The sequence below is a fragment of the Camellia sinensis genome, chromosome 1 (assembly GCF_055761805.1).
Source record: "Camellia sinensis isolate YWXY chromosome 1, ASM5576180v1, whole genome shotgun sequence".
NCBI classification, from domain to species: Eukaryota; Viridiplantae; Streptophyta; class Magnoliopsida; order Ericales; family Theaceae; genus Camellia; species Camellia sinensis.
The window spans coordinates 115,360,722-115,501,733 of NC_138961.1; the positions used below are offsets into that span (position 1 = coordinate 115,360,722).

The 141,012-nt window shown below is 38.1% G+C and overlaps 4 protein-coding genes and 1 pseudogene across 4 annotated transcripts; 2 read left to right on the forward strand and 3 right to left on the reverse strand.

Moving 5' to 3' along the window:
* Positions 1–13,579: 13,579 nt before the first annotated feature.
* Positions 13,580–14,924, forward strand: LOC114323971 (heavy metal-associated isoprenylated plant protein 39). Its single transcript, XM_028271678.2, has 3 exons — positions 13,580–13,754; positions 14,045–14,120; positions 14,303–14,924. The coding sequence occupies exons 1-3, from the start codon at positions 13,749–13,751 to the stop codon at positions 14,644–14,646; spliced, it is 426 nt and encodes a 141-aa protein (XP_028127479.1). The 5' UTR covers positions 13,580–13,748; the 3' UTR covers positions 14,647–14,924.
* Positions 14,925–50,842: 35,918 nt separating this feature from the next.
* Positions 50,843–52,904, reverse strand: LOC114323970 (DUF21 domain-containing protein At5g52790-like). The gene is made up of 6 exons (XM_082913279.1): positions 52,724–52,904; positions 52,544–52,620; positions 52,369–52,452; positions 52,080–52,193; positions 51,847–51,933; positions 50,843–51,043 (listed from the first exon to the last, which is right to left on the reverse strand). The coding sequence occupies exons 1-6, from the start codon at positions 52,902–52,904 to the stop codon at positions 50,843–50,845; spliced, it is 744 nt and encodes a 247-aa protein (XP_082769405.1).
* Positions 52,905–59,886: 6,982 nt separating this feature from the next.
* On the reverse strand, positions 59,887–65,607 carry LOC114323969 (DUF21 domain-containing protein At5g52790). Its single transcript, XM_028271675.2, has 13 exons — positions 65,082–65,607; positions 64,909–64,985; positions 64,728–64,811; positions 64,449–64,562; positions 64,222–64,308; positions 62,873–63,012; positions 62,682–62,769; positions 62,478–62,551; positions 62,185–62,375; positions 61,707–61,966; positions 61,202–61,248; positions 60,617–60,881; positions 59,887–60,198 (listed from the first exon to the last, which is right to left on the reverse strand). Exons 1-13 carry the CDS (start codon positions 65,260–65,262, stop codon positions 60,151–60,153), a joined length of 1,656 nt encoding a protein of 551 aa, XP_028127476.2. The 5' UTR covers positions 65,263–65,607; the 3' UTR covers positions 59,887–60,150.
* A 26,644-nt stretch (positions 65,608–92,251) lies between these two features.
* Positions 92,252–92,611, forward strand: LOC145819307 (uncharacterized). The gene has a single exon (XM_082913288.1). It carries the CDS (start codon positions 92,252–92,254, stop codon positions 92,609–92,611), a length of 360 nt encoding a protein of 119 aa, XP_082769414.1.
* A 34,010-nt stretch (positions 92,612–126,621) lies between these two features.
* Positions 126,622–128,908, reverse strand: LOC114279898 (DUF21 domain-containing protein At5g52790-like; annotated as a pseudogene).
* Between the last annotated feature and the right edge of the window lie 12,104 nt (positions 128,909–141,012).

Consider the following 141,012-nt stretch of genomic DNA (forward strand, 5'->3'; position numbering starts at 1 on the left):
GAAAATTGCCCTGAGGGAGAGAGATATAGTTTTGTATCTATCTTGCTTGTTTGCGTCATTTTTGTGCCTTAAAGTGTAGATTTGTCTTACTTTAACACACAAACACACACTCAAACACCATCCTTTTGCTACTGAGGTGCTTAGGGGTTGATTTTGGTGTTCTTGGGTTGCCTTGAGCTTGAAAAACTTGCTGGAGTTGCAGTTATAAAGAGGGTCTTCAAGGGTGAGCTTTTGACCTTTAAATCCTCCTTTCTTGCTTAATCTTTTAGCCTATCTTGCATGTTGTTTTAAGCTTAACTTATAATTGATAAAAGTTTGGTTTTTGCATGCTTAAAATGTTTGTTTAGATCACTTTTGTGTTTGGGGTTGTTTACCCCCTCTTAGGCCTTGTTTGGCCTTGTTTTTGAGCCTTTTTTCTGAGCTTCGGGACCACCATGTATTGGCCTTCTCACCACTAAAATCCAGAGGGATTTCAGTGGTGGGGATGGTGTTTTAAGGTCCTAAGAAGGGGAGGGTCATCCCCTCTCCTTGTGTCTTCTTTACATGCCTTAATATGCCTTATGTTTGAACACCTTTGTTAAGTGTATGTTAACCATGTCTTAGCTTGTATTTGTGGCTATTTTGCTATGGCATACCACTGTTTTTACTTGCCTTGGTCATTCCATGCATGGTTAATACACTTGTAGTGTAAATCACACACACTAGCTTTGTATGCTTCATGAAGTAGCATGTCATTCTAGCCTATGTTGTGTCCATTTCAGCATGTCATTGGGCTTGTTTTACCATATCATACCCCTATTTAGGTTTGGTTTGGTTGGTCCTTGCATGCCTCATGCACTTGTAGTGCAATTCCATGAAATAGCCTAACATGCATCATGTTGTGACATGTCATTCTAGCATGCTTTTGGCTTAATTCCATGAAGCTTTTGTCCATGTTTCAACATGCTTTAGCTCTGACTTTGGTTGTTTTGGCCATGCATGACTTGTTTTGTATAGCTATAGTTCAATCTAGTTTGTTAGCTTTGTACACCAAGTCCACTAGCATGCTCTACTTGGCCTATTTCAATGATTTAGCATCATTCATAATGTGATTTCAGTTCATATTTCATGTCCATGTAGTCACATTTATTACTTATTCAATGCATTGGAGGGTTGGCCCCTTTATGTCTTAACATGAACCATTGCGTATGCTTTCATGTCTTTGCTTGCGAGCCACCATGTAACAACCCTCGTCACTGTTTACCGAATAACCACTAATTACCGTTAAACTGAAACTGATTATGACTGATAAGTGAACTGAATAACTTACTGAACTGACTGACTGAAATTGAAACTGAATTGACTGAGTATACCTGTTTAATTGTAATTCTATCTGTTTGGTTATTTGATTATCTGTTCGTGTCTTTGTGTTTAAACTGCTAATTGAGGGCCTTATCGGCGGCCAAATCGGAAACCGATTAGTGTTTTATGATCATCGTGATTTATGTGATTTTATGGTGTAATTACCTGAAAACTGATTAGGTATGATTAAATTAGATTAAAATGAGTTAAATTGCATTGTTACACTATTTACCATTTTGCCACACTTAGTGGCCCACTACATGAGCCATGTTTGAGACTTACTATATGCTTAGGCAACTCTTCATCGGCTCATTTTCATTGTTTTGCCGACCAAGAGAGTTAGAAGGAGAGAAATTGAGTTCTAGATTGTGTTTTGTTTGGAAATTGAAGAAATTGTAGAAGAGATTGCATATTTGAGCTCCCTTCTTGGACTACAAGACCTAAGGTAGATCATTGACCTTCTTTATTGTGTATTTGAACTTATTCTTGCATAATTCTTGGGTCTTTAGTGATTTAAGGCATGAATTGGTTCAATAGTGTTGAATTGAAGCTTAATCTTTGGATGCATGGCATACTTTTGCATTTTTGAGGTTGTTCTTCATGGATTTTTGCATGCAAGCCCATGTTAATGCTTAGGACCATGTTTTCATCTTGTTTTTGGAACAATTGGCTCCTTAGAGCATCAAATTGAAGCTTTGAAATGGTTTTAATCCATGCATGTTTGCATGTTCTTCATATTCATGAAAATTGGTTTGAATTGAGTTGTTTGAAACACCCTTGTGCTTTGATTTTACAAATTGAGCTTTAAATCATGTTAAAGTATGTGTTTTGGGACGTTTTCTGGAAAATTGGCCCAAGAGGATCGAAATTTATGGTTTAAAACTTGGTTTTGAGCTTGAGGTTCAAATCTAGAATTTCCAGAATTTGGACTCACGCTCGAGCGGGGTGACTGGCGCTCGAGCGTGGAAATCGTGTTCCCAGCATTTTGTTCTGTTTTGAAGTCTGCTCGAGCGGAAGAATTGATGCTCGAGCGGGACATTGTGTCACATGCTCGAGCGGGTGTTGAGCGCCCAATCGAGCGTGTTTTTCACCTATCCAGCACTTTTGACTGTTTTGCAGAACACTCGAGCGTGTAAGTATACGCCAGAGCGGAAACCTTTGTCTGCATGTTCGCTCGAGCGGAGTAACCTACGCTCGAGCATGAATTCTGAAAATTCTGAAAATGGTTTTAAAGTGCATCTTTGCATCCTCATCCCATCCTAGGCATTCTTAGGCCTAGTTTAAAACATCTTAATGAGGATATAGATGTAGAACCACACCGAGGCAAATTAGGGATTAAGTTATTATCTTTCCCAACTGTGTAGCTTAGTGTGTTCAATCTGTAAACTGTGTAGGGTTGGCGACTGGGGACGCGCTTTAGCCTTACTGTAGCCCAGAACTCTGTGAGTAACAACTGTGTAAAGATATGTTCAAAATGATTATCTTCTGAACAATTGAACTGTACTACTTTCTGAACTGATATTGTTAATTGAATGAATGTATGTCCTATATTCTGAACTGTATTGTGGCATCCTTAGCAACTATTGTTTACTGTTACTGTTACAGAGATCTCTGTCGGTTCCCTTGTTGGAACCACTACTATTTACTGATTGATGGTCATCATTTACTGTTCGGTCTTTTAAGACCTACTGTTTACTGTACTGTTATGCTAATAGATGTACCACATATGACTGAAGGACTGATATACTAAATTAATGAACTGTTTTCATTACTGTAAGGACATTCATTCTCAACCCCTTTACGCATTGTGTTATTCACTGGGTTTTAGCTCATTGCTCATATATATATATGTAGGTGTACAGGCACCAGACCGTGGTTAGAAGCGTCGGGGTAAGCTCCAGTTTTGTCGAGCCAACCTATGTGCCTCAATGCGAGGTTCTGAGCCTGTCAAGTTTTGGCTTAGGTGTGTTTTTAATTTCCCCCTTCGGTCTCTGTAACTGTTTTGTTTACTGCAATGTACTGTTTATCAGGGATTAGGTCCCTGAACTGAATAATTGTATATATGTACATACTGTTTTGTTCGACTGTATATATATGAATGAAAAGTCTTTTTGCATACAAACTGTCATAGCTCATTGGACATTGTTTATTTACTGTATTGGCTTCCGCCTGCCCCTGTACTCTGTATTACTATATTACTGTTAAGCAGGCCTTCGGTAATCTTAGATTACTGGCCGGTTACGGTGCTAAACCCATAGGGGCGGATTTGGGTCGTGACACACCATTTCAGTGCTTATTTGGGGTTATTATGCCATGATATAACTCTGATTTTATTGCTTAAGTCATTCTATGCTTGGTTTTAATAGGTGTAGTGTAATTCACCGTATTTGCCTTGTATGAATCATGCCTTATGCCCTTCATGCTAGTACATTTTGGCTTAGTTCCATGCATGTTTTAGATTCATTTTGACATGTTCTAGAACTATTTTGGATTGCCTTGATCACATGCTTCATGTTTTGTATACTTGTAGTACAAGTGCTCTTGCTTGCTTCAAGCTTTGAGCATCATTGCATGCTTCATTTGTGTTGTGCACATGGTTTAGCATCATCTAGCATAATATTTCAGAGCACTTAGCATGCCTATGTCCCCACTTCATTCATGCCTTGAATGTCCTTAAGTGTTGTGCATTATGGCCTTGTTATGGCCTTAGCTTGCATGCTTGCATGCTTAGGCCTTTGGGCCCTTATCTCAGCATGTTTAGGTCCTTATTTTGACCTACTTGAGCTCTGTCCATGCTTAGTTCATGCATTTGTGCCATGTATTGCATGCCTCCTTTGTGTTGCTCTTTGCTAGCATGCTTTACTCATGTTGTTTGATGATTTGGCATCATTTCTTACTTCAATTCAGTGCACTTAGTGTCGTTACACTTCCATGCTTTTAGCTCTTTAAGTGTTCTTGAGAGTTGCACCTTAGTGCCTTAATTGGTGAGCCAATTGGCATGCATGTTTGTATTTGTTTGTCGGTGTCTTCATTTCATCACTTATGGCCACTGATTTGGGCATGACTGAGGTCTACCCCCTTTTAGTTTAAGACCATTGAACATGCCATGTATATTGCATTGAGTATGCCATGTTGTTCATCACATTGTGTATGCCTTGTACTTGGCATTGTGCATGCATAGTTTACATCATCGCATTGTGCATGCCACTGATATTTACATTGTGTGTGCATGTCCCTAACATTGCTAATTTGCCCTTGTTGCGTTGCATTGTGCATGCATGCATTAGCATTGTTCGCAAGCCATTAAACTTTGTTAAGTTAATTAGGTCACATTGCATTGAGTATACCATGTAATTCATTTACATTGTGTATGCCATGCTTATTTGCATTGTGTTTGGAATAAGTGTTAGTCCAAACACGGAAAATGAGGGACGTTTCATACTTAAAGTGATGAAACGTGCCTTAATTCCCGGTCGCCGACGCTCTTGATCATCCATGATAGATTTTTAGGCTTTATGTGTTTAATTGTGCATTCATTTTCATATTGAATTGTGCAACTTCGCCTCTCGACCATCATGCATGAAAATGCGCGATTGGTGGCTTGAGGGTCGAGAACCTACACTTCCTTGAGTTCATAACATGATAGGGAGGGTGGTTATGCATACATATCTTGCAAATACATTGCCATGCCCTTTCTTGCTCTATGTTGCAGCAAATTGCAGTTCAGCAGCAACAACTGGTCGGCCAGCCAGAAAAAGTAGCTGCCCGACCACTTTTCTTGGTTTTCAGCAACCAAAATCGGTAGGGGTTTGAAGGGACCAATAGTGGTCGGTCACCCTCCCACTGGATTCCCAAGGTGGATCTTCATCTTTCTGGAGCTTGGTGCAAGTTTCTGAAGACAAATGAAAACAGAGGCAAATCGGGGCATCGCATTGGATTTCCGAACGAGGCGACTGGACATGCATGCATTCCTCTAACTCTGAGCCCCCTGATTTATTGCTTTCATTAGCTGCCATGCTTAGATAGCTAGGTTTTGCTTTGGTCTGTACCTTTAATAGTTAATGCGTTTAGCTATTTCAATTCGTTTTGTAATAATTAGTTTAATTAGCTTAGATTAGCTAATTAGCTCTTTATTCGGTCTCTCCCTCGAGAGAGCCCATTGTTGTAATAAGTGTGCGTGTGTGTGATGCATGTCTTCCCCCATTTCTTTCTCCCTTTTACTTAACCGCTTACGATGGTTAGTTTTAGGGCATATTTTGTTTAGCATACCTTATGCTTGCATGCGTGCATCCAGGCTCGGCGCATCATACTAATTGCATTGTATTTCAATTCCTATTTGAATACATGTACCGAGTTGCATCTCACATGCCATTCTTAAGATAGCCGAGCCTATCTTAAATGCATTCTTGCATGTGTTGCATTAGCCATTCTTAACATGAACTAGGATCATGTATGATTTCTAACTAGTTCTTTGTTTTGGCTCAGAGTACACTGTGAGTGTTTACGCTATAGCATACTGCATGTTTGTTAATGTTGTCATGAAAGCATGCTTGCCATGAGGCTAATTGCTTATGTGATATAACTGCATGAATGCCCGTGGGTGAAGGTTGGATTACTTGAATTGGGACAATTCATCGAAATCCGCATTTTACGTACTTACGAGTAGCAAACTTCAAACCATTTCCAAACAAACGAACATGCAATGTTTTGTTTCAAATTAGGCGATCTAGTCTATACTTGTTTTGCTGTGCGCATCACATAGTAATTCTAGCTAATTAACCGGAATAAGAACGCATGTGTTTTCAAAAACTCAATATAATACTTAATACAAGCCGATCTTCGATCGGGCGAGCAGGGGTGCTCATTAATGACCTTCCCCAATCGTACCCAAGTTCCCGAGCCGAGGCAACTTTGGTGATAACAGACACGTGGCCTTAGGCACGAGTTAAGGTTTCCTAAATTCTCCCAAAATAAATATTTAGGTGGCGACTCTGTATCTGGCAAAACAGTCCATGTTTGGCACTTCTTTCTAAAAATCTATTTTTCAAAAGGATTTGACAGATTTGGACTCTTTGGTGATTTATCAGGCTTGCATTGCACTTTACGAGATCAGATTAAGAACCGTGACAATTTGAGTCCGAACTGTAGCATGCAAAGCCCACGGGCGCGCGTCTACAATAATCAATCGTCTTCATCTAAAGAAATAATAGACCAAGATGTTTCACCAAAAATAAATAAAGGAAAATGAAATACAGAAGAGCCAATTGATCCCGAATTGTTTGACACATAGGGAGATGGAAAAAATTTTGATTTTATTCAAACAAATGAGGTTAAAGATGATACTAACACTAAAAGTATTTCAAATCCTACACCTGAGCCAATAATATCTAGAAAAGATAACAATCATAAGTATCTAATAGCTCAAAATGGTACTTATTTAGATTTGTCTCATGTCCCATTTAAGGACCAGCCATAAGCAATTGATGATTGGGCACAATCATTGTCCATCATTATTACCAATTATAAAAATAGTTGGTCAAAGGAAAAATTCCTTGATTATGCTGCAGCAACTCTCCAGGGAAATGTTTTGCAATGGTTAAGACAGTGGAAAAAATCTAAAATTGGAAGAAATGAAAAAAAAAAGAAGCTTTGTTAGCTAATTTTCTCATGCTTGACACAATATTAGCTGAGTTTACAAGAATCATAAAAGAAAATTTATGTGGTTTTACAGGAGATACTAATTTGCAAATAGATGCAAATTATATTTTGACTAAATTAGAATTATATAACATTTGTCTTTCTGAAGACTATGTTCAAACTTTTAAAAAATGTTATTATCTTGTTGATCCACCAGCAAATCAACCCTAGTTAGATCAATTTTTTCATAAACTCCCTAATCCATGGGATGAGTTATGCATTAAAACATATCCTGATTTTCTCAAAAAAATGGAAAATGCAGAATATGACAATCTTGGTTTCGCATTAATTATGTTCTAAGATTGATAGCCGATCAATGTTTAGAAGCAAAGGCAAAAAAATAAATAAATAATCAAAATTTCAACTCAAAATATGGTAAAAAAATGTTATGATAAAATTTTGAAAGAAAATTGGAAAATCAATTGTAATACATTTATCAAGCGAAAACGATTTTCTAAAAAACACAAAAAATATAAATGGAAACTTTGGAAAAAGAACAAAACTTTTTCAAAAAAGAAAAAATATGTTCGAAAAAAGAAACTTGCAAGTGTTTCAAAAAAGAAAACTTGCAGATGTTACATTTGTAACGAAAAAGGTCACTATGCACATGAATACCCAAAAAGGGAAAAAAGTGCAAATAAAATGATCAAAATTCTTGAAGAACAAGACTTTGAAATAATATATGGCAAAGAAATTTCTAATAAAGAAGAAAGTATGTATGAAATTTCTAGCGATGAAGAACTAATCTTCATGATGACTAATACATATAGTCAAGATATATCTCCAGACGAATTATAAGCAATTCGACTTAGAGATGTAATTGGAGAAGAAAAAACTCTTACCAAAGAAGAATTAGCAAAACTCGAAAAAAATGCAAGAAGTTGCTGTGCTAGAAATTTACAAACTTTCAAAATTCAACTTTTTTTCAGCAAGAGTGTTTGAATAATACAGTGGCAACACTCAAGTAAAATGGTCAGAAGAAGGAAACATTGATATTCATTTTTTTATAAGAAAAAGATTGTAAGATGGAAAAAAAATATCATGAGATTTAACATAGGTCACCATAACAGCCTTATTTCGACAAGGAATACATACTCCTATTTTGTCGGTAATTTTTGATAAAAGATTTTCCGACCCAATGATGAAGAATATCATAGTTTGCATATGCGGTCATCTTGTAAACACAATTTGGGATTTTCTCATTTTCATTTTTCAATTATTGCGAGTTTTATATTTTATTTGTAAATTAATAAATTTATCTATTAAGTTCTCAAAGTTTCAAATTCTAGTCAATATAATCCAATTAGAAACAAATCATCCAAATTAATAATATTGAAAGCCTAACCACTTATTCATAGTTACACTATGGGGTATTTGTTTTATGAGATTGAAACATGAGATTAGACTTCATATCCAATAGAATTAAGGCACACATACCATAAATTCATTTCTGAATCTTTTGGGCCATTAGGCCCAAGGTCTAATCTCTTTGGTCCAAAAAAATAACTATTTGTTAAAATCAACCTATATGTCAGTTTGTTAAAATGTGACACATGTCACTTATTCAACAATCTTATCTGTTGAATATCACATATTCCTTTACCTCACCATCGCCACCTGCTGCCGCCGATTGCTACTTTTTCGGTGACTTTTCTAACACAGACAACCTTTTTCAACGTGTCCTTATCACCAAACATAATTTTATCTTAGATCTAATGCTTTATACACTCTTTGGAATAGACTCACCAAATTGTTCATAAATTTACTAGTTCATAGTTTGGTAAAAAAAAGTGAAAGTCAGGCTAACAATCAAATACACATTATTTTCAATCAAATAGTTTGTAGATTATTTGTCTCAAGAGTAATCGTCTATTCCAAGTAGGGATGGTCATTTGTTCCCACCTCGCACCCGTATCTCTCACCCTGCCCAGTATCGCACGAGTTTTTCCTGCCCTGTTGATGAAGTAGGGTAGGGACAGATTTTGCTAACCCCTCCCTGATTATATTTATTAAATATATTTATATGTATGTAATATATAAAATTTATTTTTGCATTATAATAACATTAAAACACTAAAAATATTATACTTAATATTAATTTTTAAACATCTATTTTCTATCTTATATGCTATAATTTTTATTAATATTTTCATTCTTCAACTTATAAAAATAAACCCGATATTCGCTCTACATCCGCCCCCTACCGCCATCCCTCGATTTGCCCATACCTAATATGAAATAGGACAGGGACGAATTATGATAAACTCATCCCAAACCCAACCCATGACCATCCCTAATTGCAAGGTAAATTTTACTTTGCCCATTTCATGTTTGATCATTTTTTCACTTTGAGGCTTCTGTGTTTTGTTTTGTTTTGTTTTTTTTCCACTTCGTCTTTCATGTTTCAAATTTTTCTCAATTTACTCCTAAAACTAACTTCTGCTTAAAATTAGATAGAGAACGCCACATTAACTGCTACATAACATAAAAATATATTATATTGAGATTTGGGTTCGTATCATAGGTGTGAGTTCTATATAATAAAATATTGTTATGTCACATGACTATCAATGTTTTTTTTTTTTGGGTCTAATTTTAGATATAAATTAGTTTTCGAAGTAAATTTAAAAAAAAAAAACCAAAAATAACCTTGAAACATAAAAGGTCAAAGTAAGAAGAAAAAAAAAAGAAAAAGAAAAAGAAAAAAAGACCAATGTAAGAAAATAACCAAACATAAAATCGGCAAAATGTAATTTACTCATCTATTGCATTGCAATATCTTTTTATTCAATCCGTCTAAACAAACATTCCCTATATTTATTACAAATTGCACCCTCAATTATGGGTATTAGTGTAATTAAAGAAAATAATTTACATGGTAATTATTTATTTTGTAGCTAATAATGAGTTTACTATTTTGCTTCAAAATTAATTTGCCTTTCCACCTGCTACTAGGGTAGGAATCAGCCATTGGCCCGCTCAGTCCGTTCTGTCTGAACTTATTTCGTTAGGGTTTAGTAAAGTTATTTTAATTTATAAGGTCTAGTTGAGCTAACATTTTTAGCTCAATATATTAATAGATTGGGTTTGAAATTTATATTTTGGGACATTTACCAATAAGTCTCATACATAAAGTTCAAAATTCATCTGATCCCAAAACAAAACACTTGCACCAATTAGTCCTACATATTTTTAATTGTTACCAAAAACTCTTTTTTTTTTTATAACTTTAAAAATGCTGCTATATCCCATCACCGCCGGACTTCCGTCAGACGGTCACCGGAGACGCGCCGGAATATTTAACATTACCAGGAAGTCACTGGAAAATGTCATTGGAGTGTTATGAACATCACTGGAAAACGTCAAGAACATCATCAGAGACTCATTGCAATATCTAGAATATTGTTGGGGAAAAAAAAATAAATGAAAAAATTATAGTGAAACAACATAGCAAAACGTGCTAAATATTGATAACTGAAAGGGGAAAGAAAAATATAACAACAAACAACAATAGGAAAAATTATATATTATTTTTCAATTTTTGTAAGGTTTAAGCAAATAATCTGTAATATTGATCAAACTGAAAAATAAGTTTTGAAACTGTAAAATGTTACAGTTTCAAAGTATGATTCTATTAAGTATTTATCCTAATTATTGTAATAAAACTGGAAAGCATGTTATGAAACTTGCAGTTTTAAAGCATGATTCATTTCAGTTCCAAAAAAATAAAAACGGTAAAATTTTACAGTTTTCACCTCCTGTAACTAAAACTTAAAAACAACTTATTCAGAACTTGAAATTTTTCTTCATTAAAACAGAAAAATAGAAGTGTATAAGAGAAAAAAAGGTAGAAAATTAAGAAATCGAAGGAAAGAAATAGATATAAAAAAAATATTATACTCCGGCAACTATTTTTTGTTTAGATTTAGTCAGATCTTATGTAGATCTACTCAGATTTGACGTAAATCTACATCAGATTTACTCATCTTCTTCGCTGGAAACTCGTTTCATTTGCCATCGGTGAGTATGAAGTAAGGAGTCGATGTCGGTGATTACCGGTGAACCCTAATCAATGGTGGTTGTCGGTCACCGGTGACTACATATTAAAAAGAGAAAAAGAAGAAACAAGGCTTGGTCACGGATCACCAACAATAAGGAAGAGAAAGAGGTAGAGAAGAAAGAATGCATAAAGAAGAATGAGGAAGAAAAACCGTAGTGAACTTTTGAGAGTATCCAAAAAGTTGCGGAGCTAAATAGATTTCTCTTCTCTTAAATAAGACTTCTAGGTAATTTGCCCTTATATTTTTAACCCAATTCGGCCCAACTCGTTATTAAATTAATTAATTAATTATAATATATTAAAAAATATATTTTTAGTTGGGATCTATATTTTATCTTTTATTGATTCTATGTAAACTCTCATTTATAGTAATATTTGTTTGAATTTATTAAAGAAAAATTTCAATTTATATATAAAATATTTTAATTTATAATGATATTAACATATTTATTTATGAAATATAATTTGTGATTGAATTTAATTATGAAATCATTTAATTTTTTTTAATATATAACCTAACAAATGGATTTAAGATTTATAATTATTTTTTAAGTTAGATTAGGACAAAAATAAAAGCCCGATCTTAAAATCTAACCGGACTTAAATAAATACCAAAAATTTCTTATTATATAGTGGTGTTTTAGGAAGTTGACAAAAAATTAATTTTTTATTTTTTTAACCAAAAAGAATTAACTTTTTAAATAGTAATTTAAGTAAAAAAAAATTAATTTTTTTAACTAAAAAAATTAAAAATTACGTTTTTAACAACTTCCCAAAACAAGCCTATCAAACCGATATGAATGCCCACCTCTACGAGCAAGGATCCTCTAGAGTGATTTTTTCCTAAAGTTTCCTAGAGTGCTACATTGTGTGGTTGAGATTTACTGACAAGTTACATCAATTTTTCTGATGTGACTTACCAGTAAATCTCAACCACACAATGTAACACTCTAAGAAACTTTAGGAAAATTTCACTCTAGAGGATCCTTGGTGCACCTCTACCTACAACTGGGTAGTACAATGGGGGTGTTTGGTGCAGCTTTTTTAAGCCAACTTATGGCTTCTGGCTTTTAAAAAGTTATTTTGGACTGTTTGGTTAAACTTATTTCAAACAGCTTCTGATTCTAACAACTTATTTTAAGTCAAAAAAGCTGATTCTGAGAAGCTGCTCACCCCTTGCTTCTGATTATCAGCTTCTGCTGTGGACATGTTAATTCACGGTTATACTCTTAGATTTTTTTATTTTTTATTTTTTTAAAAATAGAAAAAGACTCAAATGGACTATTAAATATTATTATTATTTTTTATGAAAAATATAGACAAATAGTGAATAATAAAAAATAAAAATTAATTGAAAAAGCTACTTCACAGCTTATTTAACAAACACTACTCAGTAACTTAAATCTATAATCCAACAGCTATACCAAACAGATTAACAGCTTCTGATTAAAGTCATAATCTATAATCTGTTAAGCTATAATCTATAATCTGTTTTAACAGCTACACCAAACACCACCAATACAAGTTGAAGTTGACTGGAGAGTCTCCGCGCACACCAGCACATGGTTCAAAAAGGTTAGATACACGTGTACGATTCCTCTATTCTCTCTCTCTCCTATTGGAACCAAGACTGACATACCGCGAATGAAGCCATTAGCATATGCTACTTCGGCGAAGCTCGCAATTGCCATCACACTCGAAGGCGGCCAACTTTATACACGCTTTATATTTTATTTTTTATTTTTTTAAGCCATATTATTTTTTGTAAGTCATATTATTATTATTTTTTTTATATAATTTTTCATAAAAAATAAAAGTGTAGTGATTGGTACCATTAATTTGAAATTATTAAACCATCACTAATAAGGTAGAAAATAAATATAAAAAAAAAACAAGGCACACTAAACACTGTAACAGTGGGTGGAACTTACTGTCACATCATTAATGACACCACTAAGAGATCTTTTAGATTGGGTTATAATCCACTTCTCAGATTATAATTCACTTTTTTCTTTCACAAAAAATTAATTATAATCAATTTTTAACCAAAAATTAATTATAATCATCTTTTCAAAATAGCATTAATAATTGATCTCAAACATGATTGAAAGTAAGGCCTTATTTGGCATGATCTAAAAAAGTCAAAAAGTCACTATCCTATTTAAGTGACATCATCTTATTTAAGTCACATTACCTCTCTAACACATCACTTCAAACCCAACTCATATCCAACCCATATATTTCATAAAAAATAAAAAGTACACTTATTTAGATCATTCTAAATCACTCTTAAAAAAGTGGACTTAGATGACCTCAAATCACTCTTAAGGGACGCTCGCATCAAACGTCGTCGTTTCGAAATTGTGCAATGTTGACGACAACGACTTCGTTTTTGTCCCCTTCTGGCTCCATCACACGTCGGATTTCCGTCACTGGAAAATATTGACTGTAGACCTTGACCAAGTTGACCCATCTCTATCTCTCACTCTCTCGCATTCATTATATAATAGGGGTTCATACATTCTTTCTTGTATACCTACATTTCGGCAAGTCGATTTCACTTCTCTTCTTGCTTCTTGGACTTCTCCGCATTTTTATATCCCATTTTCCCTCAGAAAATTCTGCTCAGATCCCTTATTTTCTTGAGAAAATGAAGGTTTGATTTCTAATGTGGTCCATCTTTTATCAGTTTTCAATCTACTCACTGGATTAGCCGCTTTTCGTTAGATTCCGATTCTCTCCATCTCTTTTTATTCATAAACCACACTTTTTGTGCATATAAGTTCACTTTCCCTTCTGTGACTCTTGCTCTGTTTTGTTTTAGGAATTTAAATCTGATATCAGATTCTTCATGTTATTATGCTGATTAAAGCTTGATTTCATTTATCATCTAATTCACATCTTTTGCTGTTTTGGTTGTTTTTTTATTTTATTTTTTTATCACAGAAAGTGGTGGTGAAATTGGAGTTATTTGATGACAAAATTAAGCAAAAAGCCATGAAAACAGTCTCTGGCCTCTCAGGTACTTTTGAATTCAAATCAAGAAAACCCAGATCTTGCAATGCAAAACACTCTCTCTCTCTCTCTCTCTCTCTCTCTCTCTCTCTCGTTCTTAAGATTTGACTCTTTTGTTGGGTTTGTTGTTGTTGTTGTTGTTCTTCTTCTTCTTTTCTTTTTTTTTGGGGGGGGGGGGGGGGGGGACAGGGGTGGATTCAATTGCAATGGATATGAAGGACAAGAAATTGACAGTGACGGGGGATATAGATCCAGTGATTGTAGTGGCAAAGTTGAGGAAGCTGTGCCACACAGAGATAGTGACAGTTGGACCAGCAAAAGAACCAGAGAAGAAGAAAGAGGAAGCTAAGAAAGAAGAACCAAAGAAGGCAGGAGATGAGAAGAATAAAAATTCAAAAGATGGAGTGGCACCGGCTCAGCTTGTGGCACTGGCTCAGTACAACCATGGCTATTATCAACAACATCCTCCAGTGCAGACATACTATTACAACCCTAGTGCGCAGGAGGACCCGAACGGTTGTGTTATTTGCTAATTGCCACAACATCTCTTATTATGAACCAACGAACACAATTTCTGTGAGTGAGAGAGAGAAATGGATCTGGGATTTATTTAGTAGTTTTTGTAGTGTAATATGTAACACATAAGGGTAGAACCCAAGTCTGAAGAGATTTCATGTACAGCAGGGTAGCAGTGGTGTGTGCTGATTTCATCATCGTTTATTATTTGTTATTTAGGCATTGTGTTTAAATTTATCGGGTGTTTTGAGAAGATAAGCATTGTGTTTGAATTTATGAAGGTACCGTTTGGTAACACTTACGTTTTCAGTTTTCTGTTTATATTTATAAAAATTTAAAAAATTCAAATAAAAACTTGTTTGGTAAAATTTTTGATTTATAAATTAATGGTCTCAGTTTATAAATTTGGCCAAAAAATGAAAACAAAAAAAATGTGTTTCCGTTTTGAGTGTTCAGTTTTTTTTTTTTACCACCCAACATTAGCCACCACCCGCCACCATTTTCTACCATTGTCTTCCGCCACCGCCGCCGCTACCACCACCACCACCCATCACCCACTCCCTATCACCACCTGCCACCACCACTCATCACCCACCTGCCACCACCACCCACCACCCGCCACCACCACCCATCTGCCATCCACTCGCCACCACCACCCACCCCTCGCTGCCGCGACCACCACTACCCACCTGCCATCCACTCACCACCCGCCACTACCATCCACCGCCCGCCACCACCACCCGCCACCTACTTGCCACCACCACTCACCACCCACCTGCCACCACCATCCACCACTCGCCACCACCAGCCACCCGTCACCACCAGCCACTTGCCGCCCACCCGCCACCACCACCCACTACCCACCCGCCATCCACTTGCCACCAACCACAACCACCACCCACTCAACACCACCCACCACCTGCCACGATCACCCACCCACCCACCACTACCACCATCCGCCACCTACCCGCCATCCGCCACCCACCTACCACCCACCACCACCCACCACCGCCACCGTCACCCACCAACCCACCATCACCATCACCACCCGCCATCACCACCCACCACCACCCGTCATCCGCCACCCGCCTGCCACCCGTCATCCGCCACCCACTCGCTACCACCTACCACCCGCCACCGTCACCCACTCACCCACCCACCACCACCACCCGCCACCTACCCACCACCACCCGTCATCCACCACCCACTTGCCACCACCACCACCACCACCACCCACTCACTACCACCCACCACCCGCCACCGCCACCCACCCACCAACCACCACCACCACCCGCCACCTACCTACCTCCACCCGTCATCTGCCACCACCACCCACCACCCACTCGCTACTACCCACCACCCGCTACTGTCACTCACCCACCCACCCACCCACCACCACCATCCGCTACCCACCACCCACCGTCACCACTTTCCGCCACCGTCTTCCGCCGCTACTTGCCACCACTTGTCATTTCTCATTCTTTTTTATATTTTTAAACATTTTGTCAATTACCAAACGCATTTGTAGTTTATGTTTTTCTAAAAATAAACAAAAAATAAATAAAAACCAGTTTATAAAATTTTTGTAAATATAAACTGAAAACTTAAACGTTACCAAACAGACCCGAAGCCTTTTGAAAAGATGGTAAAATATTATTTTTTGATTTTTGTAATTAAGCTTTTTGATTCTTTCATAAAGTTATTTGGAAAATTGTTCAAAAATTATTTTTTAATTTTTTTAATCAATACTTATTTATATTGTCACATCAACCTGTTTAAATGTAAAATACCTAAAATATGTCACGCATTGTACAAAATATACATTGTCGCCCATGTAGATCATTTCTCATATGCTGCTTGGAAAAAAAATGTTGCAACTACAATTTTGGCTTATTAAATGTTACTTCAGTACGCCAATAACCTGTCATTTTGCCTAAACAATTGTTTAAGTATCGATTATTTTGTTGTTTCCGGTTTCTTTTTCTATTTTATTTTTCATGCATGCGGCGTAATTTGTACGCAAAAGAAGCTAATGTAGCATTCGCGCAATATTGCTACATACTAATATCAATTGTCGTACATTGCTTGCTCCAAACGCGATTACGGCTTGAGTTCACGTCAATTGCACACCCACTCGTTCTTAATGGATTTTTTAAATTCGTTCATTTTTATGTCATCATCGCCCTCTGGGTTACGGTCATCATCATCACCAACACCAGATGCATTCGGCATGTCATTGGAAATAAAATTCTCTGCGTTGGCCACGCTGTTGAACGCTTTATCTTCGTCTAAGTTGTGGCGTATAAAATTATGTAGTGTCATTGACGCCCCCACTAATGGCACTTGCACTTTCCCAAAATCATATCGCAACATATTATGTAGAAAACCCCAACGTGTTTTCCATACTTCAAACGTACATTTTATTGCACTTCATTAAGATGAGTGGACTGTGTTAAATAGTTCGTTTGCATTTTTTGGCCATCCACCCACGCGGAATTATTCCTAGTGGTATCGACATCCCTTAAATGGGGTAAGAAATCCTTTTTGGTTTTTGTACTCAGCATCAACGAGGTAATACATTCCTGTGTGTCATGAAATTAGTTTGCATTACTACCGTTAGTTAACAAAAATTTACACAAGTAATCCACCAACATTACACACCCCTAACTCATCTAACCATTCTCTGGGTGTGGGAATTGTTTTGTCGAATCTTGTGTTATTTCGTTAAAAACTCTACTGTCGTGCATACTACCCTCCCAGCCGTAGGAGATAAATGCAAAACATAAGTCAAAATCACAAACTACAAGGATGTTCTGCGTGTGTCGTCCTTTCTGTCCAAAATATGGTGGCGCCTCCCGCAGCTTCAGATTTGCCTCGACGTGTGTCTCATCAAGCGCGCCAATACAGTCTTGCACAAGCACACGTTGCATTTGCATTAGTGGCGAGGACAATAACATTGCAAAATGTTTGAAATTATGTATTTTCGGAATAGGTTTTCTCTAGTATTTTTTTTGTATGTTATTTTCGTCAACAGCGACCTGATTAATAGGAAATTTAAAAATATATGTCATTGCATTGTGCGGGCGGACAAGTAGAACCAAAAAATGGGAGGTTTTCTTCAACAAGTTTGTTGAACCCATTTCGAAAATACACATTTTCAAGCATACCGGGTCATGTATGGCTTTTTTTGTGTTGACTGATTTTTTGTTACAATTTCATATGGAACAAAAAAAATTCCCCGCTACGTCTCGAAAACACGACTCGATTTCTGTAAACAAAGAAAAATTCACATAATTTGCAGAAAACGTATCGTTGCCATATTAATTTCAGAAAACAATTTCCTATGTTCACTTTTCCAAAATTTCCTAAATTCTTAAACTCACTCTGAATGGCAAATATTTTCGTTGGGACTCCAAGTATGGATGGCTGCTATGTTATGACCTCATCAGTCGACAGTGTGTTCTTGTAAATTCCTTCATTGCTTTGAGAACGCGCATAACATGACACCACACTGTTTCCCCTAAGTGTTGGAAACAGTCTTCAATATCCCAACTTGAGAAGCCTCACAACATGAATATGAACATGCCGGCACTCTCAACTACGTCCACCCCATAGGGGCACTGTGGAAGTTGTAGGTTACCGAGGTGCTAAAGGGTTGGTGTTAGAGTTATTGGAGTGGTTTAAGCTTGAGAAAAGTGCTGGAGCTTTGTTCTTGAGGGTGTTCTTCAAGGGTGAGCAAACTTGCTTTTAATACCCCTTTCTTGCTTAAACTTTTAGCCCTTCTTGCTTATTGTTTTAAGCTTAGCTATTAACTGATAAAAGTTATGTTTTTACTTACTTTAAATATTTGTTTAAGATCATTTTTTTGGTTTGGGGTTGTTTCCCCCTTCCAAGGCCTTGTTAGGCCTTGTTTTAGGCCATTTTTTTTTGCCTTTGTTCTTAGTTTTGCATGACCTTTCTACCACTGAAATCCAAAGGATTTTCAGTGGTGGAAAGGTGATTTTGAGGTCTTAAATAGGAGAGGGTCATCCCCTCTCCTTGTTGTCTTGTATGCTAGTATAAATGGCCTATATTGGTAGCATGTTTGCTTGGTTTGTTTTAGCTTCATTTCAGTATGTATTAGGCTTTGTTTTGCCATGATATAGCACTGTTTTGACTTGGTTTGGACATACCTTATATGCTTTGTGTACTTGCCTTGCAATCCTCTCTTTTGTCTTAACATGCTTTGTACTTTAAACTGTCATTGTAGTATGATTTTGGTTCAACTCTATGAAGTTTTTAGCCTTGTTATAGCATGCTTAAGCTCTGATTTGAGTTGTTTTAACCATGTATGCCATGCTTTGTATAGCCACCATGCATTTTAGCTTGTTAGCTTTGAGTGTCCAAGTCACTAGCATGCTTCACTTGGCTTATTTAAGTGATTTGGCATCACTTGTTATGTTATTTCAGTCCATATAGTATGCTCATATACTTGCATTTGTCACTCCTTTAATGTTTTAAAGAGTTGATGTTTTATGCCTTATGAATGGACCATTGCGCATGCCTCCATGTTTAGGCCTCTAGGATGCCATTTTAATGTGTTTTTGGTCTTGTTTTAACATGCCATAACTCTGATTTTGGTTGCTTAAATTATGCCATATTTGGTTATATTAGGTGTAGTGTAACATCCCTTTGTAGCTTTGCATGCTTCATGTTTAGTGCTTACCTTTCTAGCATGTTTTGGTCTCATTCAATACATGTTTTAGGCTCACTTTGGCATGCCTTAGGACTGTTGTGGGTTATACTTGTCATATGCTCCTTGTTTTGTATAGCTTTGGCTCAAGTCCTTTTACTAGTCTTAAAGCTTTAAGCCTCATGCACCTTATGCTTATGATTATTTGGTTGATTTGGCATCATCTCTTGCATGATTTCAGAGCTTAACATGTTTGTCGCATGTCCATATTTGTCTCTTTTAAGTGTGCTTAAGAGTTGCCCTTTTATGCCTTAGTCTTTAGGCTAATTAGCATGCATGTTTGTATGTGTATTTCATGCCTTTGTTTCATTACTATGGCCACTGATTTGGACATGTTTGAGAGCTGTCCTTTTTAGCTTAAGTCCATCTCTTTGCATGTTATTACATGCTTGACTTGCATGTTGTTGCATGCTGTTGCGTGCTTACTTCCTTTGCATGTTGTTACATGCTGGCCTTGCATGTTGTCACATGCTTGTTGCATACTTAGTATATTACATGTTGCATGCATGTTAGTATATTGCATGTTTGCATGCATTGTCCCTTGCATGTTGTTACATGCTTGCCTCACATGTCGTTGCATGCTTATCTACCTTTGCATGCCTTGCATGCTTGAATGTTCATATTGCATTTTGCATGCTTGTTTAGGTTGCATAGCATTTGGCATGCTTATTACCATTAGCCTTGTACGGCATTGTCGTTAACATACTCATGTTGCATTAGCTTTGCTTGCATGTTTGCATTGCATTGTATGTGAATCCCTTGCCTCTTGACCAAGCATGATAGAGGTTGGGGCCCCTTATGTGTTTTTGTGCATTTCATTCCACATTGAATTGCACACTTGGCCTCTTTGGCCATCATGCATCGAAATACGTGATTGATGGTCCGAGGGTCGAGGATTACACTCCTTTGAGTCTCAAATATGATAAGGGGTGTGGTTGTGCAAACATTGTCTTGCAAATATATTGCCATGCTCTATCTGTCCTCTATTGCAGCAAAAGAAGCATTCAATGGGAAGAGATAACCGGTTAGCCATCTTCAGTGCCGGTCGGCTACAAATGTTTGGCCGAGAGCCTCATTTTTGGTCGATGACCAGTTTACCTTGGCCGATGGCCCTATTTCTTAGCCGATGGCCTCGCAGCATGCCCACAAGGTGGTTTAGAAGTGTCACAGAAGTTGGCACAGTTTTTAGAGGAACAGAGCAGTGCAAACAGAGGCAACATGAAGCGTGGCAACGGATTTCCAAGCAAAACCGACCGAGCAAGCATTTGTCCCTCTTCCTGAGGCTGCTTGACTATCTTCATAGCTTAATTAATTTGTTAATTATTTAAGTGTTGTAATAATTAGTTGTAGCTAGTTATTCATTTGGTTTTGTAATAATTAATTAGTTTGTTAGTTAGTTAATTAGTCAATTTGTATTCTTCTTTTGGTCCCTTCGTCGAGAAGGCGCAATTGTGTAATAAGTGTGCGTGTGTGTGATGCATATCTTCCAACGTCCATTTCTTTCTCCCTTTTACTTAACCGCTTATGATGATTAGTTCTAGGGCACGTTTTATTTAGCATACCTTATGCTTGCATGTTTGCATCTATTCATCTGTATTGCATGCACCAGGCTCGGCGCATCATACTAATTGCATTGTATTTCAATCCCTACTTGAATATATGTATCGAATTGTCGCATTTCATATGCCATTTCTAGGACAGCCGAGCCTATCTTAAATGCATTTTCGTATGTGTTGCATTAGCCATTTTAACATGAACTAGGATCATGCATTGATTTCTAACTAGCTTTCTGTTTTGGCTCGAAGTACACTATGAGTGTTTAACTTTAGAATACTGCATATATGTTAATGTTGCCATGAAAGCATGCTTGCCATGAGGCTATTTGCTTATTTGATATAATTGTCTGAATGTTTGTGGGTGAAGGTTGGATTACTTGAATTGGGACAATTTATCGAAATCTGCATTTTAGCCTACTTGCGAGTAGCAAACTTCAAACTATTTTTCAAACAAATGGATATGCAATGCTTTATTCCAAATTAGGCGATCTAGTCTATACTTGGGCCCCGTTTGGGGACTTACCTTTTTAGCCAAAAAGCCAAAAAGTTACCATTTTAGCCAAAAAATCAACAACTCATATCAAAAAGTCAAAGATTCTCTTTTCTCTTTACTTTTTGCACATCTTTTCATAATTAGCCAAAAAGTCATCCCAAACATATAAGTTTTTTTATCTACCTTTTTAGCCAAATAGCCAAAAAGTTACTAAATTAGCCTGTTCCCAAACGAGGCCTTGCTGTGCGCATCACATAGTAATTCTAGCTAATTAACCGGAATAAGAACGCATGTGTTTTCAAAAACAAGATATCATGTTTAGTAGTGGCCGATCTTTGATCGGGCGAGCGAGGGTGCTCATTGCATGACCTTCCCCAATTGTACCCAAGTTCCCGAGCCGAGGCAACTTTGGTGATGGCGGACACGTGGCCTTAGGCACGAGTCAGGGTTTCCTAAATTCCCCCAAAATAAAATATTTAGGTGGCGACTCTGTATCTGGCAAAGCAGTCCATGTTTGGCACTTCTTTCTTAAAAATCAGTTTTCCAAAACGATTTGCCGGATTTGGACTCTTTGGTGATTTATCGGTCTCGCATTGCACTTTGCGAGATTAGATTCAAAACCATGACATTTGAGTCCGAACTGTAGTAGCAAGGCCCAAGGGCGCGTCCACAGGCCTGGTTTTGTCCAAATATTTCTTCGCAAGATTCTTATAACTACTCATTGACAAAAAGCAAAGTTGGCAATTACCGTCCCCCATTTCAGCAATGACCAGTTGAAGATAAAACTTTGTGTTGTCGCTGTCCTAGGTACATTTGTGTATTGGTTCTTGTTGGCTTGATGTGACACCCTTACCTCAAGTTCTTGAAGGGGTACGGGTGAAGTAGGGGTGGATGCTATCTCAATTGCACTATTTCACAATTGTAGTTTAAAGACCAAGTAGGCAACAAGAAGAAATTACATAGGGATGTAACATGACTACAAAAACAAATGCAATAAAGAAATTGCAGTACTGTGAAAACTATTTGTATGGACAGAAAAGTAATAGCGTTGTATTAAAAAGTAAAGTACACATAAATTATATGCAAGTTCATCTTGCGTTGGAGCAACAAAAAGGTGTCAATACAGTACCCTAGGCATAACATGCAAAAATGACACATTACAGTGGTACGGGTAATGGAATTAGCGTACATAAAAATGGATATGCAAATGCATCACATACGAAACAACAAGATAATGACTACAATGCACAAAACATTGACGACAGTCAGTCCTAAGCGTACGTAGGCTCTGATCTATGTGAACAACGTCTGCGTAACCCCATATCAACAACAATCGGTGGGTGGTCAGTAGTAACCCTTTTGTTGCGGAACTCGTCACATCAACCAACCCACGGAACATAGCGCTGCTAGAACACAAGTGCATTTGTTAGACAGAACGAGTTACACTATAAACACAAAGGACCAAGTAGGTGACTACTACATTCATAAGAGAGGGTTGATACGCACTGTTGGACTAAGGCAAACGTAGTATCCACAACCTGGGTTTTTGTTAGATCTTGAAATCTTTATGAGGCAAGCCGCATGCACACTTCCTTCGTGGCCATGAAAAAGTGGCAGTTGACATCGATGATGCCATTTCTATTGTTTGCATTCACAGAAGCCTAAATGTCATTTACAAAGAACTTTAACTGGTGGTCTCATACGAAAGAAAGTGTTACAGGTTGACTACGCCAAATAAGTTGCTGCACATATTCATGCATGTACAATGGTGCATAGTAGTTACGTTGTATGAGGTGTATGTACTGAAATCATAGGGAACATTCATCGCATATGTCTGGTAAGTTAGTTGTATGCCAGTTAGAAGAAATAACAGAGTGCATTAGCTTGACTTATGAATTGTTAGACGTTTGTGTGGCATTCAATGTAATGTGGCAACTGAGAGTGAGACAATTGTGTAGTAAAGTACAGGAGAATTGTGTCTTTGACAAAATGAAATTTGTAAATGTGTGGGTTAACGTTTTTTTATTTTTTCTGTCTTACAAGCTAAGAAGTGCAATTTGCTTAACATTTACGACAAGATTTTTTAGTTCAAAAAACTTATTTCAAAAAATTGACTTCATTTTTTGTTCACACAAACCTTTGACCAACGTCCTTTTTGTAAATAAAAAATATAAAAAAATAAAAAAACTAGTTAGGTAAAGAAGTTTTAGCAAATGGGCTAACCTTTGTATAGACCAAGATTAAGTTAGTTTCATGCAAGTGGTTTTGGAGAGAGAGACAAGGGTAGAATGATGTGAGGCACCAAGGATCCTCTAGAGTGTTTTTTTCTTAAAGTTTCTTAAAGTGGTGTATTGTGTGATTGAGATTTAATGCTAAAAAATTGATGTGACGAGCACAAAAAAGTGTGTCTCGTTTACAGTCATATATTTGAATTGTTATATTGGAAAACGTAAAAACCAAAAATGAACATGAATATTATGTGGACTCACCATCAACACATTTATGTACACTATTATAGTGAGAGAATTGTGGTGCATGACAACACAACACTGTATCCTAACATTACATATACATATAGGGTGTGTTTGATTGGACAGACTGGATAAGAGATGATTAGAATCCATCGGATTTGAGTCCTGGGACTGTAAATCCCCCGGACTATTTAATTGGATTGGATATGTATCATGTGTTTGTTTTTTCATGGGATTGGATGTCTGGAAAGGACTATTTTTAGTTAATCCAACGTTTGGTTAAACGGACGGAATAGAATAAATAACCAAAAGACTATTTTACCCTTAGTTTATTAAATAATAGCAATATTAAACATATCTTTAATATTTTAATTATTTTAATCTAGATTAAATAAAAATTTATTTTATTTTATTTTTTACACAATTAAATAAATTTATTTTTTAAAAATAAAATAAATAAAATATCAATAAAAATATATGTTATTTTTAATTAAATTTTATTGAATTTTACTAAATATAATACATAATTAAATAGTAGAGAGTTAAAATGGTCATTTTACCACCTAATCCCAACAGTGGATTGTCCCCCCAAAATTATCCCACACCCTCTCCTAGGACACAATAGTCCCCTATATGGGGGATAAGGAGTCCGGTCGGACTCCATGTCCGGCAGACTAAAAAAAAAAACAAACGACGGATTGGATGCTTTCTCCGGATTACAATCCGCATAGTAAATAGTCCCCCCCTTATCCCCCAATCAAACACGCCGGATTAGGGGGGACTATCCACTATTTGGACTGTAATCCAAATAGTGCTCCTTATTCGCCATTTGATTTTTTTTTTGTCCGCCGGACTCCATGTCCGGCCGGACTCCTTATCCCCCATATGGGGGACTATTGTGTCCTGGGGGGGATATGGGATAGTTTTTGGGGGACTATCCACTGTTGGGATTAGGTGGTCAAAATGACCATTTTGACCCTCTACTATTTAATTATGTATTATATTTAATAAAATTCAATAAAATTTAAATATCTCAATTTAAAAATAAAATAATTTTATTTAACTTTTTATTGATGTTTTATTTATTTAATTTTTTAAAATAATTTTTTATAGATATTTTATTGATGTGTTATTTTAAAATTTTGTTTATATTTTATTTAATTTCATTATTTAAATTTAATAGATGTTTTATTTAATTTCATTGTTTGATTATTATTATTTTTAAAAACAAATTTATTTAAAATTTTAATTAAAAAAACAATATATATTTTTATTGATATTTTATTTATTGATATTTTATTTATTTATTTATTTATTTATTTATTTTAAAAAAAATAAATTTATTTAATTGTGTAAAAAATAAAATAAAATAAATTTTTATTTAATCTAGCTAAAAATAATTAAAATATTAAGGATATGTTTAATATTGCTATTACTTAGTAAACAATTGAAAAATGGTAAAATAGTCTTTTGTTTATTTATCTTATTCAGTCCGTCCAACCAAACGTTAGATTCACTAAAAATAGTCATTTCTAGACATCTAATCCCATGAAAAAACAAACACAGGATACATATCCAATCCAACCAAATAGTCTGAGGGATTCACAGTCCTAGGACTCAAGTCCGATGGATTCTAATCCCCCTTATCCAGTCCGTTCAATCAAACACACCCATAAGGTTTATGTCAATACTAGTGAAGAAATAATAGTAAAGGTGGTTGTTTAACTGTCTATAACAGGAACATATGCTAGCAGAATGAGGTAGCCGATATGTTACACAAAACCTCCTTTTATATCTTCAACGAACTAGGCCCCTAGTTTCACCTTGACTGTGATGAGGGTTTACTTCGTAGGAGAGGGCATGATTTCAACTCTCTCCCTATGCAGGAGGAAAGCATTTCAAAATCACGAAGGGTACAGAGACTAATTACCGTAGTGTAACAACTAACAATTGATTGTTGCGTAAAAGAAATAAATAAATAAAAATAATAATAATTGCTCTATCTTCAAGAACCTCTGTTGTAACTTAAACATTGGACACATCTCTAACATTTAAATATTACACAAATAAAGTGCCAGATAAAATTTAATACAAGCCAATAACATCCAAAAAGGCACCCCTTTCATCTGTTTATAAGTATAATAAAATTAGGGCAGTGTGGAAGCAACAAGAAAATTACCAAAGAGGCGCCCCTTAATACATCACTCTTACATCAAAGAGGTGCCCCCTCCCCCCAGACCCCTTCCCCCTTTGGGAGAGGCCCCCCAAACCCCTTATTTTATCCAAGGTTTAGTGAATAGTACTTATCAAGGTTCACAGACCCAACAATTATGTGTCAACATATGTGTTAGTTTTTGAGAAGAGAAGAAAAACAGAAAAAATGAAGAATAGAAATTGAATGAAATGAAAGAATAAAAAACAGGAAATGATAAAAGCTGATATGATGCAGCAAAGAGTGATAATTTTCATTCATACTGGTGCATTACATTTATAGTAAGAATATCTAAACTGAAAAGATAATGAATCCCAAAAATTATGGTAACAAACCAAGATTTCTGATAACACTAACAATATCCTAAAGAATAGGACTTATTGACTGGAAAAAAAATCAAATTCTAGTTATTGACTGAAACTAATCAAAGAAAAATTCAATGTAGCAGTCCTGAAGCAAATTATTAACACTCCTCCTTGCTTTAGGCGTTGCAAATTCCAATCATCTTCCTTAGTAACTCGAACTTGCCAACTGGAAGTGGCTTTGTGAACAAATCTGCCAGCTGATCTTCAGACTTGCAGTAGGCAAGTTTCACTTTTCCAGTTTGTTGCACTTCCCTCAAGAAGTAGAGCTTGATGTTGAAGTGTTTTGTTTTTCCGTGAAATACTGGATTTCGTGAAATTGCAATTGCTGCTTGATTATCAACAAAAATTTCAGTACCTTCATTTTGCACCATGTGTAAATCAGATAGAACTTTCCTTAGCCACAGAGCTTGGTTTGCTGCTGCAGTTGCTGCAATAAACTCTGCTTCTGTAGTGGATTGCGCTACAATCTCTTGTTTCTTTGAACACCATGAAAAAACACCTGAGCCTAGGTTGAAACAGTATCCTGAGGTACTTTTCATGTCATCAACAGAACCACCCCAATCACTATCTGAAAAACCACTCAACTTGAAGTTCAGACTCTTCTCAAACTTGACACCACAATCAAGACTGCCCTTAATAAACCTTAAGACTCTTTTTGCTGCTCTTAAATGCACTTCACTAGCACAATGCATAAAACGAGATAAGAGACTTACAACAAATAGAATATCAGGTCTTGTTGCTGTAAGATACATCAAGCAACCAATCAAACTTCTGTAATAGCCTTCATCAACTTTACTAGCACCATCTTCTTTGCTCAACTTCTCTTTTTGACCCATTGGTGTGTTTATTGCTTTGCACTCCTCCATCTGAAATTTCTTCAAAATTTCCTTTGCATACTTCTTCTGACAGATGAAAACTTCATTTTGGCTTTGCTGGACCTCCAAGCCAAGAAAGTAAGTCATAAGACCAAGATCTGTCATCTCAAAGACCTGCATCATTTCTTGTTTGAACTCCTCAATCATCTGTGCATTATCTCCTGTTACCAAAAGGTCATCAACATAAAGAGATACAATAAGAACATAACTACCCTTTTGTTTAACATAAAGAGTAGCTTCAGATAAGCTTTTTGTGAAGCCTAAGCTTAGCAAATGTTCATCAATCCTGCTGTACCAAGCTTTTGGAGCTTGCTTTAGGCCGTAAAGAGCCTTTTTGAGCAAATAGACCTTATCCTCTTCACCTTGCACAACAAAACCCTCTGGTTGTTCCACATAAATTTCTTCTTGTAGAACACCATTTAGAAAAGCTGATTTGACATCTAGTTGAAACACTTTCCAGCCTTTTTGTGCTGATAAGGCTAACAACAACCTGATAGTGTCTAGTCTAGCAACAGGAGCAAACGTTTCAGAATAATCAACACCAAAAATTTGAGCATAGCCCTTGACGACGAGCCTTGCTTTGTGTTTGTTGATGGAGTTATCAGCATTTAGCTTCGTTCGGTACACCCACTTTACTCCAATGATCCTTCTGCCTTCTGGTTTGTTGACTAATTCCCAGGTTTTGTTTTTGTGAATCATTGACATCTCCTCCTCCATTGCTTTCTTCCACTTCGGGTCTTTAAGAGCTTCTTCATGATCAGCAGGTTCACATAATGCTACATTACATCTTTGATAGATGTCTGAAAGTGATCTTGTTCCTCTAACTGATGGATCATCTACCAATTTATTTTCCCACTGGTCTGTTGCCTCCTCCTCAAAAGAATTGCTTCTAAATTCTTCTGAAGGTCTGTTAGTTTCTTGTGAATTTTCCCAGTCCCATTGCTCATCCTCATTGAAGTGAACATCTCTAGTTATCACCATTTTTCTTGTTTGAGGATGATATACTTTGTAGGCTTTAGAAATTGTGCTATAGCCAACAAAGATACCTGGAATTGCTTTTTTGTCAAGCTTGTCTCTCTTAACCTGTGGAACATGGACAAAACACAAACAACCAAATACTTTAAGAAAACTTAGTGAAGGTACATACCCATACCAAGCTTCAAATGGAGTTTTGTCTTCAACGGCTACACTTGGAAGTCGATTTTGCAGAAATATTGCAGTATTGGCTGCCTCTGCCCAGAAATTTTTTGACAACCCCTTCTCATGCAGCATGCATCTAGCCATCTCCATGACATATCTGTTCTTCCTTTCACTTACTCCATTTTGCTGTGGAGTGTAAGGAGCAGTGAGCTGATGTTCTATGCCAGCTTCATCACAAAACAGGTTAAATTCTGCAGAAGTGTACTCTTTTCCATTATCAGACCTTAAGATTTGAATTTTGCAACCGCTTGAATTTTCCACCAATTTTTTAAACTTCCAGAATACTCCAGCAACTTCAGACTTGAACTTTAGGAAATAAATCCAACACATTCTTGTAAAATCATCAATGAAAAGAATGTAATACCGGCTACCTTGAAGAGATGGTGTTCTTTGAGGTCCTCCCACATCTGTATGAACTAGTTGCAGCTTCTGTGTTGCTCTCCATGATGATTTAGGAAATGGTTTCCTACTTTGTTTACCAAATTGACAAGCATGACAATTTGGCAAGTGATCAACCAGAACTGGTAATCCTCTTGTCACTTCATCTTTCTTCATCTTGAGCATTCGTTGAAGATGACAATGCCCAAGCCTTTTGTGCCAGACTTCAGTGATGTTGACATTGGTGGAATAAGCTGTGTGCTCCTCCTCTGTAGGATCAAATAAGAAGCTTTTCCCTTTCATTTTGACACGTAAAATCTCCTTTCCAACGGCATCGTAGATGTGACAATACAAGTCTTCAAAGGACACCTTAAATCCTTTTTCAATTAACTGGCCAACACTCAGCAGATTTTGATCAATATCGGGTACATAAAGAACATCTGAAATAGTTTTTGTACCTGAACTGGTTGTCATTGCAATGGTTCCTTTTCCTTTTGCAGGGATATAACCACCATTCCCTATCCTGACTTTAGTCATTGCAGTAGCCTTTAACTCCTTAAAAAGAGTTTTGTCAAAGGTCATATGGTTTGTACAACCACTGTCAATGAGCCAACTTTCTGAGGAGACCTTTGTAGAGAAACACGTTGCCACAAACATCTGATCTTCTTCATCTTGATCAGCTACATGGACTTCTTCCTCTGGTTCTTGAGATTTGCTTTTGCAAATCACAGCTTCATGTCCAAGCTGATTGCACTTGTTACACTTTGCATCAGGCCTCTTCCAACACTTGAATGGAGAATGACCCATTTTGCCACAGTGTTCACAAGGTGGGAAATTTCTCCTTGAGCTTCCACCTTTGTTTCGAGTGCGACTGCTTGAACTACTCCCAGAACTTTCATGTTGGTGTTTGACTGACAAGGCTCCTTCTACGGTACACTCTTGTCTCATAAGTCTCCTTTGTTCTTGAGCCTGCAAAGCATTCAATAATTCTGCCATGGTGATCTTGGACAGATCTTTAGTATTTTCCAAGGTGGTTATTGAGGCTTCATATTTTTCAGGCACCGTAACAAGAATTTTTTCAACAATTCTTGAATCATCAAATTTAGTGCCAAGAAGCCTTACCTTGTTGGCAATGCCAAGCAATCTGTCTGAATATTCTTTGATTGTCTCAGCATCTTTCATCTTTTGCAGCTCAAATCCCCTTATTAGATTGAGCGCTTGCATTCCTCGTATTCTTTCATCTCCTACATATTCCGTCTTCAGATGCTCCCAGATTTCTTTTGCTGATTTGAGATTCATGATCTTCGTGAGAATTGTTGTTGAAACACCAGCAAACAACGCTGCTTTGGCCTTTGATTTTCTGGTCTTCTTCTCTTTGTGGCTTTTCATCTGAGCTACCGTCGGATTGTTTGGCAGCGGAGCAACTTCGTAATCTTCTTCGACGGCTTCCCATAGATCCAAAGCCTCCAAATAAGTTTCCATTCTAACAGCCCAAAGTTGGTAATTTTCTCCATCAAAAATATGTGGAGCAGCTTGAGAAAAATTAGGAAAATCAGTTTTTGCTTCCATGGATACTCACAGGTCCCGTAAGAATGAAGCTCTGATACCAAATGTTAGTTTTTGAGAAGAGAAGAAAAACAGAAAAAATGAAGAATAGAAATTGAATGAAATGAAAGAATAAAAAACAGGAAATGATAAAAGCTGATATGATGCAGCAAAGAGTGATAATTTTCATTCATACTGGTGCATTACATTTATAGTAAGAATATCTAAACTGAAAAGATAATGAATCCCAAAAATTATGGTAACAAACCAAGATTTCTGATAACACTAACAATATCCTAAAGAATAGGACTTATTGACTGGAAAAAAAAATCAAATTCTAGTTATTGACTGAAACTAATCAAAGAAAAATTCAATGTAGCAGTCCTGAAGCAAATTATTAACAATATGCATTGTCCGCTTCTTAGACTCGGTCATTTTCCTACAGTCAAATGAATTATGTGGTACATCAAGAGTACAATTTCTCAAGGACTTCATTTCTCTTCCTACCCTTTGTCTATTACTGCATTTTTAGATGCAGATTGGGCAAGGGATGCCCTTGACACGCATATGAGTGGTGTTCTTATTTACAAGGTTCAAATTGGTGAATGCCAAACTAATGGTGGATGATCGATCATCAGTTTGAAGAGGGTGTAAATGTTATAGTTGGTGCAAGTGTCCTATTAGTCAATTTGGCTATTAGATATTTTGTTAGAAGTTAGTTTTTACTCAAGGTTAGGTAACAACTGTAGTTAGTTTGTTGTGATTAAAGCTTGTATATAAGTATCTGTTGTATTTCAATAATTCGGGAATGAAAGTCAGATAGTTTGACAGTTTTTTCAAGGTTAATACACCACAATAGTAAGAAGAATCAATCACAAATAAAGAAAGCACTACATGTAGATTTACATGGTTTGGTATGATTGTCTACTTCCACACCTCACACCAATTCTACTTTGGTAAAAGAGGAGAAAAGTGTAATGTGAGTGCTTGTATAGACAGTTCTATACATGTTAGGGTATCTATCAACATATTATCGTAATACCGGTGACCCAACTAATCAAGCTTCACAAACCCCAACAAATTCAAAGCAAGAAAATAAGATCTTGCAATACAAAACTCTCCCGAGTTTGACTCTTTTTTGGTGTGTTGTTTTGCAGGGGTTGAATCAATTGCAATGAATATAAAGGACAAGAAAATGACAGTGATAGGGGATATTGACCCTGTGATGGTATTGGTCAAATTGAGGAAGCTCTGCCACACACAGATGGTGACAGTTGGACCTACAAAAGACCCCGAGAAGAAGGATGAGCCTGAGAAAGATGAGCCCAATAATGCAGCAGATGAGAAGAAATATTCAAAAGATGAAGTGGCTCAGCTTGCTTTAGGCATATTATCAACGACCTCCAGTGCAAAATTACTATTATAGAAGTGCAGAGGAGCATCCAAATGGTTGTGTAAATTTAGGAGAGAGAGGAAGAAAATAATGGGTTTGGGATTTAATTAGTTTGTGGTAGTACATAAGAAGGTAGTAACCAAGCAAGAGTTTTTATGTACAGTTGATTATAGTGATGTGCTAATGTAATCTTCGTTTGTTGGTTGTTGTTGAACTGTTATTTAGGTATGATGTTTGAATTTATATGGGAAAATAACAAGTCAGTGCATGTTTGGAAGAAAAAAAAAATTCAGATTAGTAGTAAACATTATAAATTTTAATAATTAAAATCAGAAAGTCTTCCGTGAATCTGTAATTATTATGGAAAAGCACCATTGATCTATAGTTTTACACAAATGGGACATGTAATTGATTTAAATCAGTGGTCTAGCTAACATAGGGTACGAGCACAAGAAAAACATAGAAATGAATACATGAGACATTTTTTTAATATTAATTTTATGATATTAAAATAACAGAAGTGATTGGTAGCTCGAAACAGAGGCCCCCGAATCCCCCCGAATCCAAAAACAACGTCGTTTCGAATTTTTTTTTTTTTTTTTCAATCAGAAAAGAAGAAAGAAGAAGAAGAAGGAAGAAGAAAGAAGAAGAAGAACTGGAGGGGCCAACATCAACCGGGAAGAAGAAGAAGAAGAAGAAGAAGGACTGAGACAATCGGCCTGGTGATCTGTGACGACTGGCCTGGCGATCTGCGACGAGCTGCGACGATCGGACGAGCTGCGGCGGGGCTGTGACGAGCTGCTGCGACGATCGGCCGGTCGATCTGCGATCGATCGGCAGCGGTGGAGGCGGGGGAGGGGCCTTCTCTCTCTCTATTTCCCTCTCTCCTCTCCTCTCTCTTTCTCCCTCTCTCTCTCTTGCCTTCCCCCTCTTCAGATTTTTCGGGGGATTCGGGGAATGATTTTTCGGGAAAAAAATCATTTTTCTTAAAATAAAGAATAAAGATTGAGAGCTCTAATTTTAGAGCTCTAAAAAGAACTCTAATGATGTGGCAAAGAGTGGGGCTTACATGTGATGTGATGTGTGTGCTTATGTTTTTGTTTTTGTTTGTTTGTTTGTTTTGTTTTTTGTTTTTTGCTTTTTTTTCTTGCCACATCATTAGAGCTCTTTTTAGAGTTTCAAAATTAGACCTCTCTATCATTGTTATAAAATAAAACAATTCACTTCAATCCCGATATAAATTGTGTCCTGGGGCACTTAATCAATTTGTAAGAGAAGAAAGAATAAGGCTTGAAACTTATTTTTTAATTAAAATTCTAGTCAATTTAATAAACATTTCCATCCGTTCAACAATCTTAATGTTATTTAAACAAAAAAAGTTTATACCAAATTTTAGTATAAAATGATGTGATTTGATTGAGGTTTGGAATTTAAAATCAGAATGGCAAGGAAGGTGACTTTTAATTTAAAAAAATATCATTGTCACATCGTTCTCAATACATCTTTTTGTATTCTTTTTTGGAGGAGATTCTATTTATACTCAAAAAATCATTAAGTACGTCTAATTTCTTAATACAATTTATTAAATTATTTAAGGTTATAATTTACTCTCAATACAATTTATGTTCTTGCCTACACTCAAACAATAAACAAATCAAAATCTCAAATTGTATCACTTTTGAAAAACCCTTTTAAAAATCCTTACACGGATTTTCTCAATCAAATAAGGTTTTTCTACTACCTTCTCGAATGGCTTTGTGTGGTTCATCTTCACAGTGTTCCCAAATCGAATTTGGGCAGGTTTGGGGCTAGGGTTCTAAAGCATAGAGTTGATGATCATAATCAGAGACTCGATTTTTCTAATCAAATGGTGTTAGTGTCGATGATGTGGATTGAATGAATCCGGGATAACTATATATTGCTTATAATTTCAATCAAAAAATAATTATATTGGTGATAATGGTAAATTTTGGTGGGGTAGATTGAAATTTTGAAGTGAGGAAGAAGATTGAGAAAAAATAATTGAAATTTGAGAAAGAAGATAAAAAAAAGTTGAATATGAAGCGGTTATTAGGGTATAATAAGAATAAAATTTTCAAAAGACGACTGCTATTAACACCTATTTAGGAGTTGTTTGGGAAGTGCTAAATTTGTATACTTTTTAACTTTTTATAAAAAAACGTGAAATATGGGGGTTGGGTTTGAAGTGATGTGGTAGAGAGGTAATGTGACTCAAATAAGATGATTGTGATTCAAATAGAATAATGTGCTATTTTAGCACATTCCAAACAAACACTTAGGGTATGTTTGATTTGGTTTTGAAAGAATAGTTTTTAAAAATTGTTTTGAGAAGAGAGTTTAGAAATTTTTTTGGTTTGTTTGGTTGTGTATTTTGAAAGTAGTTTTGGAGTTTAGAATGATTTGATATTTTGTTGTAATTGAGTAGATGTCTGTGAAAGAAAAAGTGATCGAAAATGAGAGAGGAAAGAGAGAGAAAGTGACTGATTGATGTATAAGAGAGAGTGATTTTGAAAATTATTTTGAAAAAATTACAAACCAAACAATTTTTTTTAAAAAAAAAAATTTCAAAATCACTCTACAAATTCAAATCAAGCATACGCTTAATTTCTTTAGACCCCTCATTTTTTTAAACCCTTATCCTATACTGTAAATTTTAGAATGCTACTATTTACCCCTATCTTTTTTTTTTCTTATGACTCTCATTTCTTTGAACCCTCCAATTGAACCCCTTTTATCTTTTCTTTCCACCCCTACCTTAATGCCAACTATACCCCATTTTTGGACCTCCAACTTTTTTTCTTCTGGCAAACCCTCGTAGAGCCTGCGACTCTACACTATCAACGATCTTCCTTTCGACAACCTCCACCTTCACTGACGATCTCACTGCCCCTACCCACCACAGCTCTGGCCTTCATGCTCCGACGAGAATCCCCAACCCATTTCCCGTCATTGCCGCCATTCCTCAACCACCCTCTGTTCTGTCCCTCCTCCACCATACCACCACCTCTCAACCCATCACCACCACCACCACCACCATAGATCTGGTATGCCCTGACATTAAAAAAGGAAAAAAAAAAAAAAAAAAACAAACAAACAAACTTTCGAACTTGTAAAACAGATCTGGTGTGCTATGTTTTGTACCAAAAACTCAAGATTTCAAACATGAATTCATCCCATAAACAAGAAACCTTCTTGATCTGAAATATTAAATCTATAAAAACCCATCAAATTACATGTCCAATGATGTCGAAGAAAAACCCATGAATGGCTTACCAAGTAAAAGAAAATCGATTTTAGGAAATAAATAATAAAATTGAATTCCTAGAATTTAACATCCTATGATTGTTGTGAACCTGAAATCTTAGACTTCAATTAAACAACCATCAATCAACTTATAATGTGATATGAGGAAGGAGAAGAAGAAAAACATGGAGTAGTAGTCGGCTGGCGGCATTGATTTGTGGTCAGAGTACAACTGGTTGAGGGCGGCATTGGGGTGACGGAAAGGGTGGGTGACGGCGGGCGGCGCCAGCAATGGGCGGAGGTGATGGAGATGGATGGTAGGATTAGGGTTGGGGTTTGGGAAATTTGAGTTAGAAGGTTAGAGATGATGGTAAAAATGAAATTTAATATTTGGATAAAATTGGAGTTAAAAATAAAATAAAATAAGTGACGGGTTCTAAGAAAAATGATAGGTATAAATAGCAGCAGTCAAATTTTAATAAGATTTATTTAAAGACCTTACTTAATACCTATTTTACCCATATTCATAATGTCATCACAACACCCAAATGCACATTCACTTAATTTTGCACACCCTCTCTTATGTTGAAGAACGATTGAGAACGACGAAGTGGACTGTCTCTCTTTTTCTTCTCTTAGTAAATGATGATCTCTTTGTCCTTCTAGTAGTGAATGATAGTCTCTCTCTTCTCTTTCTCTTAGTGAATGATGGTATTTTTCTCCTTTGCTCCGTGAATGATAGTTTCTTAGTCAGAAATCTCTTCAATGGCCTCTTTCTCCTTCTATTCGACGGTCACTTTCTCCGTTCGGCATTCCAGTGTCGAACAAAAATGTTTTCATTTGGAACCCATCTACTGGACTAAATGTTTCTGTTTAGCACTGTGTTAACGAATAAAACCTTAATAGTCGGCAAACTAGTACTGAACAAGCTCAAACAAAACAACAATTATCGAAAATGACCAAAAAATGTTAATGCAAAACAGATAAACTTATCAATGCAACGCCAACCTCATCAGAGTTATTGTCATCGTCCTCCATTGCTTTATAAATATCAATTAATGGTGAAAACGATCACAGATGTAGATGGAAATTTGATTGGAGAAACTCGGATTCTGTAATAGAATTGTTTGCAATGTTAATTGGTTTGAAACCACCGAACCACCAAACAAAACATTAACTGGCTTCAAATGGCCTTCATTGAGGATGAATACATTTAGGTTTTAGGATGGTGATGAAGAAGAATACATTTGGAGATGAATACGTATAGATGGAGATGGAGATGGGTGTACAATATTGTAGAGTATCATTCTAATTGTATTCATTTAGTGGGGTAGGTGTTCCATTAAAAGTTATCCTTTAATATAATATTATTTTAGAATATAATTATAATAATAAAAAGAAAAGTGAAAATTAAAGGGTCCAAAAAAGTAGGTAGATGCTAATAGCAACTCTATTTCAAAATTTTAATTAGGCTTACTGAGTTATTCTTTCGATGTAAATATAATCACACCTTGTTGGGCTTCTATATTAATCTGCGAAACATGCTATGGATCTGAAATAATCTATCAAATTTTTTATCAAACTTCTCACATGGGTGTGAGATCCATACAAACCCACATGTGTGTGTCCCACACCCATATAAGAAGTTTAGCGAAAAATTTAATAAATTATTTGAAATCTCTAACATAACTCTTAATCTACTAAGTCCCACGACTTGGTCTGGTTTTCTTTTTTTTTGATTAAACGGAAACATAACAAAATAAACAGAGTTCATGAGGGCACTCAAGCCCTCTCACAAGACAGACCAACCATGTCTGCAATAAGCAGACTTACAATTTGGGCCGGAGGGTCTTCAAAAACAACCAGAGGTTCTTTGTGGTTTACACCTAAATTGGCTAAGCTATCTGCACACTTGGTTCCTTCGCAGGAAATGCTGACTAGAGAGCACTTGCATCTATCCAAGAGGAACTTGGTGTCTTCGAGTAGTGCTCTTTGGGGGCAGTTTGAAGGTGTCTCACCAACAATCCATTGCACCATCTGATCTGCATCTGATTCAATCAGGACTTCTTGCATTCCTTTTTGAAGAATGATGTTCAACCCACGGTATATACCCCACAGCTCAGCTAGTTCACTCATTGCATTACCAAGTCTTCCATGGTAGCCATGTAGCAATGAACCTTGTGAGTCACGAAACAGACCTCCATAACCAACTTGGTCTGCTTTTCAAAGACCCTTCTGGTCAAATTTCTTATGTTTCATTTTAATTTGTCAGTCAGATCTGAGCTGAACCAAGTTGATACATATGGACAAGCTTTTCAGTAATAAACATGAAGTCTCTATCAGCCAACGTTAAACTAGTGTTATGACATAGGTCAATAAATAAATAAAAAATGACTCCACCCTAATACAGTTTCATGAAGCGTTTTGTCCTTTGTGACAACTTGCTAAAACTTAATTTAAAAGGAAGAGTTACAAATATATATATATATATATATATTGATATCAGTCACTAATTGTTTTGATATAGTTAAAAATGATTGTACAATTGAAAAGTCTTTGACATGGGGATTTTTGGGGTTAAAAAACTAAAATAGTCACACACAAAAAAAAATAAAAATAAAAAGTCAATAAAATAAAATGTCACATCTAAACCATAATCTTTTCATTTTTTTCCTTACAAAAATTTAAAAAACTAAAAAGTCCCTTTCAAATTAGGTTTTTAACTTCAGACTAAAATAGTCAAAAAATCAAAAAATCAACTCACATCCCAAATGAAACCTTTTCAATGGTACAACTATTTCTAACTATATCATAACAGTTCGTGACTGATATCAAAATTTTTTGTTATTTTGAACATTGTGATTCTTTTTTATTACGATGCTTTGAAATAATCAGAGAATTTGTGTTGTTAATTACAAGGAAAATCATTGTAATATAATTATAAAAATGCATACACTAAACACCGCCTTCCCATAACTTATATCTAGGAAGGAAACAGAGAAGCCATTTATGCAACAAAATGCAGTTATTGGTTGGAATGGCTGCAATAACCTCACTGTGAATAGAGTTTCCAGTGGTAATAACTCTCTCCACCATGTATACACTTGACTCAGCGTATTTAGGGGCTTTTTTTTAGTAACATTTTACCTTTTTATACGTATTTTCTCAGTTATCATTCAATTTTTTATTTTAATTTTTTTATTTTATGGGCTTCTTGTATGGGTTTTCAGCTTTTTACTACATGTTAGGACAAAAGTCAAAAACAAAATAAAAAAGTCAGTAAAAAAATAAAGGAAAATTTGGTCATAAATCCTTCCTAACTTCTTTCCTGGTTAAAAGTAGGAATGGCAATAATAGATAATTTACACTGTGGTACCTATGGAGATCCATTCCAATACATAAATTTTCTCATTTTTTCTTGCTCATCAGATCAGGTACGTGGTGTTCTTCAAAACTCCATGAGGAATGGGTCGGGAATGGGTACCCACCCATTTCCCCATATGGTTACTCTCTCTTAATAATTTATTGGAACCAAGGAAGAATTCTCTTCCATCCTATTTTGAGCATACAAAATAGCCTTTTGTTTTGTAATCGAATCTATAGATTCCCTAATTTATCGTTGTGATTAATTTAATTGACAGATATAAATAATCTTTATTGATTGTCAGATCAATTATTGTTGCTTTTATACAATAGTACCATTTTTTTGCAAATCGTTTGAGAGATAGAGAGAAAAATGGTGTTTGCAAATAGAGAAATGGTTGTGTATTGCTTCGACACCCTCGTTGCTCACTACAACAACGACCAACCCCCTCCTCTAGCTTTCGACGATGGTCAACAGTACGCTTTACGCTTTCTCTCTGGCTAAAACCCTCTTCTTCTTCTCTCTCTATATATACATATATACATGTAAATTTGTACTCACATTGAATTTGATTTCGACAGTGTCGGCAAAATAAGGAGAGAGATGATTCATTTGCATGTTGATTGTGTAATTTGATTTTTAAGTATCATTATTATCAACCTAGAAAAATAGTTTTTTTTTTTTTTTGGATTCTATCTGAAAATTCTAGAATTTTTTGAAGTTTGTTTTCTCTATTATAAGTTTTGTTTCGTTTCAAGATATGCCTAGGCTTTATTGATGAGAAGATGGTTCATTTTATATTTTAACTTTTAACTTATTTTGGATGACATCACTTCTCTACATTTTAAAACATTTTTTTAAAAAAAAGTCAAAAAAAGTCAAAAAATTAATTTTTAATCAATTTTCCAAAATAACCCCTGTTATGGTTTATTTTTAAAAACAAATTTTTTAATTAATTAACTATATAATATGTATCTAATTTTGTTGTTGAGCCCAAAAAATAATAATAATAAAATAAAATTGAATATATATATATATATATATATATTTAGCTTTGGTAGTAAACCTTAAAAAAATAAGAAGGGGGGGAGGTCAAGTTGGGTTGGAGAAAATAGAAGGGGTCAAGTTGGGTAGGAGAATAGGGATAGAGAATTAATATCTGCCCTATTATCCCCCGTGTAATAATTATATAGTCTTATATTAAGGACAAAATCTGTCATTTGAATATTTTATTTGACCATTACTCTCTCTCTCTCTCTCTCTCTCTCTCTCTTTCTCTCTTTTCACCAATTCGATGGTTGTTCATCACCTCTACCATCTTTATTGTTTGTTGGTGCCGCTCATCTTCATCGTCGACTGGCAACCATTATTTTTACCGTCAAACCATCACTATCTCAGATGATACTTACGAACTCAAATTTAAGATCAATACTTCATGTCTAAGATAAATGAACTCAGATTTAAAAATAATAATAAAAAATCGAGAGAGTACAATGAAAAATCTAGAGTTTTTTTGTTTACTTGTTCTTAGATCTAAAAGTAAAATTTGACTCTAATTCGTTCATTTAGTATATACTTTGTTTTTTGTAACAATAAAATTAGACTCTGGTTAACGATAATAAACTTTGATTGTTGATCTGCTTAACAACAATAAATTTTATTTTGAATCATAATAAAATTTTACCTTGATCATAGTAAAATTTTACTGTGGTTCAAAATAAAATTTACTCTAAAACACACTACGATGATGACTTTACAAGAGAGGGTTATGTCATAAATCAGAATAAAATTTTACTGTTTGAAGAATAGAGCATTATAAGAAAAAGAGAGAGATAGGGTACCAAAGTTCAAAAATAGAGCATCATAAGAAGAAAAACACACACACAAAGAGAGAGAGAGAGAGAGAGAGCGCATAAATGGTGAGTGACACACACATACAAACAAAGAAAGAGAGAGCACGAACCGTTAGAACCAGAGAAAGAGAAAGAGTGAAGGATCTCAGATTTGAGGTTCGCAAACCGTTGCAAACCGTAATTTCTTGGTGACAACGATTGTAAATGTTCTCAGATTTGAGATCATGGATGCAACGAGTGATGGTGGCAATGAAGACAGCAGAGAGAGAGTTCCATGGTGAGTGGCGGTGGTAAGAGAGCTTGACAAAGATCATAGAATGAGATGAGAGAGAGTAAGAGAACACATATCAAGGTGTTTTGGTTTATCTTGGTAGTTTGATGTAACATAGATATGATATATCTATATATATAGGAAGCGTTACTTGTTTGAGGTTCGTATTTTTTTTTTCTTCTGATTTTGTCCTTTTATCTGGAATTATTTACTATTAGAGATTTGTACTTTAATTTTTCCATTTTGCCCTTTTATTTTATATTATTTACCAATATTGGTGGTACTAATTTGGATGAAAGTTTTTTCATAATTATGCAAAAATTCTTGGTCAGTTATGAAAAATAAATATTTTGGTTTTGGATAAATTACAAATACACTATTGAGTCTTTTTTTTTTCTTTCTTATTTTGCCCTTTTATTTTGTATAATTTATTAATTATAACCTATAATTTGACTTTCCCATTTTACCATTTTCTTTGGTAATATTTACCAATATTAGTGGTGCTAATTTGAGTGAAAGGTTTTTTGTAATAATGTATAGATTCTTGGTCAGCTATGATACATAAATATTTTGGTTTTGGTTAAATTACAAATACGAGGTTTACAAATACACCTATGAAATTTATTTAAAATATGAAATGCCCTTACAATACTTGAAATTGCAACTATTTCTTATTAAAATCTTTAATTTAACAAAATAAATAGAAAAAAATTGTAAAATAATAATTATAATTTGAATAAAATATGAAAATATTTATTAAAACAAATGAAAATTTGTCTAAAAATAATTTTAAAAAAATCAAACAAAACAAAATAATTTGTTATAAGATTTGCATTTTAGAAATATAAATTTCTCACAAGAATAGCCTGTGCCTTGCACGGGTCTAAAAATAATATTTTACAAATGAAATCAAAACAAAGCTTAATGGTGATACCATATGATCATTGGTGTGTAAAATCACCATTTGATTATTCCATCCTAATAAAAAATAATAACAAAAGTTCTACTCATTATTCCATAATTGTACCTTATAATAGAAATTAAAATTTCTATCATATATTTATTCATTTATTATATTCAATTTTGTAAGAAACTACTCTTATTTTTAGAGAAAAAGTTCAAGCTGAAAGTGCAATGGAATGAAATGATTATTTTTTTAATGGAATAATTATTATTTCTTTTACAATGCATCTTTTATTATTTTTTGAATGAATCAATATAAAATAAATATTTTAAAAAAAATTTCATATTATTCCATTTCATTTAGCAAACTCAATAAAACATTAGAGTCAAAGGTCATACTAACACGTGCCTTGCATGGGCCTTTTATACTAGTATATATATATATATATATTAGGATATTATACTAAAAGAAATAAGTTTTAAAATATTAGGAGATTTTGAAAGGATCTATATAATTCTTAGTCGATCACCAAATCCCCTAAAAATAAAACAAAAAAGTTGATCTAAATAATCCTATAATAAACTTTAGGATAAATCACACTCACATCCCTTGAGTAATTATACTGATCCCCTTTTAATAAGGCTAAAGCAATTAAAACTAATGCAGATGGTGGTTATTGATGAAAGAAGGACTAGCAATCATGTAAATTAAAACATCAAGGGAAGGTGAGTCTAATTTACCCTAAACTTTTAGTAGTACTATAAGTCTGATTCTTGAACACATTCTACTTAAAAACTGACCACACCTAGAAAGAATTTAAATCACTCATTAATATTTATTTATTTATATATATTCTCTTATGCAGAAAACATTACTGAAAGAATAATGTTTCCATTAACTTTGAAGAGAAAAATCATTTTATCTTGAATGTCTTTTAATAAGTGGTTTGATACTCAGTAACCTTGTTTTCATCATCAAATTATAAATCATTTATGGGAAGTCAATATCAGTATTGTATCATACCATTTCGTGTTTGTCGTTTTAATTTGCACTCATACTAATGGTGTGGGTGGTGTTATTAAACATACTTTATGTTTATGACACCATAAGGGACTAAACGGATAGAGTATTTTTTTTTTCTTCTTCTCATTAATTGATGAGAGAAATTAAAAATCTAATTAAAATAAGTGAATGAGAGCTTTGAATGAAGAAATTGTTTGTAATTTGGCAACTTCTTTTGTATTAGAATTTTTAAATAAAGTATCAAGTGTCAACATGTAAATAGGACATTGATCCAACAACATTGAACAGAGAGGCAAGGAATTGAAAGCACTTTCTTGGGCCCAAAGACTGTTTCCAAGGTTCAGGGGTTGTTAGGAAAGAAATTAATACATCAACAAATCACTTCCTTTGATTGGCTTCAAAAGCATCCACAAGACACAGTTGTTCACCTAGATCACTTTGATAGCTTTGAAGTAACATTCCAAAGTTTCCAATGAATCTTACCAATATTTGTCACTTCCACTAAACCATTCAGACTCGGTGGTATTTCTCTAATACTATATATTTATTCAACTTGTTTTTGGTTGATGTGCTCTAACACATGACCACATTCTCATAATCACCATACAGACCAATGGGCTAATGATTTGTCTTTTCCCTTTAGCTTGTTTGATTTAGATTTTGTATTTGGGCATTTATTCTAAGAATGAAACTGACTGGTTTGAAGTTACAAAGCTTATTGTTGCAAAATAACTTACACATATAGAAAAGCTTGTGCTGCAAATCTAGTCAAATCAGAATCATTTGTACTTGCATTGTGACAAGAATATCAAAACACAACAATTTGAGGTATAATCGTACGGTTAGAAGTGTATTCAACTATGAATGGAATTTAGGAATAGAGAATTTCGTGAATCTGCTACAATCCTAACTAATCCTACATTAGTAAAGTGAATATAAAGTCTCTTGCCCATCCTCTCCTTATAAATTTTGATTTTCAAGAGGTAAGTTGTACCTAAGAAAATTTGTACATTTAGTATGAGAGCTAACCACCACATCGAGTATGGGATTCATTGGAATCCTTGGGAGCATTAAGTCAAGACATCTTTTGCATCACATTTTCGTTGTCCTCTTCCTTCCTTTATCCACACCTCAACCTAACTATTCTGCGTTTCTTCAAACCCAGGAAGAGAACCCTTCTTCTCATGATCTGAACTTGAAGACACAGTGCCATCAGCAATCCCAAGAAGCGCTGAAAACGCAAAAGTGATTAGAAAAAAAAAAAAAAAAGGTTTTGTCAAGAAAGATAACCAAAGTGGCACATCCCACAAATGTTGTTCCTTTACTTACTTACATTGTAAACTTGCAAGAAAGCTATACTGGTGGCCACATTCTCTGGTGCAGTGTTTGGGTTCTTGGCTTTCATGAAGACAAAGTACTTGTGCGGAATGTTTGTTACAACAGACTAGATTAGATGGTGATAAGATTCCTAGGACTGTTGTTTGTCTGAGAATTATGAAACCCTTTAGATTGTGTACCTTATGTTTGGATTGACCCAAGATTATGAGGGATTGACAAAAGCTGATAAATTTTGTAATTTAGCTATGTTCGGGTGTTTTTCTAGTTTGAACCCTAATTTTCTTAGTCAAACATGAGATTATATATATATTTCTAATGGTAAGGTAATGTATATAACAGCAAAACAAACTTACAAGAGTTCAACTAGGGTAAACCCCAGCAATTCTTACAGCAAAAAGAAATCAAAACCTATTAAACAAGCTGCTAGGAAGATTCCAATTCAGCATAACTCCTCTGTTAAATTGATTATCCACAACACCCCTCCAAGTAACTACTTTACTCTTAATATTTACAAAAATTCCCTCAAGCAATTCAGTCTCTGATTGTTTCGTGTTTGCAAAAATTCTTGTGTTTCTCTCTTGCCAAATGAAATATACAGTTGCAGCTAGTGCAAGCTTGAACAACTTTTAGGCGAACTTACTTTTCTTCCCAAGCTGTGCAGTCCAATTGCACTCGTCCTGCAGGTTCAGTGGACGTCTCTGAATACTGAGCTTATCCAAAATTTTCTGCCATAGACTACTAGTGAAACAACAGTTGAAAAAGAGATGGGAATGGTTCTCATCAAGGGCATCACAAAGCTTGCATGTTTTGAGTCTGAACTAAACCCCATTTGTACACCCTATCCAAGGTAGATAATTTGCCAAGTAATCATAGCCGAAGATTGAATGCCCACTTTGGAACATCATCTGTAAACAAGACTACCTTTGCCCAAGGTACATTCTGTTGATGACTTCTAATGGCTTGCCAAGCAGTCCTAACTGAAAATTCACCATTAGAGGCTGCTAACCATTTAACTCCATCACTCTTCCCTTCCATTGAATCTGGGATTATATATTTTTGTTGGATTATTAATCAAATTCCAAGGTTGTGCCCCCAAACAAACATGCTTGTAATGTAGTTAGGTGGATGTTGGATTATTTGATCTAGTTTTTAATCTTTGCACCATATCACTCTCCCTTTGTAGCAAACATGAATTGCAATTGCATATTGTGTGTAATAGCAGCTAGTTTCCATGTAAGCAAGCATTTAGAGAGCTTCTAAATACACCCGATTAATTTCTCTGACCTAATTCTGGGACATTTTACTTCAGTATGGACATGTAGAAATATATATATATATATATATATACACCCCCACATTGTTCTGCTGACTATGGTGGGGAGGGTGTCTACAAATTCAATGCAAAAACACAGGCAATAGATGTTTCCAGATGTCCACTGAATCCAAGCAATCCCATGATTTTCATGATGGGATAAATCAAAATCACAAATAGTAGAAGTTTATGTTATAAGAGTATTTCACAATTAAAAAGTTGTCATATTCCAGCACTATATGGCGTTTTATCAACAATATAATATCTAATACACAAGTTTTTTTTTTTTTTTTTGGAACATTGAATTCCAGTATCATATACCAAAAATCTCCAATGGCCATCATGTCAGAAAAAATTGGGAACTCTACAAATCACCGGGTTTTCTCAGCTTCTAATATGTTTTCCTTGAGTCCTGCAAAAATATGAGTACTTTTTCTTTATAAAAAGACAGTCAATAAGAAAAGATTGTTTAAACTCTGCAATCAGCCAAGAATTTCAATTATGACAGAGAAGGAGAAAAGAAAATTACAGCAACTAAAAGACTTGACCAAGTGTAAATGGGGCATGTTAACAATAGCTCATATTCCAAGTGAAAAACTTTCATGTGATGAAATTGTGGCACTTGGCTTCAAATTGATGGAAAAAAAAAAAAAAACGGTGTAGTTTCACCCAAATTTATGATGGTGATTTCAGCAGAATTTATCAAAAAATGCAAATTACTCTCAAAACATTTACAATTTTTTTCCGTGTACGTAAAGAAATGTGCACAAAATTGAATGAGAAGCATATTACTTGAGAGAAATGAGGCAGTAATTGTATTGAAAATTATACATACCTGATATGAGGATGGAGAGGTGCGAATGGATGGAGAATTTGGTGTAGATTTAGCAGGGGAAGTGGAGAGAGTAGGTCTTATAAATGGAGACTGAACAAAGGGTGAAATTGGGGACTGTAGTATCGGAGTGTGATGATAAGAAGAAACTGGTGTCTGATGACTTGAAGATGCTCCTGGAGATCTTGATTGTGACTTCCTTGATGGAAGCATGTTTATTTTAATTCTGACACAAAACACAGTAAATTGGTGTATATCATTAGTCAATAAGTTAGTAACTAACGGAACTAAAATATATTACACTTGAAACTTCTTCTTTGGTTGTGTTTTCTTGTTTTGTTTTTTACAAAACACACAAAACTTGTTTTTCCGAAAACAGGTCCTTTTTGGAAACTGTTTTTGCACAAATATAAAAAAGATGAAAACGATATGTGTTTTTTAACATTTCATTTTTTTTTTTTTGGTTTCCATAAACACAAAATGAAAACGGGGGAAACAAATCGTAACTCACTTATTGTGAACATCAACATATTCATCAGTTTCATCCAATATTTCTTCCTTCAAAACAAAACACAAATATTAGTTCATCAACAGAAAAAACACATTTAAGTCTATGCACCCCGAAAAAGAACTCAAAAAACAGCGCCATGTATATGGTGAGGTTTAAATTAGAAAAGAATTTGAACCACAAACTGAGTTTTTTTTTCTTTTTTTGTGAATAAAATTTTAGGTATTTTATCAGGATACCTAGAAGACTTGCGGAAAGAAAAGCATATATGAAAGGACTGATCTAATATTTACATATATGAAATTTCTTATCACCTATGTAAAATAAATTGATGTATATTATTGATTGTATTGTTACAAGATTGTTGTGTATATTGATATTTTGTTATGTTTACAATGATCAAATATATAGAAGAGAAGAAGGTAGTAGGTGAAGTGGTAGGGGATGAAGTGGAGGTGGTAGTGGTAGGTTAGGTGAGGAGGTGAGTGTGTGTGGTAGGTAGTAGTGGGTTAGGTTTAGTGGGTTTAACAGCCCCCCTCAAACTCAAGGAGGTTGGACACAAACCAACTTGAGTTTGGAGAGAGTTACAAAACAGAAAAATAAACTGATAAATAAAATAAAACAGGATAGGAGACACGGTATGGTCGTGTCAGACCGTTGTAGCAGACAGTTTATGGGGTCATGTCGGACCGTTGTAGCAGGACAGTTTATGGGGTCATGTCGGACCGTTGTAGAAGACAGTTTACGGGGTCATGTCGGACCGATGTAGCAGGACAGTTTACGGGGTCATGTCGGACCGATGTAGCGGGACAGTTTACGGGGTCATATCGGACCGTTGTAGAAGACAGTTTACGGGGTCATGTCGGACCGATGTAGAAGACAGTTTATGGGGTCATGTCAGACCGATGTAGCAGGACAGTTTACGAGGTCATGTCGGACCGATGTAGCAGGACAGTGTGTGGTCGTGTCAGACCGTTGTTGAAGACAGTTTATGGGGTCATGTCGGACCGTTGTAGAAGCTTGTGGTGGTGCACCAAGGGGGCGACTTAGGGAGTGCGCCATGGGGTGGCTTGGGTGGTTCCCATGGTGTGTAACCATGCTCACCATGATACATGATATATGTATAACCCCCCCTCAAACTCAAATAGGTGTGAAGATAGAACCCTATTTGAGGTTGAAACAAAGGGAGTGATAAAGCTGACTGGTGTAGAAGACACTGTATGAGTGTGTATATAGGCTGCCCAAAAGATATACATGGATATAGATATCGAGCCCTCAAAATTCGTGCCCTCAAAAGGTGTGCCCGCACCCTCAAAAGGCGTGTCATCAAAAGGCGTGCCCGAGGCATCAAAAGGCGTGCCATGAAAAGGCGTGCCATGAAAAGGCGTGCCAGGTTGTCGGCGTCAAAAAGGCGCGCGATGCACGTGGCTGCCTCTGTGTCATGGTCTTTATAAACCGAAGCGGAGGAGGCAGAAACTGAGACAGAAAAATTGAGAGAAACCGCTGAAAAATTCTTCGTTTTGCTGAGAAAGAGAGGTCGTTTTGCGGAGAGAGATAGTCTGTAACACTCGGTTGTGAGAGATATTCTGTAACACTCTGTTGCCCAGAAAATGGCCTCGTCTTCCCGTGGGCTGCTCACTCTCTTTCCCGATCTCAACGAGTCCACAAGAGAGAGAACTGGTGCGGTGTCCCGTGAACCTCAACCAAACACCACTGGGTTTGCTCCGTTGAACTTTCCGATGCAGTCGGTGGAGCAAAAAATGGCAGTGCAAACGGATGTGGAGGCGAATCAGTATACTTTGAAGGCATGTGTGGAGTCCATGACGGCGGTCACAAACTTGTCGCACCGGCTGCAGAGTAGGACAAATGAGGTGCAGCAATTAAACTCCCAGCTGGCTCTGCTCCAACGCATGTATAAGGATGCGCGAGCAGAGATAAGCGTGCTAAGGGCAGAAAACAAGGAGCTGAAGCGGAAGGCCACCGTGATGTTCCGATTTGGAGGGCCGCCATATGCTGCAGTGGAGGAGCAGGGGGGAGTGAATGTGCTCGGTGGCGTGAGAAACACGGAGGCAACACCGTCAAGGGCCGCTCAGGACGGGGGCAAAAAGAAGAGACCGGCGGAATAGGCGAAGAAGTGAGGTCGGTTGGTGGCCGGCTGCAGAAAAGAAAACAAAGCTGTTGTTGTTGTTTTTTTTTTTTTTTTTTTTTTTTTTTGGAAAATGATGATCGGGGTTGATTCCGGAGATGAATAAAATATGGGTGTTGTGTAAATTTGTAAATTGTTTGATTTTTTTTTTTTTTTTTTGTTTTTTTTAATAAAAAAAAAAGATATATATATATATATATATAAAAGTAGGGAACAACATGATGTCTACCATCAATGAAGGTTTAGAATAAAAAATAAAGTTTGATTAAAAAATAAAGTGGGCAAAAGGTAGATGGGTTTAAAAAATAAAAAAGAGGATGGGTGTGTGTGCAAGATTGGTTTAAAAAATAAAAAGGAGGATGGGTGTGTGGGCAAAAGGGAATGGATGATATGGCTGCCCAAAAGTGTTTTTATTGTGGTGCATCCAGACTTTGAAAGGTGAAAAATTATAAAAGGTAGATGGGTTTAAAAAATAAAAAAGAGGATGGGTTCATGCACGAGATAGAGAGAATGAGATGGCAGTGTGTGTGTGTAGCTCTGATTGTGCTGTGTGGTTGAGATCCGGCGTGCAGAAATAGTTGGAAGATGAGAGGTCCGGCGGGCGGCCAAGGCGAGGCTGTCGCCCGCCGGTGAAGCGAAAATATTAGGTTCTTAACCTAGCTCTGATACCATGTAAAATAAATTGATGTATATTATTGATTGTATTGTTACAAGATTGTTGTGTATATTGATATTTTGTTATGTTTACAATGATCAAATATATAGAAGAGAAGAAGGTAGTAGGTGAAGTGGTAGGGGATGAAGTGGAGGTGGTAGTGGTAGGTTAGGTGAGGAGGTGAGTGTGTGTGGTAGGTAGTAGTGGGTTAGGTTTAGTGGGTTTAACAACCTATATGGAAGAAAAGCATTCATATTGAAGCTAGTTTTATCAACTTTGACAGAATTAATTTCTATATGTTACATCTAAAGCAACAATATTAATGAACTATAATGGAGCACAAAATAACATTTGCGTGAAGTACATCATAGTATTTATTAATACTAGTTAATTGGTTATATATATATATATATATATTACTAACCTGTAAGAGTTCCTCTAAAACATCTTCCATATACCAATGACTTCTTCCTCTTGATCTGGAAGTGATTCCAAAACTTTCTTTGTTATATTTTCATCTCCTTGTTCACCTCCTTTCTTTGGTTGGAGGTGCCAGCTGTCATTGCATCGCTCCGCTGTGTGCTGTAACGCTGGACTCTGACTCTCAGTAGTGTCGCTGGAAGTCACAGATGGTGGTGCGCGTGTAGAAAGGCTTTGTTGTTGCTTGTTCACAATTCCTATATATTATATAAGGAAATAGCAATGACCAACATATAACTACAAGTTTCCTTGTGTTCCATTGGACTTTATTTTGATAAAAGGACTGAAACAAGGCATGGGATCTTCTATATCCAAAATCTGGGAAATTTGTACGCAATGCAATGTCAGTCACATGATCAGGTGAATGGAATTTTGGATTGTAATATAAAGCACCTGAAATATTGAAAGAAATTACCTTTTCCCTCTGCTTGTTTTTGTAATATTGATGAGTTTGAATTGATGTTTATCATGATCATGTCATTTTTGTCTGTTGCATTTCCCGCAGAGTCCTTATCATTGTGCTTGCTCTTCACAACAGCAGCCATGTGGCTGTGCCCTTTTTTTGGAATTGGTTCAGTATATCATACGGTGGTAAACTGTCCTCCACCACCCTTTCACAGATAAAATCGCGCACAAAAAAAAAAAAAAAATGTTTATGCATTGCTTGCAAATTCAAGACCAAAATACATTTATTGTACCTAGGAATTCTCCTGATGGTAAGAATTCTGATTGGTGTTTTTTCTTCAGCACGGCATTTGATTAAACTTTTTACCTAACAATCACAGAAAATGTCCTAATGGTTAATTTCTGTTGTTTTGTCTCTTAAAACACACACACACACACAAAAAAATAAATAAATAAATAAAATGAACACAAACAAACAGGTTGTTACAGGTTCCACCATATGCTTACCAAAATAAGGCCTATAATATTTGATGGGCTTCCTGAATAGACAGGTACGCGACTGTGCCCTTTGCTCATTATCATGCTCATTGTATCCTTGGGGGAGCAAAACAAACATATATCTCATCTCATAAATAAACTTATAAGTAGAAAATGGTGTAAAATATATGTAGAGATCGAAGTAAGTTTTTTGTAGCGTACTTGTCTAGTTCAGAATTCAAATCAAGGGAAAATGTTTCAGATAAAGGTGTCATAGAATCTTTAGCAGTCTTCTGTGTTAAATCCAAAGCTCCAGAGATAATAGTAGTTTCATCATGTGTTAACTCTCCACCTTTCCCTGCCTGATAATATAAACACGAGTATATCAACACTGTATCACTTCAACTTAAACTTACTTTAGTACTAGCATTAGCACTGTCTGCACTGCATTCATTCTAAACGATGCCTGCACTCTACAATAGGGTGCAACTTGGGCGGGACCAATTGAAGCAACCCAAGCCCAACCCAAAAAATTTTAGGCCATAGGCAATATATATTTGACTTATGAGTAGACTTGGGCAAAAAGTTTAGAAGCCCAAATTAAATTTGGGCCGGGTGTAGACAGAGACACTAAGCAATCCGGAAACCTAATTGCATATGTTGCATATGTAAATATATAAAAAAATATTAAATATACATATAAATTATTAGCCGTTGAATGATGTTAAACTAATATAGATGTTTGATCATATTCACAATATACATCATACACACAAGTTACAACACAAAATCTATCATTTCCGTTTTGCTTAGAAATGGCAAAGACTGGTGCAGCGGTGCAATGATTTCTCGATTCGCTTCTCTGACTCATTATATAAATTATTTGTTTTGACGTTATTAATAATTTTATCTATAAAAAAAAATTTAGTAGGGCTAACTTTAACAAATTAATTAGCCAAACTGTAAATAAAAAACAAGAAAAAAAGGGGGAAAAACTCTATTTTGTGGGTAATTTGGGCCTAACCAGAGTTAAATTTATTATGCTCGTGTTGGACTTGGATAAACAAATTCAGATTGGAGGTCGGGCACTATCTGGATAAATGCAGTGCGAACGCTTTTCTGTGAAAAATTTCTCAACCTGTAGGTATTAATATCAGTAACTAACCTTGTTCGCATGCATGCCCACCAATGTCTTAAGTTCTGCCCGTCTCAAAAGTGCAGAATGCCCCTTTACAAGGAGCCAATCCAACAACTGTTACAATATGAACAGAAATTCCCATTTCATTTAGACATAAATTGGCTTCTTCTCCATGCTGCTTGGTATTAAGCACTTGAAATTCATAAACTGCAGGTATACAAAGGCGGCTTTTGCTTATACAATATTTAGAAGCATATTACCTTACTAACTGGGTAAGCTATAGGGAAGACAACTATGACAAGCAGCCGAACAACTACTAACAATTTGGCACCAACATGAAGTCCATACCGAGAACACACAGCCTGAGGGATAATCTGAGCAGAACAACAAAAAAAAAAAAAAAGAAAAAAAAACAGAGTGACTGTCCATTCAAGAATTTACCTCACCAAATGCAATCAAAGAGGGATAAAGAGTTAGCACTGCATTATTAAGCTATCAGCAATCAAGCTAGCATATCCCAAAACAAACACTGTTTGTTCAAGAAATTACCTCACCAAATGCAAGTATGAGGGACACTGATATCAACATAGCGCCCCACACTGGTAGAAGTGCATCGAGGAAAATGGGCAGTGCCTTAATGTAAAAAAAAAAAAAACATTATTGTTGAATTAATATATTTGAAGATATAGAATTGTTGAAAAATATACCAAAAAAACTAACATACCTCCATTGCCATGGCATTGCATATGAGGAGGGTACAAAGAAGCAAGTGTTGATTATTAACAATGGGGAGAATCTTCTCTGCCATCAAGAATATGTGCACGTAAATAAAGCTTCAGAAAACAAAGTAATGAAATGAGTGAATGAAAAGAGTATAAAGATCAAAATTCAAATTTAGGCCAACCCACATTCTTCCTGTCTTGTGGCTGACCAGCCTTGGTGAGGACCTCAAGATTGACAAGGCTGAGAGACATGAGTCCCAAAGTAAGACCTGACATGAGACTGGCAAAAGCTACCAGGGCCACAGATATGAGTAGATAAACCCAAAACATGGTCTCACAACACAGCACATTATTTGCTGCCATTTGTGACTGTTATGAACTGAATTATGATTGAACAAAAGCAGGTGGAGGAAGCGATGGAGCAGAACTAAGGCAGTTTAGTATAAATGTGATGGACAGCTATTGACAAAGAGCGGAAATTCTAACTTTTGGGATCAAATGTTGTGCGAAAGGGAAAAGTAATACAGATGCAGAGTCGTAGCCAAAACACAACTGCCAAAAACTGATAAGTAGGTTGTGGAATTGAAGAAAGTTGACAAGGGACCTCCATTTAAGAAATGAAAAAAAAATAAAAATAAAATACTACTAAACTAACAAAATATGTCATCAAACCCCCAAAAGATAACTTCAAAAATATAATTTTCCAATTATTAGTGATGTAGAACAAGTCGCTATACATAAGTCAACTAGAGGAGAGGTTGATTTTTCAATAATGATAGAGCCCCCACAAAACATAATTTTCATAATCTTTAAAATGATTTGGACTATTCATGTCATTGTCAGAGATAGAAAAAAAAATTCGCACACATCAATGATCAATAACATCAGTAGGGGTCGTGGGGTCCTCCCTTGTGGGAGTCCCAAATATTTTCTGATTTTTTTATGGCCAAGTGTAAAAATATTATTTTGGGGAACAAGCTCGGATTGCTTTTCAAATTTATTGTGACCTACGCTATTTGTTACGACACTAATTGCTTTGATTTATTTATTTATTTATTTATTGACATGTTCCTTTATTATTCTGTGTTTTGTGTTTTGCTATTGTTGAAAAATTGATTGACTTTAGAATTCATATCCAATTAAGTCGTTCATGGTGGCATAATTCATAACCCATTGAGACACCATGCTAGAAGAGATTCATTTTGAATCCACCTATCATAGAGATAAGAGCATATAATCCATTATTTCATCTCTTAAAGGAGATAGAGTTGTTGGTGGTTATAACTCTCCCACATAATATACGTATTATATTTGGGATAGTAAGATTTTAACCGGTAAGGGGAGAGTAAGATTTTAAACGTATGGGTAATTCTCTCTCATTTTTGTCCATAGAAACATAGAATAGCCTTTGTACTGTGAATAATGTACGTAGTTCTCTAGTAGTTCTACCTATTGCTAGAAATTGTTCGAGTTCATCAATGGAGGCACGTGATTCACCCACATGATCATGAGATTTGGTTTGAGCGCAAAAGGTATGCTCGAATCCATTTATTTATTTCCACTGTATTATTTTTTCAACATTGGTATCAGAGCCATTGTTGGGTTTTTTCATGTTATATGTGTATGAATAAATGTATGCATGTGATTCGTCCATTAAAATTGATGTTTTTCAAATTATCTCTAATCGTCCTAAATTTCATATATTGTAATCCATATAATGTAAAACATACCTGCAAAGTTTTGCAAAAATCGGACGATTAGATTTTGAGAAAAATTGAGATTCATATTTGACTTTCGTAACTTTGACTCCATGTTGTCTTTACATGTTTCGTTTTCATGTTCTGAAAATTATATAATTGGAATCCTCATTTTGAGATCTTCGAAACTATATATTATGGATCTAATTCCGATTTACGGTTGATGAGAAAATCAAACTCTAATTTTGGGTAAGAGCAGCTCTAATGGCTTGCCATTGGAGCTACTATTGCCATAATTTGGTAGCTCCACCAATGTAATGCGCTCCAATGGCACTTTATAGCAGCTGCTATATTTGAGAAATTTCAAAGCTTGTGTCAAACAACCTTTGGTAGTTGCTATTTGTGCCAAATCATCAAGAAAATGCCTCCCTCCTCCCAACAAAATATCCTTTCCTCCCGCCCACCATTTTTGTAGAAGAAATACAGAAATTGGTGTGTTTGGACGTCTGGCCGGTCATCCGGACACACCAATTTTTGTGCTAAAATGGCAGCTAAACTATTAGAGCACCATTGCTATTTTTCATCTATTTTCTACTATTCATTGCCATAATTTGATAATGAGAATGTGATTATAGCATTTTGCCATTGGAGATGCACTACAAGTTGAAGAATTGGAGGCTTGCTGCAAATTAATTGGCGCTGACATCATCGTGACACGTGCTTACATCATCATGATGTGCTGACGTCATTGATGACACGCACTGCTGACACATACGCTAACGTCATCATCACATGAGCTAATGGTGGATGGCTTAACGCTGAAGCAGTAGGGCCCTGTTTGGATTTCCTAAAAGTCAAAACTACGTTAATTGCTTCTATATTATTGGTTATAATTCTGATTGAAGCATGACTTATCCTGTTAGACTCGTAATTTGTTTTTCTACGATCTGTTAAAGTTACAAAATTTTATAGAAAATAAAATATTTTTCACTAATCAATAATTCAACATTTTTAGGTTAAATCACTCTCAGGAGAGCATGACTTAGATTCCGGACTTGAAATATTTACAATACACTATTGTAGTGATGTTTTATTTACCAGTATGAGTGTTGTACTATTTTACATTTTGTATTATTTATTTTGATTTTCTGTGTAGTTTTAATTACTTCAAATTTTAAAAAAATTCAAAAAAAATTACAGAAATTATTTAGCACTCTTATGGCATATTCTGAAAATTAATTCAGCATGTGTAGTTCTGTATTTATGCATAAAACTTATAGAATATTTTAATTCAAGAACTTGAATGTAATATTCTATTTATTTTAATTCCATGATTAAATATTCTAACATGTTTTCTTTTATGAAATCACATTGAGATGCTATTATATGGAATTAATATTTTATCATACTTTATACATGTCATAGTTAGTAAGGCTGTTCGGTTGAGAGATATCTTTGTAGATTTACTCCTACAATACAAACCAATATTTTGTGTATGAATTAATTTAATTTTGGATAATGTTACTTGTGGTGCAACAAATGATTATGAACATAGCAGTTTTTCGATCTTGCGACTTGTGCAATATTGTCATCATTTAATTTAAAATTTTTGCAGCAAAATTATATTGTGATATGTTAATCAAATTAATCCCAATACACAATTTTTTTTCTCTAATTGACTTATTTATAAAAGTTAATTTGGTTGACCTAAACTTAGTAGAGATGTTCAAATGTAAACAATGAAATCTTATTCTCTAGATGAACAGAAAGTCTTGGAGGTTTTAGGTAAGATCTTAGTTGAGCCAAAGTAAGAAAATACGACTCAATGCCTTTGTACTTTTTGTTGCCTTGATTGGCGCAATAAAAATTGATGTGTGCGCTATGATTAGTGGCATGCTAAGTGTTTTTGATTGGTGAGTTTGGAGTTGTGAGAATTAGTAAGGCCTTAATAGATCTAGACGTGATCCTAACTTTTGAGTTATGCGGATTGATTTTATAATGTTGTATTATTGGATGAAGTAACATCCAAGAGTTAAGTCATCCAAGATATGCTAGCTTAAATGAGTTAATCATTAAGTGTAAGACGAGTAGCCAGTATGAGCAATGTTTTGCTCTCTACCCAACTGATGAGAGTGGATGGATCAAAATTTCACGCACTATAATGGTGTGCGTTATAGTGTCATTTGAAGTTAAAAGATTAGCACTTAAAAGCTGCAAAATCTATTAAGACTAAGTGAGAAGATTAGTGCCTAGTGGCTGCAAAATCCATTGGCATTGCCAACTTGTCTAAGTTTGGACACTTATGGTTTCCACACTTGTGTGAGACATGAGGAGGTGCTTTTTTCTATGATTCCTTGGCTAGGCTAATACCTTTGAACGACGTTTATCAGTATGTGCAAAAGTTACAGCATAGTAATGAAGAAGTCAAGGCTAAGATGGTTGTTATGACACTAAGAATTTGACACATCGTTCATGAGAGCATTATTGTTGAATTAGACTCTTTAGCTTCATTCGCACTTAAGTTGCTTTAGGAGTAGTCATAGATTGATAGCTTATTCTCTCCTTGTGGATAGTAGAATTAATTGCAACTAACCATAAAGCGAGAAATAGAGATGGCAAGAAGAGTATAATCATGTTTCAACTAGATGTAGTAAGTGTATGGAGAACGAAATTGACTTGAAGGTGCTTTGGAGTAGCACTTACTAGCTAAATTTGACATGAGTTAGTCATGACCCATTACCTAGTTGGGCCTAACCTTTATACTTCTCTTCGCGAACTCACACATAGGATGATTGGAATTAGTTTATGACATTAGTCATGAACCAATGGCTTGTTGTATGTAATCACATTGACGAAAGGATGACATGGATGGTTTGAGTAGGCCTTCTTGGGTTCACTCCCTTGCGGCATCTTGCATTGTGACATGAATTTCAAAACATAACAATTTGAGGTATAATCATACGATTAGAAGTGTACTGAAATATGAGCTGGAATTTAGGAATAGAGAATTTCATAAATCTGTTACAATCCTAACTAATCCTCTCCATTAATAAAGTGAATATAAAGTCTCTTGCTCATCCTCTCCTTATAAATTTTGATTTTCAATTGGTGAATTGCACCTAAGAAAATTTGTACATTGTATGAGAGCTAACCGCCACATCGAGTATGGGATTCATTGGAATCCTTGGGAGCATTAAGTTAGGATATCTTTTACATCACATTTTCATTGTCCTCTTCCGTCCTTTTTCCACACCTCAACCTAACTATTCTGAGTTTCTTCAAACCCAAGAAGATAGCCCTTCCTCTCATGATCTAAACTTGAAGACACAGTGCCATAAGCAATTCCCAGAAACGCTGAAACCCCAAAAGTGATAAAAAATAAAAAAATAAAAAAAAGAGTTGTCAAGAAAGGTAACCAAAGTGGCACATCTCACAAATGTTGTTCCTTTACTTACATTATAAACTTTCAAGAAAGCTATACTGGTGGCCACATTCTCTGGTGCAGTGTTTGGCTTCTTGGCTTTAAATTGGAATAAGATTCCTAGGACTGTTGTTTATCCCAGAATTATGAAACACTATGTATTGTTACACCAAGATTATGAGGAGGGATTGACAAAATCTGATAAATTTTGTAATTTAGCTATGTTCGGATGTCTTTTTAGTTTAAACCCTAATTTTCTTAGTCAAACATGAGATTATATATATTTCTTTTGGTAGTGTAATGTATATAACAACAAAACAAACTTAAAAGAGTTCAACCAGGGTAAACTGAAGCAATTCTTACAGCAAAAAGAAATCAAAAACCTATTAAACCAGCTACTAGAATGATCCCAATTCAGCATAACTCCTCTGTTAAACTAATTATCCACGATACCCCTCCAAGTAAGTACTTTACTCTTAATATTTACAAAAACTCCCTCGAGCAATTCAGTCACTGATTGTCTCCTGTTTGCAAAAATTCTTGTGTTTCTCTCTTGCCAAATGAAATATACAGTTGTAGCTAATACAAGCTTGAACAATTTTTGGGCAAACTTACTTTTCCTCGCAAGCTGTGCAGTTCAATTGCACTTGCCCTGCTGGTTCAGTGGATGTCTCTGAATACTGAGCTTATCTAAAATTTTCTGCCATAGACTACTAGTGAAACAACAGTTGAAAAAGAGATGGGAATGGTTCTCATCAAGGGCATCACAAAGCTTGCATATTGTGTCTGAACTAAACCCCATTTGTACACCCTATCCAAGCTTGCATATCACTCTCCCTTTGTAGCCGACTACATGTAGCAAACATGAATTGCACTTGCATATGGTGTGTAATAGTGGCTAGTTTACGTTAGAAATGGTTAAGAAAATTCTGCACAAAACCAGAATTTTTAGTCAACTTTGGGCTACAATATAAATAGGACCCAAGTACCAGTTATGGCGGGTATTGGTAACGCATTCTATGCCACGTTGTAATTCACGTAATATATTTGGTTATTCAAAACCATTATCAAGTAAACGGGAAATTGATGCTAGAGTAAGTTCCATAAAAATGGTGTTTTGGTGGTTTTCCAAATTGACGGAAGGAAAGCTTGTCCCACATTGGTTAGCTAGGCTAACATTGTATGGGTTTATAAGCCTTGAGATTGGACCTTGGGATAGGTCCCAAGGGGCACTCAAGTTTTGAAGAGGAGGAGGTTATGGGTTAGACCCATTGGACCCAAAATAAACACGCGAGCTGCCGCCACCATCCGCCCAAGCGGGGTTGGGCATATTTGGCCCAATACTAAACTTTTTGGACCAAAAACATTTACAATTTATTTTACTTTATTTTATTTTTTTTGGAAAATAAATTCTGACCATTTGAATTCAAATTTTGGTTTGAAAAATTCAAATTCTGGCGGTTAGGCCTTTGCACCTCTTCAGTCCTTTCTGTATAGGTTCCATACCTATAGCTTCAACCCAAACAAGTTCATACCTATGCATTCTTCACCCGAACAGCCACCTTCTGTATCTATAAATAGCCAATCCCTCATTTGGATTTTGCAATCAAATTTTCGTTCTTCATTTACTAAAAGTTCCTGCATATTTCTGCATTTCTTTTCCTTGAGAGAGAATATATACACAGAGTGTGTGCGTTGTGCGAACAATTTGTAGTGCTGCTACTGTTAGTTGCAGATCATTTCATCTTGGGAGATAAACGTCCATAATCTGTGAGCACCCTAGAGAGGACGAATCTGTCTTAAGAAGACAATGTAAAACGCTGGACTTGATCGTTCTTGGAAAATAGTATCTGTAAATATTTTCCTGTTCGTAATTTGTTTCCTTCCTCCTACACTATTTCCAATTTCTGTTTTTGTTTCTGTGATTAAACAGATTCTAGAAAATCTTTCTTTTCATTCATTTATTTATTTATATGTTCTGTTTTTGTTGTTGAGTCCCAAACAGAAAATTTAGTTTTAATTCTTAACACAGTGAAGATTGAGTAACAGTTTCCACATATGTAAACATTTAGAGAGCTTCTAAATACACCCGATTAATTTCTCTGATCTAATTCTGGGACATTTTACTACAGTATGGACATGTAGAAATATATATATACACACCCCACATTGTACTGCTGACTATGGTGGGGTGTCTACAAATTCAATGCAAAAAGCAGGCAACAGATGTTTCCAGATGTCCACTGAATTCAGGCAATTCAAAATCACAAATAGTGGAAGTTTATGTTATAAGAGTATTTCACAACTAAAAAGTTGTCATATTCCAGCACTAATTTTATGGCGTTTTATCAACAATATAATATCTAATACAAGAATTTTATTTTATTTTATTTTATTTTTGGAACTTTGAATTCCAATATCATACAATACAAGTGACGCTTGCATGCCAAAAATCTCCAATGGTCATCATGTCAGAAAAAAAGTGGGAACTCTACGAATCACCAGGTTTTCTCAGCTTCTCATATGTTTTCCTTGAGACCTGCACAAAATATGAATACTTTTTCTTTATAAAAAGATAGCCATAAGAAAAGATTGTTTAAACTTTGCAATCAGCCAAGAATTTCAAGTATGACAAGAGAAGAAGAAATTAAATTACAGTGACTGAAAAACTTGACCGAGTGTAATGGGGCATGTTAACAATAGCTTATATTCCAAGTGAAAAACTTTCATGTGATGAAATTGTCGCACTTGGCGTCAAATTAAAAAAAAGGTGTAGTTTCACCCACATTTAGTAAATGATGATGATTTCAGCACAAGTTATCAAAAAATGCAAATTAATCATATAACATTTATAATATTTTTTTCCTGTGTACGTAAACAAATGTGCATGAAATTGAATGAGAAGCATATTACTCGAGCACAATGAAGCAGTAATTGTATTGAAAATTTAGACGTACCTGATGTGAGGATGGAGAGGTGCAAATGGATGGAGAATTTGGTGTAGATTTAGCAGGGGAAGCAGAGAGAGTTGGTTGTATAAATGGAGACTGAACAAAGGGTGAAATTGGGGACCGTAGTATTGGAGTGTGATGATAAGAAGAAACTGGTGTCTGATGACCTGAAGATAGTGGAGTTGCCATCGGCGTTCGCCATGCTCTATGAGAAGGTGCTCCTGGAGATCTTGATTGTGACTTCCTTGAAGGAAGCATGTTTATTTTAATTCTGACACAAAACATAGTAAATTGGTGTATATCATTAGACAATAAGTTAGTAACTAACGAAACAGAAATATATTACACTTGAAACTTTTTCTTTGGTTGTGTTTTCTTGTTTTGTTTTTTGCAAAACACACAAAACTTGTTTTTCTGAAAACAGGTCCCTTTTGGAAACTGTTTTTGCACAAATCTAAAAATGATGAAAATGATAGGTGTTTTTTAACATTTCATTTTTTTTTTTGGATTTCCATAAACACAAAAATTGAAAATGGGGGAAACAAAAACATAACCAAATGATCAATTCACAGATGCGGAATCGTAACTCACTTATTGTGAACATCAACATATTCATCAGTTTCATCCAGTATTTCTTCCTTCAAAACAAAACACAAATATTAGTTCATCAACAGAAAAAACACATTAAGTCTATGTACCCAGAAAAAGAACTCACAAAAAACAGTGCCATGTCTAGATATGGTGAGGTTTAAATTAAAAAAGAATTTGAACCACAAACTGCTAATGTGTATTTTTTTTTTTTTTTTTGTGAATAAAATTTTAGGTATGTTATCAGGATACCTAGAAGACTTGCAGAAAGAAAAGCATATATGAAAAGACTGATCTAATATTTACATATATGAAATTTCCTATCACCTATATGGAAGAAAAGCGTTCATATTGAAGCTAGTTTTATCAACTTGGACAGAATTAATTTCTATATGTTACATCTAAAGCAGCAAAATTAATTAACTATAATGGAACACAAAATAACGTTTGCATGAAGTACATCATAGTATTTATTAATACTAGTTAATTAGTTATATATATTACTAACCTGCAAGAGTTCCTCTAAAACATCTTCCATAGTAATGATACCAATGACTTCTTCCTCTTGATCTGGAAGTGATTCCAAAACTTCCTTTGTTATATTTGCATCCCCTTGTTCACCTCCTTTCTTTGGTTGCGGGTGCCAGCTATCATTGCATCGCTCCGTTATGTACTGTAATGCTGGACTCTGACTCTCAGTAGTGTCGCTGGAAGTCACAGATGGTGGTGCATGTGTATAGATACTCTCTTGTTGCTTGTTCTCAATTCCTATATATCATATAAGGAAATAGCAATGACCAACATATAACTACAAGTTTCCTTGTGTTCCATTGGACTTTATTTTAATAAATAGACTGAAACAAGGCATGGGATTTTCTATATACAAAATCTGGGAAATTTGTACACAATGCAATGTCAGTCACATGATCAGGTGAATGGAATTTTGGATTGTAATATAAAGCACCTAAAATATTGAAAGAAATTACCTTTTCCCTCTGCTTGTTTTTGTAATATTGATGAGTTTGAATTGATGTTTATCGTGATCATGTCATTTTTGTCTGTTGCATTTCCTGTAGAGTCCTTAACATTGTGCTTGCTCTTCACAACAGCAGCCATGTGGCTGTGCCCTTTTTGGAATTGGTTCAGTATATCATACAGTGGTAAACTGTCCCCCACCCTTTCACAGATAAAATCACGCACAAAAAAATAAGAAAAAATAAAAATATTTATGGCATTGCTTGCAAATTCAAGACCAAAATACATTTATAAAATTTTGTACCTAGGAATTCTCCTGATGGTAAGAATTCTGATTGGTGTTTCGTCTTCAGCACGGCATTTGATTAAATTTTTTACCTAACAATCATAGAAAATGTCATAATAGTTAATTTCCGTTGTTTTGTCTCTTAAAACACAAAAAAACAATAATGAATAAAAAATATGAACACAAACAAACAGGTTGTTACAGGTTCCACCATATGCTTACCAAAATAAGGCCTATAATATTTGATGGGCTTCCTGAATAGACAGGAATGCGACTGTGCCCTTTGCTCATTATCAAGCTCATTGTATCCCTGGGGGAGCAAAACAAACATATACCTCATCTCATAAATAAACTTATAAGTAGAAAATGGTGTAAATATATGCAGAGATCGAAGTAAGTTTTTTGCAGCGTACTCGTCTAGTTTAGAATTCAAATCAAGGGAAAATATTTCAGATAAAGGTGTCATAGCATCTTTAGCAGTCTTCTGTGTCAAATCCAAAGCTCCAGAGATAATGGTAGTTTCATCATGTGTTAACTCTCCACCTTTCCCTGCCTGATAATATAAACACAAGGATATCAACACTGTATTACTCCAGCTTAAACTTAATTTAGTACTAGCATTAGCACTGTCAACACTGCATTCATTCTAAACGATGCCCGCACTCTACGATAGGGTGCAACTTGGGTGGGACCAATTGGAGCAACCCAAGCCCAACCCTAAAAGTTCTAGGCCATAGGCAATATATATTTGAATTATGAGTAGACTTGGGCAAAATGTTTAGAAGCCCAAATAAATTTGGGCCGGGTGTGACAAATGTTGAGCATCCACACCAATGTGAACTTGGCTATGGAAGTCAAGTATGGAGGCTGTAAATATAGATTTTCTGAAGATTTTCAAAACTAGGGTGGTTGTGTAGTAAGCTTGCCATTTATTTTTTATAGTTGGTTGTTGGCAAGCAGAGGTTGGCACACAGAGGCTCTCCTGTTTGTGTATAAATAGGAAGATCTATGAGCTGAATTAATCATCAGAGTGTGAAGAAAAAGAGAGTTTTGAGAAGTGTATGTGAGCTTTGAGTTGAGTAGAGAGAGTGATATACTCCTCCTTTGTTTTTTGTATTTTTGCACTATTATAGTGCATTCTCTTTCTCTCCTGTGAATGTAGGCATTGTGCCGAACCACGTAAATATTTGCCTCATTTGTGTGTGTGATTAAATTATGAGTGTGCCTAATTCTAACAATAAAGACACTAGGCAACCCCGAAAACCTAATTGCATATGTAAATATATAAAAAAAAATTAAATATACATATAAATTATTTGCCGTTGAATGATGTTAAACTAATATAGATGATCATATTCATATACATCATACACACAAGTTACAACACAAAATCTATCATTTCCGTTTCGCTCAGAAATGGCAAAGACTGGTGCTGCAATGCGATGATTTCTTGATTCTCACCTCTCACTCATTATATAAATTATTTGTTTTGACGTTATTAATGATTTTATCTATAAAAAAATGTTAATAGGGTCTAACTTTAACAAATTAATTAGCCTAACTGTAAAAATTTTAAAAATAAAAATAAAAATCTCTAATTTGTGGGTAATTGGGGCCTAACCAGAGTTCAACTTATTATGCTTGTGTTGGACTTGGCTAGACAACTTCAGGTTGGAAGTCGGGCTCTATTAGGATAAATGCAATGTGAACTCTTTTCTGTGAAAAATTTCTCAGCCTGTAGGTATTAATATCAGCAACTAACCTCGTTCCCGTGCATGTCCACCAATATCTTTAGTTCTGCCCGTCTCAAAAGTGCAGAATGCCCCTTTCCAAGGAGCCAATCCAACAACTGTCACAATATGAACAGAAATTCCCATTTCATTTAGACATAAATTGGCTTCTTCTCCATGTTGCTTGGTATTAAGCACTTGAAATTCACAAACTGCAGATACACGAAGGTGGTTTTCGCTTCATATAGAAGCATATTACCTTACTAATTGGGTATGCGATAGGGAAGACAACTATGACAAGCAGCCGAACAACTGCTGACAATTTGGCGCCAACACTAAGTCCATACCGAGAACAAACAGCCTGAGGGATAATCTGAGCAGAACAAAAAAAAAAAAAAAAAAAACAGTGATTGTCCATTCAAGAAATTACCTCACCAAATGCAATCAAAGAGGGACAAAGAGTTAGCACTGCATTATTAAGCTATCAGCAATCACGCTAGCACACCCCAAAACAAACACTGTTTGTTCGAGGAATTACCTCACCAAATGCAAGTATGAGGGACACTGATATCAATATAGCGCCCCATGCTGGTAGAAGTGCATCGAGGAAAATGGGCAGTGCCTTAATGTAAAAATAAAAATAAAATAAACATTGTTATTAACTTAATATATTTGAAGATATAGAATTGTTGATAAATATACCAAAAAAACTAACATACCTCCATTGCCATGGCATTGCATATGAGGAGGGTGCATAGAAGCAAGTGTTGATTCTTAACAATGGGGAGAATCTTCCCTGCCATCAAGAATATGTGGAAGCAAATATAGCTTTAGAAAACGAAGTAATGAAGTGAGTGAATGAAAAGAGTATAAAGATAAAATTTAGGCCAACCCGCATTCTTCCTGTCTTGGGGCTGACCGGCCTTGGTGAGGACCTCAAGATCGACAAGGCTGAGAGACATGAGTCCCAGAGTAAGACCTGACATGAGACCGGCAAAAGCTACCAGGGCCACAGATATGAGTAGATAAACCCAAAACATGGTCTCACAACACGGCACATCATTTGCTGCCATTTGTGACTGTTACGAATTGAATTATGATTGAACAAAAGCAAATAGAGGATGCGATGGAGCAGAACTAAGGCAGTTTAGTATAAATATGATGGACAGCTATTGACAAAGAGCAGGAATTCTAACTTTATGCAGTGCGAAAAGGAAAAGTAATAAAGATGCAGAGTCGTAGGTGACCAAAAAGCCAAGACACAACTGCCAAAAACTGATAAGTATGTTATGGAATTGGAGAAAGATGATAAGGGACCTCCATTTAAGAAATGAAAAAAAAAAAAATACTACTAAACTAATAAAATATATGCCATCAGACCCACAATTGATTGCGATGGGGCGTTTTGTTGCAGTTAAAACCCCCCCAAAGAAAATTTTAGTTATTAATGATGTGGAACGAGTCACTATACATAAGGCGATTAGATTTTGATTTTTTTATGGCCAATGTAAGAGGGTGTTTGAGATGATTTAAATAAGGATGTTTTTTAATTTTTTATGAAAATATGTATAAAAAGTACAAAAGTAATGTGATCTAAAATGGTAAAAAGATTTTTTTTTAAAAAAAATGTGTTAATATAAGTGATGCCAAATAGTGTCTAAAAATATTATTTTGGGGAACAAGCTTGGATTGTTTTTCGAATTTGGTAGTTTGGTCCAAAATGGCCCAGCAAATAAAACCCCTTGTTTTGTTGTGACACTGATGGCTTTTTTTTTTTTTTTTTTTTTGACAGGTCTCTTTATTAATTTGTATTTTGTGTTTTGTTATTATTGGAAATTGGGTTGGGTTTAAAACCCATATCCGATTGGGTCGTTTATAGTGGCATGACCCATGACTCATTGAGAGACCCTCTTAGGAGAGATTCATTTTGAATCAACTTATCCCGGAAATAAGAGCATATAATCCATTATCTCATATTATAGAGTTGTAAGTGGTTATAACTCTCTCACATAATAATATATGTATTATACTAAATTTTAACCATCTGGATAATCAACTTTCCCTCTCTCCTGGCCTTTCTCTCCTTTAGCCTTTTGTATTGTGAATAGTGTGAATAGTGCTCTAATAGTTTTACCTCATTGTTTGGAGTTGTTCGAATTGATCAATGGAGACACGTGATTCACTCACATGATCATTGAATTCAATTTGAGCACAAAAACTATGTCCAAATCTGTTTATTTATTTTTTATTATTTTTCCAACAGCTATGTATGGGATCGTGATCCTTAGTTTAGAATTAATTATATTTCTCAATTTCCATGGTAGTCCTTGTGGCCTAATGTTTTTCTTCTATTGGGGATTTGACATTGATGATATCTTCTGACTGTTTCGCTATCAGCTTTATGTCAGGCAGCATTTGCTTGAGGCATAAGAAAAATGCTTGGGAGCTCTAATTAGTGCTCCCACTAATTAGGTGGCAGTGGGTCCCGCCATTAATGATGTGATGTTTTGGTCTTGGAGTTGTTTTTTATTTTATTTTTTTTTACTTTTTTAATGCATTAGTGCTATTAGTGGTGATATTTTTAGTGGGATGAATCATTGTTGGAGGCATAAAAGAGTTATTTGGGAAAGGAATACACCTTCCAACTGCTTCCACAGAGCCAGTAAAATGACAACTGTCAGCTCTCATCATGCGTCGTCTGAGAGGACAATAATGGAAGAATCTACATCATCAAATCTTTGGTATTTTGTGCACTGCTTTTGTCCCTGTCTTTTGTTCTTCTTTTGAATGCATGCTTGGCACAAAACAGGTCTTGACTAATATTTTATACTCATAAATTTGGAAAATCTTTGTGATCAAGATAAAACCTTCTTTAAATTCCATATATAAAATTTTGAATGTCTGTGGGAGCAGTTGAAATTGAATTGAACAAACCCAGGGGGTGTGGTCGAGTGGTAAGGACTCCTCCTCCTCCCTTAACCAAGTGTCGGGGGTTCAATTCCCGCCTTGGGCATGGAGCAGCCTTAAATCTCTGGGCCAGCTGTTCCACCCTTCGAGGTGCCTACAATCAGCGAAGGGATTAGTCTCCGCGGTCAGCAGAGGATACCCTGGGAGACCAAAAAAAAAAAGAAATTGAATTGAACAGCACACGCGCCTTCCTCACTGTCTGGACTTATGAGGCCCCTGAAGTGGCAGTTAACTTCTTCTATAAGAGTGAGTACCTAAAGAAAAGAGCAACATGGGTTGAGATGTTTAATGAAAAAGCAAAGGTTGTGTGTGTCTAGTTGAGCCTGAAAGTGAACATAATTTTTAAGTCCATGTTTATTATTTGTTTAATAATAGTTTTGGGTGAACCTTACAGCAATTAGATCAAGGTTAGGTATGAAATACCTACTTGGCTATTAATTAACAACTATAATTGCTTTTGTGATGGGGTCCAAGGATATATGGAATGCTGATGCAAGCCAAAACACAAACAAAACTTGGATATTGACTTATTTAATGGTGATTGCTGACTTTATAAGGTTGTCGTATGGGACCCAAAACACTCATACTTGACCCAAAATGGCCTAACAAGTCCACTCGCTGCTATGCAGTGTGCAGTGTGTTGGATTCCGGCTCAAATTTCATTGTTTAGGCCTAAAAATCACAGAGTTCATTATATTTGAAAAGATTCTAAATTTTGGGATCTAAATAATTCCGTTTTGGGTCAGAATAAAAATTATATAAAAAATAAACTGCTTTTATATTTTAGATTCCGAATTTGAGTCTAACTCAAAATTTTTATTTTTGGCTATTTTTTTTAATGAAATTTTGGTTTTATTCGAGGGTGTGGATTGTGTTTTAGGAGATGTTTGGTAACCTGATTTAATACTAAAAATTGAATGCATTAAGTGATAATAAATTAAGCTCATTTGATAATCACAATTAATATTACTCAAAAATATAAGTGCTACTTAAAATTTAAATTAAAAGTTAAGAAAATATCATATAAAATTTACTTAATTTTGATTAATACTAAATATAAACGTCGATATACACTATTATAAATTCACTACCACCACCATCACAACAACCAACACTATCATGCCACCGCTACCACTACTACTACCACCACCCCCATCATGCCATCCGCCACTACTACCTTCATCACCATTGTCATGATTGCCATAAACATAGCCGTCATTTTACTATTGCCACCACACTATCACCACAGTCGCCATCATCATTGCCATTACTACTATTACTACAATAGCTACTACAATCCTTCAACTCCACAATTATTGTCACCATTGTCATAACCACCATCACGCCATCTCTTTTTTTATCTACATTACCCTTTCACCATTATCGCAACTACTATCCATTTATCTCTACCATTATTGCTGAGAGGGTAATTTATGTGAAAATTGGGCCGAGCTGGGTAATGGGCCGTTATGAGCCACAGTATAAAGGGCCAAGTAAAGGGGCCACGTAAGTCACTCCGGTCGTATGGATATTCCGAAGTTAGTCCGGTCCTAAGACTGCGAAGCTAGTCTGGTCCGACGTAAGAACGAAGTTAGATCGGTCTAACAGTACCTTTGCGTTAGACCGGTCTTGGAGTTATACCGGTCACGACTTGTTAGTTCGGCCTAACCACGCCGTGTGTTGTGCATGAGAAGCCGACGTACGAGAAGTAAAAGGAAGAGCTAGTTCGGCCTACTCTGAGGCTTGGCATAGCCATAATTGTTTCGGTCATGTTGGAATTCGGCCATGGTAAAAACTATCTCACTTGGTTCAAGCAGTGAGGGGGGTGTTGAAGGATAAGCATTATCTTTCAGGAGTAAGAATCCTAGGAGGACTCTGCAGAAGTCCTACTAGGATTGTGCCATACGAAACCTATAAAAGCTCACAAACATCACCTTTGGGGAGGTAACACACAACTTTGCTTTCTGAATTCACAGAGCTTTGTCTATTTGTCAAGTTTGCTGACTTAGGCATCGAAGAGGTTTCCGGCACACACCCGCCGGCTAGCTCACATTTGTGTTTTCAGGTGATAAGGCGACGTCGTACGGAGGAGCGCAGACTTGGTCAACAGGATTATACGAAAAGGTTTATTTCTTTCCCGTACAATTAGCGCTGTCTGTGGGAAGTACAGATAGAACAAAACCTCTTGACTAAAAGCTTCTCCTCTTTACAAACAATGGCGCACATTGAAGAATTACCACAGTCCGCCATCGACGGGCAAACTCCAGATGGGGGTGCAAGGCGTGAAGGATTACCTTCTATCCCTTCCATGGCGGACTTGGAGTCCCAACGACATAACACCAGGAGGGATACAAGGGGGAGACGGACTCACAGCCCCCGTCACTCTCGTTCACAAAGTCCTGACAAGCAAAGGTGAAGGATTGATCCTCAAGCTCTGGAAGACCGCGTGAAAGAGCAAGATGAATTAATAAGGAAGATGGCGGCGGACATGGAGGCCTTGAAACGCCAGATGAAGAAAAGAGAAGTGGCGACAGGAGAGGGGCGCAAAAACAAGACGCCCCATTGCCACTCAGAAAATCGTAGTAGGAATACCACACCCTCGCAAGGGGAGAGCAAAAGCCTCAGGACAGGCGATACTCAATCCTGGTCTTCCAGAACTCGTCACTCCACGTATGAGAGGACGAGATCTGAAAGATCATACACTGAAGGAAGCACGTATTGGCCCTCGCATTCGCACCAAACCAGATCTAGAAAGACGGAATTACCCAGATCATCCGACTTACGAATCGTGCTCGAAGCAAAGGCACGATGCAAGGAGGATGCCAGGGCAAGGGATCCACACAGAGTTTCGGCCTTACAACGGTTGGCTCCTCGGACGCATGGAAGCGTCGAAGTTGGAATGCCAATACCGCGCCCTGCCTACGAACCAACGGACAAAGCATTAGTAAGGCTACAGACTTCGCCGTTTGTTTCGGCGATTGAAAACGCGCCCCTACCATCAGGCTTCCTTCAGCCCAAATTCACTACATATGAAGGGAAGACAGACCCCTACTCACACTTGAGCCACTTTCGCTAGGTCATAGCCGTGTACAGGCGAAACGAGGCCTTAATGTGTATACTCTTCCTATCAAGCCTTGGCGACCTAGGCTTGACTTGGTTTGAGAAACTTCCAGAGGGCAGCATAGCCTCCTGGGCACAATTGGCAGAGGCGTTCGTAACAAGGTTCCGAACAAACACTAAAACCCCGGTGGAGATCGACCAGCTACTCTCCATCGACATGGGCGATAAAGAGACCCTAAGATCCTACAATAGTCGCTACTGGGAGACATTCAATCAGATTGGGGACTGCCCCACCAATCTCGCCATTGCACAGAATAAAAGAGGCCTTCCAGTCGGGAACAGACTAAGGGACTCGATCACCATGACGCCACCCCTCACCATGGAAGCCCTGATGGAAAAAGTGCATCAGCACATCAGGGTAGAAGAGGATGACGCGCGTGCCAAAGCAAAATTTGGTGCGACCACAGTACCAGAAAAGAAAACCTCAGCAAAGGTCAATGCAGTAGATCGTCAAAACAGAAACGGACGTGGCAGACGAGATAACGGAGAAGACCCGGATAAAAGATGGTTGAGAATCCGCACTGCCATAACCATGGTGTTCAAAAAATCGATACATCGGATTCTGAGTGAAATAAGAGATGAGCCTTTTGTCAAGTGGCCAGCCAAGCTAGGAGAAGCTCAGAAGGACTATGACGAAAGATCACGGTGCACCTTCCATAAAGAAAAGGGACACCGCACTGAGAATTGCACACCATTGAGGCAACACCTGGAGGAATTGGTGGCAGCAGGACACTTGGATAAGTACATTGAAGGAGGAACGCAACCAGCCCCCCAGGATCACAATAACCCTAATGGGATGCCAATCGACGCCCCGCCTCAAGGCATTATCAATGTAATACATGGAGTCTTTGAACCTGAGCATGTATGCGAGCTTAGAGAATCAATCAAAAAGGCTGAACATTTAAGAGAGGTGCTAAGCGCCCAACCAGCCACCAAAAAGGGAAAGACAGAGGCAACAGACGTCATGTCTTTTTCAGATAAAGACTTAGAACGAATATACTGCCCTCACAATGATGCCCTGGTCGTCACTCTCCGAGTCAAAGATTTTTGACGTTAAGCGGATTCTGATTGACCAGGGTAGTTCATGTGAAATCATGTACTACGAAACATTTAAACAACTGAAGTTACAAGACAAAGACTTGGCGCCTGCTGTATCTCCCCTAATTGGATTCAACTCCATGCCAGAATGGCCCGTCGGCAAAATAATTCTTCCAGTTAGAGCAGGAAGCGTGACGAAACAAGTGGAGTTTTGGGTATTGAAGGTCCCCTCTACTTACAAAATCATCCTGGGCAGAACATGGCTGCATGCCATGCGATCGATGGCGTCATCCTACCACCAAGTAATGCGGTTCCCCAATGACACCGGTATAATTGAAGAAGTCTATGGAGATCAGATCATGTCGAAGCAATGCTTCGTCACAGTAAATGGCAGCTGCGCTGCCAAAGGATATGTTCATTCGGTGGAAGAACCAGAGAGTAATGAGCTATTCGCAGATGTTGGCAAAGCGGCGGATCAGAAAGCAGTGGAGGACTTGGTAGAGGTAAAAATAGATGAAAAGAACCCGGATAAGTTCTTTTTGCTCGGTTCGTCGCTGTCCAGCACTGAGAGATTAGAGGTCTTGGAATTCTTAACCTCTAACATCGAAGTGTTCGCCTGGACACCGTACGACATGCCAGGCATCGATCCAAACTTCATCTGTCACCAACTCAATGTCCACCCATCCGCCAGACCAGTCATTCAGCGCACCCGCAGATCGGCACTTCACCATGCCGAAATAGTGGCAGAAGAAGTAGGTAACCTGCTGGAGGCAGGAGCAATTAGAGAGGTGCACTACCCAAAATGGATCTCCAACACGGTCGTAGTACCAAAGAAGAATGGCAAATGGCGTGTCTGCGTCGACTACAAAACAGTCAACAAGGCGTGCCCAAAAGATAGCTTCCCTTTACCACAGATAGATCAACTGGTAGACCTGACAGCGGGGCACAACCGACTTAGCTTTCTGGATGCATACAAAGGCTACCACCAAATCGCCATGCATGAACCAGACTAGGAGGTCACATCTTTTACAACTCCAAGAGGACTATACTGTTACAAGGTCATGCCCTTTGGACTGAAAAACGCAGGGGCAACATTCCAACGGATGGTCACTAAGATGTTTGAACCATTGTTAGGCAGAACATTGGAGGCTTACATCGACGACATGGTGGTCAAGAGCAAGGATGAGAATGACCATCTTAAGGACCTAGGCGAGATGTTTGAGATCCTAAAGAAGCACAAGTTGCGCCTCAATGCGTCCAAGTGTGCGTTCGGAGTAGGGTCTGGCAAATTCCTGGGCTTCCTTGTGACTAACCGAGGCATAGAAGCAGATCCCTCTCAGATCAAAGCAATCCAGGATTTGGAGAGACCAAACTCAGTCAAAGAAGTGCAGCATCTCACCGGCATGGCGGCTACGCTCAATCGGTTCATAAGCCGGTCATCAGACAGACTTCGACCATTCTTTCAAGCTTTAAAGGCCAAGTTTGAGTGGGATGAAGAATGCGACCAAGCTCTGGAAAGCTTGAAGGAATATATGTCTTCCCCACCACTGCTTGTTACCCCAGTACCTGGAGAAGAACTCTTCCTATACCTAGCAGTCTCTCAGCACGCAATTAGCGCAGTATTGGTCCGTGCGGAAGGAATCTAACATCTGCCTATCTATTATGTCAGCAAGACATTGCTGGGCGCCGAAACATGGTACTTGCCATTGGAAAAATTGGCCTTGGCCTTGATGATGGCCTCAAAGAAGTTGTCGCATTACTTTCACGCCCACACCATAGTCGTCCTAACAGCTTTCCCATTAAAAGCTTTGTTTGAGAGGGCTAACTTTTCTGGTCGAATCCTGAAGTGGGCAGTAGAGTTAGGACAATTCGACATCAAGTTCCAACCCAGAACCGCAATAAAAGCTCAAGCATTGGCGAATTTTGTCGCAGAATTTACTCCAGGAAGTCATTACATCTGCCCAGTCGACCTGACTGACACAACCGAACTAAGGATAGAAGTTGACGCCAGAATAGCACCATCCCTAATGCAGGATACGCAGTCAGACTCCAAGACAGACCAAAGTAAAGAGGACAAGGAAGAAGCAAACCATACTGCACCAAGCGAAGACTTGCCAACAAATAAAGACTTGGTTCAATCAGATAGCGAGGGGCAGACAGCAAGCAGGGACCTTAAAAAAAACATCAGCGACATTTTAGACCCCACGACGTCATCTGACCCCTCCACTTGCTGGAAGTTGTTCGTTGGAGAAATGTGGAAGCTCTTTGTGGATGGAGCATCCAACCGGCATGGAGCAGGGATTGGCATAGTCCTCATCTCTCCAGACGGCCTAGTAGTGGAGCAGGCAATCAATCTTGGCTTCCCAGCATCAAACAACGAAGCGGGGTATGAAGCGCTTCTCGCAGGACTCAAATCAGCATACTACATGAAGGCCACCGAACTAATGGTCTACAGCGACTTACAGCTGGTGGTAAATCAAATTTCTGGTGACTATGAAGCAAAGGATGATAGAATGGCCAAGTACCAAGAATTGGTCAGAACAGAGATCAAGAAATTTGAAGTAGTAAGGATAGAACAAATCGGCAGGGAGGAAAACAGCAGAGCGGACGAACTAGCAGGCTTTGCCTCAATGGCAGATACATCCATCCCTCATCCATTGTTCATCGACTACTTACCAAGACCAAGCATCGAAGACCCAGAAGCAGAAGAAGTATGCTGCGCAGAACTAGGCCCCTCTTGGATGGATCCTATCATCCTGTTCTTAAAAGACGACATCTTACCAGAAGAGAAAAAAGAAGCCAACAGAATAAGAGCGAAGTCGCAGCGATTTTGGCTTTCCCCATCTTTGGCATTATACAAAAAGTCATTCTCAGGACCTTACCTAAAGTGTGTTTATCCCAGAAAAGTGGAAGCATTCTTGTTCGAAATACACGAAGGGGTGTGCGGAAGCCATCAAGGAGGAAGATCGCTAGCTTACAGGGCCATTTCGCAAGGATACTGGTGGCCATACATGCAGGCAGGTTCGAAGAAATATGTGAAGAGGTGCGAGAAATGCCAGAAATTCACACATCAAATACATCAATCAGCTAGAGAACTCCTTCCATTGACTAGCCCATGACCTTTCGCAATGTGGGGCTTGGACATAGTAGGACCACTTCGCACAGCACCCGGAAACAAGAAGTTCTTTCTCGCAGCAACAGATTACTTCACAAAGTGGGTGGAAGCAGAAGCATTGGCATCAATCAAAGAAAAAGATGTGAAGAAGATCGTTTGGCAGAATATCATCACTCGGTTTGGCATACCAAAAGCCCTAATCTCAGACAACGGCACTCAGTTCGACGGCAGAATCTTCAGAGGCTTTTGTGAAGAATACAAGATAGAGTTCTACAATTCTACACCGGCATATCCCCAAGCAAATGGTCAGGCAGAAGCATCAAATAAAGTCGTCTTGAATGGACTGAAGAAAAGGTTAGAGAAGGCAAAAGGCAAGTGGGCGGATGAACTTCCTCATGTTTTATGGGCTTACCGCACCACACCTCGACGATCAACAGGAGAGACACTATTCTCCTTAGCCTACGGAATGGAAGCAGTGATCCCACTGGAGGTTGGCCTCCCCACAATTCGAAACGAAAATTTCGATCCAGACTTGAATGGAGAAGCCATAGCATTAGAACTCAACCTTACGGAAGAAAGAAGAGAAAGAGCACTGGTTCACATTGCCTCATACCAACAAGAGTTATCCAGAAAATACAACAAAACAGTGCATCCAAGACAATTCAAGATTGGAGATTGGGTACTGCGCAAAGTGATGGGAAACACCTTGATACCTGGAGATGGCAAGTTAGGGCCAAACTGGGAAGGTCCTTATAAAGTGGTTGGGTTAGCAGGCAAAGGGGCATACCACCTAGAAGACAGGGATGGCAAAACAATCCCTAGGCCATGGAACACGGCCAATCTCAAGTTATTTTATTTTTAGCTTTTTTCTTTTCAAACATATGTAATTTCTTTTTCCTCAATAAAACGATCAATTCTTTTCAGCATGAGTTGTTCTCTATAAAAGTTAGCTTTAGTGAAGTTAGGAATATTGCAAACATTTTATTCTAAGTTAGCTAGAAAAACTAACATAGAGGTTGGCTGGATTAAACCAACACCCTTCCTAAGCCCAGGATAAGGATCCAGGCTGCAGGACGTTTGGTCGAAATAACCAAACATTTTTCTAAGTTGGCTGGAAAAACTAACTTAAAGGTTGGCTGGATTAAACCAACTCTTTGTACTCTTCAGCCGAAGTAAAGGTATGACTGAAGAGTGGTTGGCTGGATTAAACCAACTCTTTGTACTCTTCAGCCGAAGTAAGGGTATGGCTGAAGAGTGGTTGGCTGGATTAAACCAACTCTTTGAACTCTTCAGCCGAAGTAAGGATATGACTGAAGAGTGATTGGCTGGATTAAACCAACTCTTTGTACTCTTCAGCCGAAGTAAGGATATGGCTGAAGAGTGGTTGGCTGGATTAAACCAACTCTTTGAACTCTTCAGCCGAAGTAAGGATATGGCTGAAGAGTGATTGGCTGGATTAAACCAACTCTTTGTACTCTTCAGCCGAAGTAAGGGTATGGCTGAAGAGTGGTTGGCTGGAATAAACCAACTCTTTGTACTCTTCAGCCGAAGTAAGGGTATGGCTGAAGAGTGGTTGGCTGGATTAAACCAACTCTTTGAACTCTTCAGCCGAAGTAAGGATATGGCTGAAGAGTGATTGGCTGGATTAAACCAACTCTTTGTACTCTTCAGCCGAAGTAAGGATATGGCTGAAGAGTGGTTGGCTGGATTAAACCAACTCTTTGAACTCTTCAGCCGAAGTAAGGATATGGCTGAAGAGTGATTGGCTGGATTAAACCAACTCTTTGTACTCTTCAGCCGAAGTAAGGGTATGGCTGAAGAGTGGTTGGCTGGATTAAACCAACACTTTGTACTCTTCAGCCAAAGTAAGGGTATGGCTGAAGAGTGGTTGGCTGGATTAAACCAACACTTTGTACTCTTCAGCCGAAGTAAGGGTATGGCTGAAGAGTGATTGGCTGGATTAAACCAACTCTTTGTACTCTTCAGCCGAAGTAAGGGTATGGCTGAAGAGTGGTTGGCTGGATTAAACCAACTCTTTGTACTCTTCAGCCGAAGTAAGGGTATGGCTGAAGAGTTGTTGGCTGGATTAAACCAACTCTTTGTACTCTCCAGCCGAAGTAAGGGTATGGCTGAATTAAACCAACTCTGTGTACTCCTCAGCCGAAATAATTATGTCGGCTAAGGAGTGGTTGGCTGGTAAGCATAGTTAGTTTGACCAGCAAAAACCGAGATAACAGTATGGAAGTAAAAAGATAATGGAAAAATCAGTACAAACATACGGATCAACCGAAGTAAGAGTTCAAGAAAATTTTCATTCATCAAAAAGAAAATACAAAGGAGGGGCCATAGCCCGGTTACAGGATTAAAGAAGTAACAAAAAAAAGAAAAGTACAAAATCAACTGAAAAGGTCTTCAATCTCGGCGTCAATGTCAACTTGAACACCGGTTGCAGATGGAAGATCAGTCTCAGTAGCAACTGGCAGAACGATATCAGTCGATGGCTCAACAGTCAGGTCTTCAACCGTTGCCTCCAACCGAGCTGATTGATCGTTAACTTGTTCGTTGACTACCGGAATAACAGTTTGCTCATTTTCATCGTCTTCATCATCTGAATCCTGCAAGAATTGTTCTTGGACCAAAGCAGTATATTCTGCCAGCGAGGCCGGAATGAAGTACTGAGGAGCATTATAGACCTCGGTTTCAGGCCCACAGCCGAGCTGCTCCACAGCACTTCTCCAGCCGCACTTGAAGAACAAATCCTTTGCCCCCTCACATTGCGGAATGTATAGGCCCTCCGTCTCTTTGAAACCTTGGGCGTTGGCATCACCGACCTTCTTCTTGAGTTCAGCTATTTCGGCGTCTTTTTTGCCTTCGAGTTTGACCAACTCGCGCAAGTACTTGTCTTTCACCGTTGCTGCAATCTTTTGTTTTTCAGCTTCAGCCGAGCTAACAAGTCCGGTCAAGCGACCATTCTCGAACTGTAGCTCGGCTATCTGCTTCTTGGCGCACTCAAGCTCGGCTGTCTTTGCCTCGGCTTCCGCCATGGCTTGCCTTGTTGTCTTGCGGAGCTCCAGCACTTTTTTATGTGCAATATTGTTCTTCTGAATGGCCTGCAAAAGAATAGTAACCCTCTTCAGCCGGACTGACAGTTGGGAAAAATTAGACAGTAAAGAGAGAGCCACTTACCAGGATCATTGATTTTGTAGAAGACTGGATGGCCTTCTGCTCGGTGTTTAATTGCTTGTTGTGGTGCTCCATATCCTTCGGAAGGCAAACACTCTTGGCTAGATTGAAAGCCATCAAGTGATCCTTCTCAGCAACGACCGAATCAGACTCCTGGATATCTCGGTCTTGAAAAGTGAGAATTGGAGCCCATTTGGAGGAGTCAGCTCGGTCAGATTGCTCCGGTTGAAGGATGGGTTGAGGACTTGGTGGAGGGATGGATTCGTCCTCATCCACAAGTTGTTGTTCGGTCGGGGTAGATCGGGCGCGTTTAGAGGGGTGTGATGAAGAAGGCTGTTGAGAAGGGAGGGCCACAACGGCAGGTTGTGTTTGGCTTGGTGGCGGTACTTCGGGTCTGTTAGTTTCGGTTAGAAGCGCCCTTACTCTGTTCTTTTTAGCCATCTCCTCTTCAGCAGTTAGTGGGATTAGTCTGATTTCTGGCAAGGTTGGGTCCGGTTCTGGGGCCTCCTCAAGAAGAAAGTCGGTCACTCTTGTCTTTCGGCGACCGCTGTATCTGTAGGTCGGCTCGAACTTTAACAGCTTAGCCTAACTACGTTCTGGATACTGTAGTGCGGCGCGCAAAGTCGCTAGATTGGGGTAGCTGTACAAAGAATGGAGGTGGGCAGAATCTGCGAAAAAAGACAACTGTTAGCTCGGCTGAAAGATTGACAAACCGAAATATAAAAAATAACACGCAAGTAAACCGAAGTAAATTTACCAGGTTCTCCTTTTTTCCAGTTTATACGTCGGCCAGGAATCTGGGCTTGATGATCCTCAAAATTCCCAGACACCCAGAAAAAATCGTCGTCGTTTAAGTCTTTATCCGGTGTGTTTTTTATTATTTTCTCACGACGGCGGCGTATTCTGAGATAGTATACCCAGCCGTCTTCCTTCGAACCAATGGAGTATTGGTGAAAGATTTCGGCCAGACCAAGGTTGAGACCGGCTTGCCGGTTTAGTTCGGCTATCCCCATTATTATGCGGTATGAATTGGTGGATAGTTGGGTAGGGCATAATCTAGTTTGCCTAAGAAACTCGCAAATTAAAGGTTGGACTGGAAATCGTAGTCCGGTTTCAATAATTGATAAAAAGGTGAAGGGGACAAAGCCTTCATTGCCCCAAGGTATGACGTCCTTTTCGGCTAAAATCAGGTGGACGTCATCAGGTATATTGTAGTCTTTTCTGAATTCGGCTAAGCCGCCCGGAGTGTCTACTAGATACCTATACTTCCCCATTTATGGTATAATTTATGAATAAATTAAAGTTCGGTCCACAAGATTGTCTCAGTAGCTCGGTTGAGCACGCAGAGGAGTGCCTGGGCAACCTAAGTCTGCAAAGTAGAAAACAAAGGGGTTAAGCACAGATCGTTGGACTGTGCTACAAAACAAAAGTACAAAAAATAGGAGCCCTACTTCGGCTATGTGGATGCTTCAGGTTCTAACTCGGTTTCTGCAAGGTGATTTGTAGCTCGGTTTAAGCAGGGCTTTTCTAGTTCGGGCACGGCAAGCGTCTACATATCTCGGTCGAGGGAACAGTTCTGTTTGACCGGTTGATCGCCTAGGGGCAGCTTTCTGAGTTCCATCTAAAAAACTAAGAAAGCTGGTTTAGCCACAAAGGCATAGATCGGTTGGAGTTCAGGTATCTCATTATGCTAAGAGCAAACCTAGTTCGGTTGGTTACCTCGGCTAAGGACTATCAAGAAGTTTTGACTTATTCAAAGCTATTGGTGTAAACATGAAGTGTTAGTCCGGTTGTACGTTGACTAGATTTCTACCTAGGTTAAACAGTATCCTAGTTCGGTTGCATCATGATTTTGGATCAAAGACTAGTCTTCTACAAGATATTACATGTACTCATGTGTTCTATTATTAAGTTTTTTCCCTAAAAGTACAGAAGCAAAACAGACTGGATAAATATGTTTCGTGAAAACATAGAAAGCAGAATACGAAAACAAAGTGAGATGTACAAATGCTAACCTGATTAAGAGGTAAGAGTTGGAGGGAGACTAGCAGCTGGGAAGAACACGAGTTCAGAAGAGTGGAGAGGCAGTAGAAGCTCAGATAAGGAGAAGTTACAAAAAATGACAAAAATGAAGGGGCTCGTTTTAGGTAAAGGGAAAAAAGGGCGGGACTGTTCAAATTTCACGAAGTACGAAGACGGCATGACAGCCGTCCTCAGTCAATCAGAGCGTGCCACGTGATTAGAATGGGAAGCGTTACAGTCGCTGTGATTAAAGAGACGTTTTGACCGGACAAGTAAAGCCCGGAGTGAAACAAGCTCGGCCGGAAGGGTAAAGAGTTTTTAGCTCGACTAGAGAGGCTAAAGGGTTTTTTTTTTAGCTCGGCTGGAAAGGCTTAAAAATTATAGCTCGACTGGTTGACAAATAATCCCAATCATGCTAGGCAGATGGAATTAAGGGGCAATTGAGAGGGTAATTTATGTGAAATTGGGCTGAGCTGGGTAATGGGCCGTTATGAGCCACAGTATAAAGGGCCAAGTAAAGGGGCCACGTAAGTCACTCCGGTCGTATAGATATTCCGAAGTTAGTCCGGTCCTAAGACTGCGAAGCTAGTCTGGTCCGACGTAAGAACGAAGTTAGATCGGTCTAACAGTACCTTTGCGTTAGACCGGTCTTGGAGTTATACCGGTCGCGACTTGTTAGTTCAGCCTAACCACGTCGTGTGTTGTGCATGAGAAGCCGACGTACGAGAAGTAAAAGGAAGAGCTAGTTCGGCCTACTCTGGGGCTTGGCATAGCCATAATTATTTCGGTCATGTTGGAGTTCGGCTATGGTAAAAACCATCTCACTTGGTTCAAGCAGTGAGGGGGGTGTTGAAGGATAAGCATTATCTTTCAGGAGTAAGAATCCTAGGAGGACTCTACATGGAGGAGTAGAAGTCCTACTAGGATTGTGCCATACGAAACCTATAAAGCTCACAAACATCACCTTTGGGGAGGTAACACACAACTTTGCTTTCTGAATTCACAGAGCTTTGTCTATTTGTCAAGTTTGCTGACTTAGGCATCGGAGAGGTTTCCGGCACACACCCGCCGGCTAGCTCACGTTTGTGTTTTCAGGTGATAAGGCGACGTCGTACGGAGGAGCGCAGACTTGGTCAACAGGATTATACGAGAAGGTTTATTTCTTTCCCGTACAATTGCCATCAGTGTCATAGCTAATGTCGCTGCCTCTTCTACTACCACCTCACCATCATAATATAAAAATAGAAAGATACAATTTAAAATAATAAATTTTAAATTTGAACTTATACATATCAAATAACTTGTTTTAGTTCAACACTTAAATTTTTATCAAACAACTTTTTAACTTTAAGTATTCAAAATTCAATATTTAGTTTTTAATTTTTAATTTTTAATTTTTAATTTTCAATTTTCAATTTTATCAAATATCACCTTAATCATCAAACATTATTTGTTATAAATGAAGTTCTAAGGTTTTAAGGTTATTTACTCGTGGAATAATAGAGAGATATTTTTCTTATTGTTTTTTGTTTTCCGGTGTGTTTTTCGGTTCGTTCCATATACTTCCTTGCATTAATGATTTTATATTCCAATAAAAGCATTTGATTATCTTTGTTTTACCTGCACCATGGTGACGGGTTATTCATAATTTTAGTATCAGAAATGTTTGGGACCTCATTTTTGGAGGTGTCATGACCCCTAATTTAATCCTAGCTCTTGATTTGTGTGTGGGGTCTACTCATAATATATATTTGAGCCCCATATTATGAGTGGTTGAGATGAGAGTAGGAGTTGTGAGAGTCATGTATGTATGAGAGTCTCTATCCCAATTGTTTTAGTATATATTATGATTTTACCATTAATAACTTTCACTATAAAAATAAACAAATAAATCATTTAACTATTGATATGTTTTATTTTGACCCCTTTCAATACTGTATCATGAGTTACAAAAATTCTATTTGCATATTATATAAACTCTTAGAACACTATAAATATGTTCGGATATAAATTTTTGAGCAAATGTCAAATATTCAGATTTAAAGTTATGAACAAAAATAAATTGTTCTATAGCATGTTCAATTATTTATATCCGAACAACTATTTTATGTTCATAAATCTGAACATTTGATATTTGTTTAAAAATTTATATCCAAACATATTTGTGGTATGTACTGAGGATTTGTATGGTGTGCAAATAGAAATAGCCGGAAGTTAAACCAAAATTTTAATCATTTTTCATATGAAATGCCCTTCAACACTTTATATATTTACAAGTTCATTATTATTATTTTGTAAATTTTTAAAAATATAAGCATTCATCCATTATTATTATCTTTTTAAATATTCTTTGTAAATATATTTTTTAAAAAATAATAATAATAAAACAAAAAAATGAGAAAAATGAAGAATACGTGGTGTTGGGGGTGTGTTATATAGACTCTTGAAAGATATTTTTGTTTAAAAAATGTCAATGCAATAACAGAAGGGGTTAAAGTGGAATACGTCAATAGGTTAGGGGTCCATTTATATGCTTTTATAGTTTAGAGAATCAAATGATACTTCTCAATAGTTTAGATGGTCTATTTGTAAGTTTTTATAATTTAGGGATCAAAGCAATACTTCTCAATAATTTAGGAAGATTCCATATAAATAACCCAAAATTGTAATTTTCATCACAAAAATTCATGTCTTGCATCATAAAAATCATAACTTTTCTTACAGATTCTAACATTTCCAATTAGTTTTACTTCAAGTAAATTACACTTTGCACCATTGTACTTTATACCAAATCTCACTTTAATCCCTACATATGAAATCATGACAGCCAATTCTCTACATTTTTTTGTTAAATCTCACTTTGGTCCTTACATATAAAATCGTGATAGTCGACCCCTTACACTTTTAGTCAAATCTTACTTTGTTCTCTACACAAGTGTCAATGTTCCCCTTTTGTTACTTCATTGTTAAAATTTTTAACAGAATCCAGTCATGTAATAAGAATGTGACTACAAAATGAAGATAAGAGAGAAAAATTATTTCCATTTTCAACCAATACACATTTTGTTCCAAAATTTACATCAAATTATTACTATATTAGGCTAGAATAAAACGCAAATTGTGAACGATTAATAAGATGAACTAGGGTTTTGTATAAATTGGAATCACGAAACTCTATTTTTTATAGTAACACAGTCTTCTGTCTATTATTCTTCATTCTACTTCGATTTCTCTACTTCCTTTTATTTATTTCAAAAACTCTATTTTCTTGCCTCTTTATGTCAATTTTCAACATAGGAATATATATTGTATTATATAATTAGAGATGTCCGCGGTGTGGTTTGGACAGTTTGAGAATAAAATTATAAATCGAATGGCGGATTAGTGGATTGAAAAATATTCTAACTAATTATCATGCGTTTGCATAATATATAATACTAATCACAAAAAAAATTTCATATATATAACACAAACTAATTTTATATAATATTTTTCATATATACAACTATTAATTTGTAACAAATTTCGCATCTTAAATCTCTCATACACTCATTTTTACTTTAATATTTTATTAGAAGTTAAAAAATACATGTGTATTAATTATAGCGGAGTAGATTCGAAGGTGGATTATAAATTCAATCCGCAGTTAGTGGATAGAACGGTACGGATTGATGCCTATCAGTGCGATTTTAACGGATTTGACGGTGTTTTGCACAACCCTCACATCCTTTTCATATAGGATAAAGTATATGAAAAGAGGTTTAACTAAACTTCATTTCGTAATCATATTTTTATTACATGATTGAATTATATTAAAGATTTAAATAATAGAGTAATAGAAAAGAGATATTGCTACTTGTATATGGACTAAAATGAGGTTTAACTAAAAGTACAAGGAGTTGACTGTTACAATTTCATGTGTAAGGACTAAAATGAAATTTAACTAGAAGTATAGAGGTTTGACTATCATAATTTTATGTATAAAATTCAAAATAAAATTTGATAAAAAATGTAGGGTGCAAAATGCAATTTACCTCTAATTTGTGAAGAAGATTGAAAGAGAAGATTGAAAGCTGAAAAGTTCAGTGTGACAATGCAGCCATCATCACACTTACTTGGACTCGAGCACACTCGTGCAATGTAAACAATTAGCACTCACTCGTGCAATGTATAAGATTTTACAAAGTCAATAATCATAAAATAAAATAAAAATTATTATTTGATTGTATTTTATAATATGGGTATATAGTGTCACGTCCTAAAATTTGGACAATTAAATATTATATTAGGACTAACCTTAATCAATATTTCATCATTCAAATCTTAGGGGTGAAACAAAAAAACTAAACGCAAACCAAACCATCCACCATAAATTCATAACTAACAAATACCTCAACATTAAGGTAGCAACAACTAGTCAAAACAACTTAAATAAAGTACGGTTACAAACCATGACAAATTATTCCAATACTAAAGTCATAAAAGAAAATAAAAATACATAAACTACTAACAACCCTAAGCTCAAGAAAAACAAAAAAAGTCCAAACGACATGTCTTACGATCATAGTTATTTCTTGTCACCACCATAACCTCAACTAATCCTGCAAAGGAAGCTCGGCTGCGCCCAAACAGAACGCGCCCGAGTTGCCAAGAGACAAAACGGATCAGTATACAGGTATACTGGTATGAGCACAAGATTTAACACCCACGTATCCACCATACATAAAAAAAAAAAAAAAAAATAGTTCTTGTTACGGGATAAGGCAAGTAGTTCCATCCGCACGGAGACGAATATGTAGTTTCTCGAGATACGGTGGCATTTAGTTTCTTACCCGTACACCACGGAATATAAATTGAACATTAAATAAACAAAATAGAAATACAAATATGGTGGGTCAGCCCTGTATAAAAAGTTAGTAAGACCCACCATCCTGTAAAATAAAGTTCGTATAATTTAATCCTAAGTAACTGCTAAAAAATATAAAAATACACCGTTTCATGCTTAAATAATTCCAATTGACCAAAACTCAAAGAACAAAAATTGTACAGAATCAAATTTTCTAAAAAACAGCGTGGACGAATTTGGTAGAAACTGAACAGGTTAAGAAACAAACTTGATATAAAAATCTAGACAGAATTCAATAAAAAAATATGAAGCTGAAAACGAACAAAAACTATCATAAGATGATTTTTTTTTTTTAAAAAAGTTCAAAACATAAAAAGTGTGCAGAATAATGTTTTACTTCAATTTAAACGAAACTAATAAAAATGAGCTCGTTTCGTGAGTTAAAATAGCCTATAAAATCTGCATTACCAAAATGAATCAAACCGACAATAACCAAGGTCATCTGATTATAAGTTCTAATCGATTTTTTTAATAAAAAGTTAAAACACAAAAGTTGTCCAAAATCACGTATACATGCCTCTGCTCAAATTTCATAATTTATTGAGGTCGATTACTATTTTTCAAGATGTACAAATCAATAAACTTATAATTAAATTCTTTGTATCTTAACTCCACCACTTCGGCCCTCCACTTCTAGCCTACACATATATCCCATGTGCCTCCCGTATACCTAACACCGCTCTAAAGCCAAACTTGCATGGGGATATCGTCCCGAGTTTGATTTACACTTGTCGGACGGTTAGCATATACGTACGTGCTCAAATCAAAGCACTCGTCACTCATGAGAACGAGGCAACAATATACATATACAAAACATTTCACTCATGAGAACAACATAACAATGCCAAGTCTAAGGCATTCAAATAAATCTCATTATCCTCACATTTTTTTATACACCATTTCTCACCATCACTCAAATAAAACAACAATCCATGGAGTCATGGTGGAGTATAAAGAATTTATCTATGGGTTCTTAATTAATTTTAATTTCATATAACCATATTAATTTTAACAATCATAAAATAAATCCATATAAAAACTATAAATCTAACATATACAACTAATCAAAATAATTAAAATCAATCAATCAACTAAAAACCCTAAACCTTAAATACACAACAAAACAAAATAATTAAAATCAATAACCCTAAACTTTACATACACCACTAGTCAAAATAATTAAAATTAATCTATCATCTTTATGCAAATACAAAATCAAACTAATATTAAATAAATAAAAATAAATAAATAAAAACAAAGAATTAAATATAAATCAAGGAAAGTAGATTTTGTACTCACAATATTATTTTAAAGATCAAAGAAATATTTAAAAGATTAATAGAGCTATCAAAACAAAACCCTAATCCTAATCTTTTTCTTTTCTCTCCTCTTTCTCTCCTTTCAGCCGTCTGTCTATTCTCTCTCAATTCCTCTCCCCATTTTGATCGCTCGCTCTCTCTTCTTTTCTTTTTATTTTTTTATTTTTTTATCTTATTCCGTGACTGCTTCTCTCTTTTTGATCCTATTTGTTTTGTTATAACCTAATACTATTATAACCTAATCCTATTCTAACTTAATAAATTATTATATTGTATTATATAATACAACATAATTATAATATATATAAATTAAATATATATATATATATAACACTTCTCTTTTTTTTTATATAACAAATATAAATATTTAGATTAATCATATATAATTAAATACCATATTAAACTAATTAAATATCACATTAAATTAACTAAACAACACATTAAATTCTCATGGATCCACGTAATTAATAAAGTCAAAAATAAAATAAGATAATAATAATCATAATAATAATAAATAATGACTTAAGAAACTTAGGGTCGCTACATATAGGCCTCGTTTGTTTTGGAAGATAAAGGTGGATTGAGATTGAGATTGAAGTGAGACCCATTAATATTGTGTTTGTTTTGAGAGATGAAAAGGGGATTCATAATCCCTTCCAGATTAGGATAGACCTTGGGGAGGGGATTAGGATGGAGACTTAAGACTTGATATTAGAAAATAGTTCGCCGGACTATTTTTTTTTTTCATATATTTTTTATTTGCTGGGCATTTTTTTTAACATTAATGTTTAATTTTTTGTTAAGTAAAAATTATAGTTTTATTTTATTTTATATTTTTTACATGTTGGAAAATTTTCTTTTGAACATTAATGTTTAATGTTTTTGTATTTTGTATTTGTTTTATTATTTTATATTTATTTTATATAAAAATAATTTAACAATCCCTGCACCAACAACTATTATCAAATCAAATACAATTTTACTTAATCCCCTCACTATTAATTCTCTCACTATGAATCCCCTCTATTCTACCTTTGAAAGCAAATGGACTTATAGTGTTAAAAGGTATTTTTATGAGTGGTGCTATTAGCACCCCATGAATTATTTTGGATCTTCCATTTCTTTAGACCCTCACTTATAAATTTTGAAACCCTTAAATTTTTTTTTTCTCTCCAAATAATACCAAAATTATCCTTAAACATTTCACCCATTGAATGCACACCCCCTATATCCTCACACACAAAAAAAAAAAAATCCATTCTAAAAAACCCTAACAAAACTCACTAAGAAAAAGAAGAGTCTCATCCTTTTCAAATCCCATGAAAAAGAAGAAGAAGATTGTCTTTGCCGGTTTAACTATTGTCACAGTTGATATGCTCTCTCTCTCATTACTTCTTCAAAATTGAAACTATCGAACTTGAAAAAATAAAATTTCTACGAGTGTTAAGAATTTTGACTGTTGAAAGTATTAACAAATTTTTATGTTCGGACCTGCATTCCCGAACAAATAATCTATGTTCGGGAATGTGTTCACGAACAAATAAGTAATGTTTGGACCTGTATTTCTGAATTTGAAAAAATGAAAACTTCTACAAGCGTTAACAATTTTGACCGTTCAATGTGTTAAGAAATTTTCATGTCGGACTTGCATTTCCGAACATTACTTATTTGCTCGGGATATATGCATGAACAAATAAGTAATGTTCGGGTCTGTATTTTCGAACTTGAAAAAATGAAAACTTTTGCAAGCGTTAACAATTTTGACCGTTCAATGTGTTAAGTAATTTTCATGTGTTTGACTGTTCAATGTAGGTAATCAAATGGTTGCTACTATTACTGCCGAAATATTGTCACTAAAGGGTTTTTAAGATTTTGAGGGTGGGTAGATTTTGAAGGTGGGATTTGGAGAAAATGAATGGGTGGTGATGGATGTGGGTGCTCTCATGAACCTTAATTCATGATGTAGTGGGTGTGTAAGTTTAATTGTGAGATGGGGTGTCCCAAAATTAATAATGTCCTTTGTAGTAATTTTATTTAAAATTATTATTGTAACAAAAAAAGAAGTTAAAAGTTAGGGGCTCCAAAATAATTTATGAAGTGCTAATATCAACACTTATTTTTATTTAAAAAAAATGTCAATGTAATAACGAAAGGGGTCAAGGTAAAACAAGCTAATAGTTTAAGATATCTATTTATATGTTTTTATAATTTAAATCGTCAAAGCAATACTTCTCAATAATTTAGCAGGTCGGTTTTTATGCTTTTATAATTTAAAAGTCAAAATTATACTTCTAAAATTATAATTTTTATCATAAAAATTTATATATTTTATCATAAAAATCGTTAACTTTTCTACGATACCAACCTTTCAGATTATATTTATTTACTACTAATTTGTGAAGAAGATTGAAAGCAAAAGTCCAATCTAACAATGCTGCCATCATCACACTTACTTGGACACGAGCACAGTCAAATGTAAACAACTAGCAGTCGTGCGATGCACACCAGATTTTACAAAGTCAATAATTATAAAATAAAATAAAAATTATTATTTGATTGTATTATGTAATGTCGATAAAATAGTTTTATTTAATTTGTGTATATAAATCTTATTTCATATCATTCAAAAATTTTAATATTTCATAACATGAATTTTTTAAAGAACTATCATAAATTATGTAAATCATCGCATAAAAAAAAAAAGAAGCTAATCTATCTAACAGTTAGCTAAGACAACCAAAACTAGAGTAACAAAAGTATAATAAAATTATAATTGATCAAAATGACTAACATTTAAATAAAAGAATCCTATTTTGTTCTTTTTTTTTTTTCTCAAGCAATAGAAGATATCACATTTGTCATCCCACACAGTATGAATTAAAATAAAATTAATTTTAATTTCCATGACATTCAGTTATTGGTTAAAAAAATTTACATGCTATTTTTTTTCATTAATTTTATATTGATTCACTAAACATAAAGAATTGAAATATTTCAATTATTCAAAAAATCTGACATTTTTAATATGAGATCGCTTGCATTTGCTCAAGTTCCGAATCTGCATAAAAAGACATTTAAAAAAGAAAAAAGAAATTCATGATTTGGGTTGTAAAAGAAGTTCTCCTGAAAATTAATTTAATCATAAGTTATTTCAACATGACAATCAACGATAAAAATAATTGATGATTAAATTTAAAGTATAAACTCATATCCAAATAAATTTTGATGCTCTCTTCACTTCCAATCTAACATCTGCACCCAAAAAAATTAAACACAAATAGTCAATAAGTGAGAGAGTCACAAATTAATAATAGTAGTGCTTCCAAAAAAAGAAAAGAAAAGAAATCTCAATTAAATAATACATTATTAGCCCCACCCCCCCAAAACACACACACACACACAAAAGAAAGAAAAAGAAAAAAACACTGTTTGGAAGACGTATGCTACATCTAATTCTGCGAAAAAACTTATGTTCCTGTAAGTCCTACGGGTTTCTTGTTGGCGCATTTACCCCCAATATCATTATTTAATAATCTGATTAATGGCAATACCATATATGAAAAATCCAATGTTACTATAAATTGTGATCATATCTGTGATGTCCCGGGTCTTGGACTTGACTGGTGTTGAGTAATAAGATAGTGTGCTTTACTTTCGGCGTTTTGTTTATCGTATTGGGTCATTGTGAAATCTTTTATGCTCTTACTTAACCTCCCTTAACATTTCCGGGTTAAAAATTTTGAGTTTTGAGCGTTGGAATTTGTTTTGGGATGCGAAATCAATTTCTGGGTTTTTTGGGCAAAACCGCTCATGCAGATTTGGCAATTGCTTGAGCGGAATCACACAATGTTTTCTGGGAATTTCTGGGCAAAACTGCTCATGTAGATTTGGGTTCCGCTCAAGCGGATTTTTTGTGAAAAATCTGGGTTTTCTCTGGAGCAAACCGCCCGTAGAGGCATCCAAATCTGCTCGTGTGGATTTGGGATTCCGTTTGTGTGGAATTCAAACCGCTCGTGCAGATTTCGGTACGTCTGTCTCAAATTTTGTGCCATTTTTTTCTCAAAACTGATGTCAAAACGTGTTTGTCACACTTTTTCACTTCTCTCTCTCTCTATATATATACTCGTCTTTTCTCTTCATTCTCTCTACAAACACACCCAAATTCGAACTTCTTTCTAAGATTTAGCAAAAATCTTCAAGAATTTGAGAGGGCTTTTTACACCAAATCGAAGAGGGCTACGTGGGCTATGTTTACACTAATTGAATCAAGTTTTCATCAATGTTGAACTTTAGGGTTTTTATCTCCTTCCTCTTCCAAGCTTGAGGTAGGGATATTATTAGAGTTATATATATGTTTTTGCAAGTCTATGCTTGTTTGGAGTATTTCTTGCATGTTTGGATCATGATTTTGGGTTGATGAACCCTAGATGATATAAGAAGTGGATTTTCTTTATTTTCTCCCAAAGCTTTTGAGAGTGTGAGCTATGTTCTACAGTGTGGGTGTTATTTTGGAAAAAATCTTTTCAAAAATGGAACAAAAATCTAGTTTTGGTGAAAACCCTAGAATTTGGGAATTTTAGGAAAAGGTAAGATATAGACTTGATGAATCGAGTCTTCCGTGAATTCTTAGACCGTTTCATGGTCGTCTTTTTGAATGATATGATGATTTATTTGACCTTCGAGGAGGAACATGCGGAACTCTTGAGGATAGTGCTTGACTTGCTTAGGGTACACCAATTGTATGCTGAATTTGAGAAATGCGAATTTTGGGTGACTAAAGTGAAATTTTTGGGGCATGTTGTGTTGGGAGAAGGGGTAACTGTAGATTCCTCTAAGATAGATGATGTGCAAGATTGACAAAGAAGGGTGTCAAATTCGTACGGAATGAGGCTTGTAAGAAGTCATTCCAAGAACTTAAGACTTGGTTGACCACTGCACCAGTTTTGATAATTCCAGAAAGGGTCTTGGGTTACACCATTTATTATGATGCGTCTCGGGATGGACTTGGTTGTGTGTTGATGCAAGAAGGGAAGGTTATGGCTTATGGTTCATGACAATTGAAAACTCATAAGAAAAACTATCCCACCCATGATTTAGAGTTAGCAGCGGTAATATTTGCTTTGAAAATTTGGAAACATTATTTGTACGATGGGAAGTTTGATGTTTTCTCCAATCATAAGAGTCTAAAATACTTGTTTTTCCAAAAAGATTTGAATTTACGCCTATGGAGATGGATGGAATTTATGACGGATTATGACTTTGAGTTATATAATTATCCAGAGAAGGCCAATGTTGTGGTCGATGTCTTGAGTCAAAAATCTATAAGTAGTTTGGTAGGCGTGGCCATTCGGGAATGGGATATGCTAGGTGATATCGGCAAGTTTGATTTGCATTTGGGTGAGTCTAGTGAGGGTGCTACCCTATTTACTTTTATTGCTCAACCCACCTTAATTAGCAAAGTCATAGAGGCACAACAGGGTGGCCATGAGGTGGAGACAATCTGTGATAGAATCTCCAATGAGAAGGAAGAGGAGGTTTTGAACATATACTCAGATTTGAGTGTGAGGTATCTGGACCACTTGTTTGTGCCAAAATCTTGTAGAGAGGAGATACTCTAAGAATTTCATTACTCATGCCTTACGGTACATTCGGGAGGCACTGAAATGTATCATAATTTTAGTCATCAGTTTTAGTGAAGGGGTATGAAACGAGACGTCACCTTATTTGTTTCAAAATGCCTCACTTTCCAGCAAGTGAATGTCGAGCACCAAAAGCCAGAGGGTTTACTACAACCCTTACCTATAGCCGAGTGGAAATAGAAGCATGTCACCATAGATTTTGTAGTTGGACTTTCTAGAACACAATAGTGCAATGATGTCGTTTGGGTGATTGTTGATAGGTTGATTAAGTCTACACACTTTATTCCGACGCGCACCGACGACCTAGTTGATTATTTGGCAGAGTTGTACATTAGAGATATAGTTTGACTTCATGGGGTCCCTATGACCATTGTCTCAGATAGAGATCCTCATTTCACCACCTGATTATGGCAAAGCCTTCAACAGGCGTTGGGAACTAAGTTGACCCTTAGCATCGCCTATCATCCTTAGGCCGGTGGATAGTCAGAGTGTACTCTTCAGATTTTGGAGGAAATGCTTAGAGCTTGTGTCCTTAATTTCAAGGGGTCTTGGGAGAGGCACCTCCTGCTAATTGAGTTCCCCTATAACAATAGTTATCAGGCAAGTATTGGGATGCCACCATTCGAGGCCTTGTATGGCCAACCTTGTAGATCACCAATTTGTTGGGCCAAAATAGGTGATGCACCGATGTTGGGCCCGGAAATTGTTTGAGAGACAACCAAGCAAGTTGTTCTCATTTGAAAAACGTTAGCTATGGCTCAAAGCCGACAGAAGAGTTATGCCAATAAGAGAAGGGGACCTCTATCTTTCGAGGTTGGGGACCATGTGTTTCTTAAAATCTTGCCGAGACGGGGTTTGATGAGATTTGACGAGAGTGAGAAGTTGTCTCCAAGGTTTATTGGACCTTTTGCGATTTTAGAACGGATTGGAGAAGTGGCATACCATTTGGCTTTACTGCTACAGCTTTCTGGGGTTCACAACGTGTTCCATGTATCTATGCTTAGGAAGTACGAACTCGACCCTTCACATAAACTTGATTGGGTTAACTTGGAGGTAGATGAGGATGCCACATACAAAGAGCAACCAATTCAAATTTTAGATGTCCGAGAATAAGTGTTGAGGGGCAAGACTATACCATTAGTAAAGGTATTATGGAGACACCATGGGGTTGAGGAAGCAACTTGGGAATGGGAGGCGGAAGTTCGCTCCAAGTATCCAGATTTATTTGAGAATGCTTAGTTTGTTCTAGATTGTAATTTTCTTTTGTGTTTGAAAATAAATTGTTGAAACTGTAAACCACTTGTTGTTATGATTATTGTTATGTTTTTAAGCATGAGAACTGTTATAGGATTGTTACAATTGTTGTTGAACTTATGCTTATGATTATCGTATTAGTGGTTGTTGGTATTGTGGCCTTGGCCTATGGAAAATTTTGATGATGGTGGTGAAAGGTTGTTGAGATTGAGATCTCCATGCTATAATTGAATTGTTGTTATTATGGATTCATTATTATCATTGTATGCTTGTTATCACTCGGAGCCTCTTTATTGTTGAATTGTCTTTATTCATTGGAGGTGGTTGAGAAGAGGTGTGACCAAATTTCGGGGGCGAAATTTCCTAAGTGGGGAAGATTATGATGTTCCGAGTCTTGGACTTGACTGGTGTTGAGTAGTAAGGTAGTGTGCTTTACTTTCAGCATTTTGTTTATCATATTAGGTTGTTGAGAAATCTTTTCTGCTCTTACTTAACCTCCCTTAATATTTTTGGGTTAAAAATTTTGAGTTTTGGGCGTTGGAATTTGTTTTGAGATGCGAAATCAATTTCTAGGTTTTCTAGGCAAAACCGCTCGTACGGATTTGGCAACTGCTCGAGCGGAATCACATGGAGTTTTCTAGGAATTTCTAGGCAAAACCACTTGTGCAGATTTGGGTTTCGCTTGAGCAAATTTTATGTGAAAAATATAGGTTTTCTCTTGAGCAAACTGCCCGTGGAGGCATCAGAATCTACTCGTATGGATTTGGGATTCCGCTTGTGCGGAATTCAAACGGCTTGTGTGGATTTCGGCGCATCTGTCTCGAATTTTGTGCTCCTGTCCTCAAAATTGATGCCAAAACGTGTTTGAAACACTTTTTCACTTCTCTCTCTCTATACTCATCTTTTCTTTTCCTTCTCTCTACAAACACACACAAATCCAAACTTCTCTCTAAGATTTAGCAAAAATCTTGAAGAATTTGATGGGGCTTTTTACACCAAATCAAACAGGGCGGCGAGGGCTACGTTTACACTGATTGAATCGAGTTTTCATCAACATTGAACTTTAGGGTTTTCATCTCCTTCCTCTTCCAGGCTTGAGGTAGGGATATTCTTAGAGTTATATATATATAGATATATATATGTTTTTACAAGTCTATGCTTCTTTAGGGTATTTCTTACATGTTTGAATCATCATTTTGGGTTGATGAACCCTAGATAATATAAGAAGTGGATTCTCTCTATTTTCTCCCAAAGTTTTTGAGAGTATGAACTATGTTCTAAAGTGTTGGTGTTATTTTGGAATTTTTTTTTTCAAAAATGGAAAAAAAAATCTTGTTTTGGTGGAAACCCTAGAATTTGGAGATTTTGGGAAAAGTTGAGATATTGTGAAATTTATGCTTGATAAAATTGTTATGTAAATAAATGAGGAGAAATTTCTATAGTTGTATCAAATGAAGAAATTTCATGAGGAAATGAGAATTGTTGATTTGGGAAGCTTGAGAAATAGCTTATTGTTCTTTGTCTTGGAAAGACCAAATTTTAAAAATATGATGATTAATATGTGGAAAATGCATGAATAATGATATTGTTATATTATCTCTTAGAAAATGTATTATGATGTTACATTAATAAGAGATGTGGAAATTTGATCACAATGGAGGATTGTGTGGTGAAATTGAAAATGGAACTATATTAATGCATTGTTAAATTTTGCATTTGCCATTCCATTTAATTATTGTTGCAATTGATTTGAATCTTGCATTGGAAAATCATTGTTTTGAGAGAGGAATTGTTTTGTAAAACAAGATCATTTTGATTTGTTTTGGGGTAAATAAGCTAGTAAGTTCGGATAGCAGGTGTAGTTTGGTATTTGGCTAAGTTGGCTTGAGTGTCCATGGTGAAAAAACAAAAACACGAGCGGAGGAGGTACCACGTACCTTGCGGTTAGTAACCGGTAAAGTGGTGATTGGTAGTACTTGTTATGCTTACTTGCAGATACCAACCTAGGGATTTCCTGAGTCGTATTTACCACCCCTTGAGCTTCACTGAATCTATTGAATAGTTGTGTTTTCAAATTGCATTGAGCACAAGATTTTCAAAAGATAGAGATATGTTTTGAGCATGACATGGCATATGCATTCATCTCAGGAGACTGTATAATATGTATATACTTTATTAAGATCTTCCTACTGGGCTTTGTGCTCACCCTATGGGATTTTGTGTAGGAAAGGATGTGGCAATCTCTCCAAGTTAAAGGAATGGAATGTATTTTGAGAGCACAATGTTCTTTTCTTTTGTCGTAATTATTTTTGACAAGTTAAGGGTTTTACATGTATGGGTTCAAAAACCATTTTTATGTAATTGGGCTTAAGCCTTGGAATTTGTAGCCCTTGAGAGCATTGAATTGTATAGATTCATATTCTAGAAATGTTGAATGTATAATTGCATGTGGAGTATTTTTGTAAATCTCTAGAGTTTAATGAATACAAATGTTAGAGATTGGTGATGATGTTAATGATGAGGCTTTATATTCTGTATACTTTAAGCAGTGGAAGCTTTTAATTTGGAAAACAAGATTATGTTATTGGAAGGTAATGAGTCTATTGGTGTTATTTTCTTTAGGACTTTACAGTATCTATATGGTTAGGAATTTGAATTTCAAAATTGACATTCCATAAATGGGAAATCCAATGTTATCATAGATTGTGATCATATCTATACGGTTGGAAATTTAAATTTCAAAATTGATGTTTTGTTTGGTGATCAGACCTTTGATGAAGGTACATTTTAGGAAACAAAATATAGGTGATATCTTAGGTCTCACATTAACTTGATTTATTGTGAAACATAAATGGAATGTGATGGATTTACATGTTATGTAAAGCCCCCAAATTATTTAAATTAAAGAATCACTCATATCATGATTGTAGACACCCCATTTTTGACTGACCTTAAGACTCAGACGTCACCAGTTGAGCGCTCGGTGATATTGCACATCATGCTCTTTCAGAAGTTTCAGAGTCTCGGCTGTGAGCCTTGCCTCCGGACTTCCAAACTCTTTCGTGCCTTGCCTCGGTTTGCGAACCAGGCTCTGCTTTCTCTGTTTTCTCTTCCCAAAGGAAGGGAGAGGTCTCGTAGATCATCTCTTAGTGGCCGTAGGCTACATTTCGTGGTCGTAGGCCATTTTTTCCGTTTGGAGCCCGGTTTCCGATTTTTCGGAGCCGACGGCCGTGTGCCTCGGTTCGGGACCGCTTAACCACCTCCGTTTGCTCTAGTTTTTGGCATACACCTTATTTCCTCCCTTTTGAGGAACACTGTGGCTCGAGAGACCAACTTCGTGGTCGAACGCCACCTCCAGTGCTTAACAGCCCATTTTCGCGGCCTCGGGCTGCGCGTTTCGGCCCCCGAACCTCCATTTTGCATCCGTTTTGGTTCATTTTTGGTGGAGACCTTATTTTCATAGTTAGGAAGCTTGTAGGAGGGTGGGAGGCCAGCAATTGTTCTGAAAAGCCAGCTTTATTTCTTCATTGCTCTCCGACGCCCGTTTTCCTCACTTGAAAGCCAATGTTGACCACCCTGGGGCCACTTTCTTGAACCCTAAACCCCATATTTATGTCGTACACACCTGGGAGGCCGCCAATAATTGTGCCTGACCCTTTTGTGCCTGACCCTTTTGAGCCCCTCTAAAAAATGGGTTTTTCTCTCTTCTGGTTCACATTTTCTGGGTTTTGACTGCATAGTTGTGTTGTGCACACATGGGAGGCCACCTTTTTGGGGTGGTCGACCAGTAATTGTACTTGACCCCTTTGACCCTTGGTCGGCCGGCCATGGGAGGTGGTCGGCCGGCCCCCTGAACCCTCAAAACCTGGCCGGCCATGACCCCCTCACCTGGTTCCTTACAGATATGCCCTCTTTTTCCCCCCAGATCCTGTATCCGAGGGGGGCTCTTTTGGGGGGGAAATTTGAATTTCATTTTCCCCCCCTTTCCTTGCCTCTCTCCCTCTATAAGACCAGCACCTCTCCACCATTTCTAAGGGTTGACAAAAACCAATTGGAGCCTTGCATACATACATCCTCCATCTCTCTCATTCAACCATCAAATACCTTTGTTCTTGGACCATTTCTACACCACCTCATAGCACCACACCTCCATACTCCATTCCAGCAACTTGGAGGTTATTTCTAGAGGTTAGGAGCACCATTTATTCAACCAAAAGCTGCTGGTTCATTGGTCTTCAAGGGTGAGTCCTCTTTCTCCCTTTTCTAGTCTTTTCTTGCTCTATATCTAAGCCTTTCTTGCTTGCATTTTTGGGCTCCGACCCAAATTGTAAATAGTCATATTTTGTGCTCATCTCCATGTTTGATTAGGGTCTTTCTCTGTTTGAGGTTCTCTTCTCACCCTTTGTGTTTAAACTCTCTTTTAGGCCAATTTTTGCATAGTATTTTAGGCCTATTTGTGAGCTGTTTTGGACTTTTCCATAAACTGTAAAATAATTTGTTTTGAGCCCCTCTTCAACATTGTTGAAGGGCTCTCCTCTGTTTGAGGCCAGCAGCTGTCACTTGCCTCTTTACCTCTCTTTTAGGCCAATTTTTGCATAGTATTTTAGGCCTATTTGTGAGCTGTTTTGGACTTTTCCATAAACTGTAAAATAACTTTTTTTGAGCCCCTATTCAACATTGTTGAAGGGCTCTCCTCTGTTTGAGGCCAGAAGCTGTCACTTGCCTCTTTACCTCTCTTTTAGTCCTATTTTTGCATAGTATTTTAGGCTTATTTGTGAGTTGTTTTGGACTTGGTCATAAACTGTAAAATATCTTTTTTTGAGCCCCTATTCAACTTTTTTGAAGGGCTCTCCTCTGTTTGAGGCCAGCTGCCATCACTTGCTTCTTTATCCCTTATTTAGGCCTTTTTCTTGCATGATAGTTTGGCCTTATTTGTGATTATTTTCGTGGCTTGATGTAAACTGTAAAGTACCTTGTTTTGAGCCCCTCTTCAAATTTGTTGAAGGGATCTTTTCCATTTGGGGCCAGCTTCTGTCCCTTTGTGTTTAATCTCTCTTTCAGGGCTATTTTTGCATGGTAGATTAGCCCTATTTGTGTTCATTTTTGAGGCTTGTTATAAACTAGAAATATGCATGTTTTGGGACTGTCTTGCATCTGTCTTCATGCTTCATGATCAAATAATGCATGCTTTGTATAGCTACAAGTCATTCCATGTGCCTAGTTCAAATTTCGGGGTTCATTCCATGTATCGGGTGCCATGTTTCCATGTTTCGGGGCTGTTTTGTATCACATTTCAGTGCTGAAATTTGCATGTTTGCATACCATATTCCATACCTTGCCATGCTTTGGTAGAGTGGCATTTGTTGCCTTAGGTTCGGTCCTCGGTTTGCGTGCATGCGTGCACGCATTTCGAGTGTCTCATTTTCATCTTATGGCTACTAATGTGAGTATGGCTGAGGTCCACTCATGTTGGTGTAAGTCCATTGTGCATTGTGTATGCCATTTCATTTCATAGCATTGTGTATGCTAGGTTGTATGTTAGCGCATTGTGTATGCCATGTTACCTCGTACATCGTGTATGCCATTTCATAGCATTGTGTATGCTAGGTTGCATGTTAGAATTGCATTCATGCATGTCATGCATATTGCATTGTTTTTGGGATAGGAGTTAGCCCGAGCACGGGAAACGAGGGACGTTTCGTACTTCGAGTGACGGAACGTGTCTCAATTCCCAGTCACTGGCACTCCGAATTATCCATGATGGAGTTTAGGTCTTGTTGTGTTTATATGTGCATTCATTTCATATTGAGTCGTGCAATTCGACTCCTCGGCCATCATGCATCGAGATGCGTGATTGGTGGCACGAGGATCGAGGACTACACTCCCTGAAGAGTAGTCATGCATACATATGTGAAAATACTTTGCCATGCCCCTTTGTTGCTCTCTGTTGCAGCAAATTAGAAATTGGCAGCCTTCCGGAGCTTGACACGCATTCCAAGAACAATTGCAAACAGAGGCAAACCGGGGCATCGCGAGGGATTCTCCGCACAAGGCAACCCGAGCATGCATTATTCATCATCCGGAGCAGATTTGAGGCAGTCCCTGGCTTGCATGCGAATTTATTGCTTTCCTAATTTAATTTGTTAATTAATTAGGGTTTTGTACATATTTGGATTGTAATTATTCATTTAGGACTGTATATTATTTATTCGGACCCTCTGCATGAGGGCAATGCTGTAATAAGTGTGCGTGTGTGTGATGTATGTCTTCCAACCCCACGTCTTTCTCCCTTTTATTTACCCGCTTATGATGGTTAGATTAGGGCATGTTTCAATCAGCATACAGTATGATAGCATGTTTGCATTCATTCATCTGTCTTGCATGCACCGGGCTCGGCGCATCATACTAACTGCATTGTATTTTCAATTCCAAGTTGAATACATGTTAGCTGTAGCATTTCATATGCCATGTTTAGAATAGCCGAGCCTGCTATAGTTGCACTTTTGCATGTGTTGCGTTAGACATTTCTGTATAATTAGGATCATGCATGGATTTCTAATTAGCTTTTGTTTTGGCTTGGAGTACTCAGTAAGTTTTATGCTTTAGCATCCTTACATGCGTGTGAGTGACTGCCATGAATAGCATGCTTACCATGAGGCTATATGCTTATGTGATATAACTGCCTGAATGCCTGTGGGTGAAGGTTGGGTTATTTGGATTGGAACAATTCATCAATTGTGAGTTTTAAGCCCACTAGACAGTGGCAAAACCATGTTTTCTAAGCCCACCCGAGGGTGGAAAAACCTGCATTTTAAGCCTACTTGCGAGTATCAAACCACTTTCAAACAAAGAAACATGAAATGTTTTGTTCCAATTCAGGCGATCCAGTCTATACTTGTATGCTGTGCGCATCACATAGTAAATCTAGGCTAATAACCGGAATAAGAACGCATAATGTTTTCAAAAATAGATATCATGGTTAGTAGAGGCCGATCTTTGATCGGGCGAGCGGGGGTGCTCACGAAGTGACCTTCCCTAATCGTACCCAAGTTCCTGAGTCGAGGTAACTTTGGTGATGACGGACACGTGGCCTTAGGCAAACGAGGCAGGGTTTCCTAAATTTCTCCAAAATAAAACATTTAGGTGGCGACTCTGTATCTGGCAAAGCAGTCCATGTTTGGCACTTCTTTCAAAATCTGTTTTCTCAAAACGATTTGCCAGATTTGGACTCTTTGGTTCAGATTTAGAATCGTGACAATTTGAGAGTCCTGAACTGTAGTGAGCCCAACATGAACAGAATGGGGGGGACCTCATCCCTCCCGAGGCGTTCGGGGACGTCTACAGTTTCTGGCGACTCTGCTGGGGAGTTTGGAGAACTTGACGCGAACTCATGATATCTTGTTTTGACTACACTTGTGTGTTTCTTTGCATTGCATGTGCATTGGTGCGCCTAGGACACCGTGTTTGCCATCTGCTATTCCTGAACGGTTTGCTGGAGGCTTGTCTTGTCAAGGCATGACCATAAGGCTGACCGGTTATGGGCTCTGCCAGTATGGGAACACAAACCCCGGTTTTACCGGGGCACCCTTTTCGACCATTTGACCTAGTGCATATTCGGATCCATAGTGACCATTCCAAACTAGGACAAGTTGTTTACCCGATATAGGTTGTTTGAAATCGCTGCGTGCGTAGTGAAACCCTAGCTCCTGACAAAATAGGACAGGGAAACCCTCCCCCAACATAGGGGTGTTTTGGCTCTCAATTATCTGTTATGTGCTGTCAGAGTGTGTCTCTATAGAGAAATGCATGTATGAGTTTATGAGTTTGGACATCAGGCCTGAGGGCATCAGTCAGTGTTTGAGAATCAGTTATTCGTGGGTATCAGATTCAGTCTTGGGGAATAGTGATTTAGGGATAATGATAAGTGATTGAGAACAGTGTGTGTTCAGCTTACCGACCGTGTGTTGTTATGCCCGGCTGTGTGTTGTGCATTTACTTTAAACTGTTATGCTGTCCATTTATCTGTTTATTTCCTTATTGCTTTATTTATCTTTTACTAGGGCAGTTTTAGCACAATTGCATCTGACCAAGTAGATATTCCCCAAGCACCCTGGACAAGAGGTCGCCGACTCAATCGATCCGAGGATCTGGTTGACAGACAACCAGTGTTTCACTCTCTACCCCCAGTTATCAGACGGAGGCCAAGGAAACGCAGTGTATCCGAGCAGAGGTTGCCAGAGCAGTGGATTACCCTATCAATGGACAGTCAGATTGAGATCCCGATTGTCGCTATAGAAATAGACCTGCCAATAGTTCAGACAAATCAAGGCAGTATGGCAGTACCGACAGGAGTTGAGGAAATGATGCGTTAGATGCAAGAGACCATGTGAGCCATGCAGCAGGACGCTGTTCGCTGGGATGAGTTTGCCAAACAATAGGCCGAGATCATGGCCCAGCAAGCAGAATTAATTGCCAGGCTGCAACAACAAGCCGGAGCATCTGCTTCACACCCGGTTCCTCCCCCACCGGGAATTCCAGCACCCGAGGAGGCACCAAATGTCCAGGCAGATACGGACATACCAACAGGGCCAGCTCCGCCCCCAATTCTGCCCCAGCTATCTAAGGCACCTACGCCTGTCAATCAACCGGACTCTCCCTTCGAGTTCGAGGTAGACCATACAACACTGAAATTGAGCAAGCTCGAGAAGCTATTCAAAAAATCCTAGGGGGTAAAGGCTATCTCGGATATCAAGGATAGATATATCGATGTGGCCGTGACACTACCGGATAGATTTAAAATGCCACAGATCGGTCGCTTCGACAGGTCTGGGGATCCTATGGTCCACCTCCGGTTATTCTCATATATATTACGACCAATGGGCCTAACTAGACCCCAGAAGCTTTCACTATTTGGCTGGACCCTGTCGGGTGTAGCCGCCATCTGGTATGCAAAGTTGGAGGATGACGTCAAGCGGAGTTGGGATGCAATGGCTGAAGCCTTTGTTGCGCAATACTCTTACAACACCTAAATTGAGATTACAACTCGTGATCTCGAAACAACAAGGTAGGAGCCCAAGGAGAGTTTTTCGGATTTCATAACCCGGTGGAGGGCGAAGGCCTCGATGATGACTTTAAGGCCCACCGATAAAGACCAGATCAGGATGATTGTGCGCAATCTCCAGCCAAAATTGATGCAAAAGATGATTGTACTCCCCTTCCCCACTTTTTCAGATCTGCACGAGATGGGGGTACAGATTGAAGACGTAATGAAACAGGGTCTGATCGACCAACATAGGGAGCAACCAAGGAGGACTTTGAACCGTAACAACAATACAGGCCCAAGTGGCGCTGCAACTGCAAGAGCTTCAGAGGTGAGCATGGTCACCACCATTCCCCCTCTCCTTCAAAGACCCATGGCAGCCACGCCCTTCTCCGGTGCATCCAGAAGCAACACGCAGACCACCAAGTACCAACCTAGAGGCCAAAGAACCTTCACACCCTTATACACGCCCCTGTCCAAAGCTCTAGGGGTATTAATCAGGAAAAAGCATTTGAAGCCCCTAGAGCCGAGGCCACTACCAAATCCACTCCCTCCCTCTCATGACCCAGCAAAATACTGCGCGTATCACCAACAACACAGTCACGACACCGACCGTTGTTTTAGATTGCGTCACGAGATCCAGGATCTTATTGACAAGCAGGTGATTGCGCCTCCCGACAAACCCAATGTCACAACCAATCCTCTCTCACCGCATAACCAAGCTCCCCTCCCAATAGAATCAATTTTATCCAAACTGGGGTCGCATCTTACGATCCTAGTATCTATATCACCCCATCCCACCTACCCAAGCCGGAGGTGCTCCTTCCTGACTGCACCGACTCTTTGTGCATGTTGGACATCTCCACAACCCAACCAGAGCCGACGATGGTGACCATCGAAGATGGGGCAGGGCAGACTTCCGAAAAAAATGGAATTGTTGAGTCTGGGATTGAACAGTCTGAGAGTTTTGCTGGGGAAGTCTATGATCCGAGTGAGTACATCTTGTCAACAGGCCAGATTGGGCTGGGTATAGAATTGCCAGAGAAGGAAGAGCTGTGTGTGATCCAGGGGGATGGATTTGAGCAAGGGGCAAATGATTTGACGGCTGTGGAGGAGGACTTTGCCAACCTACAGTTTTTCGATGACCAAGAATCAGGGGACGCGGCAGTCAACTGGTTTGATTATGAGGAATCAGTAGAGGCCACTGGATGACTGGATGATCAATCGGATGTGGTGGAAGAGTCCCAACCAGAACAAAGCACAGCAGGGGCAGGAATATTAGCTGTGGCCGAAGGGCCGGAAGTCAGATTACATTACCGGAGAGCGCCGGTACAAAGAATTTCGCTCAGAGCAGGAGCATTGTGAATGCAGGGAAAGCTGAACAACAAACTGCGCTAACGCAGGTAGACCAAGAAAAGATTTGGGATTCCGAGAGAATCCGGAAAGCCAAAGTCCATGAGGGGACCGAAAGTGCTGTGTGCACAAAGACAGAAGATGCTGCGGGCATGTGGGCTGAAAGTACTGTGAGTACGATCATACTGGGGTCGGACAGGTGTCTGTCGGCGGCCGATGGAATGTGGTGGGAGGACGATGATTTATGTCTTGCCCACACAGATGAAGAATGGGGAAACCATCAGCCAGACGACACCTGGTATGTCGGAGAGGTCGACCATATAACGAGAAGCAGGTGGTATTTCAAACCCTCGCACCTGGACCAGCCAGAGGCATTTGGGAAGGATAAAGAAGCTGAGAAACAGAAAGAAAAACAGCTTGAAGAGGAGACTGTACTCAAACAGTTAAAGAAGATGCAAGCAGACATCTCCATCTGGGGACTGCTTATGGCTTCACGAGTGCACAGACAGGTTGTCCTATCTGCTATGGACAAGGCCAAACTCTCTATAGATACCACACCAGAGCAGCTGGTTGGACTGGACTTTCCGAGAGGAGGTTCCCCGACACTAACCTTTTCAAATAAAGAACTGCCGCCTGAGGGCGCGAATCATAACAAACCCCTTTACATCTCCGTGGAATGTAGAGGCAAGTGGGTGCCAGTGGTTCTTATCGACACGGGATCCGCCATTAATGTATGCCCGTCAAGGACGGCATATACGATCGGGTTAAAGCCCGCAGACTTCGCGCCGACTACTCAAGTGATCAGAGCCTATGATAACACCAGTAGAGAGGTGATGGGGACTGTCAAAATTCAGACCCAGGTTGGTCCAAGACAACACAACATTGAATTCCATGTCTTGGACGTTCCCGCAACCTTCAATCTACTCTTGGGGCGACCGTGGTTGCACCAAGTGAAGGCAGTCTCTTCCAATTTGCATCAAATACTAAAGTACCCTCACGGGAAGGGGGTGGCCATTATTTTCGGGAATTCATCAATCCATCCACCGCCAGAAGTGTCTACACCAGTCTTGGAAATTGAACATGGCACGGAGGATTTATTCTTATCAGAGTTTACTTTAGCTGAGGCCCGAGTTGTGCAGAATATCATGGCCGTTAATGAGGGAGTATATGTTAGTGCTCAATCTGTATACCTCATGAACAAGCTATAACACATCCCCGTGATGGAATTAGGAAGGAGTGGCCGGAAGGGCGTCGCAACATTGGCCGAAGTGCCACACAACCCTCATACCTTTGGCTTGGGATATCTGTCCACCAAAGAGGACTGGGTGAGGAAGGGAAAGGAAAAGGCTGGAAGAGCCAGAGCAAAGCAGGCCGGGAAGCCTTTTGAGCTGATGCATAGGCCCATTCAGGGTACCCTAAACGGACGCTTTGTCCGGGAGGGGGAGGACTTTCCATTTTGCGGCTTCCTAGAGCCATGGCTAAACGCGGAGAGGAAGTGCGTACCAGGTTTTGAGATCTTCTTCGACCTGTAATTATCCAGGGATGACGTTACCGAAGAGCAGACAGACCCATCAGCTGAGGTTGAACAGAGTAAGAAAGTGCAGCCTGAGGACACCGAACTTGAAATGGGGGTAGCACTGGCATGTCTACTTTCAGATCCTCCAATCGACCAGGAGTGCTTGGGTGATAACTTCTCAGTATGCGTGATCGGGAATGGAACGGCTGCGGGCCCGCCAACAACTATTTTGGATGCATCTATCGCACCCTCTCTCATTTGGCAGTATGAAGACGGATTTTTGTCCAGCAGCAACGAGTCAGGTAGTGAGCCGGAATCTGATTCCACCGAGTCTTGTGAGTCGGAATCAGGTTCCAGCTCGACTGAGTCTGAGTCTGGTAATCCTGGGGATGATAACCCGGATGCCACAGTCTTGTCCAGGTCGTCTTTTTCTTTCTTTTTTAAGTCTGTTGTAATCGAAGAATCGGACAATTTGGATGTGCTTAATGAGAATCAAGTAGTTGTGGTTTCTGAGTACTTTTCTGTGCCCTTGATTTATTGCATTAACTCAGACTTTCAAAATTTTGATGAAAACGACGAGGACGAAGTTCCTTCGATTTTGCAACGCTTAATTGAACAAGAGCAGGAAAGATTTGTTAAACCCCTGGTTGATGAAATCACTACAGTAAATATTGGTACTGAGGAGGACCCGCGGCTGGTCCAGATCGGGTCCACGTTGTCTTCAGAGGAACGCGAGCGCTTAGTCACTTTATTAAAAGATTTCAAAGATGTTTTCGCGTGGTCCTACGAAGACATGCCTGGAATCGATCCTGAGATTGTACAGCACCAGATCCCTCTTGTCCCCGAGGCCCGACCTGTTAAGTAGAAACTCAGGAGGATCCGCCCCGACTAGGCTCTCAAGATTAAGGAAGAGGTCACCAAGCAAATTGATGCAGGCTTCCTGCTGGTATCCGAATACCTGACTTGGTTGGCCAACATCGTCCCAGTGTCGAAGAAGGATGGCAAGATCCGAGTGTGCGTGGATTTCAGGGATTTGAACAGAGCTAGTCTGACGGACAACTTTCCCTTGCCGCATATTGACGAGTTGGTGGATTTCACAGTGGGGCATGCTTTGCTTTCGTTCATGGATGGCTTCTCAGGTTACAATCAAATAGTGATGGCACCAGAAGACAGGCAAAAGACTGCTTTCACCACCCCGTGGGGGACTTACTCCTACAGAGTGATGCCGTTTGGGTTAAAGAATGCTGGAGCTACATATCAACGGGCCGCGACTACAATATTGCATGATATAATCCACAAAGAGGTTGAGGTGTACGTGGACGACATGATTGTCAAGTCTAAAGAAAGAGAGGGCCACTACACCGCCTTGCAAAAGTTCTTTCAAAGGATCAGAGAATTTCGGTTGCAGCTAAATCCTCAGAAGTGTACGTTCAGTGTTACAGCGAGAAAAATGCTAGGATTTCTGATTACACAAAGGGGCATCGAGGTCGACCCTTCAAAAATCAAGGCCATCTTAGAAATGCCACCACCAAGGACTGAAAAGGAGGTGTGAGGCTTTCTGGGTAAAGTGCAATTCATAAGACGGTTTATCTCAAAATTAACCTTGACTTGTGAACCACTTTTTGGTCTCCTGAAGAAAGGCAAGAAATTCCAATGGGACGGCCGATGCCAGGCTACTTTTGAATAGATCAAAGAATACTTACAGAACCCGCCCGTGTTATCACCACCAGAGCCGGGGAGACCGTTGATATTGTACCTTTCAGTGACCGAGACCACAATGGGCTGTATGCTCGCGCAAGAATCAGAGGACAAGGTGGAGAGAGTCATCTACTATCTGAGTAAGAAGATGCTAGAGTATGAGACTCGCTATACGCCGTTGGAGAAGGCTTGCTTAACTTTGGTATGGGCTACCAGGAAGCTGCGGCACTACCTGTTAGCTCACTCCGTAATGTTGGTTTCACGACTCGATCCTATCAAATATCTTTTCGAGAAACCGGCACTTACGGGTAGGTTGGCTCGTTGGTTGCTGTTGCTCTCCGAATTCGACCTGAAATATGTGGCACGCAAGTCAGTTAAGGGAAGAGCAGTGGCAGAGTTCTTAGCCGATCATCCTGTGGAAGGAGGTGAAGCAGCTGAATACTTATTCTCAGATGAGGCCATTTTGCACATCGACGACGAGTATTGGACGATGTACTTTGACGGAGCGTCAAATCAGTACGGGTATGTGATAGGAGTGTTGCTAATAGCACCCGACAATTCCCGTATCCCACTGGCCTTCAAACTCCGGTTCAAAGTCTCGAATAACGAAGCAGAATATAAGGCATGCATTGCCGGTCTAGAAGCGGCCCTGGAACTAGGAGCAAGACGGTTGGACGTCATCGAGGATTCAAACCTTGTTGTGTCTCAAGCAAAAGGAGACTGGAAGGTCAAAGAAGAAAAGATGATGATGTATCACCAGACCTTGGACTTGTTAATTCCTCGGTTTGAAAAGCTAAACTTTGCTCATCTTCCAAGAGAGAACAACAGGTTCGCAGATTCTTTAGCAACTCTATCTTCCATGATAGACATCCCGTTTGGAATCCAGATGCGTCCAGTCGTCATTGACCAGAAATTTGCGCCAGCCTATGAGTCGATTGCTGCTATAGATGAGGTTCAGGACGAAAACCCCTGGTATTATGACATTTGGAATTTCTTGGAGAAGGAAGCATACCCGCCAGGGGTAAATGCCAAGGATAAAAGGGCGATCAGAAGAATAGCCGTTCAGTTCATCATCTGTGGGGGTAAGCTGTATAAGAGAGGTCATCTGGGAATGCATAAGCTATGTGTTGAAGCCGAGGAATCGAAGCGCCTGATGGAGGCCATCCATAGAGGAGAATGCGGTGCGCATATGAACGGAGTAATGCTAGCACGGAAGATCCTCAGACAGGGTTACTACTGGTCCACCATGGAGGAGGATTGTATTGGTTTTGTCCGGCGATGCCACAAATGTCAGATCCATGCAAATCGCATGAATATCCCGCCGTCGAAGCTGTACAACATGACTTCGCCATGGCCATTTTCAGTTTGGGGAATCGATGTGATCGGGGCTATCACTCCGAAGGGGTCGAATGGGCATGAGTTCATCTTGGTCGCGATAGATTATTTCACGAAGTGGGTCAAGGCCCAATCGTATACGGTGTTGAAGGCGTCGCACGTTGCAAAATTTATCAGAAACAACATCATCTGCCGCTACGGGGTCCCAAACAAGGTCATTTCGGATAACGGTTCCCACTTCAAGAAGGCAGTGATTGACTTGTTGGAGAAATACAACGTGGCTTTCCATAAGTCATCCACATACCGGCCGCAAACCAACGGAGCGGTCGAGGCCGCCAACAAGAATATCAAGCACATACTGCAGAAGATGGTGGAAACCTACCAGGATTGGCCAGATAAGCTGCCATTTGCTCTGTGGGGCTACCGGACGTCAATTAGAACTTCTACCGGAGCAACTCCGTATTCATTTGTTTATGGGATGGAGGCCGCTCTACCTATCGAGATTGAGGTTCTGTCATTGCGAGTGTTGGCTGAATGTTAAATAGCCGAAGCAGATTGGCAGCAGAGCAGCTTTGAGGAACTCATGCTCTTTGATGAGAGGAGACCGAAAGCATTGTACCATGTTCAAGGCTATCAGCGCAGAATTGTCCGGGCTTTCAACAAGAAAGTTAAGTCCAGGAATCCAAAGGAAAGAGATTTGGTGCTCAAGGACAACCGAGCTCCCATCCACGACCCAAGGGGCAAGTTCAGACCCAATTGGACTGGTCCCTACATCATTAAAGCTATCTGGTCAGGTGGAGCTGTGGTTCTGATGGATCTAGATGGCCTAGAGTTCTCCCAACCGATCAACATGGACAAGTTGAAGAAATATTATCCCTGAGAGGCTCGCTAGGCCGAAAACCCGAAAGGGCGACCTAGGCAAAAGTTAGAGCATAAAAAAAAAATTTGGAAAAACATAAAAACTGAGCTCGCAAGGTTGAAAACCCGCAAAGGGTGGCCTTGGCAAAAGTTAGAGCGTAAAAGGAGAGTGAAAATACTCGAGTGAACCTAAGCCTGAACTACGTAAGGCTTGATTCCCATCTTTGGGATACGTAGGCAACTTCATCCTGAAGTTCAGCCATAAACTTTTCCCCGATCAACTTTGCCCATTTGATCATCTCAGTCATCTTTGTCTATCAGCTTCCATTTGAATCTCCGGTGCAGTGCTATTCAGATTAGGGGCAACTTGAAAGTACTAATAAAGCAATAAATCTGGGGCATAGTCAAGTCAGGTGTCCCTGCGTCCCCTCCCAGAGCTGGTCGAAGCCTCTAATGCTAAGCTGGGCGCGATCTGCGCCTCTTCATTGAGCCAATCTAAGCACTTGTCAGACAAAGCGCAACTGAAAGTAGGAGTGGGGGCCAGGAGTTCTCTCGTCCTCCATGCTGTGGCATATCGGGCAAGCTGTGCACCTCGAACTGGGAAGGCAGCCGGATACTCTATCCCCTTTGGCGGGCAAGTCTGATCATGACCAAACTGGCGTTGGAACCGGAACGGAAAGTAGAATACACAGTGAGTCAGACCAACCAACTGGATCCCGGTCTGCCGGAACATACTATAGCTCATTGCCGGGAGATTGAGCCAAGGGCAGCGCCAGGCGATGCGATCTGCAGACAAATTGCACATCCAGTCGAACCACCATCCCTAATCAAAGGCATCGACTAGGCGTTGTCGGAAGAAGTAGCCACGAGCTGAGTAGGCTGGGCAAGAGTCCACAACTTGCAATTTATCCATCAACCATACCTGGGGAGGGATGAAAAATGAGAGAATAAAGAATAGAGAGATGTACGATGAGGGAAAAGTAAGACAAGGGTTTTGTGAGAAAAACCGAGCCTGAAGGCCGAGTGATGTGAGCATTACATATGTGAGATTGGGTGGGAAACATTACCTGCAGCAGTAGTGGACTCCCCGCAAATCTAGTCGTCTCCCGGCGATTGAAAGCATCCAAGCCCATCAGCGTCTTAGCCAGTGCCATCGCAATACAACTCTTTCCATCCTTCAAACCTTGAGCAACTTCAATCAGGCGAATGCTAGATCCACCAAAGCCCGACACAAGCAGAAAGTGAGATAGCATACACAAGCAAAGGGCATGTTGTCGGAAACCTTGCCAATAATGGTCGCCACGGTCACCGGCGTCAGAAAAGCTATAAATCAATCCGAGGATGTCCAGTTCCCCATTACAGGTCAGAGACTGAGCGTCATGCGTGGTGAGTCCACATATTCGCCCTAAAGCTTGGGCGTGACCAAAGCGAAACTGAGGCAAGATCTCTTCACAACTTTCGGATTCCATCAAAGCTTGAAAATCTTCGAAAGTTGGACATACCTCTTGCCCGCCGAAGCTAAAGACATGTGTTACCGGGTTCCAAAACCTTGCCGCGGCATGAAGGAAGGGAAGGTGTAGCGGAGTGCGGCTCAGCGTGAATAGTGCATTCAAGCCAAAGCCCCTGAAGTTCAACTTTTCCGAGCCATCTAAAGAAGCAATCCAAGCTGTGAGATTTTCAACGAGAAACGCTTCCATTTTGGTGCAAAACTGAGATGAAATGAATGAGCCACGGAGCTAGGACTTTTAAAGGGGATAAAGCATTGTTCGGGGGGACACATGTCGAAAATTTGGTGGTGGCTGGGCTAAGTGGCCGGCCGGCCACCTTTTCTGGTAGGTCGGCCCCCCCTCCCCTCTAATGCAAAAAGGTGGCCGGCCATGCTGCAATCTGTGTATGTGGTCCTGTTCTACCCTTTGGAAGAAAGTCCCTAGCATTTCCATGTACCGGGAGTGTTGAAAGCGCGAGTTTTCCTCAGTTTTGGATGCGTCCTATCGCCCAGATCGTCCGAAATGCACTTTGTTTATAGAGTTGTTATCTTGCTTATCGAGTTGTTGTTTTGCTTATCGAGTTGTTGTTTTGTTGGTCGAGCTGTTTCGCTTACCGAGTCTTGTTTAATCGAGTCACCCAGTCTTGTGCATTTGAGTTGTTACTCTTTGTTTATCAATTTTGTTGTGTTTTGCTTATCGAGTTGTAAACTTGCTGAGGTTGTTGTTGTTTCTCAGTAAGATTAGGTTACTTTGTTTGTCATGTCGGTTCGCTACCTGACTTGGCACATACACAATGCACATTTACCGTTCAATCTCATTATTGGCAAAATGATGCGGTGCGATGCTGAGAACATAAAGAACAACACTTTTTTTAAAAAAAGCTGTTTCATTCCATCATGCTTCCTTTGTTACAACATTTTACAGCAAAGGTACAAGTTTTATCGAAAATAAAACTGCCTAATAATGTACAATGTGCTACAACTACTAGTAAAAAAAGATAAATAAAGCAGGAAACAGCTGCACCAATGCTCTCAAGGGCAGGAATAAGAGGCCCTCTTCGTCCTCTTCTGCGGAACAGGCTCTGCACCACCGGCACCATCTGAGTCGGAACTGTCATCCTCAGGATCCTCCTCAGCCTCCTCTCCACTCCCAGAACCAGGGTCGGAACCCTCCTCTCTGTCAGCAGAGGTCTCTGACTGACGATCTGTAGCCTCCTTCTCCTCCTCGTCCTCATCGGGCTCCTCCTCTACGATGTGTGCCCTGCGTCTGCGGGACGACTCCCCTCTCCCGGCCCCGCGAGAAGGCCGATATGTCCCGGCTCCCCGAGAAGGTCGAGATGGCCCGGTCTGTGGCGGATATACTAGAGGCATCTGAAAATAAAAAGTGCAATTTGATTACATCAGCTCAAAATGTGTGTATCAGATACAGATGCAAGCAAACTACATGAAATGAGGGTGCATGCGGATACAGTATATGAATGTGGTGTGTCAGATGTGCTCTACACATACAATTAATCAAAGCAGTAAAATGTTCAAGGTCAACATGTCGTCAGAAGTACGATAAAAGTGAGAAAACTAAAGAGTACCTGGAAACCCATGATGGACAGCTGCACCTCTCTTCGCAAGACCATGCCCTCGAGTGAGGCCACCAATCCGATCACCCCCTCCATGTACTCTCTGGGTGGCTGTAGATACAAGCTCAAATCATCAATGAATAAAGGAATGTCTAAGTATTTGAATGATAGATGAAAAGCAGTGGGGCATATCGGCGGTGAGTCGGGATCAATGACATATCGATGATCAGGCATGGGAGGCTCTATCGGAATCGGGTAGGAGGTCCCGTATCGCCATCCTGTCAACTCGGTCGGCATGTCTGGCCATCCGGCATGATGATGAGTCGGAGGAATCGGGGGGACCAGTCCAACCCCTCCTCTCGATGTGCCAGCCCTGCTAGTAGAAGGGGCGCCTACAGCCCGAGCTCGACTCAAAGGCGGCATGTCAATAGACCTCCTCGAGGGAGTACGGACACCTGTCAACGGAGGCATCAAGTAGGTGTGACGGTAGGTCGCGTACTCCCCGTCCTTTATATATAGCAGTGCATCAGTGCCCAGCCTAGCGTCAATGACACCCTGGGGAGTAAGCCTATCAGCGAGCCGCATATCGTTCGGAGGTGTTGAGGGAACACTCGGCTCAGGAAAGCCCATAGTCTGACGAAGGAAGCGTTCCCCCAGGAACCAGGCCCTACCAACTGGCCCCTCGAACAAGATCCTATACCGGGAAGAGCCCCATTCTCCGGAAAACTGAAATCGAAGATCCCTACCCAAAGGCAACCAGGGCTGCCAGGTAATCTGCGGGTAACCAATGCATAGGCTGATCAGAAACCGTAGATGTGCGGAATAAACCAAAGATGAAAACATTGGGAATTGGGAGTTTTGGGATTACCTCTGACGGCCGCACCGTGTCAAAGTACTGCTGTAGGTAGAGAAGAGTCTCCCGAGGTCGTGGTCGGTATTGGCCCTCGAAAACAAGCGAGTAAGGGGTCACAAGGGGCGCCTCCACCTCCAGCTCTGGCGCTAGTACGGGAAAATATGCGAAAACCCATAACTGCGGAAAACGGGACAGAAGCCATCAGAATACAGAATGCTGAGTGCGGGGTGTCAGGACAGAGTATAAAGTGTGTCGTGTGTGCAATATACATACATTGAAAAGCAGAAATGTAAATCAAGAGGGCAGAAGGTACCTCCCAGGCTCTCCAGTAGCCGCCGACTATGTTCCCCTGTCCGCGGGAGGTCGCGCTCATATAGCAATAGAGGGTACCCAAGCTAGCGCCACCCCAATCATACCGACTAACCTGTGTGAGGTCTGCCAGGGCATCCAGCAGATATAGCCCAATGGTGTTCCCCCTGTCGGAGAATAGAGTGGTCCCGAAGAGAAACATCAGAAACCCACGGGCGTACTGTGTAATCTCCTCCAGAGTCTTGGGCTCAGTATGCCTAAAATGTGAAGAAAACCAAGTGTACCGGACTCGGCCTGAGGATCGGTCGACCGGTGGATGAGCTCCAAGTAAGTAGATCCAAGTGGCCTCCCACTGGCCCATGTCCTCGTCATATGGGATCGCCCAGCCTCCCACGTCAAGGCCGGTCAATACGGCAAAGTCAAATGGGGTCATGGTCATATCCCCGGCGGATGAGAAATGAAAGGAGTTGGTGGTGTCCCACCACCTCTCCACCAGGGCGCCCATCAACATCCTGCTAACTGGATAACGAGATATCCTGGCATAATGTAGACACCCCATTTTTGACCGTCCTCAAGACTTGGACGTCACCGTTTGAACACCCGGTGATCATCCATGTTTGTGTTCGTTTGGAGTTCCCGGAGGTCTCGGCTCGCGCGCCTTGCCTCAGGATCTCCGAACTTGACTGTTTAGTGTCTGGTTTCACACCAAACACTTGTGTTTTGCCTTTGAGAGGCAGGGTAGGGCTTGTAGACCATCCCCACCCACCACCGGCAGTGGTTAGAGGCCACCGGCTGGTTTTTGCTGCCACCGGCAATGTATATTGCCGGCCGGCACTATTTGTTGCCGGTCAGCACTTTTTAGTACCGGCCGGCACTCTTTTTGGCCAAGATGGCATCTTTGGCCGGCCGATTACTGTGCATCTGCTTTTGCAGATATTTTAAGACAGCTGTCTTGCTTTTGCTCCCCTCCATACACGTGTATGGAGGGATCTCCCTCTTATGAAGCTTGTCTTGTAAGCTTTACAAGACAAGAAGTGCCATATAGAGAGAGGTGTGTCTCTTGGCTGAAAAGAGGTTAGACACTTAAGATATTTTGAGAGCTTAGACAGCCATTGTTAGGGTTTGAGTTCTAGGGTTAGGGTTAGATATACATTCTATCTCTCTTTCCCTCTCTTTTGTGCTCTTGTGTGTGTTTTAGTCCATACTATTGCACACAAGCACCTAGTGTTTCACCTTCCTCTTGGAACTGAGGTTCAAAGGGACTGATTTTGAAGTTTTGGTGTTGGATTCAAGCCAAGGAAGGCCATTGGAGCATCTTTGTTGAAGAAGGCTTCAAGGGTAAGAATCTCACCCCTTTTTACCCCATTTTTGCATTGTATTTCTACCTATCTTAAATTCGTTTTTGAGCTTGGTGTATAATACAAAAAAGTTCTGTTTTTAGACCCTCTTGGTTGTTTGTTAAGAGTGTTTTGTGGTTTGGGTAATTTTGAATACCCTTAGGCCTTGAAAGGCCTCATTTTGTGCCCTTTTGTGTGAATTCCGGGATTTTGGTGTTGGGGTCTCTTCACCACTGAAATCTTGAGGGATTTCAGTGGTGAAGGTGATGCCTTGAAGTCCCAAGAAGGAGAGGGCCACCCCCTCTCCTTGTTGTCCTTGAAAAGGGCATGTTTTGGCCTCTTGAGAGAGCATTATGTTTGAGGGTGTATTGACCATGACTTGGCTGCTTTTTATGCTTAATATGTCATGTTATGCCTCTGTTTTTACTTGTTTTTGGTACTCCATGCATGCTTAGCATAGTTGCCATGTAATGCCTTGTTATGCCTTAACATGTCTTAGGTTGTGTGCCTTTGTTTCTAGCATGTTTTAGGCTTACATTTGTGAAGATTTTGTGCTTATCTTGACATGTTTTAGGTCTGTCCATAAGTGTTTGGGTTGATTTTGGCATGCTTGGTATAGCTCCTTTGTATTTGGGCTTGTTGGCCTTGAGCATATGAATGTATAGCATGACATCTTTGCATTGATTTGGTGATTTGGGATCATCCACCATGTCATTTCAGTCCTATTTGCATGCCTATATGTTTACCTTGGATGCATCTTTAATGCCTCATAAGCTTGTGTAGCAATGCTCCATGTTTTGGTGTTTATGCATGCCTTTGTTCTTGAGTCATTTGGATGCCATCTAAGTGGTCCTTAGGCCTTGTATTAATGTCCCAAAACTCTATTTTTGGTCAATGAGTTCATGCCATGTTTGGTCTTGCTAAGTGTAGTTCAATACTCTATTGGTTTGCTTTGAGCATTTGGGCCATTTGTTGCATGCTTGGCTTGATTTGTTGCTTGGTTTGGCACCATGTTTTAGCATGATTTTAGAGCTCATATTGCATGCTAATTGTCCATGAAATCTCTTGTCGAGTGTGCTTGAATGTTGCTTGCTTAATGCTTAAGGTTTGGACCATAACATGTGTATGTGTGCATGTGTGTTTAGCCTCCATTTTTGGGCATTTTGGCTACTGTTTTGGGCCTTATTAGAGCTGCCCAAATCATGTTTAAGACCACCTTTGCATCTATTAGCATTGTCTCATGTTTGCTTGTATGCTTGCATAAGTGCCTTGCCATGCCATGTTGCATCCTTAGCTTGCATGCTTAGGTTGCATTGCATCTTGCATGCATGCCTTGTTCCTTGACTTAGTGATAGGAATTGGGCCTTGTTTGATTTGATTTGGTTTGCATGCATTTGAAATCAAAGTTGCATACTTGGTTCTTTGGGCCATCATGCATGGAAATGTGTGATTGGTGGTCCGAGAATCGAGGCACATGCCCCTTTGAGTCATTATCATGATAAGGGACATGGTTGGTGCATATATGCCTTGAATTGTGCTGCCATGCTTTGCCTTGCCCTCTGTTGCTGTCATTTGCAGATTCTGCAGGAACACTCTGCCGACTGGCAGTGTAAGGTGCCTACCGGCAACAATTCCTCTGCCGACAGCTTCATTTTGTGCCGATGGCCACACACCACTGCCGGTGGTAATTCCACTCAGCCGGTGGCACTCCCCAGTGTCCAGGGATGCAGTCCTGAGGTTTTGACAGCCTCCAGAGGAGTGAAGGAAGGAAAACAGAGGCAGCCTATGCATGGCGGCGCGTTTCCCGAGGCGTCTTTCCTGTTTTCTTAGTTTTAGTTAATTTGCTTAGTTGATTAGGTAGTTTGTAATATTTAATTAGCTTGTGTAGTTAATTATTTGTAATATTTATTTGGTCCCTCCGAGTGAGGGCAAATCTGTAATAAGTGTGCGTGGGTGGTGTGTATGTCTTCCAATTCCCACTTCTTTCTTCCCTTTTATTTACCTGCTTATGATGGTAGATTAGGGCACGTTTAATTTAGCATACCTCATGCTATGCATGTGTGCATCCATGCATTTGTATTGCATGCATTAGGCTTGGTACATCACGCTAACTGCATTTGTACTTCAATTCAAGAAAATTGAATATGTGATGGTTGATCGCATTTCATATGCCATGCTTAGATTAGCCGAGCCTATCTAATTGCATCATGTATGTGTTGCATTAGGCAATTTAACATGAACTAGGACACGCATGTTTGCTAACTAGTTTACTGTTTTGGCACGGAGTACGATGTAAGTATTTACGTTTTAGCATCCCGCATGTGTGTGAGTGTTTCCATGACAGTATGCCTGCCATGCGGCTAAGTGCTTATATGAGATAAACTGTTTTGAATGCCTGTGGGTGGAGGTTGGATTGTTTGAGTTGGAAAAACTCATTGAAATCCGTGTTTTAGCCTACTTGCGAGTAGCAAATTCCAAAGCATTTTCAAAACAAACGGATATGCAATGTTTCTTTCCAAATTAGGCAATCTAGTCTATACTTGTTTGCTGCGTGCATAACATAGTAATTCTAGGCTAATAAATGGAATAAGAACACATAACGTTTTCAAAATCGGATATCATGGTCAGTAGAGGCCGGTCTTCGGACCGGGCGAAAGGGGGTGCTCATAGCTGACCTTCCCCGATCGTACCCAAGCTCCCAAGCCGAGACAACTCCGGTGATGACGGACATGTGGCCTTCGGCACCAAGTCAGGGTTTCCTAAATTTCCCCATTTAAAAAATATTTAGGTGGCAACTCTGTATCTGGCAAAACAGTCCATGTTTGGCACTACTTTTTCAAAAATTTGTTTCTCAAAACGATTTGCCAGATTTGGACTCTTTGGTTCAGATTAAGAACCGCGACAACAAAAATCGCGAGTCCGAACTGTAGTAGCATGAGGCCCCCCTCCGCGGGCGCGTCTACACATAAAAGGGCCCGAATCCTGCTAGATTAACCCAATCGCGGACGGCCTCTGGGAGCTCCGCGTACCAATCTCTCGCAATAATGGAGCCGTATCCCCATGTAACACGGGAGGACACCTGCATTCATGGTGAATACATATATTCAGTTTCAGAATGAAATAAACAAGCTGCGTGCAAATGAGATATACAAGATGCGTGCAAATGAAATGTATAAGCTATATGCAAAATCAAATCAGAATTCAAGTGTTCGGGCTGCGTGTTCGACTCTCAATCAATGTGGACTGTGTGTCTACCTCAGCAATGAGCCGCGTATTCAGAATTCAAAATGTTTGGACTGTGTGTTCAGATTTCAAAACCAGTGGGCTGTGTGTTCACCTCAAAGTTCGAGCCGAGTGTTCAACATCAAAGTGTTTGGGCTGTGTGTTTAGATTTCAAAATTTGTGTGTGCTGTGTGTTCACCTCAACAATGGGCTGCGTGTTCAGAAATTCAGAGTTTGGGCTGTGTGTTCTACTCTCAACAAGTGTGTGCTGTGTGCTCACCTTCAACTTGGGCTGCGTGTTTAGAAATTCAGAGTTTGGGCTGTGTGTTCTACTCTCAACAAATGTGTGCTGTGTGTTCACCTTCAACTTGGGCTGCGTGTTCAAAAATTCAGAGTTTGGGCTGTGTGTTCTACTCTCAACAAGGGTGGGCTGTGTGTTCACCTTTAACTTGGGCTGCGTGTTCAGAAATTCAGAGTTTGGGCTGTGTGTTCTACTCTCAACAAATGTGTGCTGCGTGTTAACCTTCAACTTGGGCTGCGTGTTCAGAAATTTAGAGTTTGGGATGTGTGTTCTACTCTCAACAAGTGTGTGCTGCGTGCTCACCTTCAGCTGGGCTGTGTGTTCAGAAATTCAGAGTTTGGGCTGTGTGTTCAACTGTCAACATATATGTGTGCTGTGTGTTCACCATCAGGTTATCGGCTACGTGATCAGAAATTTAAGCGTTCAAAACGCAAATAGAATACTATATCATGGGCTAAGCGTCGGAACAAGCTACGTGCTAAAAGGAGCAGCTATGCATAGCAAGAGGCATGGAATGTACAAAAATGCGGAGTACGTTGCAGAAATGTAAAAAAAGCAAAATAAATACCTCTCGTGCCTCATGAGAGAGGTGAGACTCCGGCTCTCGCAAAAGCAGATCCCCAGGCGCCCGATCATCAAAATCAGTGAAGTGATAAAAAATAGCCCGCGGAAGGATATGTGCCCGAGGGGCGTACCTCTCGGGTATGAAGGGTCGAACCCTCGGGGGCAGAGCCATAATATCGGGATCATCCCCAGTGCCCGGAGGACCTCCACCGTGAGGAAAATGACTGGCCATTTCAGAAAATCTGTAAAAAAGAGCAAAAATGATCAAAATGAGCCAAAATTGGAAAAAAGTCAACAAAAGTCAACTCTCGGGAAATGAAAAAGTCAACAAAAGTCAACCCCCGAGGAAATCTTCCAAATGTTGAGACAAACTTACCTCAAGTGGTGAAAATGAGAAAAGAAGCACCGAAATCAAAATTTAATCGGTCCAAAGTGATGAAAACTGAAAGATTTCGCGAAAATAACTTGCGTGGGGCGTTGGAAAACGCGTATAGAGCTCAGATCTGAAGAGGAAAATGGTTTAGGAAGGTGGAAAAAGTGTTTTCGGAGCTGTGGTTGCGAGGAATGAGGCTTTGGCCGAGTGTATTTAAAGGAATGAGAGCAAAATGACCGAACTACCCCGGATTTGGGCTAGGTGGTCGGCCGACCACCTTTTGTGGCAGGCCGACCACCCCCTTTGCAAAATGCTGGTCGGTGGCCTCTCCATGGGACAAGACCTGGTCGGTGGTGTTCCCCAAGTGCCCACCAAGCTCTCTGCAAATTTTGGGAAGGATTGGAGTCCCCGAGACCTGAAAAAGTACAAGAAAAGTGCACTTTCAGTCGCAAAATCGCTCTATCGGAACTTCGACTCCAACTTTTGATGCGTTTTTCGTTGTTACTCGTCAAAAGTGAGATGTATCCTTTTCGAACATGTTGCGACCCCTCTGGGAGGTAAACCGGAGGTCACAATTAAGTCACCCTCATCGAAAACTCGGATTTCTTTGCTCGTCGTTTTACGACAAATTCGCATTCGAATTCACATTTATTCTGCATTATTATGCACATCACTCATGCACACCACTCATACTATTGTGCACGTTTCACGGGTGTTGTCAAATCCTCGTGCTTAACCCGCGTTCGCGCATTACTCCTCGCATTGCAATGCACCTTTCTATCGACGCCGCGATTGTCTGCATTCAATATCGCTTTGAACATGTGTTGTTAAATATATTGTGCTTGTTGAGTTTCTTCCTTTTGCAAGCACGATATTGTATGTACGGTTCATTTGAGGCTGGTGCGACCAGACGAACCGTGCAGGTATTGTATCTTCTCCGTGTGAGACGTGGCGAGAATTGAATAATTCTCCACATTCTTAACTGCATGAAATGTAGTTGTTGCTTTGCATTCTTGCTTAAAACTATCGCATCTATTGTGAATATGTGCTTCATTACAGCTTGCTGCATTCGCATGATCCTTGAGTTACCTTCGGCTTCTTGCATTGTCGGTTGCATTTTTGCCCCTGCCTGCGGGCACATCTCTGTTTATCTTGCCTGTTTGTCTAAGTCTTCGGCCTTGTCAAAAATGGGTCGTCTCTGGGCTTTGACATTCACTCTCGTCACTTATGACTTCCGAGTTCTGTCAAAGAGGGGCAACTGTAGACACCCCATTTTTGACCGGCCTTAAGACTCAAACGTCCCCAGTTGAGCGCTCGATGATATTGCACATCATGCTCTTTCAGAAGTTTCAGAGTCTCGGCTGCGAGCCTTGCCTCCGAACTTCCGGACTCTTTCGTGCCTTGCCTCAGTTTGCGAACCAGGCTCTGCTTTCTCTGTTTTCTCTTCCCAAAGGGAGGGAGAGGTCTCGTAGATCATCTCTCAGTGGCCGTAGGCTATTTTTCCCGCTTGGAGCCCGGTTTCCGATTTTTCAGAGTCGACGGCCGTGTGCCTCGGTTTGGGACCGCTTAACCACCTCCGTTTGCTCCGATTTTTGGCATACACCTTATTTCCTCCCTTTTGAGGAACACTGTGGCCCGAGAGACCAACTTCGTCGTCGAACGCCACCTCCGGTGCTTAACAGCCCATTTTCGGGGCCTCGGGCCGCGCGTTTTGGTCCCTGAACCTCCATTTTCCATCCGTTTTGGTTCATTTTTGGTGGAGACCTTATTTTCATAGTTAGGAAGCTTGTAGGAGGGTGGGAGGCCAGCAATTGTTCTGAAAAGCCAGCTTTATTTCTTCATCGCTCTCCGACGCCCAATTTCCTCACTTGAAAGCCAATGTTGACCACCTCGGGGCCACTTTCTTGAACCCTAAACCCCATATTTGTGTCGTACACACATGGGAGGCCACCAATATTTGGTGACCGACCAGTAATTGTGCCTGACCCTTTTGAACCCCTCTAAAAAATGGGTTTTTCTCTCTCCTGGTTCACATTTTCTGGGTTTTGACTGCATAGTTGTGTTGTGCACACATGGGAGGCCACCTTTTTGGGGTGGCCGACCAGTAATTGTGCTTGACCCCTTTGACCCTTGGTCGGCCGGCCATGGGAGGTGGTCGGCCGGCCCCCTGAACCCTCAAAACCTGGCCGGCCATGACCCCCTCACCTGGTTCCTTACAGATATGCCCTCTTTTTTCCCCCCAGATCCTGTATCCGAGGGGGGCTCTTTTGGGGGGGAAATTTGAATTTCATTTTCCCCCCCTTTCCTTGCCTCTCTCCCTCTATAAGACCAGCACCTCTCCACCATTTCTAAGGGTTGACAAAAACCAATTGGAGCCTTGCATACATACATCCTCCATCTCTCTCATTCAACCATCAAATACCTTTGTTCTTGGACCATTTCTACACCACCTCATAGCACCACACCTCCATACTCCATTCCAGCAACTTGGAGGTTATTTCTAGAGGTTAGGAGCACCATTTCTTCAACTAAAAGCTGCTGGTTCATTGGTCTTCAAGGGTGAGTCCTCTTTCTCCCTTTTATAGTCTTTTCTTGCTCTATATCTAAGCCTTTCTTGCTTGCATTTTTGGGCTCCGACCCAAACTGTAAATAGTCATATTTTGTGCTCATCTCCATGTTTGATTAAGGGTCTTTCTCTGTTTGAGGTTCCCTCCTCACCCTTTGTGTTTAAACTCTCTTTTAGGCCAATTTTTGCATAGTATTTTAGGTCTATTTGTGAGCTGTTTTGGACTTTTCCATAAACTGTAAAATAACTTGTTTTGAGCCCTTCTTCAACATTGTTGAAAGGCTCTCCTCTGTTTGAGGCCAGCAGCTGTCACTTGCTTCTTTACCTCTCTTTTAGGCCAATTTTTGCATAGTATTTTAGGCCTATTTGTGAGCTGTTTTGGACTTTTCCATAAACTGTAAAATAACTTTTTTTGAGCCCCTATTCAACATTGTTGAAGGGCTCTCCTCTGTTTGAGGCCAGAAGCTGTCACTTGCCTCTTTACCTCTCTTTTAGTCTTATTTTTGCATAGTATTTTAGGCTTATTTGTGAGTTGTTTTGGACTTGGTCATAAACTGTAAAATATCTTTTTTTGAGCCCCTATTCAACTTTTTTGAAGGGCTCTCCTCTGTTTGCGGCCAGTAGCCATCACTTGCTTCTTTATCCCTCCTTTAGGCCTTTTTCTTGCATGATAGTTTGGCCTTATTTGTAATTATTTTTGTGGCTTGATGTAAACTGTAAAGTGCCTTGTTTTCAGCCCCTCTTCAAATTTGTTGAAGGGCTCTTTTCCATTTGGGGCCAGCTTCTGTCCCTTTGTGTTTAATCTCTCTTTTAGGGCTATTTTTGCATGGTAGATTAGCCCTATTTGTGTTCATTTTTGAGGCTTGTTATAAACTGGAAATATGCATGTTTTGGGACTGTCTTGCATCTGTCTTCATGCTTCATGATCAAATAATGCATGCTTTGTATAGCTACAAGTCATTCCATGTGCCTAGTTCGAATTTCGGGGTTCATTCCATGTATCGGGTGCCATGTTTCCATGTTTCGGGGCTGTTTTGTATCACATTTCAGCGCTGAAATTTGCATGTTTGCATACCATATTCCATACCTTGCCATGCTTTGGTAGAGTGGCATTTGTTGCCTTAGGTTCGGTCCTCGGTTTGCGTGCATGCGTGCACGCATTTCGAGTGTCTCATTTTTATCTTATGGCTACTAATTTGAGTGTGGCTGAGGTCCACTCATGTTGGTGTAAGTCCATTGTGCATTGTGTATGCCATTTCATTTCATAGCATTGTGTATGCTAGGTTGTACGTTAGCGCATTGTGTATGCCATGTTACCTCGTACATCGTGTATGCCATTTCATAGCATTGTGTATGCTAGGTTACATGTTAGAATTGTATTCATGCATGTCATGCATATTGCATTGTGTTTGGGATAGGAGTTAGCCCGAGCACGGGAAACGAGGGACGTTTCGTACTTCGAGTGACGGAACGTGTCTCAATTCCCAGTCACCGGCACTCTGGATTATCCATGATGGAGTTTAGGTCTTGTTGTGTTTATATGTGCATTCATTTCATATTGAGTCGTGCAATTCGACTCCTCGGCCATCATGCATCGAGATACGTGATTGGTGGCACGAGGATTGAGGACTACACTCCCTGAAGAGTAGTCATGCATACATATGTGAAAATACTTTGTCATGCCCCTTTGTTGCTCTCTGTTGTAGCAAATCAGAAATTGGCAGCCTTCCGGAGCTTGACACGCATTCCAAGAACAATTGCAAACAGAGGCAAACCGGGACATCGCGAGGGATTCTCCGCACAAGGCAACCCGAGCATGCATCATTCATCATCCGGAGCAGATTTGAGGCAGTCCCTGGCTTGCATACCAATTTATTGCATTCCTAATTTAATTTGTTAATTAATTAGGGTTTTGTACATATTTGGACTGTAATTATTCATTTGGGACTATATATTATTTATTCGGACCCTCTGCGTGAGGGCAATGTTGTAATAAGTGTGCGTGTGTGATGTATGTCTTCCAACCCCACGTCTTTCTCCCTTTTATTTACCCGCTTATGATGGTTAGATTAGGGCATGTTTCAATCAGCATACAATATGATAGCATGTTTGCATTCATTCATCTGTCTTGCATGCACCTAGCTCGGCACATCATACTAACTGCATTGTATTTTCAATTCCAAGTTGAATACATGTTAGCTGTAGCATTTCAGATGTCATGTTTAGAATAGCCGAGCCTGCCATAGTTGCATTTTTGCATGTGTTGCATTAGGCATTTCTGTATAATTAGGATCATGCATGGATTTCTAATTAGCTTCTGTTTTGGCTTGGAGTACTCGGTAAGTTTTATGCTTTAGCATCCTTACATGCGTGTGAGTGACTGCCATGAATAGCATGCTTACCATGAGGCTATATGCTTATGTGATATAACTGCCTGAATGCCTGTGGGTGAAGGTTGTGTTATTTGGATTGGAACAATTCATCAATTGTGAGTTTTAAGCCCACTAGACAGTGGCAAAACCATGTTTTCTAAGCCCACCCGAGGGTGGAAAAATCTGCATTTTAAGCCTACTTGCGAGTAGCAAACCACTTTCAAACAAACAAACATGAAATGTTTTGTTCCAATTCAGGTGATCCAGTCTATACTTGTATGCTGTGCGCATCACATAGTAAATCTAGGCCAATAACTGGAATAAGAACGCATAATGTTTTCAAAAAGAGATATCATGGTTAGTAGAGGCCGATCTTTGATCGGGCAAGCGGGGGTGCTCACAAAGTGACCTTCCCCAATCGTACCCAAGTTCCCGAGCCGAGGCAACTTTGGTGATGACAGATACGTGGCCTTAGGCAAACGAGTCAGGATTTCCTAAATTGCCCCAAAATAAAACATTTAGGTGGCGACTCTGTATTTGGCAAAGCAGTCCATGTTTGGCACTTCTTTCAAAATCTATTTTCTCAAAACGATTTGCCGGATTTGGACTATTTGGTTCAAATTTAGAACCGTGACAATTTGAGAGTCCTGAATTGTAGTGAGCCCAACATGAACAGAACGGGGGGGGACCTCATCCCTCCCGGGGTGTTCGGGGATGTCTACAATGATTAAATCAAAATATTACCATAACAATTAATTACATTAATCCCAAAAGACCTCTTTCCCATTGAACTACACTTTAGAAGTTACAACTTTCATGTTCCAGTATTAGTTGTATTACCACATACATAGTTCAAGAAGTTAGATGATGCAAATTAAAAATTCCCTAATGGCTTACAAATATTAAGGTATGGCCTTGTTATAGCAAAATGGACACGTAATCCCAAAACATATATACTCAGAGCTTCCACCATGTACATTCATGAGCCTTCGTGCTCATCTCTTCCTAATGAGGATGGTTGCACATCACCAAGTCCTAAAAATATTAGATAGGAATGAGCTAGATGCCTAATAGAAATACTTTTAATAGAGTATCTAACGATTCAAAGATTCATACACCATTATCACAACCAAAAAACATTTTCTTATTCAACAGAAGTTAAAACTTAATCAAAGAAAACTTAGATATTATAATTTCCATAAAATCATATTTCAACACCGGGGTAAGCCATGAAGTCCCTAAGGAGAGTCCCAATACATACATATACAAAGGTGTAGGCACACCATTCTGACCGGTCCTAAGACTTGGGTGCTTTCTCTTGATTACCCAATGATGACAATCAGAATGTGTTTCTCACAAAATCTTGAATAAGGGATCTAGAATATGAGCTTTATTTCTAACCCTAAGCCTATTTTGGTTAAGTATTTAAGCCCTATGGGGCATCTGGAGCGAAGTGGGACCAAACCGGAGAAAAAATGGACAAAACTTGGCCTGGCTGGTCGTCGACTGGCCCCCCCCCCATTGCGCCCGAGGTCAAGGCCTTCACGACCTGTGTCCAGTGGGCTAGTTTTTGTGCTGTGTGAGGTGCTTCGTGACACCATTTTTGACCCATTTGTGCACGAAATCCTTGCCTATTTATCGTCCATTGACCAGTGCTTGAGTCACTGAGGATAATGCTCCATTTTAGTGCCCCATTAGCTCCATTACCTTCCCTAAATACTCCACTTTGTCCTCCACTTTGTCTTCCACCATTGCATCACTAGCATTGCCTATAAAATGAGAGCTCTAGTCTTGAGTTTAAGGAGAGGAGCTAGAAGAGAAGTGTAGAGAGAATGCTAAATTTGAGTTAGAATTTGAGAGAAGAGAAAGCCTTGAAACAAAAGAGTTGTCTTGCTAAATTAGTGAAGTTACCAAGCCTCTATACATCTCATCTTTCCTTGCAAACACCACTCAAGAACCAAGTCTTAAAGCCTTGATCAAAGAGAGAGTTGTCTTGCTAAGTTGAAGAAGATTAAAGAGAGGTCATACACTTGTCCAAAACAGTCATTCTAAGCTCAAATTCCAAGCTCTTGAATTGAGGATTAAGAACACAATTCATAACCTAGAGGGTGATTAAGAGGACGTTTGAAAATCAAGAAGTTCAATCTTCCCTTGGAAGGTGAATTTTCAATTATTTCATTTTCCTTGCGTACCCTATCTTGTGTTTGTTTTCTTGCTTTCATTTCACATCGTTTTGTTGTAAAATGATTAAGTTTCAATTCCTTCATTTTCTTGCACTTTCTATCTTATATTTATTTTCTTGCTTTAATTTTATATTAGTTTTGTTATAATGTAATCGGATGTGGTTGGTTGAGCCATCTATATATTCCTTGTTTGTTTCTTTTCTCGGTTTTGCAACAAGATAGGTTTTGCTAGGCCTAGTTGGCTGGCCGGCCTGTATGGTCGGTCGGTTAGCTTCTTTTGGACGAAATGGAGCAGTCTTCCTGCGTTGAGCATCCTAGTTTCCGGCAATCCTCAAAACATATGAAGCTTCTATTTTGTTTCTTTATTTGAGTGTTTTGTGAGGTTTTTATTTTGTTGTAACATTTTTCTCCTCCCTCTCTCATTTGGTTTGTAATTATTCTTTCAAAATTCCCCACCCCGCTTCTTTCTATCCGGTTCTTTTATTTGCTTTCCTTATTTGTGCATACGCATCATATTTTGGTTTTTCATCCTATCTATGCTTTGCATCCATGTTTCATGCATCTTGATTTGGCTTAGTTTGCATTTGTGGATTTAATCAATTCCTTTGTGATTATGTGCTCTACCTCATGTTCTTGAGATGATTCACATGTCCTATCTTAGAGGCCGAATCTTTAGTTGCATCTCATGTGTGAATTGTATTAGGATTTTGTATCTAAGATCATGCATATTTCGCTAACTTTGTTTTGTAATTGCTCACGAGACGTCGGTAAACATGTAAATTTTTATGCTTTAGCATCCTTCTTGTGTGTGTTTTGTTTACTATGTTTAGCATTCTACCATGAGGCTATGTGCTTACTTGATATAGCTATACGAATGCTGGTAGATGGAGGTTGTGTCGCTTAATTTGGGATGATGTCGATTTTCATGTTTATAAACTCAATTTCTTTGGGTTGTACATCTTCAAAACTCTTTCGATACACATGAAATCGCGCACAAAATTGATGTTTATCGTGATCTTGTCATTTTTGTCTATTGCATTTCCTGCAGAGTCCTTAACACTGTGCTTGCTCTTCACAACAGCAGCCATGTGGCTGTGCCCTTTTTGGAATTGGTTTAGTATATCATATAGTGGTAAATTGTCCTCTACCCTTTGACAGATTAAATTGTGCACAAAAACATAAGAAAAGATAAAAATATTTATGGCATTGCTTAATAATTGAAGACCAAAATACATTTATTAAATTTTGTACCTAGGAATTCTCCTGATGGTAAGAATTCTGATTGGTGTTTCGTCTTCAGCACGGCATTTGATTAAATTTTTTACCTAACAATCATAGAAAATGTCATAATAGTTAATTTTTGTTGTTTTGTCTCTTAAAACACAAAAAAAAAAAGAATAAAAAATATGAACACAAACAAATAGGTTGTTACAAGTTCCACCACATGATTACCAAAATAAGGCCTATAATATTTGACGGGCTTCCTGAATAGACAAGTACGCGACTGTGCCCTTTGCTCATTATCAAGCTCATTGTATCCCTGGGGGAGCAAAACAAACATATATCTCATCTCATAAATAAACTTATAAGTAGAAAATGGTGTAAATATATGCAGAGATCGAAGTAAGTTTTTTGCAGCGTACTCGTCTAGTTTAGAATTCAAATCAAGGGAAATATGTATTAAAAAAATATTAAATATACATACAAATTATTGGCCGTTGAATGATGTTAAACTAATATAGATATTCCATATTCACAATATACATCATACACACAAGTTACAACACAAAATCTATCATTTCCGTTTTGCTCAGAAATGGCAAAGACTGGTGCTGTGGTGCAATAAGTTCTCGATTCTCATCTCTCAATCATTATATAAATTATTTGTTTTGACGTTATTAATGATTTTATTTATAATTTTTTTTAATAGGGCTAACTTTAACAAATTAATTAGCTTAATTATAAAAATAAAAAATAAGAAAAAAAGAAAAAAAACTGTATTTTGTGGGTAATTTGGGCCTAACTAGAGTTCAATTTATTATGCTCGTATTGGACTTGGATAGACAAATTCGGGTTGGAGGTCGGGCTCTATCTGAATAAATGTAGTCTGAACGCTTTTCTGTGAAAAATTTCTCAACCTATAGGTATTAATATCAGTAACTAACCTCGTTCCCATGCATGTCCACCAATGTCTTTAGTTTTGCCCATTTCAAAAGTGTAGAATGCCCCTTTCCAAGGAGCAAATCCAACAACTGTCACAATATTAACAGAAATTCCCATTTCATTTAGACATAAATTGGCTTCTTTTCCATGTTGCTTGGTATTAAGCACTGGAAATTCACAAACTACAGGTATACAAAGGTGGTTTTCGCTTATATGATATTTAGAAGCATATTACCTTACTAACTGGGTAAGCTATAGGGAAGACAACTATAGCAAGCAGCTAAACAACTACTGACAATTTGGCACCAACATGAAGTCCATGCCAAGAACACATAGCCTGAGGGATAATCTGAGCAGAACAACAACAAAAAAAGAAAACAAAAAAACACAGTGACCGTCCATTCAAGAAATTACCTCACCAAATGCAATCAAAGAGGGATAAAGAGTTAGCACTGCATTATTAAGCTATCAGCAATCAAGCTAGCACATCCCAAAACAAACACTGTTTGTTCAAAAAATTACCTCACCAAATGCAAGTATGAGGGACACTGATATCAATATAGCGCCCCACGCTGGTAGAAGTGCATCGAGGAAAATGGGCAGTGCTTTAATGTAAAAAAAAACAAAAAACATTATTGTTGAATTAATGTATTTGAAGATATAGAATTGTTGAAAAATATACCAAAAAAACTAACATACCTCCATTGCCATGGCATTGCCTATGAGGAGGGTACATAGAAGCAAGTGTTGATTCTTAACAATGTGGAGAATCTTCTCTACCATCAAGAATATGTGGAAGTAAATAAAGCTTTAGAAAACAAAGTAATGAAATGAGTGAAAGAAAAGAGTGTAAAGATTAAATATGGGACATCTCGCATTCTTCCTGTCTTGTGGCTGACCAGCCTTAGTGAGGACCTCAAGATCGACAAGGCTGAGAGACACGAGTCCCAAAGTAAGACCTGACATGAGACCAACAAAAGCTACCAGGGCTACATATATGACTAGATAAACCCAAAACATGGTCTCACAACACAACACATTATTTGCTGCCATTTGTGATTGTTATGAACTGAATAATAATTGAATAAAAGTAGATGGAGGATGCGATGGAGCAGAACTAAGGCAGTTTAGTATAAATATGATGGACAGTTATTGACAAAGAGCAGAAATTGTAACTTTTGGGATCATATGTTGTGCTAAAGGGAAAAGTAATACAGATGCAGAGTCGTAGCCAAGACACAACTGCCAAAAACTAATAAGTAGGTTGTGGAATTGAAGAAAGATGACAAGGGACCTCCATTTAAGAAATGAAAAAAAAAATACTACTAAACTGACAAAATATATGTCATCAAACCCCCAAAAGATAACTTCAAAAATATAATTTTCCAGTTATTAGTGATGTAGAACGAGTCACTATACATAAGCCAACTAGAAGTTGATTTTTTTATAGCCAAGTGTAAAAATGTTATCTTGGGGAACAAGCTCGGATTGCTTTTCGAATTTGTTGTGAACTAAGCTATTTGTTTCGACACTGATTGCTTTGATTTTTTTTATTTACTTATTTTCTTTGACATGTTCCTTTATTATTTTGTGTTTTGTGATTTGCTATTATTGGAAATTAGGTTGGGTTTAGAACTCATATCCAATTGGATCGCCCATCATGGTAGACCCATCACCCATTGAGAGACCTTATTAGGAGAGATTCATTTTAAACCAACTTATCCTAGGAATAAGAGCATATAACCCATTATCTCATCTCTGAAGGAGATAGAGTTCTACGTGGTTATAATTCTCCCATATAATATACATATTTCTTTCTCCTTTCTCTCTCCATAGAAACACAGAATAGTGTTTGTATTGTGAATAATATGGGTAGTTCTCTAGTAGTTCTACTCATTGTAAGAAATTGTTTGAGTTCATTAATAGAAGCACGCGATTTATCCACATGATCATAAGATTCGGTTTGAGCGCAAAAGGTATGCCCGAATCTGTTTATTTATTTCCACTGTATTATTTTTTCAACATTGGTATCAGAGCCATTGTTGGGTTTTTTCGTGTTATTTGTGCATAAATGAATGTATACATGTGATTCGTCCATTAAAATTGATATTTTTCGAATCATCTCTGATCGTCTTAAATTTCATATATATTGTAACCCATATAATGTAGAGCATATTTGGAAAGTTTTTCAAAAATCCGACGATCGGATTTTGAGAAAAATTGAGATTCATATTTGACTTTTGTAACTTTGACTATATGTTGTTTTTACATATTTCGTTTTCATGTTTTGAAAATTATAAATTTGGAATCCTTATTTTGAGATATTCGAAACGATATATTATGTCCTTGATTCCGACTTACAGTTGATGAGAAAATCAAACTCTAATTTTGGGTAAGAGTAGCTCTAATGGTTTACCATTGGAGCTACTATTGCCATAATTTGGCAGCTCCACCAATGTAGTGTGCTTCAATGGCACTTTATATATTTGAGAAATGCCAAAGCTTGTGTCAAATTTGACACAAGCTTTGGTAGTTACTATTTGTGTCAAATCATTAAGAAAACACCTCCCTTTTTCCCTCCCTCCTTCCAGCAAAACATCCTTTTCTCCCACCCACCATTTTTGCAGAAGAAATACAGAAACTGGTGTGTTCGGACATTCGGCCGATTGTTCGAACACACCAGTTTCTATGCCAAAATAACAAAAATGGTAGCTAAACCATTGGAACACCATTGTTATTTTTCATCCATTTTCTACTATTCATTGCCATAATTTGGCAATGGAAATGTTATTATAGCATCTGCCATTGGAGATGCACTAAGAGTTGAAGAATTGGAGGCTTGCTGCAAATTAATAAGCGTTGACATCATCGTGATGTGTGCTTACATCATTATAATGTGCTGACGTTATTGATGACATGCATGGCTGACACATACGCTGACGTCATCATGACATGTGCTAATGGCAGATGGCTTAGCGCTGAAGCATTAAGGCCCTATTTGGATTTCCTAAAAGTCAAAACTGCGTTAATTGCTTCTATATTATTTGTTATAATTTTGATTGAATCATGGCTTATATTGTTAGACTCGTAATTTGTTTTTCTACAATCTGTTAAAGTTACAGAATTTTCTAGAAAATAAAATATTTTTCACTAATGAATAATTCAATATTTTTAGGTTAAATCACTCTCGGGAGAGCATGACTTGGATTCTGGACTTGAAATATTTACAGTACATTATTGTAGTGATGTTTTATTTACTAGTATGAGTGTTGTACTATTTTATATTTTATATTATTTATTTCTAATTTTCTGTGTAGTTTTCATATAAAAAATTACAGAAATTATTTAGCACTCTTATAGCATATTCTGAAAATTAATTCAGAATGTCTAGTTCTGTATTTATGCATAAAACTTATAGAATATTTTAATTCAAGAACTTGAATGTAATATTCTATTTATTTTAATTCCATGATTAAATATTCTAACATGTTTTCTTTTATGAAATCATATTGAGATGCTATTATATAGAATTAATATTTTATCATACTTTATACATGCCATAATTAATGGGAGGTTGTTCGATTGAGAGAAATCTTTGTAGATTTACTCCTACAAACTAATATCTTGTGCATGAATTAAATTAAATTTTGGATAATGTCACTTGTGACACAAGAAATAATTTTGAACATAGTAGATTTTCGATCTTGCGACTTATGTAATATTGTCACTATTTAATTTTAAATTTTTGCAGCAAAATTATATTGTGATATGCTAATCAAATTAATCTCAATGCGCAATTTTTTTTTTCCTTTTCTAATTGACTTATTTATGAAAGTTAATTTAGTTGACATAAACTTAGTAGAGATGTTCAATTGTGAATAATGAAATCCTATTCTTTAGATGAGCAAAAAGTCTTGGAGGTTTTAGGTAAGATCCTATTTGAGCCAAAGTAAGAAAACAAGACTCAATGCCGCCATAATTTTTGTTGCCTTGATTGGCATATTAAAAATTGATGTGTGCGCTATGATGACTAGCCTGCTAAGTGTTTTTGATTGGTGAGTTTGGAGTTGTGAGAATTTGTAAGGCCCTAATAGATCTAGATGTGATCCTAACTTTTGAGTTACGCAGATGGATTTTATAATGTTGTATCATTGGATGAAGTAACATCCAAGATATGCTGGCTTAAATGAGTTAATCATTAAGTGTAAGACGAGTAGCCAGTATGAGCAGTGTTTTTCTCTCTACCCAACTGATGAGAGTGGATGGATCAAAATTTCATGCACTATAATGGTGTGCATTAAAGTGTCATTTCAAGTTAAAAGATTAGCACTTAAAAGCTACAAAATCTATTAAGACTAAGTGAGAAGATTAGCGCCTAGTGGTTGCAAAATCCATTGGCATTGCCAACTTGTCTAAGTTTGGACACTTATGGTTTCCACACTTGTGTGAGACATGAGGAGGTTCTTTTTTGTATGATTCCTTGGCTAGGCTAACGCCTTTGAATGGCATTTATCAGTATGTGCAAAAGTTACAGCATAGTAATGAAGAAGTCAAGGCTAAGATGGTTGTTATGACTCTAAGAATTTGACACATCGTTCGTGAGAGCATTGTTGTTGAATTAGACTGTTTAGCTTGATTCGCGCTTAAGTTTCTTTAGGAGTTGTTATAGATTGATAGCTTATTCTCTCCTTGTGGATAGTAGAATTAATTGCAACTAACTATGAAACGAGAAATAGAGATGGCAAGAAGAGATGTAGTAAGTGTATGGAGAATGAAATTGACTTGAAGGTGCTTTGGAGTGGCACTTACTAGCTAAATTTGTGACTTAGGCGCACTTGATCTCCATGGCATTCTTTTTATTATCTACTGATTTGACATGAGTCAGTCGTGAGTCGTTACTTGGTTGGGCCTAACCGTTACACTTGCCTGCGCGAACTCACACATAAGATGATTGGAATTAGTTTATGAAATTAATCAAGAACTTGTGGCTTGTTGTACGTAATCACATTGATGAGAGGATGACATGGATGGTTTGAGTAGGCCTTCTTGGGTTCACTCGCTTGCGGCATCTTGCATTATGACAAGAATATCAAAACATAACAATTTGAGGTATAATCATATGATTAAAAGTGTATTAAAATATGAGCTGGAATTTAGGAATAGAGAATTTTGTAAATCTGTTACAATCCTAACTAATCCTTCATTAGTAAAGTGAATATAAAGTCTCTTGCCCATCATCTCCTTATAAATTTTGATTTTCAAGTGGTGAATTGTACCTAAGAAATTTGTACATTTAGTATGAGAGCTAACCGCCACATCGAGTATGGGATTCATCAGAATCCTTGGGAGCATTAAGTTAAGATATCTTTTACATCACATTTTTGTTGTCCTCTTCCTTCTTTTTTCCACTCCTCAACCTAACAATTCTGAGTTTCTTCAAACCCAAGAAGAGAACCCTTCTTCTCATGATCTGAACTTGAAGACACAGTGCCATAAGCAATCCCAAGAAATGCTGAAAACCCAAAAGTGATAAAAAGAAAAAAAAATAAAAAACAAAACAAAAAAGTTGTCAACAAAGGTAACAAAAGTGGCACATCCCACAAATGTTGTTCCTTTACTTACATTATAAACTAGCAAGAAAGCTATACTGTGGCCACATTCTCTGGTGTAGTGTTTGGTTTCTTGGCTTTCATGAAAACAAAGTATTTGTAAGCAATGTTTTTTACAACAAACTACATTAAATTGGAATAAGATTTCTAGGACTATTGTTTATCCCAGAATTATGAAACCCTTTATATTGTTACACCAAGATTATGAGGAGGGATTGACAAAATTTGGCAATTTTTGTAATTTAGCTATGTTCGAGTGTTTTTTTTAGTTTAAACCCTAATTTTCTTAGTCAAACATGAGATTATATATACATTTCTTTTGGTAGGGTAATTTATATAACAGTAAAACAAACTTAAAATTGTTCAACTAGGGTAAACCAAAGCAATTTTGACAACAAAAAGAAATCAAAAACCTATTAAACAAGCTGCTAGAATGATTCCAATTCAGCATGACTCCTCTGTTAAACTGATTAACCACAACACCCCGCAAAGTAACTACTTTACTCTTAATATTTACAAAAATTCCCTCAAGTAATTCAGTCTCTGATTGTCTCGTGTTTGCAAAAATTCTTGCGTTTCTCTTTTGCCAAATGAAATATACAGTTACAACTAGTACAAGCTTGAACAACTTTTGGGCAAACTTACTTTTCTTCCCAAGCTGTACAATTCAATTACACTCGCCCTGCTGGTTCAGTGGATGTCTCTGAATACTGAGCTTATCCAAAATAATTTTCCATAGACTACTAGTGAAATAACAGTTGAAAAAGAGATGGGAATGGTTGTCATCAAGGGTATCACAAAGCTTGCATGTTTTGTGTCTGAACTAAACCCCATTTGTACCCCCTATCCAAGCTTCCATATTACTCTCCCTTTGTAGCCAACTACATGTAGCAAACATGAATTGCACTTGCATATCATGAGTAATAGCAGCTAGTTTCTGTAAGAAATGGTTAAGAAAATTCTGCACAAAACCAAAATTTTTAATTAACTTTGGGCTACAATATAAATAGGACTCAAGTACCGGTTATTGTGGGTATTGGTGGTAATGCGTTCTATGTCGCGTTGTGATTCACGTAGTAAATTCAATTATTCAAAACCATTATCAGGTGAATGGGTAATTGATGCCAAAGTAAGTTCCACGAAAATGGTATTTTGGTGGGTTTCCCATATTGAAGGAAGGAAAGCTTGTCCCCTATTGGTTGGTTAGGCTAACATTGTATGGGTTTATAAGCCTTGAGATTGGACCATAGGGTAGGCCCCAAGGGGCACTCAAGTTTCGGAGAGGGGAAGGTTATGGACAAAGTGGACTAGACCCATTGGACCCAAAACAAACAAACACACATGCACTCCGCTAGTCGTCTGTCCGGTCAGTCGAGCGGGCTGGGCTGGGCTTGGGCTTCAAAGCGGGTACATGTTGTGTGGTGGAGTTGGGCTTGTCTGGTCCAATTCAGTCATTTCTATACAAGTTCCATACTTGTAGCTTCAACCCGAACAACCACCTTCTGTATCTATAAATAGCCAGTCCTTAATTTGGATTTTGCAATCAGATTTTCATTCTTCATTTACGAAAAGTTCCTGCATATTTCTGCATTTCTTTTCCTTGAGAGAGAATATATACATAGAGTGTGTTCGTTGTGCGACCAGTTTGTAGTTTTGCTACTATTAGTTGTAGATCATTTTATCTTGGGAGACAGACGTCCATAATTTGTGAGCACCCTAGAGATGATGAATCTGTCTTAAGGAGACAGTGTAAAATGCTGGACTTGATCATTCTTAGAAAATAGTATCTGTAAATATTTTCCTGTTCTTAATTTGTTTCCTTCCTCTTGCACTATTTCCAATTTCTGTTTTTGTTTCTGTGATTAAATAGATTTTAGAAAATCTTTCTTTTCATTCATTTATTTATTTATATGTTCTATTTTTGTTGTTGAGTACACAAATAGAAAATTTAGTTTTAATTTTTGACACAGTGAAGATTGAGTAACAATCTTAAGATAAAATCTGTTTCTTCATTGTATTCAAAATTTTGATTTTATTTTTTGATTTTTGTAATTAGAAAATTGTTCTAATTTGTTTTTTGATTTTTGTAATCAGATTTGATGGCTATTGAAACTAGTAACCCCAATCCGGTTGTTACATTAACACTAGCCATTACCCAGAACCCTATTCAAATTCTTGTGAATCATGGAGAGAAACCAGAAAAATTTAACGTTATAGAGTTTAAGAGATGGCAGCAGAAAATGTTGTTCTATCTGACAACTCTTAATCTTGCCTGGTCTCTCCATGAACGTGCTCTAGCACTTAAAAAGATGAAAGTGATCGACAAGTTGTTACCACAGTGGATGCTTGGAAGCATTCTGATTTTCTTTGCAAGAATTACATCCTCAATGTCCTAAACAACATGTTATATAATGTTTACAGCCCTCTTAAAACAACAAAAGAATTATGGAATATGAGAAAAAAATACAAGACAGAGGATGCCAGCACGAAGAAATTTATTTTTGGAAAATTTTTGGACTTTGTCATGATTGATCCTAAAATGATTATTAGCCAAGTGCAAAGTCTCTAACTCATCTTGTATGATATTCATGCTGAAGGTATGTCTCTTAGCGAATCTTTCCAAGTTGCTGCAATTGTGGAAAAATTACCACCTGCTTGGAAAGATTTCAAGAACTACCTTAAGCATAAATGCAAAGAGATGACATTGGAAGAACTTATTCTCTGATTAAGGATTGGAGAAGATAACCGGAATGTTGAATAGAGGAATGGTAAAACTCTTATTGAGTCCAAGGCTAATGTAGTGGAACAAGTGCCCAAACCACATAACAAAAAGAGGAAGTTTGCTGGAGATGGTTCTAAACAAGGCAACAACAATGGCAATAAAAAGTTTAAAGGAAAATGCTATAATTGTGTCAAGACTGGACATCGTGCCTCTGATTGCCGACACCCTAAGAAGGATCACGAAAGTACAAGCAAAAAGACTACCAATCAAGTCAATGTGACAGAACTAGATTACATCTCTGACGGGGTAAATGGCATCAATCTTTCTATTGTGGTGTCTGAGGCTAATTTGGTTAAAAATCCTAAAGAATGGTGGGTTGGCACTAGAGTAACTCGACATATTTGTGTGGATGAAAAGATGTTCACTACTTATAATGAGGCTGCAAATGGTGAACAACTATTCATGAGAAATTCATCTACTTCTGCTATGGTTGGACAAGGGAAAGTTATCTTGAAGATGACATCGGGGAAGAAACTTACCCTCAACAACGTGTTGCATGTACCAGACTTCCGAAAGAATTTAGTTTCTGGTTATTTGTTAAGTAAAAATGGTTTTGGGCTTGTATTTGAGTCTGATAAGTTTGTATTAACAAAGAGTGGTATGCATATGGGTAAGAGATACATGAGCGATGGTCTTTTCAAGTTGAATGTAATGACTGTTTTACCAAAATCTGTTATTAATAAGAATAACATATCTGTTGCTTATATTCTTGAGTCAAATTTATGGCATGGTAGATTAGGACATATGAATTTTAATGCTTTGTGTAGACTAATTGGTTTGGATTGTATAGAAAAGTTTGAAATTGATCCTCATCACAAATATGAGATATGTGTAGAAGAAAAACTAAGGCTTCATTTAAATCGGTTGAAATAAAAACCAAACCTCTAGAATAATTCATACTGATGTGTGTGTTTTTAAATTTGTTCAAACGAAAGGAGGCAAAAAGTATTTCATAACATTTATCAATGATTTCACAATATATTATTATGTATATTTATTTAGAAGTAAAGATGAAGCCTTGAAAATGTTTAAACTCTATAAAACTAAAGTTGAAAATCAATTTGGTAAAATCATTAAAATGGTTAGAAGTGATAGAGGTGGTGAACATGATGCACGTTTAAATGAATTTTGTGCACAACTTGGCATTATTTACCAAACTACAACACCTTATTCCCCACAACAAAATGGAATTGTTGAAAGGAAAAATAGAACCCTTAAAGAAATGATGAATGTCATGTTACTAAGTTCAGGCTTAAAACAAAACTTGTGGGGGGAGGGGGGAAGCAATTTTGTCTACTAATTATGTCCTCAATAGGATACCTCACAAAAAAAACTAACAACACTTCTTATAAATTGTGAAAAGGTCGACCACCTTCCTACAAATACGTAAAAGTGTAGGGGTGTTTGGAAAAGGTAGAAGTTCTTGTTTCAAAAAAAGACCAAGATAGGACCAAAAATAGTGGATTGTGTGTTTATAGGTTATGCGCATAATAAGAGTGCATATCAGTTTCTGACTTATAAATCAAAAATACCTGATATACATGTGAACACTATTATAAAGTCAAGGAATGCTATCTTTGAATATGTTTTTCCTTACAAAAAAGGATAGGAATTAAGAACTTATGATTCTATACAAAGTCAAGAGACTAATGACAACCAAGTGCAAGACACTAGTTATGGTCTCGAGCAACAAGATTTAACTAATGATGAACCAAGACCCAGTAAGAGAGCGAGAATACCAAAATCCTTTGGTCCAGATTTTTTGACATACCTGTTAGAAAATGAGTCTCAGAGCTTTAAGGAAGCATTGTCTTGAAGCACTTTTTTGGAAAGAGGATGTTAATAGTGAAAGTGAATCCATTATGCAAAATCATACTTGGGAATTAGTGGATCTTCCGCCCAGTTCTAAACCTCTTGGGTATAAATGGATATTTAAGAGAAAAAAGAAAGCAGATGGTTAAATAGACAAGTATAAAGCAAGACTTGTGGTAAAATGTTACAGACAAAAGGAAGGTCTGGACTATTTTGACACATGAATCCCTATGACAAGAATAACATCCATCCGCATGTTTATTACTATAGCAGCATTATATAATTAAGAGATACATCAAATGGATGTTAAGACAATTTTCTTAAATGGTAATCTAAATGAAGAGATCTATATGGAGCACCCCAAAGGGGTCGTAGTGTCAGGACAAGAAAAGAAAGTTTGTCGGCTTATAAAATCTCTTTATGGGTTAAAACAAGCTCCTAAGCAATAGTATGAAAAATTTGATTACGCTATGCTTACTAATGGGTCTAAGATAAACGAATGTGACAAGTGCGTCTATGTTAAAAATATTGACAAATGTTATGTCATCATTTGTCTTTATGTGGATGACATGTTTCTCATTGGAAGCAGTCAAAATATGATCAAATCAGCCAAGCAAGTGTTGACAAAAGATTTTATATAAAAGATATGGGGGTCGCAGATATTATATTAGGAATGAAAATTATTAAAATATCTGATGGATATGTATTATCTCAATCTCATTATGTTGAGAAAATTCTTGGCAAATATATCAAGGATGATGTAAATGTAGTAAGAACACTCTTAGACATCAATCTTTATTTATCAAAAAATAAAGGTGATGCGGTCCCTTAATTAATATACTCCCAAATCATTGGAAGCCTAATGTACCTAATGAATTGCATGCGTCCTAATATAGCTTATGCTATCAGTAAATTAAGTAGGTACACTAGTAACCCTGGAGAAGACCATTGGAAAGCGATCATTCGGGTTCTTAGATATCTAAGATTTACCCGTGATCATGGCTTAAACTTTACTCGATATCCAGCAGTACTCGAAGGCTATTGTGATGCAAACTGGATATTGGATGCTAAAGATTCAAAATCTACTAGTGGGTATGTCTTTACTTTAGGGGGTGCAGCTATTTCTTGGAAATCCACAAAACAAACATGCATTGCACGATCCACAATGGAATTTGAGTTTATTGCTTTAGACAAAGTAGTAGTAGAAGCATAATGGCTTCGCCACTTCTTAGAAGACATTCTAATGTAGCCAAGACCTGTGCCAGCTGTGTGTATTCATTGTGATAGTCAATCTGCAATAAGCAGGACACAGAGTCATATGTATAATGGTAAATCACGACATATTCATTGTCAACATAATATCGTAAGGCAATTGCTCTCAAGTGGAATAATCTCAATAGATTATATAAAGTCTAAAGAGAATATTGCGGATCCGTTAATGAAAGGTTTGGCAAAAGAGCAAGTGTATAGTTCATCAAAGGGGATGGGATTAAAGCCTATTACATAAGAGTTATCCTAATGGTAACCCTACTTAAATGAATGGAGATCCCAAGAACTAAGTTCAAAGGGACAACTAAGTTATGTGCGGCTCGCCAAAAATCACCAAAGGATTAAAATTCCCTATCCATTCCTATGGTGAGAGTGATATCTGCAGCATGTCTTGTATGCAGGGGTTTAAGGATAAGCGTTGCTTTTAATGATTACTTATGTCTTGATTTAGGCATAAAAATTAAGACAAATATAAGAGATGCTCACAATAAGAATCACCTATACAAGTGTCGAACTAGGGCCGGTTCTATGAGAATGAAGAGGCTAAATTGTCTAGAAACACTCATGAACAACTAGGAGCGTTCAAGGCCAAAATGAACACAACTGTGAGAACCACGATGTGTTAGAGGATATTCTATGTGAAATCTATTTTCTTGGCTTACTCAAACGGCTGAACAATTCAAGGTATCATGTCCATTGGTTAGCTAGTAAGTGCGATAGGTTATCACTAGAGAGGGTTCAAAGCAGAAAGTTATCCAGCCTGATGCAGGATGTTTTCGTTGTATATTCTCTCAACAATTTTGCATGTTGTTGCATTTCCATTCTTATCAAATTCTATTCATGTAGGGGATTGTTAGAAATGGTTAAGAAAATTCCGCACAAAACTAGAATTTTTAGTCAACTTTGGGCTGCAATATAAATAGGACCCAAGTACCGATTATGGAGGGTATTGATGGTAACGCGTTATATGTCGTGTTGTGGTTCACGTAGTATATTTGGTTATTCAAAACCATTATCAGGTAAATGGGAAATTAATACCAAAGTAAGCTCCATGAAAATGGTGTTTTGGTGGGTTTCCCAAATTGAAGGAAGGAAAGCTTGTCCCACATTGATTGGCTAGGCTAACATTGTATGGGTTTATAAACCTTGAGATTGGGCCTTGGGGTAGGCCCCAAAGGGCACTCAAGTTTTGAAGAGGGGGAGTTTATGGGCAAAGTGGGCTAGACCCATTGGACCCAAAATAAACATACACGTCGCTGCTCGGCTGGGCTGGGCTTGGGCACGGGTGCGTGGTGTGGGGTTGGGCTTGTCTGGCCCAATACTAACATTTTTGGGCCAAAAACATTTGAAATTTATTTTATTTTATTTTATTTTTTGGAAAATAAATTCTGATCGTTTGAATTCAAATTTCGATTTGGAAAATTCAAATTCTGGCGGCTAGGCCTTTGCACCTCTTCAGTCCTTTCTGTACAGGTTCCATACCTGTAACTTCAACCCGAATAAAAGTTCCTGCATATTTCTACATTTCTTTTCCTTAAGAGACAATATATACACAAAATGTGTTCAATGTGCAAACAGTTTGTAGTGCTGCTATTATTAGTTGTAGATCATTTCATCATGGGAGATAGATGTCCATAATCTGTGAGCACCCTAGAGAGGACAAATCTTTCTTAAGGAGATAGTGT

Excerpts from the sequence above, each read along its gene's own strand:
- LOC114323970 (XM_082913279.1), bottom strand. The coding sequence starts at position 52,904 with ATGGCAGCAAATAATGTGCTGTGTTGTGAGACCATGTTTTGGGTTTAT. Across the intron at positions 52,194-52,368 it reads TCATACTTGCATTTGGTGAG|ATTATCCCTCAGGCTGTGTG; the intron begins GTAATTTCTTGA and ends TGTTCTGCTCAG. Across the intron at positions 51,934-52,079 it reads TAGCTTACCCAGTTAGTAAG|TTGTTGGATTGGCTCCTTGT; the intron begins GTAATATGCTTC and ends ATATTGTAACAG.
- LOC145819307 (XM_082913288.1), top strand. The coding sequence starts at position 92,252 with ATGGCTCAAAGCCGACAGAAGAGTTATGCCAATAAGAGAAGGGGACCT.
- LOC114323971 (XM_028271678.2), top strand. Across the intron at positions 14,121-14,302 it reads AACAGTCTCTGGCCTCTCAG|GGGTGGATTCAATTGCAATG; the intron begins GTACTTTTGAAT and ends GGGGGGGGACAG.
- LOC114323969 (XM_028271675.2), bottom strand. The coding sequence starts at position 65,262 with ATGGCAGCAAATGATGTGCCGTGTTGTGAGACCATGTTTTGGGTTTAT. Across the intron at positions 62,376-62,477 it reads ACCATCAGGAGAATTCCTAG|GGTGGGGGACAGTTTACCAC; the intron begins GTACAAAATTTT and ends TATCTGTGAAAG. Across the intron at positions 61,249-61,706 it reads TTTTAGAGGAACTCTTGCAG|GAAGAAATACTGGATGAAAC; the intron begins GTTAGTAATATA and ends TTTGTTTTGAAG.